Below are 143,541 nucleotides of genomic sequence, written 5' to 3' on the forward strand. Positions count from 1 at the left end.
AATCCGCTTCTCGAGCCGCAATTTCCTCGCAGAGCATACCTGTAGTATAGAAGGAATCCGAGCTATTATGCATTCTAATAAATGACCTTACCTTTGGTTCTCGACTGCGTACTCTGCTATCTCTGGTCTGAACGCCTGGTACACCACAACACTGCTGTCGTCATACTGAGCCAGGATGTGCTTCCCTGTCTGAGGCCAATGTTGTTTTACCTGAGCTACATACGACTCAGTCTTCCACGGAATTTTCTCAACAACCTGAGCCATACTGAGACGTAATAACTGAGACGCCCTCTCTCTCTGTTTCGTATACGTACTCCTTCACTGTTCCTTTATCTCAGAGCAATGCAAAACGGCTATCCTCTATATATACACGTCTCTACATTACGTTGTCTCATGCAATGCGCTCGTCACAATACTAGTATTGCGTTCTCCTGTGCAATATGTATCTGCAACCCGGAAGTGCAGTCACCTAACATACTGCTTCCGGTACACCATATACTAGTAACCCGGAAGTACTTGGATGCTATATTCCACTGACGTATCCATGGTAATAACGTATTGTGATTATAATAAATGCATTATTTAATTCCATGCTTGTCGGTAATCATACTGTGTGTATTATTGGTGAAATTTTGTATTTTCGTGATGAAAAATGTAATCTCCAAGTAGATTCATCCGGGCCAAGTTGACCACTTTTAATAGTACTGCCAAATGGATACTGCCTGTATTCCCCAAGCAGAGATTGGTGGGGAAGATTATTACCTTCCTACGTCGATGAAGGTTAGACATCCAGGTAATACGATATATGAAAGAATGTACAACCCCACCCTCAACAGGGAAGGGGGGGCTACGGGTCGATCTTTCCGGCACTTGGGATTTGGCACTCCCAGCCCCGAGGGCAGACAACACTTACCTTAAGCTCCTGTCCTGTATAACAGGAGCTTTCAGACTAATTTGCATCATCTTGTCTTGACTTGTCTGACTTTTGTTCCTTTTTCGACTTCCAAAAATTTGTCTTCACCTTATTTGCATATCAATCAACAGGTTGTGTATATAAACCTGCTTTCCCCTCTGGTCTCTCAGTCACTGACGAAAGCTAGTGGATACTAGCTGAAACGTCTGACGTTTTCAAAATCATATCCAGTTGCTTGAGTAACTGTTTTTTGGCATATTACCTTCCTACTTATGCCCCGTTTTCTCTATCGCGACATAATATGTGTGTTTTGTTGAATACCTTATTATTGAAGGAACAGGCGAATGATATAGTTTCTAAGCTCTGTGTCCTGGATACTTGTGATATTATATAACTTTACATAAAGAAATTCGTTCAACAGCGAAGGCTTGGTCTGGTAAATATGCGAAGAAAACCACCACAACCGTCCAAGTGAAAAGCACTTTTTATCGGGGATGACGCATCATTAACTAGTAAACATCAACAGATGACACGTCACCGACTGCGCTCCCTTCCATGATGTATGTAATCACGCAAATTACAAGTAGGTACAAAATTACGAAAATAAATACAATTACTGTACTGTACTTCACACTACTTCCAATACTGATGATAAAAACATAACTACAATAATTTTGACCTGTCTATCCCTTTGGGATGAACTAGGAAGGATGTTGGTGCAACACCTTACGTGCTCTGTGTAATTTATGTAAGTTGTCGTTCTCAATTTTAAACCATAATCACATGTCCACTGCAGCTAGTTCCCCTACTTTTCGACATTCCAAGATCCTTCCTTGCCATGCCCGTCCCTTGTATCGGCTGACTACAGTTTTAAAACAAGATTCAACAATTGTGACATCGACCTGTATACACAGTCGATGGAAATGTAAGTGAAAAGTCCTTTCATCAACATGATGATGACCAAATGTCGCTGACGGCCGGTCAGCAGCAGCGTTTCAGAGCACCAAAAGTCGTCCTGGATGGGGTAGACTTGTGATATCTTCTAAAATTCAGCTGTGCGTGCACTACGTAATATAAATCTCTATAAAATATGGCACAAATCACGAACTTAGTAGTACTGGCGCAATTTGAGAGTCTAGGATTTGACTTTTTTATGGAAGAGTTTCATAAAATAATGTGTACTGCAACAGCCTTTCATGGGACACACGGAAGCATTAAACCACGACTACGGCCTCTTAGAGGCTCTCACGTCGCCATAACAAAATCCTTATGAACATCGACATTACTCTTTGTACAGTTAAAATCATATCAAGTGGTAAATTTCAAACATCTTCCAAGCTTTGCATGTTACAAGCGGCATGAATACTCATATGGTTCACTTCGTTTTGACGTGGTCTATCAGACATATACTCGACAATTGCAAGTAGGGCATATAGTAAGTACACAATAACTAAATGTATGTAGTAAGAAGTGCTCATTGTCTTCCCCCTCTTTAACCATCAGTGACCCATGTATGTACATTTCATGCTACCTTTGTCAGAATTCCACATTTACAAACTGTCATACATTTACATTGGATGTAAAAATGTTTTTTGTTTGTATAAATGGTCTCAAACCGCAGTGATCATAATTCGCTAAACAAAACTGATGGACCTTTGGAAATGGGAACGATTGAAACCATCAGAGTGTTGCTTGATAGAAGATTATAAGAACAGTGGTCTTTTGGCCAGAAAGCAGGCTAAGATGGCTAAGTACAGCTGAAATATGACTTTATGAGAAGGAGAAATAATTCTATGCAAAGATTCTTTAAACTGCCGCTGATTTAGTGCTGGTTTGGTGCCAAAAGCACCCCACATGAACACACAAGCACATAGACAAAGAGAAGACAGCACTGATGAGTATCCCACTGTTCCTTGGCACAGTGTCTCCAAATCACATATACTGGACAAACATCATTTACACCAATGCTGCAAAGCTTGTGCATTTTCAAACCAATGCTGGCTATGTCGAGATCCACTGGGATGGAATGTATAGACTCTTGAAGAATGAAAAGGTGTTGCGAAAACCGAATGCAAATCCAAATGGAAGGATGGGTAGATTATCTCTTCGGCATTTCCAACTGGACCCTGCAGTCCCCAACATCACTTACAGGAAAGTCGCTCAGCCACACACAATAAGTGCCTGGCAGCGTGAAGGTTTTTATTCCTGCGTCGCTTGTCTGACACATTCTGCCAGTAGCTCGTCAACTTCATCCCCATCAGCTTCTGGGTCAATGTCAATGTCCTAGAATTCAACAAAACACACACATTATTTTAGAACCATTTCTACTGTTAAAGTATGGCACTGAATTTGCATGAGTTGTGGATTTCAACAAAAAGGATTCGATTTGAGTCATGTAACAACTAGTATTACCTCATTGATGGATTTGAGCAGCTTAGAAATCAGCTTCCTAACGTTGGACAGTTTGGCGTTAGCTCTGCCAGTCTCTGCCTGTTTCTCATCTGCTTGGCTTTGGAAGTTCTTCACCAGCTAGGACAAGGAGAAAGTGAGAAGCATCCTTAAACATGTTCTGGCCATGAATGCGTCAGTAAAATGGAATGACCAAAAGGTAGACATGCTGGGGAAACAAAACAATGGCTTACCTTCTGAGGCCCTTTTCATAGTGGTCAAAGAAGTCATCCTGCAAACATAACTGTTGATATGAGTAATATCCACTCCATCTTTTATCAGCTATTTTTCCAAATCATTTACCTTCAAATTAAAATCATTTCTAAGAAAGGGAAAATCAACATACCAGTGGAAAGTTGCCCAACTCTTCTATACTCATCTGGCCTATCTTGTCCTTGTCCATAATCCACGAAGGGGGCAGGAAATACCGCAAGCAAGTTCTGTGGTGAAAATATAGCTTTCTTATGAGACATTTTCACTGATTCTGAATACTGTGAAGCAAATGGAATCATGCTGTCATGTTTTCACCTTAGCTTTTAACTAGTCACTCTGGTCTTCTTCAACAGACTGACCCAGTGTTGACGTCACACTTCAGAGAAGCCATGTGACAAGTCTCACTGGGTCAGTCTACTGAAGAAGACTGAAGTGTCTGGTCGAAAGATCTAGGTGAGAACAACCTCTTGTGTTGGAACAAAAGTTTTAACTTTAAATACGTAGAATCATTATTATCCGAAAAGATTAAAGAGCCCAAAAAGCAAGCAAGAAGTGAAAACACTGCCAAGTTATACCTATATCCATTAGATATGGCTTCATAGTTCTGCTGAGTCTGGGCGTAGCTGCTGACTGCGTCTGGCTTGGTCGTGCTGGAAGCTTCGGGCACGGATTCTTCCGAGCGAACAGAGGAGGCGGACGGTGCAGGAGACACGACTTGTGGCGGGCGGCCGGGCGAGATCGGCGCAAGGGGCAGTCTCTGTGATCCTCCCACTGCCTCCTGGTGAGGTTAACGGTGGGATTCTCAGATCTGAACTGCTCATGCCGTACCTGAAATGTACCAAGAAATAATAGCCATGGGACTCATACTAGTATGCTACAGATAAGGGAATACACATTCAAGCTGATGCAGTTAAACATTGAAATAGAAAGTTATTTTTTCCAAATTGCATTCGCAAATACTTCTGTTTATGGCTACTACTATATGACATTTATGGAAAGTAAATCCTGCAATACATGTACATACAAAATACCATTCAAGCCAATGACTTAGTTACTACTGCCTACAGAATCACGAGCAAAAGACTTAGAACTTTGAAAGATTTACCATTTGTCATACTTGTCCCTTGGATACTTGTCGAACTTGACCTTCCATCGGACTGGACCTGCACCTTCTGAGCTGGTGGCAACAACCTCTCCACCGTACCTGTGAAAATTCAATGACAGAGAAAATTCGGCAACAACCAACCCTTGGATTAGGCAATCAAAACACTGGAGCAATTTTGATGCCTTCAATCTATCAGTATCCGTATCAGTATAGCTGGTATAACCGCCCCGATGTAACACACCAGTTTAAATTCATGCGGTATAACAAGAAAATGTCTGATGCAAACGAAGCAGGCAAACTTACCAGTTCCCGTCAATCTTAGCTTCAACCTTCTTTCCAATATCTGAAACAACATGCAAATGAACAATTTCAACCAACCATTCTTCTCTTTCTGGTTACTAGTCGTTACAAGTACAATGTATGTATTTGGATATGCATACTCTAGTACAACATTGGGCCAGGAGGCCAATTTGAGTATCTCACGAATAAACAAATGATAAAGGGACAAGAGACCATCAATGAATAAATGATAAAACAAACTGTTGCTTGCAGCAAAGTGTGCATTTTGGTCCCTTACCTTCCGAGTCTTCATCCACCCCATTCTCAGGTGCCCCATTTTCAGGTACCCCGTTCTCCATGACCTCCATGACCTCTTCCTCCTTTTCAACCTCTGGTACCTTTGGCAGAATTCAACATAAATGAACTTTTTAAAAAAATCCAGCAACTGCAAACCATGCAAATCAACAGAGGGCTGATGCAGTTAAGCGATTGCCAGTCTCACCTACTCACTTCCAACCATTCGGATAATACATAATCGTACAGGTTATCATCTGAAAGCTTCTGTGGTTGAAACCTTCTGTGCTTGAAGTTATGTGTATTAGTCTAAATTCTTTCATTTTACTACAGTACAGGATATCTTTGCTGTCTTTCTTATATTTGTTTCTCTGTTGCTTTTCATTTAATATTTGCAATAACTTCATAGTAACAGTCCCACAACAAGGGCTTCTTCAATAGCTGACTTTAAGTGTGCATCAAATACATGGAAGTATGAGCAGTCTCTCAGTACCTTTGGAGCAGTAGCAGTGGAGCTTGCCCTCCTCTTCTTTGGAGGCTCTTCTTCCTCACTCTGTAACAAGCACAAAACATTAAACAAACTATTCAAACTGGGTAACACAATGTGAATAGTATTACTATTAGCTATGTTATGGTTGTACTAATGAAAAAGGACTGTAAAATGTACACACCTCACTTTCCTCTGCACTTGCAGCACTGCTGGCTCTTTTGGTAGTGGCCTTGGGGGGAGTTTCTGAAAAACAAATATGAAGAGCGTTAAGAACATGGAAATAGAGGCCTTCTTTCAAACAAATACTGGTGTCTAGTACAATCATCTTGCATTATGGTGATTAGTCTACTAGTAGCATGCAATGGAAGGGTTGAATTTGGTTGATCATCTAAAACAGGATGTTTCAGGACAAAGACACAACACGATAAATATGTACAACAGTCTATTAACATATCTACAGTGGTTTAACAGACGAGACCACTAAAGCAGCACATGACAGCCAGCAAAGTTTTGGTTATTCACATGATGTTTAAAGAATCATTAGAGTTCTTGCTTCAGTAAGTCAGCCTTTGTGTTTTCCTTTATTCAGATTACATGGCATAAGCTCTGGACTTTGTAAGGCCACACCAAGTAAATTTTATGGATGACGTCCTTTGGAGACCCTAAATCTAATGCGAGAGGGCGAAAAAAAAACAAGAAGGGCCATAAAAAACAAGATGCCTAGATTAGAAATATACTAAGAGACGACAAATGTTAGGACACATATTGAATGAGGTGACACAGTGTAACAAGCAAGAAGTCTTTTATTCATCATCAAAACAGCAATAAATCAGGTGGAATAGCAGTTGTCGTCCTGTCCTGTTTTCGCGTTACGGGTTCCACGTCAATCTGACGATTTGCAGCACTGTCGTGACTCTTTGGCCATAGTTACAGGAAGCGGAATTTCTTGTTTTTTTTTTCTAGGAACAGGCCAAAATCAATGCGCGCGCGGACGTCATCCATAAAATTTACTTGGTGTGGCCTAATAAAGCGTTGTTAAGCATGCAGCGTTTAGTAGATTTTACATTGCTCACGCCTACATTCAATAAGATCAACTTCTGTAATAAGCTACGAGGTACCATGCGGCAGGTATTGGACAGTGAATGGGGATTTCAGCTGATTTTCTTTGCAAATAGCACAGCAGCACTTTATATGTTATGTATGCAAGACACTTTGTAAGCATTGATGCACTGATACTAAAGACACTGAACTCAATGACTGTGTCCATGCATTTGGCAATGAGTGAATGAATGATGACTGCAATATCTAGTTGATTAGAATGGTGCAAACTGTCTCAGCATGCAGCTTCGTTTAATGCCAGAAATCAGTGCTACTGATATGATGATGGACTTGTTAAACCAAGAAGGTTTGCGGTCAGCAGCAGGCATGCAGTCAGCTCTAAGCAAGACAGCCAACGGACAGTTTCCCATACCTCAACTGGACATGGCTGCTGACTGACCACTTCTGTCTGGTCAACCTTTGCCGGTGACGTAATCGGCGTACTCTGAACTAGCACCACCTTTTGTTCTCTTACTGCTGCAGAGGTATTGGAGGATACCGCCGGTACCGAGGTCTGGGATTCAAGTACCTTAGCACCTGGTAGTACTGCTACTGCTGCCTTGTCTTTTTCAGGTTGTTGTGAAGGTAAGACTTTGACAGTGGAGGGGGTTATAGCTTGTAGTTTTGCTGCTGCTTGAGCTGGTGTCATGGCCTTACTTACACTCACACTTGTTGCTGCAGCTGGCTTTTTTGTTTCTGAAGGTTTAGACACTGTTGACTGGTTAGAAGAGGACATAGCTTTCTCGACCACTACCTTTGCAGGATATGTTTTTGGCTCTGGTTTGGGCGACGGTGGTTTAGCTTTTGGTGGCGGCGGTGTGGCTTTGGTCTCCCTTCTGGATGAATCTGCCCGAGTGGAGGTAGGTGTAGGAGCTGACGATTGTCTCTTGACGGGCGATGTTTTCGTGGCTTGTCTTTGGGGTGAAGCCTCGATACTGTCCCGTCTGTGACTGCTAGGGGTGGACTTAGTCCTCTGGGGAGGAGCTCTCTCCTCTATGGAGGCCCTTCTCTGTTGGGCAGATGTGTCCTGAGAGGGCCGTCTCATGGCAGCCTGCCTCACGGGCGGTGGAAGATCCAGTCTTGGTGTTGGCTTGGAAACACTCTGTTTGCAAGAGATACCAGTCAGCTTTGATGAAACAATGGTAATATCAAAACTGTGTTGTTGCAATCCTAAGCTACAGGCCTATTTGAGTATGCAGTATAAGTTTTGTTACCTAAAAATACAACGTGCTGTGTTGCTGACGAAAGGGTATGTCACCGCGCAAGGGGCGGTATACCCCAACCAATACAGTCAACCGATGATGATGATGGTCAATCAGGCAAATTGCCAGACATTCTTCACTGGAAACATGAATAACTGTATAAATAATCATTTGCCAACACGTTTGAAGAAATTAAAGAAGGTATAAATAAAATACAGTTCACACAGAAAATCGTCACCTTCCTGGCTGATATGGATGTGGCGGGAGATTTGGCAGGTTCAGGCCTGGTGGATCTGACCAGGGTGTTCACCTGCTGCCTTGACGTCACCGTTTTCACATGCTACGGGGTACACAAATATCAAATCATCAATACCTCCAGGCACAAGACAGATGTCAAGACAATGACACCAAATTTACAGGCAGACAATAATTTAATGAGTGAAAAGTGGGTGGGTACTATGTTGTTCGTCCGTCATTTTCGACGATGACCGGTGATATCACATCAGCTAAGGCAGTCATACACCTATTTGATCAGATAATCTTTGCAGTATGCATACATGTCCAGCATAGCTTTGTCTTTCAGAGCAAATGACATCTTGGAAACATGAATCTTACCTGCAGCTTTTCCAACTCCTTAGACTTCCTGGCGATGTCCTGAGAAGAGAGTTCAAAACAAATTTGAGGATATTCATAAAATACACTGAACTAGGCAAATCATCCAGATACTAGTACTGTTTTTCAAAGCAAGCAAACAAGGTATTAATGAATAGGTAATAAATAATGAATGGTACAGGTGTACCCACATCTAAGAGCTTCTGACTCTTCTCTTCTGCAGTTTTGGTCTCCTTCTTCAGGAAACCCTGTGGAATGTTTTGTTTCACCTCTGCAGCTGAACATCTGGGAAGAGTAAAAAGTATATTTCTTGGTCAATTTGCTCCAGTTCCAGCGAGGATTCCTGACAATCCAACTTTCTATTGCAATACCTTTTTTTTTCACAACAGTAGCATACTTCTAGCTGATCGTTTGAATTTTTGGAATCAGCAATATGCTACACATATCATAATTAATAAACAAATTGCTCCTAAAGGGCCTTCAAATGAATATCACATTTCCAATGTTTTGATGAATAATTAATGAGGTTCAATTAATATTTCATGAGGTTACATAAACCTAGATACAATGAAAGCTTCTGTCACATTTTTAATCAAGTAACAGCAGCAATATGCTAAAAAAGAAAGCACATAAAATATCAAAAATCTTTATTGAAACAAAGCATAGAATTATGCACCATAAAATTTCATAGGGATATTTGACAGCACAATGCTTACTGGCCTGCCAACTTCAACCCTGAAATGATAAAAAAACATGCTCCTACAAGGACTGCTATAAATGTCTCTTTATATGTTGTAGTGACAAGGATTTTTCCTTTTATGTCTTCAGCACAATGCTTACTGAACTGCTAACTTGTAAAATTCAACCCTGAAATGATAAAAAAAACATGCTCCTACAAGGACTGCTATAAATTTCTCAAGGATTTTTCATTTTATGTCTTCATGAATTATCATGAATTATTAATATAAAACTAATCCTGTTCCCTGACCTGTTCCGCTGTGTATCAGGGTTCATGGTGCAGTTCCAGGTCTCTGGGAACTCCTTGTTGATATTGCTGGCCGAGAAAGGCAACGTCCTCCACTTCAGACACTGGTCTGAAATTGAACGTTGTTTAAATCTATTATCCTCCTATTTTGCATATGCCAATGTATTATGAGTTTATGAGTATCTATAAGTTTGTAAATATTCTACAAAAAAATTAATGATAAATTTGTGTTCCTACATGACAATTGTTTGTTTTCTGCTTTTTAGTTTTCAAATGACTTATCACTTATTATGTACCACCTCAGCCAGCATGTGAGCGATGCCTTTCCAGGTGGCCTTGCTTACAGCTTCTAACTGCCAGTGTTGACGAAACTTACCACACTGGATTGTGAGTGGGAGCTGCATTGCCCTCTTCCTCTTGAACTTGGGGTCCTCCGATGGGTCATCCTTCCAGTTTGTACTCAAGTAGCCAAAATTCTCCCTACAAATAGTGAAATCACAAAACTTCTTTAGCGGGACCTAAGTAGTAATATTACGTACAAATGTATCCAGAAAACAGAAACAGCCATAAAGTCAATAAAACCCAAGGACCATGTGGTCAAATTCAAAGACTACAACCACTGCAATCTACTTACCAGAATTTGGTTACGCCTTGTTGAACTGTAACAATCAAAGAAAACTTTGTTAGGACCTAAAAGTCAATGTTTTCTCTAAAATAAAGGTAAACATCAAAGTCAGCGCCTCAGTTATCACTGCAAAGTATGTCCTTTAATGCAAATGGCGAGTCCATGGAAATTTCTCATGAAAACGGCCACAATGCCCGTCAGCAAAATTTACCTATGCCAATGTCCTTCCAGTACTGGTTAAGGTACTCTCCCATGGCCCGTAGTAAGTGCCTGTACTCCTTGGCATCAGCAAAGTTCTGCTTGTTGTGGGTGGGCTCCAGCACCAGGTAGGGGACATCCACGAACCCCAGCACCCCGCTGCAGTTCACCCCCCCTTCCGTCTGGGGGCCCACGCACTCGTACATGCGGATCAGCCGGCTGCAGTTGTAGATGAACATGCCATCCAACTTCCGCTGCTCGATGTTCATACCGAAGACAAAATTCAGCACCTTCGGTTCCTTTAAGGACCTGTCACAAGACAAAAAAACAGATATAAATATCTTCTCTCTAAGAAAACAAAACTTTTCTTATGAATGCTTATGATTATAACCTTTAGTATCATAGCCTTCTTTAGTGTACAACTAGAATGATGGACCTATATTGATCGAGCTACCCTCTACAAAAATGTGGTACCTTTTCTTTGTCTCTGCAACCTCCTTCTTGATGTCTGCGTCATTTCGCAGCATTTCTGCCTGAGCTTGGGCCTGCCTCAAGGCAACCTTTGTGCAAGAAAATCATTTAAAATGATTACAAATTTACAGTTCACTGCAGTAATCTTACATAAGTACTACCACAAATCAATTATTAATGCTACATTCTTTCTAAACATAGCCCATAATTGCAGTGCTACTCACTCTTTGATCCTTTGGGGCCACCGGTCCTACTTTGTTCTGTAGATCCCTACACAAAGAAAGAAAAACAATGCCCAGTTAGACACATGATTGATAGCTGAAACCTGTTAAGTTGTTAGTGGGGTTCACTAAATATTGCTACTGGAAGACACATACTAATAACAAGATATTGATAAGGATATTTATACATTTATCTTCAAATGTTGTTATAGTTCCATTATTATATACAGCTGCAAAATATAGCAGTTTCTTTCATCTCACCTGGCTTTGCTCTCTGCATCTCTTGCTTTTTCTTCAGCTGCAATTCAAGACACAAAATACTGTATTTGATGACTCTACTAGTAGTTTTTTTACAATGTAGATTCATACAATGTGATCTTTCCCATAACAAAACAATGGTTTCCAGCACTAGGTGCAGTGCTTATCTTCGGGTAAAATGCAAGCCTTGCACCTCAAAAGTTATAAAAGATTATATTTGAATTTAAGAGAGAAATAAGGAAAACCTACCCATCTGTGCTTCGTGGTAGGCCTTGGCAGCCTCCTTCTCAGATCTAGTTTTAAATCTGTTGGAGCTGTACTTGTACATCCTGCATATCACAAAACATGCAAGTTAGCTGCAGCACTAACTTTGTGTATTCAATACCACCCTAAACATCATCTATCACGGATATCAAAACGACTGCGTATTTATAGTAAACACCATTTCATGAGCAGGTAAAAGAAGTTTTGTCAACACGATCTTTTGTCATCAAACAAAACCAGGCACACGGTTATGTAGTATGATTCTTTGATAGTTTGATCAAGGAGATCTGATGTAGTTCATTTTCTTTGTTTTCATCATGACTCACTTGGGTTTGTACAAGCAGCTGGCCAGCCTTCTGGTGCACACTTTGCTCCCGTTGATGTATATCTTCATCCGTGGTTCGATGTACAACACAGCTGTGTACGCTCTGAAGGATCTCTTCTCTGGAGGAACACTGGAAATAACCGGCAGAGCCTGTCAAAATCATGCTCTAGTCTTCTGTGATCAAGAGATTAGAATGTTCAATGTTGACTTGATGGCAAATTTGTATCTGGATACTAAGCAATTTTCCTGAAAGATATTACTCAGAAGGGTGTGGCTGCAAGCTTCCAGACACCTATGGCCCCTCAATTGAAAGATCCAGTATCAAACCTGCCAATGCAGCATTTCTCCTGTAGTCTCTTAGTGTCACTGACGAAAGGTAGTGGATGCCCTCTGAAACTCCTGACCGTTTCCAAAATCATATCCAGTTGCTTGAGTAACTGTTTTTTTTGCATGTCTTATTATCTGGATTTCTAACCTTCACCGACGTACAATCCTGCCAAGAGTTGGCCTACTTTGTGACTGGATGCTTTAAGTTTTTTAAATTTCGTACCTGTCGTCCTCCTTGTCCACATTGGCCATGAGGATGTCAACAGAGTTGGTCGTCACATCGAGCTCAGGCTCCCCATTGTCAAGCAACATCATGTGGTAGATGATAACCAGGGTGCCTGCGACATCGGAAACATGTATGCTATTGTACATGTTGTACAAGAACCTCAATTCAATACTTATGGCCTTGCTTTATTACTGTAGTTGATGCATGCATGATGATAGTATTTTCAATTGCACGCTTTAGCTTAGCTTTTCGATTGCTATATGATTTATGTTTTGTCATTTTAATCCTGGAATATTGACAATATTCGTATCAACTGCTGCTGTAGTTGAAAAAATACATAGTTGTCCGATGGCAAGGAATGACAAAAATGCATTATACTGTAGTGATGACACACATTAAAACCCAAATATTTTTTGCTCCCGTACTAGCTTCTGTCATGATTGAGTATTTATTCATCTATCTATTTTCATCTATTTTATTTGCATTTATTTTTCGAGGATAAACAGTATCTATTATATCATTATCTATGTCCCTGGACCAAACCTACCTGATTCTCCATCTATTTTGTCAAACTGCTCGTGGATCTCCTTCTCAGACTTGAAGGGTGAATACTTGGTGATGATGTCAATCTCTGTTAAGTACTGGAAAAATTGAGATAAATTTTATCATTTTCGAGCACTAAAACTGCCAAATGCGTCAACATTATGAGTAGGTGCAGAATTGCCAAACACACTTTCGATAATTAAGAAAAACAAGTCTGGATTACAGTAATAATCTGCCATTACCTTCAGCTTTTCAAATTATGTGAATTCTTTTCAGGAATGCATTTTGTTATGTGAACAAGTCAGATAGAACATTTCCATTAGGGTAAAACTATTCCAACCATGCGTGCGCAAAAGGTTGGCATGATTAATCACAGAACTAGTTGGACGACTTGTAATGTTTTGTCTCCTGGATGTTTTTCTGCTCGATTGCCGAAGGCAACAGCTATTGAATAGTCACATTCCTGTGGCTCTACAAATAGTAACAAACATCTATAAAAGGAGTGAATGCATTTCCACAAATGTGCATGGAAATGTTTGTTATGGATTTTCAGGAATCTTTTGTTGTTCTTTTCTGCATCCCATTGAATTGTATGACACAACAGGACACTGTATTTTGTTTGGAAATCTTTCATTTATATGATTTAGTGAGCACATTTTTTCATACCAGACACTAATCATGTTTTATTCTTCACTGTTGGCGATGTACCGTCTTTGTGCTGCCTTACCTTTTCCTGCTGCTTGGCAGACTTGGCAATGGGTCTGTTGGTATCCATGTCCCATGACGGCAATGGCACTATCACCTGTTGAAACCATTTCATACTTACTAACATGCCACATTCACACGAAGCAACAACACATTCTCTATCAGCTTCTGTTTTCATTGCAAACCTTCCCTTCTTCAGGCTTAGTATAAATTGTTAAGGGAATATCCAATAGCCAAGGGGATAGACCACTAAACCTACTTTCTTTATCAGGCAACTACAAGATATTGTTCATTGCTCACACATCTCAATCTATCTCATGGTTTAATGACCCTGTGCCCCTCCCCATGGCAATATTTTAGATATTTTTAAAACTGTCTCGTGTTCTTTCATACTTTGTACTTTCTTCTGCGTGATGAAATCTTTATAATGCTGCAAACCTCCTCGATATTATCTCATTTAGCTTCAACACTTCACCACATGCAAATTTTGCACTGGACAACTGTTGACAGCTCAAATGTACCTTCTTGTGGCAACTTTTGTCATAATGTTCATATAAAAACATCAAGTTGCCAACTAACTATGCTTGTGTAGTAGTAATCACCCATTAAAAGGTGTACCTTCCATACATTGATCAAGATTTTGCATGCTACTGCATTACCAGTCCATGGATAATTTAGTGGTAATGTTCTGAATCTGATATTTTATCTAAATCTTTATGGATCTCTATTATATTACTTCTGCACCGTATACCATAGCAAGTGCACTATTGTATACAAGCTTCCCTAACAGCCTGCCCTGAAGGAAGCCTATTGTAGAACTGTCTACCCAAACTTAGCAATCATCTATATACCTCCTCAATCTTCTCCTCTTGATGGAATGTTCTTGACAAGAACACAATGCTTTTTGTGTTCCTCTTCTTCGTGAACAGAATGAAGTCCTTTCCTATTCTCATGGATCCTCTGTGTGGTTGGAATAAATTGTCGTTGAATACGGATCATCAATGTCAACAGTTAAACATCCTGTACAGTTATCAAAATATCAAGTCACTACTACTTCAAATCACACAACAGGATCTACAGAACGGATGAAGGCAGTTCGAACTTTAGGTCAACCAAAAATGCAGTATGAAACATTTCAATTGAAAATCAGGACTTGCATCCCACTACTTACGACTTCAGGCCATTTCCATACTGGCCAATCATTTGGGAGTCCACGGCTCTCTTGGAGGACTTGCCAAACTGGATGACACTGGCAGCCTCCCCTGTTCAAAGGTGTCTACGGTTAACTCAATGTTCAGGTACAGTAACACAGACTTAATAATCCATTTGCCATGTTGTGATATTCATAATTGACAATGCTGAGTTGGTGATCATGAACCCTGACACAAGATCCACATCTTGTTCATGTTATTAACTGGTGATAGCTATATAGTAAGGGATGCTAACATGTGGATGGATGTTACTGGGTTTATGAAGTATAGTTCTCTGTATTTCATATCTTTTTACTTTCCATAAACATACCTGGATCCATGCCCTCGCCATCATCCAGAAAACACAACAGGTATCCACCACGGACCTCCCTCTTGGGAACTAAACACAGAACATACACTGAGTAATATTCATGCAGTAGTCACGTCATAGCATCAGACTAATTAGCAAGCTCAGACAGCACGACATAGTAAACAACACCTGCTGCGAAAAGGTATTGAATTCGCGTCACAATATGCTGTCTCCAACTGATTACTTGCCGTTCTTCCAGGAAAAAAATACCTCTTTCTGAGAAAAAGCTAATCATAGTGCCAAAGTGATGAATCATCTTTCAACAAAGAATGTGTTTACACACAAAAGAATGTAAAAAAAAACCAAAAAAAAACCACTTCAACTGTTTGTATCGCCCATAACAGCATCTTCTGCCATGATGAACTAGTCATGTGTCCAGAAACAAGACACTGAAAAGTACATAACCCTTAGGCTTGGCCAAACAATGATCATTCAACACAGTACTGCAGTTTTCAGGGTCCACTATTGTATGGCGATTCATGGCTCTTTCTGCACTTTCTGATGCCAACATTGCTGCAACTCGACAATGATCAAAGCAACTGGAGGCTAAGAAACATTACACCACAAATCCGTAGTCGGGTGACTGTTGTTCCCTTGATGCAGTGCTGTTTTTATGCTCCTTCTTGGAAAAAGCAAATGCCAGATGCCATATCAAATAGCTTGTGCTGACTATTACTGCCATAGAAGAATCGGAGGCATGGCCTTGGGCTTATCCATGAGGTATGTTTAATGATGCATTCCATGGCTGAATAAACCTCTGGGTAAAGCCTTCATCCTCTTCTGTTGAACAATCCTTTCTTCTACTGCACACAAAGCCCATTAAGGTTGGCAGCTTTCTGGATGGTGCGTTTTGAGTCCTGGGTGTGCATCTTCCATTCCGAGCAGTGCATCTGCACATATTCTCGTCAAGGTACTCCTCAGGCAAGCAGCAAATATCTGCTTGGGTACAAAACTCATGCTTACGAATGAACCAAAAGACCATCAACACAAAGAAAACAAATGTCGCCACGGACAACACAAAAAGACTAATAACACCTGAGTTGCTGTTGAAAATCTACTGTATCCAGTTCCTCAGTTCGATAGTTGATACTTCTTTGTGGTTTTAGCCCCTGCAAGCTCTTCGTGCATTTGGAAGCTCGGAACACTTTAAATCGCTGAAAATCCACCATTGTTCGTTGGATCTGAAAGATCCATGGATCTGAAAATCCATCCCGATTCACCAACAAGCTGTCATTTCTTTACCTGCAATGCACAGCAAAACTCCTGTCTGTGTCTTTGCGCCAAATACGTCATGTTTCTCGTTTCTACATCAAAATCCGTGCAGGCAGAAGACTGAATATCCACAATCATGTTGCCTCCTGAATACTGATGAGCTTTGTCCCTGGAACGAGTGCTTGCCATACCTTTTTATGACAGGTTGATTGGGACCATCTCAGAACAAGCATTGACACTGCTAACAATACTTCATTATTTCACAGCACAGTACTATCTGCTACATGGACTATGTTCAAAACAACAGGCACCGTGTGAGTTTATTTCTTTTTGTGGCATTGAGCACTTAAGCTTACTTACGTGAACATGTAACAGGTGATTCTGTCAAGCATGCCAAATATAATTTCCCAAAGAACAGCAAGTACCCAATGAGACAGCATCATTGTGACCCCAGGCAAAGGAAAAACATCTACATTTTCAAGTAAAAATGTATCACTAAGTATCCAATTTCATTTTATTGAAAGCAATATTACTTCCTTGCAACAAAATGATGCAATGCAACTTTTTTTATCATGTTTGGATGCTTGCTTTAACTATAACACACTAGCTTTGAAGTTTAAAATAAACAACTATCTCAGATACCACTGCAACGCCTTTCCTATGGTTAAGATAAAATTTGTATCCACTTGTTGAAAAAGTAGAGGTTGGACATGGCGGGCTCCATACAGACCTGTGTAAACATGGATTTTCGTTGCACCAGCATCCCTGTTGAAGTAAGTGATGAAGAACATAGATAAGCAATTGAGTTTAATGGTACAAAATTATTACAAATACATCACAAGTCATGTCTTCTCATGGAAATTTAAAACTGCAACCATGGAGAAACTATGAAATGGTCTTTAAAATCAGTAGCCTGCAATGCCTCTTTGTTCCACTCCCTCTATATGCTGTTAGTGCCTGCATATACAATGCAAGCTATTCCCTCTGTAATTACTGATGAATGGAAGGCTGCCATGTCTCTTTATCCACAATCTCCTAAGAGACAGTCTTCTCTACCATGGTGACTGGTAGCGTTGGGCATACAATTTGAGGTATTTTAATCTTTAAAAGATGCTGAAAGCTCTGAATCTGAGGTATCAATGACAGTTGATGGTTACAAAGCCTGGCTACCACATGCCCATTACCTCGCCGTGGCTATCACATTCCTAATACCTGGCCAATCTGCGATTCACAAATTTGATTCATTTCACTGACTTACTGGCTTGGATGCCACCATCTGGTGGTCATTAGCCCGCAGCCTACGGCAGTATGTGTCCTTGCGCTATCAATTTTCGTGAGCCTTCTTTCTCTCTGTTCCTTCATTCGGAATGGATTTTCCAGTAAGGTTTATCAAATGTAGGCCGAAAAATATCTATCTAGAACGTTTATCTGTCTTTCTTATATGCGTGATTATGTGAAAACTTCATCCATCGTTATCATTCTTCTAACGGAGCTAAAGTTACGATCTGTGTATCTGTGAAAATGTCGCAAGATTTTTTTTTTTTTGCTAATGCACCAACGCAACCGAACAGAATTCTTGATTCAATGATGTCATCGCATCACACCCCCACAAAAGGTTTCGCATCAGGAAATAGGATTTACATGTACTTCCCCTTTTCTAGCTATCTGACACGAAAGGCAAAAATGACAGATTAGATCGTGCCATGACGACCTAAACGAATGGAAATAATAATCCAGCGAAGAAATATTCACCTTGCATTGTCCACCAGCTCTGCAAGGGCCCCGAACAAAAATTCGTGGGTGGTTCTAAAACAAAGGAAAACATTGATTACAAATCGCTTACACGACGTTCCTTGCTTCTTGTACGTACCGATCCTTGTATAACAAACGCTCACTCACACCTGCTTCCATCCTTTCCTACCGGTAACAAAACCTTACAGGGCCTCTAACTGCGATACGTTGACATGTGATCCAACGTCGGCACCGCCAGAGAGGCCGCAGAGCGGGACGGAATTTCAAATTACGGAGACTCGTTTGATTTTTCTCTCACTTACCACCGGAAAGACACGTTGCAACACGGCAGCAAATAGAAAAGTCGTCTTGTTCGTTCATACATGTGGTATAACATAGACTAAAAGATTAACTAACTAACGTGAGATTTCCGATACACAGAGGTACGTATTCATCTCACAATAGGCGGGAAGGCAGCAGACAGACATAGCATGATTATGCCACACCCGTCGGTCCATTTCTATGGGGTCGCCTTCTGTAAAATATCAACTAACATAAACGAAGCGGCAGGGCCTCAAAAACGTCGTCTGCCGCCGTGAATCAAATCACAACATAAAAAGGTGAGATAATCTTTCATCCTAACGGAAAGGAGAGGATCTGTGTAGTTTTTGGAGAGGGGTATTCCGTGATGGCCGTTCTCAGCCAAACCATGAGGCCCTTGGCTGGCGCATAAAATTTGTAACAAGCAAACAAGGCTTGGATGAACACCCCACTCACGAGTTCGTATGCAGATAGTCAAAGGTAAGTTGTGCCCGGCTCAATCCACTATATTGAGCCATATCTCCTAGCTCAGTCGTCCTGTGCACTGCTGTGATGGCTGCTGGCTTCAAATATCAAACATCTTCGAGCTCCTCGCCGTTGAGAATGTTGATTCCATTCGGCTCCCAAGCAAATTTCGAAGGTATTCTTTTGAAGTCTGCCCACCAGCGTCATGTGGCGTCTACCCCCTTCACAGAAGCTCCTTGGGCGCTTTCGGCACAGTGGCGTGGCCTATCCTGCTAGAAATGAACGACGAGTTGCATGAAACCTTTGTCCAACTCTTCCATTCACCGATAGTGAATTTTCCGACACCAAAGCGAAGAAATCTGCGATCTCCTGTGGGATCTCCTGGTCGCCAGTCTCTGCGTTCCCCCAGCAAACAAAATGGCTGCACGTGACGCCCTACATAAATAACGCAATTTGTATTCATCCGCGGTTGACGTGTTCGGAGTTGTGATCGGTGTTTGTGGCCGACGGACGCTCTCAAAAACTTATTCCGATCCATTTTAAAGTCTATTTGTTTTTAGATAAACTAAACTAACAACTTATGGACATAAACTGCAGTACTGTATGGCATATCTATAAGCGCAGGTACTAGGAAAAACTATTTTGTACGTCTGGGTCTGGGCGGAAGGATTTGGTGGTGCGCAACCCGGCAAACAATCAGAATCCTTGCGGGAGTTCATTACCAGTTTTGATTGGTTAAAACTGGTCACGTTGCATGGCAAAATTTGCATGTTGGCCCCTGGTCTGGCCAATGATAATCTCTAAAACAAATGACTCTAGGAGTTGATATGCACTGTTAAAATTAAGAATGTTTTAAAGACCGCGTTGTTCTTCGACCTTAAATGCCCCTGCGGTCGTAAACAGATACTTTGGACGGTACACTTTGATGTTTCCAACAAGGTCAATACACATTGTACTACTAGAATTCGAACGATCGTCTAGTTTTTCTTGTCCTGAAATGACCATAACTGTTCGTCTAGAAGTTCTCTAGCATAAACTTCGACGTGGGTCGTGTGCATCAGACACGGGGCTTAGATCCATCTCCTTGGTTTAAATCCCTTGTATTGCTGACGTTTTTATTCTCCACACTTTAAATAGCCAGTCCCCCATAATCATCATCAACTCGGATCCGTAGAACTCTCGGCTTGACTTCAAGACCTAACTCTTGTCTTGACCATTTGCTATTGATTCTTTTCAATACAACCGCTTTACGTACATGTACTATACTAGTACATTGTATTTCAAAACGCAACATGGCTTCTAGGAACGAGTGACCAAAACGCTTGGGGCTTTCTTTCTTTAAGCTAATTACTGGCTTTTGTTACAGAGGCATTGATTCACGCACGGAAAGGAATTTTGAATGCCTCACCATTGTCGGATTCCATTAGTATCAAATCGGAATGCAGTCCTATTGAGAGTAAAAGATAAACCGGATCCATCTAACTTCGTGCTACAAGTAGCTTCAAAAGAGATGTCCAAAAGGTCTTTGATACACGTACTACCAAGGAGGCGTCACCTCCTATACTACAAATCAATGGGTAGTCTTTGTACTTTACCCCAAGACATAACAGTGGCGTCGCTATTTTACACAAACTATGAACATGGAGGCTTCAACAGACCCCCTTGCTATGAACTAACTGTTCATTTGACCAAAAATCGGCACCTTACCACATGTATACTATAGTTACCGACAAGTATGTACATGCACCTATGCAGGCTCTCAGTGATACCCCAGTAGGGGTGGTTAGAGAGTACGTAAGAAGAAGAAGAAGGCTCGCCGATTTCGGCCAGAAAATATCGTAGATTACAGATGCATTCAATTCTCACTCTTTGTTCTAGTATCATAAAATGACTCCTGACAAAACTAAAAAGACAGGTTACACAGATTATAACAAGATGAAACAGTGCATACAAACTGTAGCTACACTGGACAGGGTAAACCATCCTTCATTTAAACAAACACACCTTCGTTTCTTTTTTTATACTCAATGGCATGTTGCATTTTATTACACTACATGTACATGTTTCAATTTCCTTACATCCAAGGCTACTGATTCATTGCAAAAATATGTAAAAACAGATTAGCCCATTTTCCTGCACTACTAAACCAAACCAAGCTCGTGGATAAAGTGAATAAGGCCACAGTTTATTACATTCATAGCTGTATGCAATAATTGCTAGCGCTAAGCTTTGCAAGCACCAGAATTTATATATACTGTATATATATATTTATAAATACTTGTATATACATACACCAAAATCAAGTCAAAAACATGCATACATCTACAAGATTGGATTAATTGTAATAAAAGAAATACCAGGCAGACTGTTTCAAAATTCATCCAAAGAGCAAATTTGATAGATATGATCTAAAGAAGTATTTCCATTCATTTTTAATGAGGCAATTAAGTATGTGACCAAAACATGTTTGAATCTCTTTTGGTCAACACCAAAGAAACATTTCCTGCCTCATGAACTATAGCTGTCTGCACTGGTACTCTTTTTATACAACTGACAACAAATATTGTTGATTAAATCTCCAAATCAAAGGAAAACACCACTACTATGAATCATAGACATTGTAATTACAGTGAACTTGTGTAAATGCATCAAAAATTCTTACACCCTTTGTGCAAAATGTGCTGGCAACCTTTAAATGTTTACATGTTCAAAGTCATTTCTTTTTACAAGAGTACAAGGCTTAAGTCCACTACATCTACTAGGATTTGAGATACGTACACCAACAGGAAATGAAGTAAGGATCATTTTATCTCTTTCTCCCTCTCTCTGTCTGAACAAAACCTGCAGCTGTAGCATAGATACAAGGGGTGCTTATATGGCATGTATTTTCATTGCCACAATTGAAAAGAGAACAATACCTAACATCAAACAATAAATTCATAACCCTGATTCCAATACAACTTTACTTACTTACTGATGTCTTAATTTTGATTTTGACAATTTCCAGTCTGGTAAAATTGCTTACATTTGGTCTGAAAAGGCTGCATTTTGACAAGATACTAGTATGCTCAGCTTTTCAAAAAGTGTCGCTGTTTTCTATGGCTGTTTCAATCGGGTTCCACTAGAATGTAAAAAGCATAACAATTTAAATGGCCACACACAGCTAGTACTAGTAGAAATAAACTATAACATGTACATGTACACCTGCTTGACTACATACAATAACAAAACTTTTGAACCATTTAAATGCTACAAAAGATAATTAAGTATGATTGCTCCACACATCACCAACACATTATTAGCCTGGCATGTAAATATACAACGTTTCACCAGCAAAAATGCAACTCCTGTACAATCTCTGATACTAGTGCACATATATAGCTTGCACAGAGCTTCCACTGTTGTCCACATTCAACTCGGTTTCTTTTTAACAATTGTAGCTTTAGCTATGTACATGTTCAACCCCTCTCATCTTGGAGATTTCATTAGGTCGTACAAGACAAGCTACCTACATGTAGGTTCCAGTGTTCATGTTGTAACAGAAGGACATCTGCTCAACAAAGCAGCGGCTTCATCTATGTAGAAATTGCACATGGTGATATCAAATGCCGTAAATTTTGATGGCTCACCAATTCTTTCACATGGTTCTCAGACTCAAAGGACAGGAGGAAACAAGATTGTTGTGAGTTGTTGTTTCAATGTATGCCTGTATCTATATTTTGGTATAGTCGGTATACTTCGGCGTAACACACCAGCTTCACAGGCACGCGGCACTGCAGCAGCTAGTTATATTACACCAAACAACCTGTTACACCCAATCTTTGCACATTGTGTACAAGTTCACAGAGTAGTTAGGAAGGGCTTGTACTATCATACATGTTGTACACTTCTTATGGGCCGACTTTTTCCTACTCCATGTTTCCCTGCTAGTCTTCTCCTTGCTGAGTTGGTCTTTATCAATAAAATTGTGGAAGGGTCTATATAACGTACATCTAGAATGGCTTAACTTTAAGTGAAAGAACCAAGGAAAAATTGGTGGTTTGAAGTTAGATAAACTATTCAGTTGGCATTATTGCACCATGATGGCAAAATCTGTACAGTAGTGACAATGCAGTAACCGCAACATGACAAAAACATGTTGCTCATTCATTATCATACACAAATGTCAAACCACAAGTATTTGGTCTCTAAATTCTGAACAGAAGTTTCAACAATGCCTACAAAGATTAACAAAGTCACACACTAATAAATACTGTAGCCGAAATACCATATGATTGAAAAAAAAACACACTTTAAGCTGGATTACAAAGCATTTTAACAAGCTCTAATATAGGCAACATAATATTTAGCAACACCTTACTACAGCATTTCTTCAGACCCATAACAAACAACTATACCAGTATCCTTAATTGGTCCTGAAAAAAAATTTATACAGCCAAGGACAGCCAACCATGTACAGCTAGCAACTTCTCACCTATATAATCTGAACGAAGGAAAAAAATCCTGGATACAATGGCTAAGGGTGCATGTCTTGTTTCTACATATCTTCTAGTCTTGGAGCATCGTCTTGTGGTGTTCATCAGCCTGTCTTCTCGAGGTTTCTACAGTGGTAGCAGAGGGAAGCTGAAGGATGACATCACAGGTCCCTCACGTTGCCTCCTAAAACATTCGCAGAACCCTGCCATCTTCACGCTTCAACAGGAACCTGAAAAGTTTGTCCAAGATGACACGGTCACATCACTACCGCTTCCTTCAGGGATTTCACCATAATACTTGTACTTTGTTTCTACATACCTGCACCGGACAAATTTTACCTGGCACATCTCCAATTTTACCTGCAGTAACCTGCATATGCATCTGGTATTTCCAGCCCTGACCATACAACATGAGACAAACCATCTCTTTCTGCATCAACTATGTACTAATCAGAACATAACCGAGGGACAGGGTTAACACAGACTTAGTTCATGACGAATAACATGTACTGTACACCAACCCTGTGGGCAACATAAATGTCATTTCAGATAGCATCTGCTTATCTCTCATCAGTGACTGAGAATGAATTAGTAAAAGAGCAATGATGTAATCCTTCGCTTCATCAGATTATACACTTTCAGTCCCTGATGAAAGATAGCAGATGCTGTATAAAACAACTGACTTTTCAGATGTTATCTGAAACATCTGACTTTTCAGAGAATTCATCCATTTTTTTTTATCATGTGCTAATGTAAACAATAGCCTGGGTTGTAACACTCCTGGCTAGTCATTGGTTTACAGCAACTGCAAAGTTCTAGCTACAATTGCAGTCCTGGTGGTGGAAAGAAGATGCCGGTGTACTCTTGTTTTGAATTACTGGAGGTTGTTGTCAGTAATCAGGCAGACACGTCTTTAAGTGCCGGAAAGTTTTCCTTCTTTCATTCAAGGCAGATGCCTTGGCACCTTCATCTTGTTGCAAATTCTGCTGCCTTTCATTGCTGGATTTATTTTATATTATGTAACGTAACCTGGATGTCTTCAAACCTTCATCAATGGATGGAGCTTACCTTTGTCTCCATGGAGTTTGCAGCTCTAGGTTTGCTGGGCCTTCCCCTGATGACAGCATAGCAGAAGACCGTGATGACCATGACAAACAGGAAGTAGCTTGTGTGAAGGAGGTGCAAATTCACCAGCGACCGCTCGCCCTGCAGTCATGCAAAAACAAGACACACCTTCAATACTGTACTTAAAGTGCCTGAAGGTTCTTGTGGTGTCCAACTTGAAGGCCGCAAGAACATTCAAGCAAAGAAACAGTGACAATCCTAGGGAAGGCGAACTGTATAGTAGTGCATGGTTCTAGCCAGTATCCGTTTTTCTGTCTGTTGACAGAATCTGATCATGAGAGAGTAATGCTTCTTGCCGCTATATGTAGCCAATAGCCGCGGCACTTTTGCGGTGAGAACACAATGTTCAATAGATTGGGAGGGGGCAAGGAAATAGACAGAAGAATCCATTGAATCAAGGAGGCGATAAGGATAAGGATGTCAACCCCACTGATAAACCGCGATGAGGAGGGGGATACAAACTTTGGGATTGTGCCACCTACATTGGCTACATACAGCAGCAACAAGCAGTCCTCATACAAAACGTATCAATCGCGTGAGAGCCCCTCAGTTAAGTCTAAGCATATGATCATACCTGTCTGAAGTTAAAACTTTTGATCCAACAAAAAGAACCTCTCTGACCTAGAGCTTTGGACCAGTCACTCTGGTCTTCCTCAGTAGATCAAGGGTTGTAACTTTAAACATGCAACTATCGTCACAGATGAACTTTCACGATAGCACATGACATACCGCTGACATCATGACTGACAGCTCTGGGTTTAAGGCGTGGTAGGCCTTGACAAACACCCCGCTGGGACACCAGTGGTCCTCGGGTGTGAGGGGGTCCAGCGGCTGGATCCACGTGGTGTAGTACACCGACGTCGCTGTGTTGTTGTTGAAGCTGTCGGCGTGGCAAGTCTCAGGTTTCCTGTACGGTCAGATTGGAACACTCAGATATCATCAAAGGGCTCAAAATACTGCATATCTGTACCAGTACAGCTAACATTAAAAATTACCTACTCCAAACAATTTTTCCTGCACTACTCAGAATTTAGGAAGTGAAAATCTGCAAACTTGTTGTTGAAGCTCTCAGTGTGGAAAGTCTCTGGTTTCCTGTGTTATCAGATTGGAACAAAGGAAAGTGATCTTGGTCAAGTTTTAACTATCCAAAGAGCTAATTTTCCACTAGCCATGAAATTTTCCACAAGTGTAACAGAGACGCTATGTACTGTATTTACTGGTTCATTATACCGGGGAAATTCTCTTAGCTCATTGAACAGTGGACCACAGCATAACGTCCCGTCCTAAGGAATGCCATCCTTTCCAGTAGCATACATGCCCAGTGAGATTGAACCCAAAGCCTCTTACTAGTGCAAGAGGGTCGCTAACCTATATGGACTGACTACACACGCTCCTGCACGGAACACAAACTCATATAGTCATACTATCAACAATGTGTGAGTAACCCTTCAGCTATGTGTAACTTGATGCCAGCAACAACAGGCAAATACTTTTTGTGCCAGACTTTTTTGGGGATAGAAGCAGAAGGTGGAACGAGTTCAACTCTACTGGGTCACAATAATTAGAGGATAACAAAGCACTGTTTGCTTGCTAAAGATTTGAGGGTATAGTCTACTTTTTTGTACTTTGGTCAACATAGTAGGGAAGCCAGTGTCAAGCATTTTGTTACCAATCACATACATAGGGTCTGATCACAAGGGAGTGTAAGAGCAAAGGTATGAATAACAAGCTGCTAGGCAGCCCAAAATCTAATCATTTCAAACTCAAAGTCCCATCAAGACCTACCCACCTACCAAGTTTTATGACAATCCATCTTCAGCTTCTTGAGTTATTGTGCTAAACTACATACAATTGCTACCAACCATAAACATATTAAGCGAAGGTAAACAATCACACACCTGGTAGTGGGGAATACAGCTGGTGAGGCGACGAAGGTGACACAGGTTTTGAACTTGGCCACGTTACACTGGCCCTTCTTAGCGCAGTCCTGTGTGCTCCAGGCTGTCGGCAGGGTGAACGTGACGTTGACTTCTTCCAGAGCCTCAGAACCTGAAAGACGAACGGAGTAGGAAACCACATTTAACATCATCAAACACAACAAACACAGTGTTATAGCCAGCCTGTCTTTCTGTCATTTGACAGGCAAAAACTTCCCCCAATCTCTCATCTTTGATGGACAATCAGTGTGCAAGAGATGTCATTAAACTAAGCTTAGACTAAGGGCAAAATTTGCCCCTTAAAATTCAGAAAACAGCATTCAGACGGTCGAAATTTTCCCACAGATGCCCAGACGCCCCTAAGATTGCCGTGCCTCCACTGCTTGACATGATATTATGGCAAACAAAACTGAGATGACAGAAAAAAATTTCAGGTTGGCTAGAACGCTGACTGGAACTGACACCTGTTAACTGCTCAAATATCACTGTGAACCTGAGAATGTTTCAGGCCTGGGTTTACATACCGTGCAGTCCCAACTCCTCCCCTGATATCGTCGCCTGCAGGTGCGTGACGTTATGGGGGAACCCCACAAAGTTCTTCATGGGGTCGAGGGTCAGCATGATGGTGACCGACACGTTCCTCTGGGGTTCTGACTCCAGGATCTCCTTCTCTGGCTTGGAGGAGGGCCCCGTGGTGGTGGGCGTCACGTCATCATCGTAGTGCTTCAGGGTGTCATTGTCCGACACACAGAAATCCATCTTCCCGAAGTTCAGCAGGAACGTGTTCCAGTCCTGGAAGAGACGGACATTCAGATATTAGCGAAATGTTTTCTTTTTTTTCTTGTTCTTCTAGTTTCTGAAATCTGATTCTTCTAGTTTTATGGACCAATCTTGAACTGAAGGGAATACTCAATTTTACATCAATGCATAGTATACTCACTATACTGTATACATTATGGAATACATTATGGAATACGAGGGATGACAAATGTCGGAAAAGACTACATATACATCCTAAGACTGTAAACAACACCTAACACTGTTTGCAAGAAATTGGTTATGCTTAGGTGGAATAGAGTCCTAGAATCATATCCAGTTGCTTGATTAGCTGTTTCTTGGCGTATCTTATTACCTGGATGTCTAACCTTCACTGGCAATATCTAAGAGCCTGAATGTTTCTTCTAAAGAAATTTCCTGGGCTTAAGGCTTAACATCTGGCCAGGCCTGTACCAGTTTAGTTGGAAATGCTTGTAATGGATCATGTATAAAACAATAAGAAGAACTGACCTGTGTGATATCAGGATCTGTGATTTGGTTCATCTTGATGTAGTAAGCCAGGGACATGAAGGCGATGGCCAGCGCGCTCACACACACCATGAACACCACCAGCGGTGGCCGGCTCACCGCAAAACTCTTCACATTCTCCAGAGGTTTGATTGTCATTCTGCAGTCTCTCTATGTAATACCTGCGTGAAAACAGCAATAATATATTTCATCTGTCTGTAACTTATGTAAGCCTGTATAAAACATGTACTGAGTATAAACATACGGCACATGTCTAAAAACCCATTGACCACATGTCCTGCATAAAAGAGAATACTGTGCCTTACAGGTATATTTCATAATTTACAATATGCGAAGAAGCAGTACATCTTACAGTATAGGCTGGAAACTAAGTACAAGCATAATCAAGAACATCCTGTGTTATACAAAAATCTCTCTAGTCCATGAAATGGGTTAATTAGCCGCCTTCCCTCTATAGAGGCTGCTCAGCCAAGTGAGCCATTACGGAGCACTATTTTCTTTGTTTGTTTGGTTATTTGAACCATTGTTTATTACTAATAAGCTCAAATCAGCCTGCAGGCAATCAGGCTAAGCCTAGCGTGCCAATGTACAGGTTTAATCATATTTCAAGGTGTCAAGCCGTAGCTATGATCATGTAAGTGGATTGAACTGGCCTATTCAGTGTTACGCAGCTCATATTTACCAAAGTGTGTTATGCCTTGAGGCAGTGTCCCATGTACCAGTTTTGTGCTACGAACAAAACAATGTTATGACTTCTGGGAAGCGTTGTTCGATTCATGAGGGGGCATCACTAATGAAGCAAACCAAACTGAAGCTGGAAAAGATGGTACCCAGACTACAGAAGAGTCTACAAAACGTATATTTACTAGATTAAAGAAAGATTGGTGGATGTGGTGAGAAATGGTGACTCAAATTAAGTATCCAATTATCCAAAACTGGTACACTGCCACAAGGCACACTTTGAATATCACAGAAGTAATGTTTTGAAACATGAGGGATTAGGATGATTAAGTATTATTTTTAGCAAAACATTTTGACACTGTAAGATTGAGTGAAGAACAAGTTTGGGATTTAATGATGACAAATCTGTATGAAGAATCCAAGCAGGGCAATAATCGCCTGATTTAGTCCACCCACTCACTAACAAGGTAATTCCAGCAATTACTGAAGCAATTTCCTGAAATCGTGCACACACATCTTCTGATGATGTAACCTAAATCACTGCTTTTGATTCTTCAGAGTGTATGCAGCCTGATGTGAAATGCTCGCCATTTGCATGAAGTTTGAAGGACCTATCTTACTATTTTTCTAAACTCGCAGGGTTCTAGCCAGGATTTTTTCATGTAACCTAGGGGCCAGGTACAGAAAGGTAACTTTTGCTGTGCAAGTCACGCATTGAGCTGAAAAATGTTGACCCTCATAACCCCCTGAGATATTATTTCTCGCTTATTAAGGGACAGATTTTGTGAAGTTAAGGTTTTCCCTTTGCTATAGTTTCATTCTAAAGTTACATCTTAATTTCTTTAAGATTTATGAAGGTTCTCCCCTGAAAACATGCTGGTTGAAAGACAGCATAGCGGTCCAAATCACAGTATAGAGGGTCCTTATGTTCAAATAGCCAAGAACTATGCACAGTCACAGGTGATGAACTGAAGTCAGTCATGGCTAGCTGTAATATCACAGTGGATAGGTCGGCATCTTTACAACTTAGTACAAGCTAACTGGTAATACATGTACAAAGAAGGAACCATGCTGCACCAGGTATGTACATGATGACGCACCATTTGAGCTACAGTTACCACCTCATGCAAAACAGGTCACAGCACAACAAACCCTAACAAACCAGTGAGTTCAATCACCACGCCCATTAGCCAGAGTCAAAACATGCATTACCTGGAATTAGTTCGTCCCAGACAACTGAGGTTAACAAAGTTTTGTGCCAAGGACAGAAGGCTTAATAATGGTGTGACTGAATGTTGTTAGTATGTTGTAAGGATAGCCTTCCAATGATGCCATTAATTTGCATAAGAAAGACCTTTACACCATGTTCTATGTCATCAGTACAAAAATGTACATAAATGCAACATTCAAGTTAGTGGAGTTTTTCCTGTTTTGTGGTAAATGTTAAAAAAGAATTGAACTGTTGGTGTTGAATTTAACCACAGAATGTACACAGACAATTTAACACCAGATTGGGTCACAAAATAACAATATTAGCAACTCTTAATCATAAATATGCATTAGTACAATATATGTTACATCAGCATGGAGGTTTTAAACTTCCTTGGTTACATACACATGTCTCTTTTTGGGAACCATGGAAATGCTAGTACATTGTTACACCCAACCTAGGAATGTTGTACTTCATTGCATAAGAATAGGCTAAGGTAACTAAATTATTTACATAGAAATGTAAATGTCCCTCCCTCCCCCTCAAAAAAAAAGACCATGGAATTAGCATACCACTGACCTCATTTTTGTTCAATATTCTTTTTACACATTTTAATTACATAATGAATAGGATAAAATCTTGTCGGACAGGCTTCAATTTACATGTAGAAGGTTTGGCTATATCATATGGCAAGCTCCTCCCCTTTTCTTCATTTTTCTTTGAAAGGACACTTATGATACAACTTCGATGTACAACTTCGGTACCTGTTAGACTAAAATCCACTATAAAACAACACCGAGAGACATCCGAAAGAATCAAGAATTGTCAAAAATAGTCGTGAACATGATTTTTCTGGGTATGATGAGTATTCATGATTTCTTGGTAAAAACAAGGAGGTTTAAAAAGAAGAAAGAAAGTGATGAAAGAAACTCAAAACAAGCAGAACACTTGCAAAACTATCACGACAAATACACGATTGACAACAAAGGAACTTAACCATGTACATGTACGTCCAAAATTTAAGAGGTTAAACATTGAAGTATGGTTTCACGCTTGACTGTACTTCGGATTTTCGTCGTGCTTGCATGGCTACGTGCAAAGGTGTGCACCTCTTCTCACTAGTACACTTACCTTCCAACAGCAAAATTCCGAGTTTCTCCTCCACAAGGTACTAAAACAACACCCTCCGAAGCTGTATCATGCCAGCCAATAAACGTTGAAACATTCCAGACTCTCAATACCGCGACAATGCGTGTAACTTCACATGTTTTCTATGAAGAAATCAAACGACAGATACTTCCTCACACAAAATTCCGCCATTTTTATGTGACGTCGACTTCCCTTCAGGTCATGGGTCGAATATATTTTCCGCAAACACTGCGACAAAAAAATGAATTTATTCCCCTGATGGCACTTAAGTATCGTAAAATTTATGATTCATAGATTTTAGCAGATTATGAGGAAAAAATTTGCGTTCCAGAAAAGGGGGTATGATTTCGCGAAGGCGTGAAAATACGTCATTTGGAGACGACATACATATGCAAAGTATCATGTGGTTATTGACGCATGTGACAAGTGTTGACATGGCTGCCCCGGGCAGGCTGTTCCATCAGTATAACATCCTCCCAATCTGTTCAAGAAATACTTTACAGATTTGTTGCAAATAACCAACCCATGTAGCAAATAATCATCATAATGTCAAAAAATCTATAAGTGAAGATACAAAATATGGCTTTTTGTATGCTAGATACCAGCGTTTGGTTGCAAACCCTTGAAAGTGCGCTCATAATGATATGCAAATAGGGAAGGTTCCTCTAGATGGAACAGCTAAATACCATCTACCATGTGCTTCGCTCCACCCAGATCGAGCGCTCTGATTGGTCGAGAGGCTAATGAGGCATCAATCAACTACCTCCATGAAGAGCATCGATTTCCAGCACGCTCAGCGGCGAGCCTGTGTTTTGGTGTTTTTTGGGGCGAGCCTTCTTGGATTCCTCCGCCTCTGTTTCAATTTTTACCCACGTTTCGAGGTGTTTGGCGGGGGGAGAGGCAAGATCGGGGTCCCCTGGATGCTCCTCCGGTGCTCTTTGGTACAGAACGGCCATGAGTTTGGAGACGTTGCTTCAAGCGGCGGAATGGTTGGAGCTTCGGGCGCAGACCGGAGCACGTGGTAAATAGCACATGCTATGGTGGACGCGCGCTCGCTTCACCCTGCGTCTGTCTAATCCAAAAATGGGGGCTGATTTTCCACGGTGGAATATTTTTGGAGCGGTGATCGCATCTTCCTGTGGTCTGTTGGTGTGATTTTATTTCCTGTGGTGTGCGTGTGGGGAGTGTGGTTTTAGTGGGAGTAAACATTTTGTCACGTATGTTAGGAAGAGTCGAGTGTACCAGATCAAGTAATGGCCCAAGATTTGACGTGTCGTGTCATGGCCCATAATTTTCGCAGGAGAGGCAGAGGAGAAGCAACCAGAAAAACCGGAGCCGTGTGGCATCAACGGGGACAGCGAGGAGGTCACCAGCGATGCCAGCGAGTCACAGAAAGCTGAGGAAAGGGAGCTCAAGCAGTCGCTGTCACCATCGTCCTCGCAACAGTCCGAGGAAGAGAAGGATGGCAAGCGGCGAAGTGGCGGGTAAGTCTGTAGGGGCGGGTTCGGCCCCCCTCTGGCCCGGGCCGGTCTCTCTCACGTGATCCTTGTTTACCCTCCCGACCTCGGCCACGCGGCCGGAGCATCCGATTGTCAACAGTTATGCAAACAATTCCGTGCCAACACGTTGCATACCGATGCCTTATCGCAATCTTTGGATATTAGATGGAACACATGATGACATGCGTCACCAGAATCGTCCGTATAATTTGTGCTAACGTTGTAAAGGTTACACTGAAGAACAACAACAACAAATGCATATTTTTGGCGGGTAAATGCCACGTGGTCGAAGAATGTGGCAACATGTGTTGCAATATTTGGGGGAAATAAGATAAATGCATTATGATTATGGCATTGACACTTCATTTGCGTTTCAGATATGGGACCAGAGAAGTACACAACAAATTAGAAAAAAATAGGTTGGTAAATGTGCTATTAGATCAATCATTTGTGATTTGCAAACACACATTTGATTGGCCCTATTGGCACCTATGCATACTGATTTTGATTGTCATTTTGCAATCCCTTTTACATGCATTTTTCGATTAATTTCAGGCCTGCAATCATGCAACTTTTTTTTTGCAAAATATTGTTGTCTTCTCTTTCAGGCGGGCCCATCTGAAGGAGTGTTTTGAGGTCCTAAAACGGCACATACCAAACATGGAGGACAAGAAGACGTCCAACTTGTGCATTCTGAGAAGTGCCCTTCGTTACATTCAGGTGAATTTCTAAAACCATTTTCTGGCCTTCTGGGCTCGTAGAATGCAGACATCATAGATCATGATCCTATTATGCAGGGCTCGAAATACTGGGTGCATATGCACCGTAGTACAGGTAGAATATCCTGATATCTACCTGCACCTAACCTGCACTGGTCCGTGTACTGGGTTTAATATTGGGGTATATTATAATACAAATGTAGGTGTGTATGTGGATTTTCATTTGCTGAATTGGCTATAACCACCTATTATAAAAACAATAATGTCAGTGATCTCTTAAGAGTCTAGTATGTTGCATATTGCCTAAATTTTTAGTATTGCAGGTAAAATTTGTCTGGTGCAGGTAATATTCAATGTTACCTGCACCAGTACAGGTATGCAGAAAAAAGGATGTCGATTCCTGATATGTTATGTAGAAGCAGTTTTGTAAGCGTCATCATACACTACAGTGTGTCTTTATACACAAATGGAAATGTAATACATCAATGCTAGCTTTGTTCGTTCTGCAGAGTGTGTTTCTGTCATACCAGACAGAGCTGGAAGTCCCTATTAATATTGAATGACTCCACTGATGTGATGAGAATGTTGATGTTCCCTGTAACATGCTTTCCCCAGACAAGCACAGAGAAGCATGCTTTCGTAATTAGCAAGGCTTTTATTATCTTGTCAATCAATCAATCAATCAATCAATCAATCAATCAATCAATCAATCAATCAATCAATCAATCAATCAATCAATCAATCAATCAACGGCAGCAAGCATCAGGGAAGATACATAGCAACTGCAGACATGTCCCTCCAGGATTCAACCCTTTCTTGAACATGCACTTTCAAAACTCTGATCGGTTTCTGAGCACTATGCATCAGACAAAGTGTAAATGTCTGTGTAATGCTTTTTCGATAACTGATAGTTGCAGTTCAATGCAGATTCCAGGTTGAGAATGTGTTGGTAAATTGCAACAAGTTGAGAGATATCTGTTAGAAATGTGCAACCCATATGGTAATGCTGGGTCCTTATGTGTAGGTGTTTTACATTTTACTTTTACCTCAATACCCTTTTAATTTGAACTCTGGTATTAGGTTATGGTTGCCAACAGATGCTACGATATTTGACAAGATTTTTTTTGGCATACTACTAGTACTAGTAGTTAGGCAGGGCCTGAAATATACACCTGCAATGATCAGAAAACTATCTAAAGATTATTAATAATTTGCAGGCTTAAAAATATCAGGATCAATGTTACTGATCACTTACTGCAGGTAACAGAATAAGGATCTGAAGCTCTAAGGAAGGGTTTGATCCAGAGCAGTATGCCATCTGCTTCTTCTCACCTGCCATTTCCTGGTCACACCATGTCTTGGTGTATTTTTCATTGCTCTTCTCTTGTCCTTTTATCTGGTGTGGTTCATTATAGATTCATCAGGTCACTTCCGTAGCTGGACAAATGTAAGGTAACACTAATTGGTTGCAAACCTTACCAGTTGATACCTTTGATCATAGTTATACTTCCTGCTGCCTAACCAATAAATGAATTCTGCCTTTGTATACACCAGTAAGCTAGTTAAGCTTGTATGGTTTATATAACACCTCATATATGTTGGATACTTTGATATGACAGTAGTGTATTTTTTTTTTAAACCCCGACAGGAAAAGAAGATCTTTTCCACCATATCAGCCATATGCATTTGAGTGAATCATTTTCATCCGCAGACCACAGTTTTTTTCCCATTTTCTTGCCCTAAGAATTTTCTCGAAAGTGCAAGGATAGACCTTTCACCTATCCGTTTTCAATTTGTGTGTATAAAACATAAAAACATTATATAGTTATGCAAGCAGGTAGGAATCCAAGTTTTACACCCACTCAAAAGGTTAGGGACAGGTTGCTTTTCCCCACCATGCACAGAGGATTACTTCTAAATGTCAGATCAGTTGGCACACTGCTCGGGTTTTAGAGAAAGGGCAGTCGGTTGAAAACAAATTGTAATGGAACAGGTAATGCAGTTCTCTTGCTTGATGTGTTCGAACAATGTGGGTGGAAGTGGCCTTACTGAGTCTGATTTTGTTCTGCAGTTGATGCAATTGGATGTAGTGGACATTGGTGTATTCACTGTTCAGTAAAATTAAGTTTCTACAATGAAGTGCTACATGTAGTTTATTCTAGGGAAGTATGATTCACTCAAGTGGACATGGCTTCCTGTTTTTCCGTTAGTCCATCAAAAATTCCTTTTTGTTGTTCAAGGGATAGATCAAAATGACCTACATTATCAGGAAAGAACAGATAGACACAAAAAGGTCAGGCCGTAATGTCTACAAAGGTCATCAGCTGTACAGCTGTAAATTATTTGCCAAATAGACACAAAATTCTACGTCTGTTTACAATATGTACAGAAGTTTGAGTTGGGTATTATTACAAGTATGCTAATGTGAAATTAAGATTAGATAATTTCAATAGCTTTCGTTAAACAACATGTTTAGATTGTTACAATGTAAAATGACCATCTTTTGTAACCTTTGACCAAAGTCCCTTACTGGAGTCTTCTGTCTAAATCTTTATGCAACCTGCACGAAATGTTAGATTACTTGTCCATAATAACATATCTACATCAATTTGTATGAAACTCTAGCTGAATGCCTTCTGGTAATTTTGTAGAATAGGAATTGAATGCCATTTCTACAGGAAACAAGACATGACAGTGGTTGTCTTTACTAAGCCAAACCTTCTGTTGAAAACACAGCCGTAAGAATCCCTAAGATATGTGGTAGTTTTGTTTTTAACATGTCTTGCATCATCCTATGGGTTCAGGTATGACGTCTACCCCATATAGACGGACCTTTGCTTTAAGCTATGTCTAACTGCAACATTTTAGCTGCATGTAAAATTCATAAGTCATCCATGTTCAGACGTGATATATGTTATGTTGATATTCTGCAGTAGTGTCTGTAGATATACAGGCTTGGAAAATAACCAGTTTCATTTAAGTCTTCCCTGAATTTCAAGTTTGCAGTGAGAAAAGGTCTCTGATAATGGCTTTTATATCTATAGAGGCATTCAGTGGATATCTACAGAAAAATCCAGAAAGATAGCTGCTCGATGTATGGTTTTGTCATGTCATGGCTACCCCCGCAACAGCCCACATTTGGTTCGATCCGTGTACTCAAGCCAATCAGAGCGGACGTATGACCTCTCCAGGGCCTATCACAAGCCTCCTTGCATAATGAGGTAGCAGGGTGGCGGCCACGTGAGCTCACAGCACATGTAGCTCATGCTTCTACATGAGGCCAGCTGCACTGAGGCGGCACTGCGCAAATGTTATGCACTGCGCAAATGTTAAACAGGAATCTGCATGGGCATACCCAGGGCAATGTACCGGTTTACAGTGCAGACAAATTGCAGATTTTATGTGGATGTTAAGGTGAATAAACTGGAAATCAAGGATTTGTGTGTTGCAAATAGATGGTATATGGAATGAGGTAATATAGTATAGATCATCATATATGGTAGAGTGTCTTTGTTTTTGTACTGTAGGATTTTCTAAATCATGTATCCAGATTTCGAAATGAGAATGAACTCGACGGTGTAGGTATAATATGTCTGGTGCAAGTAACATTTTGCATGTGTTGTGAGCTGCAACAGCACATGCTTACAGAAAAAGGGTAGTTCCTAAATAATGAATGCATGGATCGCAGAGATGGCTGTATATGCTCTAAACATGTCAGCAAGTATACTTACATGCAAACAGGAGTATGCCTTGTTATTCATTTTGACCCTTAGCAAAGTAGGCATGTCCTTATTTGGAAAGTATGTCATCATGGCTCTTAAATGGCTCCTCCCCCCCAACAAGTGATTGACACGTTACATAAAGGTCAGTGATCAGTGACCCCTGGTGCTGAGGGACCAATCAGATCGGGGCTTGTGAGGTCAGCTGGCAGCGTGCCAGTTCTGATCATGAGTGAAGAGTGCCTTAGGAAGGTCATTGAAAACGTTGGGCCCAATGCAAATTGTCCATGTTGCCATCACAAAGCAGTATTAGAAATACATATGTACAGGCAATCTGCAGAGACATGTTAATATTGCAACATGTAATTTTGCAGACTGAAAAAAATGAGGATATGGATTCAATGGTGTCTGCGTAGTATTGTTTGAGAGCTTTTGTGTTTACTACTGATCATGAGTGAAGAGTGCCTCAGGAAGGTCATTGAAAACGTTGGGCCCAATGCAAATTGTCCACGTTGCCATCACAAAGCAGTATTAGAAAGAAATGCTGCACCTGCAGTCCACATTTTGCAGAGACATTTTGATATTGCATTACCTACAAAAGAATTATCCTAGGGATTCAATGGTGTTCGCATAGTAGTTTAAGAGCTTTTGTGTTTACTTCTGATAATGAGTGAAGAGTGCCTCAGGAAGGTCATTGAAAACGTTGGGCCCAATGCAAATTGTCCACGTTGCCATCACAAAGCAATGTTAGAAAGAAATACTGCAGTCTGCATGTTACAGACATCTTAATATTGCAAGCTGCAGTTTTGTAGACAAATATCAGGCTAGGGGTTCAATTGTGTCGGCATGATATTGTTTACTTCTGACTCTATGATATTAATATGTCATTGAAAACGTTGGGCCCAATACAAATTGTCCACGTTGCCGTCACAAAGCAATGTTAGAAAGAAATACTGACCTGCAGACATTTTGATATTGCAACTTGCAGTTTTGTAGACAAATATCAAGCTAGGGGTTCAATTGTGTCGGCATGATATTGTTTACTTCTGACTCTATGATATTAATAGGTCATTGAAAATGTTGGGCCCAGTCCAAAGTGTCCATGTTGATTTTACAAAGCAATGTTAGAAATACCCACCTGGAGCCTGCATGTTGCAGAGACATTTTAATATTGTATTACCTGCAATTTTGCAGACTTTATTGCTGACTCTATAATATAATATACTAGTAATTTTTCATTTATTTTTCAAATTGCATGTAAAATGTCAACACGCAATATTATTTATGCCATAATGTATTTGCATATGTTTTTTTTAAGTGCAGAACAAAATTTTGACATGAAAACAAGTACTGGTATTTCTACCACCGCAAATGACACATAACATAACAGGAGATATATTTTGTTTTGTTACCAGGATAATGGATTTGAATTGCCCAGGGAGTCTCAAGCTTCCTATGAAAACTGTATCCTGTTGATTATTTTGTAACAATTGGTATTAATATTTTGACTAACTGATATCAAATTTGTTTGGCCATAATAAAAAGATGAAAACTACCCTTTCACATTCACTCCTTGCACACACATAGCAGTCAAGTAGGCTTCAGGCAGACTCTGTATGGCATCCTTGCATGTTGGCAAGCTTTGCTTTTTACCATTTCTAACCAGGATGAGGGCTTTTAAAGCATTTGTTATGTGCAACCCTCTGCCAGTGTTTTACAGAGAGCATCTAATTGAGACCTGCCTTAAAGAAAAGCGGCCTGCAGGCCAATTTGAGCTTAAACCGTTTCAAGTTCAAACGAACGAACAAATCTCAACAAATATTACCGCTCAAGAATAAAGACATGGTTTAAGGAGCCAGCACAATGTGAAATGTCATAATGCCTATTACATAACGTCCCCGTTATATCATACTTCATCCGATAAGCCATTAATATTTTTCCAGAAATAACTTTGAACCTTCACATTGGTCTCTAATACACCCTTTACAAACCAGTAAGGAATAAGTGTACAGTTGGTTGGGTCTGAGCCAGTTGCAGGCTGACGTCTGAAGTGCCAATAGAAGTCTTACCAGTAAAGTGCTCTTGTATTGATCCGCATTTGATTGACGTCAAAGATGAGAGTTAATGGCTCTGTGACGTAGGAGGTGTCATGTTCAGGGATGGCTCTTTGAAAGAGCGGGATTCCATGCCAGATGGATTTTCCCAGAAAATACTACACCAGGTTGGCAGTACAGCACTCCACACACCCACGTGCACATACACGCACCTCTGCCACTTTTCTGTAATACACCGTGCTCAGCTCATTTCTCCCATTGTGGTACAAATGACTGACTGTCATGTGATTTAGAGAAAGTGCATCATGTCGAAAGTGTCCATGTAAGGTATAGTAGGAGAAGATTTTATTGTGGATTGGTTAGACACAAGGTCAAGGTATAAATTTTTATCATCTCCAAAGAAATCTTTTGCTGGCTACAAGATGGTATCAAAATAGGCGACATATACAGTACAGTACAGAAATGGACGGGGCAATATCCAATATTGGATATGCCACTTGGATATGGATATTGGTTTGGCTGGCCGAAAAAAAAGATGGGGCAATACAAAAAAGAAAACCTGATAAAAATACCTAAAAGATGTCAAAAATAAAATGAAGCCTTGAATGAAGAGTACCACTTGTAAAGCAGACAGCAAAAATATGTGCAAGTGGACTATCTATGACAACGTGGTCACAAGGTTTTGCATTTCTTAACTGTATACATTTACTTTTTAATCTTCTTCCATTCCAAACACTGACCTGGTCAATGACCTGAACCAGACCATCTGTCACCATGGTAACTGGTATTGGGTTACATAATGTTGCAATTTTATAGTAGGAATGATTTAGACTCCATATGTGAATGTCTTTGATTAAGAATTAACAGAGCAGATCATCTACGAAGGTTAACATTATGGTATGGAAGAAGAAACAGAACAAAAACAATGTTTTCTTTTGGTGTAGTTTGACCATCACAACATGGCTTTGCATTTGTTAACTGAATGTGTTGATTTCTTATCTTCCAGGCCTTGAAAAGAAAGGAGAAGGAATACGAACATGAGATGGAACGGTTGGCACGAGAGAAGATCGCTACGCAGCAGCGGATAGCCCAGCTGAAGATGGAGTTACGGGAGGAGCTGGACAATCAGGAGAAACCTCCGCCGTGGACACACGACGACGACCAGGCATCCACTTCTACAGCCTCAGGTAGAAACAAAATACAACAGAAATTGCTCTATCATATAGCAGAATTTCATTTTATATTTTGAATTGTAGTCACCTGAAGTAAAATTACAGTAACATTAAGAGAGAAATAGTACTATTCTTCTGTTTGTGGAGATTTGTGATTAATTTATTGTTACAATGTTAGCATGTTACCAGTGTTACTTTTAACAAAACAGTACTGTTTCTATACAATAAAATTTCCAAAACTGTCATGCAATTTATGCCAAAAAAGTTTCAAGCAACTGGATATGATTTTGGTCCGATGTTTCGGGTACAATTTTCTGTGTCTTACCATTTGCTGTTTTTTTTCTGCCCTTCCAGAGGGTGAAGACAACATGAAGATCAATGAAGATGAGGAGGAGAAGCTGTGGCACCCGACTGCCGTCACCTCTTCAGCGGGCGGGGCAACTGCATCATCTCCCATGGACGTATGTGCTTCACTCCTCCCTACAAAGGACACGCCCTCTTACACGGTCATCAAGAAACCCGCCCTACAGCCTTACACCATCATCAAAGAATCCAGTCCGTACCGGGTTCTGAAAAAGGACCACATCGCGGCTAGCTCTACTACTACTTCTGGAGCAGCAATGGAGAATGTATCACCACCGTCTGCCGCGTCGAAACAGACCTCTGCTGGCTTGCCGACACTTCCGCCGAAAAAGGCAAACGTGTCGTATACAATTTTCAAAGAAGTGGTGCCATCGCACGCCGTTGTAGGCAAAACTACGGCACCTTACACTGTGGTAAAAGAAACAACGGCATCGTACTCATTAGTAAGAGGGACAGCACCCTATACCGTACTTAGTAAAACAACAGTTCCCGCTGTCACTGTCAAGGACCCTAGCCCTTTGTATAATCATGTCAAGGCTGCAACTGTCCCCTACACAATTATCAAGGACGGGACTGAAGCCGCAACGGCAGCAACTGCTACAAAAAGAGTTTCTTTCTCAGTCGTAACCGAAGTGAAGCCGCCAACACAAGTGGTGCCGAATGTCGTAGGAAAGGAGAAACAGCCCACCACTGCACCAAGTGCTGCTAGCAGTGCAGAAAAGCTTGCTGCCCCACCGTCTATACTGAGACAAGGTGGCGGTGGCGGTGCCTTTCAACAGGTCTTCATGAACAAGGAAAGTACCATGGCGTTTCAGACTTTACCACAGCCAACAGGTCCGGTCGAGGTCCGAGTAGCACTAGCTCCGGCGCCCGAAGTCAGAATGCAAACCATGGTGAAAGAGCCAGATGCAAATCATCCAGTCACCAAGGCAATACCTGTGCCCAATAAGCCTCCTAAAAAGACTGCAGCTGTAGGAATACAGGCGACGCCCGAGGAGGCAACAGAAAAGAAACCGCAAGAGGAAGAGCCGCCAAGGAGACCAGGACCGAGTATGGCCAGTATCGCAATCCAGGCGTCGCTACCCAGCGAACCGACAAAGCCTGAGCACCTCAGTAGACCCACTATGAACCACACGGCCGTGCAAGCCTTCCACCCCAGCCAGTTTCACGTGGTGGCAGCGCACGCTGCCGACGCCAGAACTGAGCACAGCTTACACCCCGGCGGCGCGATCCCACACCTAGGCACTTCTCCTCATACCGGTGTAGGCGGCCTGCCCCCCACCCAACCCATGGCCAGTATCGCCAGCCTAACTCGCATGACCCCCATCACCCTAGCCTCCCTGTACAACACCCCTACTGTCACCTACACGACACCCATCACCATCACTCCCTACATCTCTCCTACCATGACCTTGACCTCTCTGCGACCCCACGCGGTTCCGCACGGATCGCTACACTCATTCATTCCACCGACCATCATTCCGACTCAACTTGGCGGCACGGCGGCGGCGGCCATTCCCCTTAGCATCACCACCCAACGTTTACCCATGTCTGCCCCTCTCCTCCCAGCCACCATCACGCGAATGGCCCTCCCGGCAACCTCGCCACACATCTCCCCCGTTACCATGACGACGCGATTCTCGCCGGTCCCGGTCTCGGCCAACGTCCACCCGGCCGCACACCCGGCCTTGGCGAAACCCCCGGCGCAGGCGGTGGCTGGACAGACAATGGCTGCCATCACAGTACCTGCACCAGTTCTGACAGTTGCATCGTTTGTGGCACCCCCTACACATCCAGTAGTAACCACCAGTAAAAACCTATGATGAAGGTGCTTTTGTAGGCATTTTTATGGTCTCATGAAGCAATAGTCTGGTGCAGATGTATTTGTGAATGTCGAAAAAATTTTGAGTACGTAGCTTTAAAACTTGTCAAAGCCAGTATGTTGATATCAGAATGTCAAATTTTATAAAGGCATGTAAAAGTTGCGAAGCTATTGATTATATACAATATGTACATAGACTTAACATCCTTCCAAACAGGAAGATTTGTATGTGACAAAACCATTGGGTATTGAAAGTAATTTCTTTATATCTGAAATATCTATTTACAGTACATTTAGAAATTTCTTGGACCCAAATCTTGCCTATTCCTCTCATTTCCTGTCTATGATTGTTCTGTTGACTTGGAAAATGTTCAGACAGAGTCTCTCCAGCATTACTAGATTCAAACTGCTTTTTAACAAGTAGAACCCTATGTGAGTGTACTTCTTTCAGATACCAGCAGCATTTTACAGCACAACAGTTACTTGAAAAGTTGAAGGGTATTCTGTTACAGTCTGTCAATGTACCATGTAGTACAATGTACAATGTACCATTTAGTGCCATGCAACAGTCACAGTCTTTGTTTTCTCAGTACAAATGTACCTTGAAATGTCTTTTGCTGAGCACACTTATAGCAACGTCTTTTGTTTCACCAACTAGCAAGGGTTATGCCAAATTCAGAATAGAAAATTAAATTTAAACATCTTGCTGCTCTTCCAGTGATTCAAAACCAGAAAGTGTTTGTTACACAAATCCTCAAATGAAACAAAAGAGAAGAGATATCTTTTTAAATATGGTCTTTACATGCCCTTGGTATTTCTGTGACTATCTTTGGGGTTCAAATCTAAAATAAACATTGTCTTTTTTGTAATATCAAGCATTACGCAATACAGACATATTAGTTAGTCTGTAGTGTTACATAAGGAAAGAATACTGTATACTCAGAATACTACAAGATATCGTGGAGTTTTTTGTCTCTTAGGACTGGGATGGATGACAGTTTTCTACTTGAATAATGTGGATTTGATATAGATAGTACAAACTGTACAAAGACTACTGACGTCTAACATGGCAACTTTGTGTCTGTTTGAATTTTAAGTGTCAGAAGGCAGAAGGCCAATAGAATCATTGGTAAGTGCCTGAGAATATGATCATGCTGATGTCACCAAGGTAAACAAGCTATGTGAAATCAACATACATGTTGTCTACTGTAATTCACTTTATTTTCACAGTAACAAAAGTGTGTAGTCTGAGAAAAATAGAGGCGTTCACGGAACTATATGTTCACGGTGGTGGCAGGTGCAGAAAAAAGAAAGTCAGTAAGTTATTTGTTAACGGTAATGATAAGTTTGTGGTACAGAAGTGACCGTGAAAACCGTGAACATAAAAGTGCCGTGAAAAAAAACAGGAATTACAGTATTCATTACAGAATGAAGGGGGTTGCTAATCTTTGTGGCTGTCTGTTGGGTTCCAAGTTTCTGCAAGAATATGACAAGTTTATATGGGAGGATAAGGGTAGAATATCCAATGCCAGTGTACTTAATCAAAGTCAGGGGGTAACGGTTAATATGTATGTCCACTGCAGAAAAGATGTATCGGGTACTGACTTGAAAGTGGTCAACTAATACATTTGAAGCATTTCTGTCATGTAGCACAAATGAGTATTTTCCAGAGTTGTAAAGCACATGTAACATTCTTATAGTGGTGTGGTGTATTTCGTTAAGGCGTATCACAACTTCTATACAGATTTGCATGTGGGATGTATATATATTATTTACATATATGTATAGAATACACTTATATTACTGTAATTAGAAAAGTATCATGAATTAGAGGCATTTTTAGGACGAAAATGCAAGAAAATTTGAAAGAGTGTATATCTCTTGCCTTATCGTGTACAAAAACTGTCAAATTCTATTTTCTATCTTATTTAAGTTATACCTGATCCCCTTGTTTTTATCCATAGCCCCATGTTAACTATTAAATATGTTCATGTTTAGAGAGTAAAATGGATATTGATAGTCCTTATATAAGAGACATATTTAAACCTAAAACATGGAAATTATCCTGTGCAATGAATAACAATTTGTTCACAAGGTCTTTGCCTAATTATGGTGTATTTGAGAAGGCTTGACAGAGACCAAGTCTGCCACCTTTATGTGTATAATACCTGTTTGTGTCACTTCTTTCCTGGCCATGTCCCTATTTTTCTATTTGTGTGGATGTGATTGTGTATATTAGTACATGTAGTATTACATAACAATGGATGGAGGCAGGCACTGGTCGTGCTTTCATAACTGTTCATGTCAGAACTGGAAAAATTAAAGAACTCTTTGTTTTCAAACATGTGTGTAGTAATTCTATCATTAATGTGAATTATTTGACTTGGGTCCTTCAGTGTAAGTTTTCCTGGCATTTTATTTCTTCCCATATTTGCTGTGCACAAAACATTTAAAAGTGCAAGAGCGCCTATATTATAATTGAAGAAAGGAAGTCGCTGCAATAATATAAACCGTCGACAGAGAGCGCTTTGTTCGACCGGACCGGTCGACCCTCTTCTTGTGTTTTTCCGTGTTGGAAGTGATGTTTCTTAGCGTCACCCCTACAGGCTTCGGGAGGCGGCTGGAAAGAGTAGAAATCGGCCAAATAGAGGTAGCATGCCAGGGGAGTTGGTCTGCTGGAGAGAACAGTTTGCCTCTCCCTTGGCCGATTTCTACTCTTCCCAGTCGCCTCCCGAAGCCTGGTAGAGGCTAGATGATTCTTGATACAATGGCAAAATGCGTCATACCAAGGACATATTAATATAGATAGAGATATACAGGCTTTTCACATGTCGCAATGCAGTGTATACCTGTCACTTGCCAACATACTACTATACAATCAACTTATCCCGCCAAAATCTGAACGCCAAGATTCATTTGATAATTATCATGACGTCAATGCAAAGCCTCTATGTAATTTTCTTCGTCATACCAAGGAGATTTAAGTGCTAGTGGCATGTAACGTCCTTGGTCATACGTGCTCATGTCCACGCTGACAATGAAACGAAGGTTAAGGCCGAAAAGCTAATGTGAGTGGTTTTATGTTGCCGCTTTTATCCGATGACGCAAGTCTACCGATTCTTCAAATGATTTTCTGATGTACTGGCTGTCGTTTTCGATTCAACATGATTAGTGCTATTGAAGGCGGGAGTCCTCAGATAATGGTAGCAATTGCTTACGTTTATATATCAGCGAAATACTAGTTATTTCAAACGACTGTCGTTTTCATTTAGGACCTGCTAGCTAAACTATCATGTGAAAACGGGAAATGCAGGGTTTGGTAAAAAAAAAGTTTGCAATAATGCCAATATTAAATTGTACTGATTTTTTAGTTCATAAAGGCCATTCATAGCTGTAGAACTAGATTTTACGTATGGCAAGTGTGACTTCATTCGGTGGGGGTATTAAAGATTCGGTCAGCACATGTACGTCAGAGTTTCAACGTAGAGCCCATAGCTAGCTTATGTTTTGGTGTCTTTTCTCAGCTTTTGATTCATCATGACGTCTCACACATCTTTGACGTATGCAAAACGTAGATAAAAGTTCGTTCTAACAAATGGGTGACCGTCTTACGCAGAATACATGAAACAGCTAACAGTTAACCGCAACCTGCATTTATTTGACGCTCTGAAAGAGGCCGCTTTTCCCATAACGTGTTACGTTTTTTCGGAAGTGAACGTGGCCTAGATTTTGCCCAAGGACACTCCTTGGTTTTTTCCAACCGGATCGCCGAGGAAATTGGTAACGATTTTGTGAAAGGACCGTTCCTCATTTTCTTGGATAAAGGATAGAAGAGATGTGCATGCGTGCAAGGAAAGGGCCTGTAAAAACGGGTGCTTTTATAGAAAAATACAATTATTTGGAACTTTCCCAAGTTCATTCTCCATACATGACCATTTTCATTTTACGCTTTCTTGTCCTGTTGTATTTCAGGCATAACAATTAACGAGTTATCTCAAAAGTCTCACAAAATTGGTTCATTATCAGGTATTTCGTAAGGCCCATCCCCCTCGCTCTTGAAAGACGTTTTTACATGCTTGATGCTTTCCTGTCCTTGAGGTATTTCAATTATATGTGAACAAAAATCACAAAAATTTTTAAATCGGTTCATTATCAGATATTTCGTAGCTGGCCCATCCCCTTTTGAAGGACGTTATACATGCTCGAATGCTCATGCCCATTTTCATTCGGTGTTTTCCTGTCCGTTTGTATTTCAGTCTTTCAGGCATATCTGAACAAAAATCACACAAAATCGGCACACCAAAAGATAATTTCTAAGAGCCCATCCCCCTTTTGAAGGCCGTTCGGAAAGCCCTGGTTGGACTACCCTCGCTCCATATAAGGGCGGAAGTGATGACGTCGTACGGTGGATGTAATTTACACGTGGGGCCATTTGAGTTCACTCCAGTACAGTTGGTGCCTGCATCCTGCATGGAGCAGACAGATATGACCGGCGATTCCGTGGTACGAAACGACAATTCAGGCTCCCCTACTCCCGTCCAAGAAGAGGTGGGAGATGAGGGAGGGATCCAGAAAGTTGCCAAGCTCGTCGGTTCGGTAAAAATCGAAGGTAAGCTGCGTTTTTTTCGCCGTTTGCGAAGCGAGTACTAGCTAGGCCGGCATGCCTGCGCCGATGCCTTTGCTAGTCACGCACCCAGTTTCAAATGTTATACAAGACTTCACGGCCTTTCCAAAATCGTTCAATACATCAAAGAACAGTCTCTGACAAGATTTTCTTCGAATGCCAGTAGAATATAAGGCTTTTGGTGACAGAAAAACGTTAGAACAATCTACGATCGCTCTGCTCCGAACGCAAGTGTGGAGGGGTGACCTACACATGCAATCTCGAAGTGGGGTTGCATAAAGTGATCGATTTGGCCGTACAAACGCTGTCACGGGACACGTTTCGTCACTTACGCAACGTCAGAACCTAATTTTCGTCGTCCTTATTTCCTCAGATGCTTTACTGATGATTTAGTTTTCTTACTTAACGATTTGGAAGGTTTTGAAGCTCCACGTTGTAGCAAGGTCACGCCGGTTGATGGGATTCTGGGAACGATGACCTTTGAACGACAGACTAACCTGGGGAGGGGGGCGTGTCAGCCGGCTTTTCGCAAAATATTGGTAGAAAAATTAAAATAAATCATAAATTCCACAATCAAATAGTGTTACAAGCTTGTGAAATCAAATGGTATATTTTTCATGAATTAACCTGGGTCAATGCCGAACAAATAACAAATTTCTACCTTGTAATCTGTGTGTATTGCAGTCAGTTGATTTTATAAAAGCACTATATACTAGAATTTATTTGCAGGGGCTACTAGTATATCAGTTTTTTTGTGGATCAAAATGGCGTCAGTTGCATAAGCCAGTGAAGCAATAGTAACTAGTCGTAGTAACCGATCCACCGTCTGTTGGCTCAAGCCAGGTGAGCTATTGTTCGCCTGGTAACGGCTCACTGGGTCAGGTGTGCAGGCAGGTATTTACAGTCACCTGAACCTATTGTTTCTCCGGTTTCACTCGTTCGGAGTTCGGTTGCAAGAAATGGTAGATAAGTATTATATGATTCGTGCATTACTTGCAAGGACTGGACATAGTGCTATCACATATCCCTGAATGAATTTTTCTGATTTAATGATTGGAAAGGAATTAGCGATATTTATGAATATCAATGAAGGATTTTAGGATCAGAATAAATAGAGTGGTTAGTAGAGCTATCCTATGCAAATATTTAGGTTTTGATGACCTATATTAGAGGCAGAGAAAACAATGGCCACACTTCTGACTATCAGACTGTTGTTTAGACAACATTAGAGTTGTCTTTGTTTCGTATGTGTGCATTTGTAGGCTGGCTATCCATCTACTGGTGTTCTTTTTTGCTCATCAAATAAAGACAATTGTTTGACAACGTCAAAGATTTTTCGGTAGCAGTGCAAAAATAGTATTTATAAAGGTCTTTTCTTTTCTACTGTGCTTTTAAGATGTAAGCATATTGTGGCATTAATGTGCCTAACATTTGTTTTGAAGTATTCCAATCTTCATTACCGAATGAATTTATTTTGCTTCATACGTCTGTCAGTCTGTCTAATAGAGTTTATGTCATAAACTACATGCAAACGGGATGATACGGAAATTAACCCTGACACTCATGGCCAACTATTTCCCTTTTTTGTCGGAATTCTATAATCCAATCCATACCCCCATAGGAAGGCCTGTTAGAGGCTACAGCTTCAGCACCCATCTATCAAACTGCACCTGCAGCTGTTCCCTACACAGATGGGAAGTCCTTGAGGAGGGGAGGGGGATCCTTTTCTCACCACCAGGGTTCTCTTCTCAAGTTCTGTCTGCAAAACCATGAAATTTACTCCCTGTGACACACATGTGGGTTGTAAGGTCATACAGAGGTCACTGTTGACACCCCTTGTAAACCCCTGTTAACAGTGTTGTAGCCATGTGGGTTTCTGTTGATGGATAAATGTATTACATTTACAAGATCATCGTGTTCATTTGTAGTTGATGTACTACAAGCTGGTAGTATTCTTAGAAGCCTACAACTTCTAGTCAGTACTTTAAATTATGGGTAAAAAATTACATGGCTTTTCTGTAACAGTGATTGTCTAGCCTCTACCAGGCTAAATTTGACGGTTTTGAACCCATAGTGTTAGTCTGGTTGAGACATTAATGATTGTCCTGAAAAGTTATTTGTCTGGGTCAGTCGCTGGCTTATTGCATCAGAAACTGAAGCTTGATTGAGACCTCTTGAAGTCACCTTAAAAAGTGACCATCAGGTCGTTGACCAGTCACCTGTCAGGTCAGGGAGAGTTGTACTTTTTAACACAGTGGAAAAGGTGACTCTAGTGTTAGATATTGATTTTTAAGTTTTTTTAATAGAAAATCCTTAATTAAAATAAACTTAAGATAAAAGAGTTAGCTCACAACAAGCAGCAGCTTTATTTTGTTAACGGATTATCAGATATATAAAAGTTTGGGTTCTGTAATTTACAATATGCAATACTCTAGAAGTGTAAGAAAAGAAAGATACTTGAAAGTTGTCATTAAATGTCGTTCAAATATGTGCCACATTTGGCTGTAATTCTTCCAAAAGTAATTTGTCTAGATAACGTTACCGATATTGGCCTACCCCCCTCTAGAACGTAACATGATAGTCAATGGCACCCCAGTTATACAACAGGCATTTGGCAGACCATCGCCATCAAGCATTCTGGAAAGGTCATGCTGTGGAAATCTCCTTTGGCTTTGACGCAAGGGTACATGTTAATCATATTGCTGCCTCCACAAGGGAAAGCCTTCTCTATTGTGTATGAACTCACCCCCGGTGTTGCTCGAGTTGATCAAGTTTCGGGCATGTTTTGTTTTGCCTCATTCATGGTGCTTGGTCCGGTAACGTAAGCTGGTGTGCGTCTACGCTAAGCTGCAGTCCGTCGGTTAACACCACACGCAAGTTGGACGTACCACGAGTATGGGCAACAGCTGTGCCTGTACATGTTGGGTTGTACTGCGAGAAAAGATGTCCAGGCTAAGAGTAAGGGACGAGGAATCGCGACCGATCCTGCAACAGGACAAGTCGGACGCCGCGGACGATTGCTACGGTTCCATAAACCCCTCGGAGTCCAGCTTGTTTAGTCCCGTACCTGATCTTATCCCAGAATCACATCTTTCAGCAAAATCCCCAGAAGGTATCAGTTTGTATCTGTTTCTCAGCTTTGGGCATGACTTTGCATCTCGCTTCTTTACTAAATTCTTCTCACATGTTCACAGCTACACATGGACTACTAATGCAGCTCAGCTATCAAGGCTTAGCACTGATGCCCTAACATGTTACAAACGTACCAGTACATGTGTGTGAAAACTGATATCCAATATTGATGGTTATACTATAGGCTAGTCTGTACTGATTACCTACACCAGGTGAATACAAGGTAGCCCAACCCCTTAACACACCTAACATGGGTATGCTTGTCCTTAATGTAAGTTTTTCAATGCACAGGCGCACCCCTGTAACACCCTGTTAAATTGGGTATTCATCCTTAGATCTAAGAGTAACAATACCCTTGACTTGTCAGCATGTACTTGAACCTGTCTGTTTCATAAATAAACATAAACCTCTATCACTCAAACTGGGTTGTATTTAGATTATACTTTACAGTTGATCACTACACTAGTGCTTCTGAAGATTGTAGTGACTTGTGTGGTATAGCCCCCTGTAGGGAAATTCCCCATTCTTGTATAAGAGCTTTTGTCCATTTTTGTGGTCACCAAAAGCAGTCAGACGGTCTGTACATTGAAGTCTCCCGGCACTGGCAAGCATCCAGCCTAATTATTCATCCCTGTATTTGGTAGTCCATCCCCGCTGGCCAAACCAAAAGTACTTGTACAATGCAGTTGTGTCTGCTAATCCGAAATAACAGAGACACCATACTTTATAACATGCATCCCAAATGATAAAAATGCTTTCTGCACCCGGTGACAACTTTTATCTTAACAGCAACATGTGTTTCTACCGCATCTTGGTCTCTTCCAAATCTCAATGTCATCGTCAAAATGTCAAGTCACCATGATTGAGGCTACAAACTTTAACTTGTTACTTGGATGTACTGTATAATTGTTAGGGACACATCATATCAAAAGACCGAGATAAGTCTCTGACTTGGCTGCTGACCATCTCTTCTGCAACACATCATTTCAAGATGTCTTTCTAAAGATAAGGCAATAATGTCAGATAGATAAGTGATAAATACCTACACCTAAAATAGAACAAAATCTACTCTATCTACAGTGTAGATATCATGTCGACATGGAACAACTGACAACAGAAAAATCATATTTTACCAATAAAAATTAAAATAACAGCCCAATTTACTGTATACATGACCAGTATACCACTTGACAATACATCTCTGTATATGCTACAAGTTCAACATATTCCTACTCTTATATTTAAGTTATAAATATTATTTAGTAGTAAGCTGCATGCATGTAGGGTGATTGACCTAAAGTAGTGTCAAGTGCATGAAGTGTGAAGTTGCCTGCTCAGTGTTCGAAATACCTGTCTGCAGTCTGCAATCTGCAGATAGATTTCAAAGATTGCAGAAGAAAAATTTATACAATCTGCAATTTTGCAGCAGGAAAAATTGGCACTTGGGATCGGATTTGGTGCTCTTGGCCCCAAGGACAGACAACACTTAAGCTCTTGTTCTGAAACAACAGGAGCTTCTTCACTAATTTACATCAACCTTGTCTTGACTTGTCTATCTTTTGTTTCTTTTTGGACTTCCTAAAAGTTGTCTTCACTAATAATTTGCATATCAATCAATAGTTCACGCTTATAAACCTGTAAGGTTGTAGTATGGAGGCTTGTGTATTTGCAGAAAGTATTTCCAAATTGCAGAACAAATTTTTGACTCTTCTGCAATATTGCAGAGCACTGAAAAAAAGTATTTCGACCACTGTGCCTGCTGGTGTATTACCCTTAGCAGATTCTACAGCAATATTCTGTTACTGGTATTAGTGGTAAACCGCGAGAGGTAATCTGACCACTTAGCTTTAACAGCTGGTATTTCTGTACTCTTTCTCAGTCTCTTGGCCAAGGTTATGTAATATTAGTACATGTATGTGGTCAGAAAGGCATGGAAAGGTATTATATATCAGAAAACACCATGCTGCTATGTCGATCCACAGTTTTGCTATTATCAGTATATTTACTATGGCTGATGATATAAACAGCAGATGTTCACAATTTCCTTTCATCAAAGTCATAACTATATTAGTGTATTATACATTTATAGGCTTCCCCTATAGCACGTTATGCAATGAACAATCATGTCAGTACATGTAGTTTTGAATTCCAGATACTCTTACTATTAGCTGGCACTATGCATTGATTGTCTACCTACAACTACATGCACTTTGTACCAACCCAATACTTCTATGACAGGCTGTTGAGGTTGCGCAATTTTATTCCATGACAACCAAGTTTCCCTTTTGACACTTTCCAAATTAGAGCAGGGCTAATGAATAGAGCCGGGATTTCTGGGCTGTCATGTCTGTTGCCATGGTAACAGTGGTTGCTACCCCAGACTGCCTCAGCCATTGGGAACAGCTGGAGCTGACAGTAGCTTGGTGGATGTTCTGCATATTCTAGCCCTTTTCAGTAGAGGCCTTTGACAGTCTCGTGAAAATGTACACCATGTGGTATCCCGTGTGTGGACCATGTAGGTTTCATGTTCGTTGAAAATTTGTCTTAGGTAATTTTGTTCAGTTGAAGACAATAGTATGTGTGAAAGTGCATGATTATGGGAAGAAGTGTTTTTTTTTTTTTGCTCATGGAATTATTTTGGTTTTGTTTGTTTCTCTGGAATATGCATGAAGGATCATAATCTTAATTTTTTCTGAATTTTTGTCTTCATTTTTTATTGATTAAGAATCAATAGAATGTACATGTAGCAATTATTACTGTATGGACCAGATTTTGACAGGCGATACTGATGCTCAAGTCATACTCGTAGCTGGACATGTATTTCTCATCAAGGTCATTCTCATCTCTCTCCATCTCTAGGTGTGACAATTAGGGGCACTTTAGACTGACGACGGTTCGATAGTCGTACGAATGTTTATCGTCAAGATGTTGCCGGCGACGGTATTTTACCACCGTCTAAAGACGATCAAAATAGTCGCACGACGGTAATCCTTGAATCGTCGTCACTACCACCTCGGACCCTATCGTGCGATCCTTCAGCGGGGGGTCCGAGGAGGATTTTCCACCATCTAAAGTGAACCGTCGCCGGCGAAGGAAGTGGGGGGTCATTGGCCTTATGCAAATAAGCCTGCAAGCGTTATTTCATGTCCTAGCACATCGCCTGTATCATTAAATGTCGTCAAACCAAAGACTTTATATCGTCATACGTGTCTAGTACAATCCCCTGCCACCAATCGCTACTTCTCCGGTACGAACCGATCCGCCGATCCACATTTCCCGGCCAATATAGCCAGGCCGACGAGTATTTCCCCGCTCGGTACATGTGCCTCATACCCCTTCTTTGCTGGGCACAAACTCGGCGTCTCATCAACAGGACAACGAGTTAAAAGCAGAATAAATCTGCTGCAGCATGCCGAAAAAGGGGTTCTCTCGCCATTTTGAATTGGCGCGCGGCGTGCCATCCTGCGCTGCGGGTGTCCGCCACGCTTTCTGGTCATGTGTCTAAAGCCAGCCGTCGCCCACAACGATTGTCGTGCGATCGTATACCGTCGTCAGTCTAAAGTCGGCCTAACTGTATTATGTATGGCCAACATTTGACAGGCGATACTGATGCTCAAAAATCATACTTGTAGCTTGTATTTCTCAAGCTCATTGTCCTCTTTCTCTGCATCTCTAGTAGGTGTGGCACTGTACATGACTATGGCCAAAATTTGACAGGTGATACTGATGCTCAAATCATACTACATCATGTAGTAGCTTGACACGTATTTCTCATGATCATTGTCATCTCTCCCCATCTCTAAGGTGCTGACAGCCAGCAGCCTGTTCCTGAACCGAACAGTGCCCCGCTCATTCCAGAGTCCCAGCAGAATGGACATCATGTCAACAACCACCACGACCAGAATGGCAAGGAAGTTGCGAAGGCCGCGGAAGACGGCCTGGCGGCGGGAGAAGGGGGGAAGGTTACAGCCGAAGGGGAAAAGGCCGAGAATTCGAAGGACGACCAGGAAGTCATCGTGATCCAGGACATGGGCTTCAACATCAAGGTCGTGGCTCCTGGGATCGAACCATTTGAGTTGCAGGTAAGACAAAAGAAGAGTAGAAAGGCAAATATTTGCTACTACTGAGTACAGTGTACTAGCAGTGCCAGAAATACTTTTTCTCATCATTCTGCAGTATTGTAGAATATGTCAAAATTCAGAATACTTTTAGCGCAAGTGTTCGTATTGGTATAGCCGTTATAACCGCCCTTCGGCGTAACACACCATCTTTGCAGGCACGAGGTGCAGCAGCAGCTGGCTACATTACACCGAACGACTTGTTACACGTAACCCTTGAACATCTAACTCCAATCATTATATAAAGCTATCTAATGATAATGCCCAAGTTTTTAACAAAGGTGTGTTGTCTCACCTGTTCAGGTGAGTTCCCAGGAGATGGTTCAGGAGATCCACCAGGTGTTGATGGACAGGGAGGACACCTGTCATCGCACCTGCTTCTCCCTGCAGTTCGAGGGAAACGTCCTCGACAACTTTGCTGAGCTGAAGAACATCGAGGGTCTGCAGGAAGGCTCTGTGCTGAAGGTGGTGGAAGGTAATTTGAAGTGTCTCTAACTTTTCCATGCATGCTCCAGGGAGCGTAGTGCCTTGCCAAGTTGCAGGAAATACCAAAGAATCTTTTGTTGCTTTCCATACTTGACAATTGACATCTGTCTTAACAGCAGATCCAATAGCATCTGTCATGTTATACCAATAATGCAGTGATATTTTCCCCAATTCTGACTGGGACTGTGCCATCTATAGCCACAATGAACCTACAAATTATTTGTATGGTGATGAGATTGGGACATTGTGACTCACACTACCTGGAAACTGCCTGGAAACATGACTGAAAAATGTCCCTCAGCCTGTCTCATCATCAGACAAAGGACATTCTTCACATTGAGTATACTGAGGCTGAAGCCCTGTCCATAACTTGTAAACTACTGGTATGTTTTTAAAGTGCAACATTTTCTTTTCATTTATGTTGTAGTTAATGGCTACTGATTGTTCATGTTTTTTGTTTGTTTGTTCCCAGAGCCGTACACAGTACGCGAGGCGAGAATCCACATGCGGCATGTTCGGGACCTGCTGAAGTCTCTGGACCCGGCCGATGCCTACAACGGCATGGACTGTAGCTCCCTCTCCTTCCTCAACGTCATCACGGAGGGCGACATAGGTAGGTTCAGAACTGATAACAGCTTATTAGGTATATATGACTTGTTAGGAAGAAAAGGAAGGTTCTGGACCCTGCTGAAGCCTATAACGGCATGGACTGTAGCCCCCTCTCCTTCCTCAACGTCATCACGGAGGGCGACATAGGTAGGTTCACACCCCATAAAACTGTTATACAATCATCTATACAGTTAAACCTAGTGTTCCAGCCAGTTTGTTATCTTAATTTTGTTTCACGAAACATCATGTTGAGCGCCTAGGGGGATCTGGGGGCATGTTCCCTTGGAAAATTTTGAAATCTTAACCCTCTGAAACTCTATTTCCTGCATTTTGAGGGGCAGATTTTGTTGGTAGACTATGTTTAGCTTAATGACATCTCTTTCCATATGTTTGCACGCTGCTGTGTTTACATAGAATGAAAAGGTTTTGTTCTGTGACATTGATTTAAGGTGCTTTCAAGCATTAACAGGCTGTAAAAGAATAAAAGCATTGTTTGTGAAAAATTGGTCTGACATCCTGAAGTCTAAGCTGTAATATGTCACTGTCATGTATTAACCCATATTTTACCACAGCTTTATGTTTATATATAGCAGATAGCAGTTTCTCTAACTTTCCTTATACTTATAGTCGAGTGGAAATTTGGATAATGACAAAGTGAATTTAATTTAATTCTTTTCCTGTTTTCCTAACAGAACAGCAGTGTCTGAAGTTGTAAATAGCTCCAAGAAACCTAATTTAAAACTGTCATGCAACTGTTACACCTCGTGTACTCATTTGTCGTTGTTTAGAAATGAAGAAAAGAAAACGAAACGACAGTGACTCGGTGGACTGCACCCCACCAGACTATGTGATGCCTGGAGCAAAGGATAGGCCAATACTTCCACTCCAGCCTATGTCAAAAGACCTCAAGGTACAACACACAGGTTCACTGTAATTATGTACGTGCCTTTTGTTTGTTTATCCAGATGGGACTTAATATATTGTTCTCTCAAGTTCTTATCACTGTATTGTTTAGTGGGGTGGAATTGTTAGTATGTTAAGCCTTCAGAATCATTCAACTTTATGAACATGGAGTATATTTCTAATGTGAAGGATTTGAAGAATTCAGAAGATAAAAGGATTATACATGCATGAAATAATTCTAGGTCACTCCCAAAGGTACACCAGCACTTTACTTTCACTTTCATCGTTTAACCAGTACATGGACCAGTGCAGGTTAGGTGCAGGTAGACAGCAGAAATACCTGCACTAACCTGCATATACACCCAGTAGTTCAAGCCCTGACTTCAAGTCAAATTGTAATGACTGAATGAATGAAGACCTTACTGTACACATATATATACATGTATATACCCAACAGGTCACAACAGAAGAATAGTATACAGATAAATTGAATGAATGAATGAATGACTGGTTTATTTGATCAACATCAACATGATCCTTAAAAAGTACATCGCAGCCAAATAAAGTGGCTGAATTACATACTGTTCACATCAAGAGATAAGGCTATATACAAATAGGCATTTGGTACAAATAGTAATATTTACATACTGTAATTCCTGATTTGTTCACTGTACTGATAAGTTCACTGTTTTCACTGTCTCTTGTGTAAAGTGAACTTATCATTATAGTTAACAAATAATTCCTGGATTTTCTTGTTCCTGCACTTGTTACCACCGTGAACATATAGTTACGTGAACATGTCCATTTTTCTCAGACCGTGAAATTTTGCTACCGTGAACATAAAGTGAATTACAGTATAGTAATAATGTTCTAAATGTGGAGAGGTTACTGTTCGTTTAGTAGTTATATCATGTATGCAATGACAAATGTGAGTGTTTGACCATGTGCCCCCACCCCTCCCCAGTCCCCCCAGTGCCTGAAGGTTCTGACAGCCAGCGGTTGGAACCCTCCCCCAGGGAACAGGAAGATGCACGGGGACCTCATGTACCTGTCTGTGGTCACCGCAGAGGACAAACACTTCCACCTCACAGCCTCCACTAGGGGATTCTTCGTCAACCAGTACGTGCTGTACAATAACATGTTTATGTCACAATAGAGACTCCGATCAGTAGGTGCTGTATATATTAGATTGAAAAGACCTTTATTGTACATTTATGTCCTCAATAGGTCATGGTAATATTGAGCGATACAAGTGTTGCTTCTGAAGACAGTTGTAGAGTGTATTCTTCGTCAACCAGTATGTGCTGTTTTTAGCTCATTACACCAAATAGCCTGAACCATACCCCATGTTTGATTTTGATGGTGTCTTGCCCTTTTTGATGAAGCTCTGGAGCATATGATGCATCTAATAAAGGCCAACTGTCCTCTAGTTTGGGTATTTGGCACCTCACTTACAGAAGGATTGTGCATGTGTTGTATACATAAAGGGGTCCCAGTTCTGCCCATGCAGGAACTCTTTAGGCAAGAAAGAAGAAAATTGCATGAATAGAAGTATACGTACATGTATTCGTGTTTGACATTTTTTTGTACTTTGGCAGAGCCATATTCACCTGGGTGAAGTCATAAGAGAATAATGCCTTCAGTGCAATCTAAAAAATAATCTGACACCTTGCCTGCAGAAAATTTGTGACATTGTGAATGGCCAGTACAAGTTGTTTGCGAATGTTTATGTTGTATTCCTGCTGTACAGGTCCACTCAGGAGACGTTTAACCCCAAACCTGCCAGCCCCAAGTGTTCGGCTCACTCCCTCATCGAACTGCTGAACCAGATCAGCCCTGTCTTCAAGAGGAACTTTGCAACACTGCAGAAAAGAAGGTGAGGAGGAGACTTAAAGTTTCACAGATGCTACAGTTAGACATATTCTCTAGTAATCATAGCTTGTGGTCTTGCACATATTAGAATGTTTGTATATGGAGAGCAAAATACTCAAAGACCTACAAGTACTATTACTACTACTACTACATTGCTGCCATACTGTGAGGAAAGTCTTGTTAACTGCCTCTCCAAAGGGCACAACATCGGGCATGTCAGGGGATCAAACCTAGGACCTCTTGGTTCAGAGCCAAATGCTCCGACCATTATGCCAAAACAATACCGGTACTAATATTCTCTACTGTTGTGTGTTTTTTCCAGGGTGAACAGACATCCCTTTGAGAGAATAGCCACCCCCTTCCAGGTGTACAGTTGGACTGCTCCACAGATGGACCACACCATTGATTCTGTCAGGGCAGAAGATGGTAAGGACAATTATGAATATAGACCTATAGGCTTGATTATTACTAGACTAAACGTATTCTAAGTTCCAGTGATTTTTGAGACTGAAGAATCCATTGGTACAACAAGGTTTAGAGGTGCAGTTAGAAGATTCTCGTGGATTGACTTTTTTTCTCTCTATCCTTTCCAGCTTATACATCAAGGCTTGGATATGAAGAACACATACCAGGACAGGTAGGCATTAGAAAAAAATAACTTTAAGAGAAAATGTCTACCTAACAGTGATGGTTGGATCAGACTTTTCTAAAGTAAGGCATGTTTAAGAACCTACCTACAAATGTAGACCACATCTTTTGAACGTAGGAGCATGCTCCGGTGTGCGATGGTGCAAATTCTACAGTACAGACTTAATGATTCAGTACAATTATACAAAAACAGAGGCCCTGTCTTGTCTTAGCCTCAAGGTTCACCCTTAATGATAGCTCTGCACGAGTTGAGTGGCCTTAGTAAAGCAGTCACGTCTAGTCTGTAGGCATCAGCATATGTATAAATGTTGTATTCATTCATTCCAAATGTTTCCAACAGACCAGAGACTGGAACGAGGAACTGCAGACCACCAGGGAACTTTCTCGGAAGAACCTCCCCGAGAGACTCCTGAGGGAGCGCGCCATCTTCAAGGTGCACAGCGACTTTGTTGCCGCGGCAACTCGAGGGGCGATGGCGGTGATTGACGGGAACGTGATGGCCATCAACCCGGGCGAGGAGGCCAAGTATGTTGGTTTATTACCTCCGTGAAAAATGGAGGTATTGTTTTCAGAGAGTGTGTGTGTGGGGGGGGGGGGGTGTCTGTGCATGTGTTTTTGCATATCTGTGTTCAGCATAACCTAAGTTAGAGTAGGTACATAACCTAAGTTATGCTGAACAAAGTTTAAGGGTTTATCATGATATTTGGTATGTGGGTAGGTCTTGGAAAGACAAAGGTCAAGGTCAGTTTTGGCCCCCTGGTGACTGACCTTGGTACTGCAGCAAAACTTGTTTAGTGGTTGATTGGTTGTTGGTTGGTTGGCTGGTATATGGTGACAAAAGACTGTCACTATAACTACTTATTGCCTCTTAATGCCAGTCCCAGTAGTCTGTCCTTGGTTGCTCTCTGGATAGTGTACTGTAAAATTCTCAAATTCTCCAACACAGTTATCTGCTAAGAGAAACCTTCTAGTAAATGAGTTTAACCAAGTTTAACTTCTAAGTTGAAGTCAACTGCAGATGTTGGTGTTGGTTTCGGGTATTTGGTTTGGAAGTACAATGTTAGGTGGTTAGTGTAGGTGGGCCAACTTATCCTTGAAGGATGCCAGAGTAGGCGCGGTGGCTGTCTCTACTGGCAGAGAGTTCCACTCCGGAATGGTGCGTGGGAAGGATGTCATTTGCTGGTCTAAAGTCAAAGTTGGTTCCCGCACCTATCTATGGCACCCATCTCCGTTTTTTAGCCCTCATTTCATCTATCCCTTAGTCTAATCATTCTACTGTTGGGGCACCACAGATAATCTGACAACCAGTTTTCTCCCTGTTTTCTGTTTCTCATAGTGCTTCATTTAGTGTCATGCTGCTCCATGATGATTTACTATTTATGGGTTCACCACACCACGAAGTGGTGGTGAACCCATATTGCTTTTTCTGATGTTTCTTCTCCTCCTTCTCCTCCTCCTTATTCTTCTCCTGCCATTTTTTAAATGGATTCAGCTTCTTCATTTTTCGGGCCTAAGGTCCTGAAATTTGGTATGGAGGTACAGTGGGCAAATACCCCTAGGCGTTTTTTTAATTTTTGTGATACAGGCTTTTAGAATGGTTTTATTTGAGTTTTTTGGCTGTGTTATAGCAAATGTATTACTGAGTTAGTGTGCAGTGTTACCACATTTGGGCATGAGTCATCACAATGGAATGCAGGGCATCAACCAATAGGCATGCAGCTTTCCTCTATTCTCCTTGCTGATTGGCTGTTGGAATTTAACAGGCTTAACTTAATTAATACCTGCTCAGATCCATTCCATACTGACAGTATGTCTGTATTCAAGTGTTTTGGTAGGTATTTCAAGCTTTCCTGCTCCAGCATTGGAATGCGGGGCATGAACACTTCTTTTTTTCTTGAAAATCAACAGTTTGCATTATGCAATTGAAAATCCTAACCAATAATGTAGGGAATAGCTATCCAACTGTTGTAGTCTTAGTTGTATGTTACTTCATACTATAGTTATATCAATGTAAAGCATTGTTTTCCCTTGTGTTTCTCATTCTTTCCCTGCCATGTCGTAAAATGTGGTGAAGCCATTGCTGTATTTGCTCCAAAGCAAATGTCGGCCTTTCTAGTTATTTTTATGGCTTCACCACAAAGTGGTGAAGACATATTGTGTTCCCTCATGTTTCTTCTTCTTCTCCTGCCATTTCTTTAAATGGATTCATCTCTGCCATTTTCCGGCCAAATAACACGAAATTTGGCATGAAGGTAGAGTGGGCAATACCCCTACGCGTTTTTTTCATTTTTTTGAAAAATTGTTTTATTTGGGTTTTTTGGCCATTTTCAGGCAAAAAATATACATTTTGAGATCTGGTTCCCAGGTACTAAAACCAAATGACCTGAAATTTGGTATGGGGATACCTTGGACATATGTCTACAAAAAATCATTCAAGCTATTGACATACACCACTTTTCGGACCCAAAATGTACATTTTTGGCTCCTGTGCCCTAATATTAAATCTGAATGACCTGAAATTCGGTATGGGGGTACCTTGGACACGTGCCCAAAGAATGCCATTCACGCTTTTGACATATATCACTTTTAAATTGTGTAAAATAGGGCTTTTTTGCTATTTTCGGACCAAAAATGTACATTTTTGGCTCCTGTGCCCTAATATGAAATCCGAATGACCTGAAATTTGGTATGGGAATACCTTGGACACATGTCCAAAGAATGTCATTCACGATTTTGACATACACCACTTTAAAGTTATGTAAAATAGGGCTTTTTGGCTATTTCCGGCATTGGAAGGTTCCATTTCTGCATGGGGGTGTAGACTATTGGCAGCCATCGTAGGATGGATCCATTTTCGGTATGGGGGATAGGGTGAAGCCATCTGCTGCATTTGCTCTCAAGCAAATGTTGGCCTTTCTAGTTGTATTATATCTTTTTGATTTGATTTGTAATCCGTGACCCCGCCCTCACCCTCGACCATGTTGAAAATGTATGTGTCATACATGTATGTATGTACCGAACAAGCTTTTGAGTTTAAATCTATTTTTATTAAAGGCTTACTTACTACTACTACTCCATTCTCTGATGTTATCCTTCCATCTTCTCCATTGCCTACACCCTCCTCCATCCTCCCTGTACTTTTCCTTGAATAATGTTTCTGATGCCTGAGTCTCGTCATTCTGGGCTTGGCTACTCTGTGGATACTGTACCATCAAATTTGCCAGCTCTTCGCCACTGTTTCCACCAAGACAAATACACGTGGGACACAGTCAACTATTGCTGGCGTTGTGTCCCAAACATAGAAACAAATACAGGACAGACAATACTCATTTTGACTTGCGTTAAGTGAGGAAAGTTTAGCCAGAATTCCAATCTCTGACCCCTGTCTGCCTGTTACAGGATGCAGATGTTCATCTGGAACAACATTTTCTTCAGTCTGGGATTTGATGTGAAGGACCACTATAAGGAGTATGGTGGCGACTACGCTGCCTACATCGCACCTGTAAGTACTCTTCTTACAACATTTTACTTCAACTTAAGAGGCTAAAGTAGTTTCTGTTTGTGTGTGTGTGTGTCTGTCTGTCTTTGTGTGTGTGCATTTATGCACAACAATTACCATATGTTCTGCCAAAGAGACCATATCTTCGAGAGGGTGAAGTGTGACATCTTTGATTGCTTCTAATCTTAATACCACTGTTAGCAATAGAAATACAACATCTATCTATCCAGCTAGTAGCCCTATACTGATAGTTGTTACACATGACATTTTACATTCTATAAGTTCAACAGAAAATCTGTAAAATTATCTGACATAGAAATTCAAAGAAGTGTTGAACATGCATTGGTGCCACCTGTTAACCATGTTTGACTGTATTTCCTTGTCCTGTTTCCAGAGTAATGACTTGAAGGGAGTGCGAGCCTACAACGGTGTGGACATCGAGGGTTTGTACACCCTCGGGACGGTGGTCATAGACTACAGGGGGTACAGGGTCACTGCACAGTCTATTATACCAGGTAGGTGTATGCAATGCTTTCCAAGATTTCCTTGAGTACCATATGCATGTATCTTCTTGCTGCACAAATACAGGTTATTGTTTGTCTCTGTATCTGTATGGCCGGTATAACTGCCCCTCAGTGTATCACACCACTAGCTACGTACATAGCCTTTATACGCTTGTAATGTGTTCACAGTAAAAGTAGAGTCTCCACACTAAGGTGATGACACACTAGCCAGGAGTTCAGCCATTGTTGGCTTTGGCCCGCTCCCCAAGATCTGCTATTATTGGCAGGTAGCGGATCTTGGGTAGCAGACCAAAGCTAACAAGGCTGGACTCCAGGCTACTGATACACTTAAAAGAGGTGTACTTCTTGTTTCTTTTCTATTAATGGTCCAGCAAACTACATCCAAGTCTAGGCTGTAATATACATGTTACAAATTTCTTCTCTTTTTTTTCCTTCAGGCATCCTGGAAAGAGAGCAAGAACAGAGTGTTGTGTACGGCTCCATCGATTTCGGCAAATCTGTAGTAACAAATGACAAATACCTAGAACTTGTGAGTAGGAATATTTTGTCTTTCTTTTATAATTTGAGCAGAAACAATACGATCATAGTAATTTGCAATTTTGATTAACAGTGTGTCTTTTCTTGGAATATTTGTGTAATTTTCCTTTTCATGTTTATTTTTACAGCTGGAAAAAACGTCTAAACCTCTGAAGATTTTACCACACAAGTAAGTAACAAGAAATTGAAAAGTTCTGAATACAGTAACTGTTGTTTACTTGATAATGATTTGAAAAAACTTGCTGAGAAAATAGAGAAATATAAATGTAATTACTAAACTCATGTTAGTAAAATATTCCAAGAATGACAGTGTCTTTTGTTTCTCTCCAGAGTAATTAATGATCAGAATGAGGAAGTACAAATCATCTCATCTGTTGAGTGCAAGGTATGTAGAGACAAAACTGTTTAATATTAAAACTACACACTACTTAAACTGATAGGTTGTAGTACGGTACATAAACATTATACCACAATGAACCAAAGCTGTTCTCATCATCATAGACTTTATATTGTCCTACAGTAACTATACTACTTAATTTAGTGTTTAAGATTCAACTAGTAGTGTGGCTTTGTTGAAATATTTTTTTACTTGCGTCTCTTCCAGGGCATTGTGGGAAATGACGGCAGGTATTACGTGCTAGATCTCCTACGGACGTTTCCACCGGATGTCAACTTCCTTCCAAGTGAGTGCGTCTTACAACTGACTGTGTCCATCATTACGTCCTTCAACTTTTTTTGTACTTAAAGTAACTTTATGTGAATCATTGCAAAATGCTTTACATCAATTATGAACACTTCCGTTCATCCTTCAAAATGGAACAGTCTTTGCATTTTGATGTCTGATGGACTGTACCATGTGCGTTCCAGTGGAGGGGGAGGAGCTGAGTGAGGAGTGCAAGGTTCTAGGGTTTCCCCGGAAACACAAACACAGGCTGGCCTGCCTCAGACAGGAACTGGTGGATGCCTTCGCAGAGTGAGTATTTGTTGTTGTTGTTGTCCTTGTTTAATGTCTAATATCTTACAAGATGTGGTCTCTTGGTGCAGGTTTGCACATGGTTCAGTTCAGGGTCAATTGGTCTCTCTAGGTATTTAGCTCTTGGTGCCTAATGGTTGTGCTTGTATGAAGCTGGAAGTGTCTCAAGGTGAGCACTCCGAATCAGTGCGTACTCTAGATGAGTATTTGAATGTCATTCTGTTTCCCTGTAGATCTCTACCGTGTTGACCCTCTTGTGCATTTCTTAAAGCCATTGTTACAGTTCTGATTAGCCAGTAGCCCAGTACTTAAAATATATTTTCCAAAGTAAGTCATAAATTTGCATCACTGCATGAGTACTTGGACATCATGCCAACTATCTGTAGATCTCTTTCATTCATACCTTGTTGACCCTCTTCTCCATTACTGGTATTGAAACCAATTGATGCAGTAGTAGATACTAGTACTCGGGAGGTGATATTTTCTGATTTGCCAGTACAAGAAGATTTTTTTACAGTGCAAGTAATAGATGAGTAACCACTAACCAAGAGTCTCCTTTATTCCCAGGAACCGGTATCTCCTGTTCATGAGGCACGCAGCTCTGCAACTCATGAGCATTCGGCAGAAGAAAGCAACCACAGTAGAAGAGGTAAGAAACAAACCTGTACATGTATGGCTATACTGAAGGTAAGAAATGTAGGGCGATATGATACTTTGGCCCAGTTACTGCAGTGAAAGGTTTCTCCTTCCTTTCAACTTGTTACAATATACATCGTGGAGAGAAAAAAAAAGAGTAAGCAAGGAAAAAAGTACCTGGCTACAATGTAAAGCTGAATTAGTTTTAAGGTGTTAATGTTCTATCTTTGTGCTTGCTTGCTTACTTGCTATCTTTGTACGCGGCCAATACTTGTTTATGTAGTCCTGCTACCTCCCACAGAACCTTGAAACCATTCATCTACCAACCTGATGATGAAACTATATCAGCAGAATCATTCTGTCCATTTTTTGCCAACAGGAACAGAAGATCTCAAAAAGGCTTGTTGCTGCCGCCCAGGGCCTCAGATCACCCGATCTCCCCCCAAAAGATGTGCACGATCTAGACAAGAACGAGACAACTGAAGAAGACCCCAACAACCCTCCCCCCTCCTCCACCACCACCGAGTCAGACAGCCAGCAACCTTCCAGCGAATCGAAAGAAATCGAAACAAAAGAGAGTAGAGAAAGTGATGGTAAGGAAGCCGCGAAAAACGACCCAAAGGCAAAGGTCTCTGGGTGCACAAGGGGCCAGGGTGCTAGTTCTAAGGACCCCATTGACGCAGAAGCACAGGCTTTGGTAGAGTCGCTGGCAGAACAAGACTCAGGTTCACGTGAGTGCAGCATGTAGTTATAAATTCAACATTGTTTTGGACATGTCGTCGTCGGTTTCAGTCCTCGTCTGTAGCAGTTTTTGCTGCATCTGTAGCTGTGGCAGTTTTTGCTGGAAACCCCTAGATTTAACCCCAAAGTTAGACTTTAGAGCTTGCGTTACATGGTGGCTTTTTCTTTTTTCAATGTTGTTGATGCTATGATATACTACTAGTACATAATTATAAGTGTATGCCTGTCTAATGCTTGCTGACTCAGAGATACATTTGTGTGTTGATTGCTGGTATTGTCTTAAGCATCTCTAGCATGAGGTTGCATTTACAAATGTACATGAAAAAAGATATACTGTACTGTCCTTGAAAGAAGGCTATTTTTATTTGCTTGATTTTTAATATTTTGTTTGGCAACATTTTCTTTATTTCCATGCAAATAATAGACTTAAAAGATCTTTAACTTTGTGCAACTTGTGTTCCATTTTCTTTTGTACTTAGTAGTTTTCACAGTACAGTCAAATCTGTGCAATTGACCACCTCTGCTTAATTAAGGACAACCTAGCCAATGTGACCTTCTTGAAAATTCTGAGAAAATTCTTCCCATTGACTCAAGCATTAAGAATCCTGTCTATGGTGACCACCTGTCCACATAGACCAGATTTGATCAGTATTGGTGGTCTAACTTCTTGAACAGTTTTGACTGTACAATCATGTATTTTTCAAGCAACAGCTGTTATTCATTGCAAACTATATGTTGAATATTATGTTCCCTCCACTTTCAGTGGATGCCGCGAGTCGGGAAGTTATCAACGCAGCGTGCCGTGCAATTGGATCTTTAAGTGACTCGGAGTTTGACGTCCGTTTCAACCCAGATGTCTTCTCACCTGGTGTAACACATCCAGACCCTCAGGTGGGCTTATCTTAACTCTTTGTCTTATGTTTTTTAATGTTCTATTCAATGTTGGACTCAATCAGACTTTCTGTGTTATAGCCAGCCTGAATTTTTTGTCTTCTGAATTTTGTTCGAGGTCATGAATCCTAGGGTGGTCCGGGAGTTTTTAAATATTGACTCCAAAATGCTATTTCCTGCATTTTGAGGGACAAATGTTGCTGGCAGACTAATAGACTAAGCTTTGCATACATTGTATGATATCTTTACATACTGATATTTGTCTTTTGATCAAGCAAAATTTGTCTTCGGCAATGGCAGCAAAATTCTGTCAAAAAGCCGGACTCTGGCTAGAAGTCTGCTTTATGTTTTCAACATACAATGTATAGTCCTATTAAATTTGTGTATTTTTAATTGAGATTTTAAATGGTTTTGTTGCCAGGGTGACCAGTTCAGGAAACAGAAGCAGTTAGTGAAGGATGCTGCCGCTTTCCTGGTTTCTCATCAGATAGGCGGATTTGTAAGTACTAAACTTCCTATCTTCCTAATCCTAACAATTACACAACACAGCTAGCTATAGTAGACTTGAACATAATACATTGTAGTTATGTTACATTATATACATATAGCAATAGGAGGGATTTAAACTGATACATACGACTTACTGAGGTAAAGGTGTAGAATCTTTCAGATGCCGTCCACCATATTTCTTCAGCTACTTGTACATAGTTACTTAGATGATAACACTTTCTTAGTCTAAATGAAGTACTGTCTGTAAGACTTACTCAGTTACTGACACCTCATTTCAACATTTTAACCCTGTATAGGGACTTCTTCAGAAAATATCCTTGACCTAGAAAATCAAGCAACTCCTTTTCCTTAGGAAACCAGATGGTATTGCATATCCCACAAATAGGGCAAATTCATCTCTAGATCTTCGGTCTTCTTTTGGAATAACAGCTGATGTCCTGATAAGGTAATCACCCATTTAAGGCAACAGCTGATTATCCATATATGGTAACAACTGATTTTCCATATAAGGCAACAACTGATTATCCATATATGGTAACAACTGATTATCCATATAAGGTGACAAGTTGCTCTCTCCCCTTTAGGTGAAGGACTGCTTAGAACATTCCATCACGGCCATAGATGGGCAGTCACTGTGTGAGGCGTTACATGACAGGTGAGCCCCCTAGCTAACCATATTTGAACTGCAGCCAAGTATGACAGTCTTTTTTTTTTTAAGGGTTTGCGTGAAAACTATTTTTTGTGGTAATGTCCACACATTCTTGATTATTCATTTCCATCCTATTGAATCAGAATCATTTAACTGGGAAAAACACATAATTTGTGTGAAGAAATTTTGTCAAGTTATGCTTTCCAACTGTATATTCTGTTGGTGTGTAACGCCGAAAGGAGGTTATACCGGCTATACAGATACAGATACAGATTCTGGCCATGTCTTGCCATCACATGTGGCACTTCAAGTTCAAGTTCAATTTTATTTAAATCAACTGGCATGTACACAGATTCACAGAAAATGTGACATGAAATTCGTTGACAATTACAGTAAAAACTCTCAAAATGTGACATGAAATTCGATGACAATTACAGTAAAAGCTCTCAACATGAAGACAACGATTAAAAGCAGCATAATTAAAAACCAGTTAAAAATACAAAGCACTCGTGATGAACAGAGTTCAGCTCTTATACTTAAACCCCACTGTTATACACACTTGCACATGTACAGTAGTCTGTTGATGTGAATGATGTCTGGAATGGTAAAAAAGAAGCACTTTGCAGTTTGATGCATGTTGTTTTTCTTCCTCAGGGGCATCAACATGAGATACCTTGGCAAGGTGGCAGACCTTTTGTCACAGCACAACCTTCTGGAACACATTCATGTGAGTGTCTGTCTTTTTCCGGGTTAAAAATACTTTTTTCTGCATATAGTACCTGCACTACAAACTCGTTGGGCCTCTATTTTGTAATTGGATGGCTCAAGTCAAAATGTGCAGATAGAAACAAAGCTTGTCGCCTTCCCTGACTAGATCCATGTTGGTGGAAGTGAATTGAAGCTGTAACAATCACATGTCTCGAGCTCTGCAGTTAATTTGTAAGATTCAAAGGGAATTTTTTTGGACTGTCTACCTTCCAACTGAAGAAAACGAAGTGCTGTGTGTCAGGCTGGTAGCCCATATTTGCAGAGCATCAGTTTTTTTTTTCACAACTGACAAATACACAAACAGAAATTAACATGACATACGATTTAAAATTTAAGCACAGTCGATAGTAGTGGCATAGCATTTTGCACAATACGCCAGTACTGTTTTTGAATAGTTCAAATCTTTTTTCAATTTACAGGAGTTATAAGTTAATATTCCCTATGTTTGTGTTTGTTTTTTCAGAGGATATCGGTGTCTGAGATGATCTGCCGCGCTGCTAAGCACCAGTTCAAGTCGTACATGCAGGGAGTGGAGATGTTGTGTCTTTCTGCTGCAGTCTCACACTTCCTCAACTGTCTCCTCTCAACCTTCTCCAACCCACACCCTCAACTACCCGAGGACTTTGGGGTAAAATTACTCATCCAAACTATTTTACTATGTACATGTATGTATTTAATCTCAAGATGGCTGGATAGCCCCTTTCAGCTTGGAGTAGCTGTTTTCTGAGGGGGCCAAGCATAGGCATACAAGGCACATCATTGCTACATTCAGTCAAACAAAATACTATTAGGTCAACCTACAATTAAAACATACAGTCCAATGCATCAAAATAGAGTCATAGTTCAAAACTAAACAAAAGTAGCATACAACCTTGTGTGCATGACCCCAATATGTGTGTAACTGTGTTTTTTGCTCATTTTGTAGTTCTATGGCTGTATTCATAGCTTGCACTGTTCTGACATTTTCTTCCGTTGCTTTTTCAGCTCAACATGAACAAAAAGAAGAAGAACAAGAAGAGGTCGAGGCATTACCCTATAGCAAACCATGGTGAGGAATTGACCAAGTTAGATTAGCTCTAAATCAAGGTCTAGCTCAATCTTTTAAAATGCACGTTAATCAAGGGATTCATCTTAAGTTAGAGCTAAAATAAATATGTCTAAACTTTGAAATGCAGATTTCCTTATTTTTTTATTGAGTTGTCATTTATAATATGGTTAAAACATCTTCTCCCCCCACAGTTGACAGAGAATGGGCTAGCCTGACTCCCCAGGACATGTGGTCCAACATCAAGGCAGAAGTCAAGGAGTATTTTGACTTCAACCTCACCTGGTAAGGCATCCTCCATTTTTATTTTAACTCTTTATTTTGCACGGAGCAACATGAAACAGGACACATTTAAACCACTAGTACAAGATGGAGGATTGAAAACATCTCGTTCATCCCCTTAATGCAATCAACAGAAGTCTGTAGGTTCCCTGTAACCATGTAGATTTGCATTAATTTGGAAACACATCTACATATATAGCAGCGACACCTGTGCTGTGCAATGTGAACCAGTCAGAATTGCCCTGAGGAAGGTGACAGACGGTCACCGAAACGTCAGCTGAACAAAACACTTGCATAAAAAGAGTCTCTTTATTCATTAACTAACTGTCCATTTCAGTAGTAGCTGTGATTCACTAAGGAATATCAGTTACTCCGTAAATAATTTCATCAGGTTGGTAAACCAATGAATAGCAAAGTTCTTTGATCACAACCATTTACTTTTACGAGAAGACGTTTCGATGACCGTCTGTCATCTTCATCAGGGCAATTCTGACTGATTTTCTGTGCACTGACGCTAGATGTTACAGGTGCATAGTTAATAAACTGTATTGCAATGAGTATTATACTTGATTGTAAAAGCAATTAGCCTTCGGGCACGATTTTTGAATAAAGTTTCATATAATAATAAAAAAAATAAATGGTTGTGATCAAAGAACTTTGCTATTGATATCAGTTATTGTTGCAAGGTACAACAGATTATACACTTTTAACTGCCTATTTCAGTGACAGCAGTGATTCAGCAGTGGAGACCTACGGCCTCCAGAAGACCTCCCTCCTGCGGGAGATCTGTATCAAGTGTGGAGTGCAGGTACTGCTGAGGGAGTACAACTTCGACTCCAAGCACAGGGCCACCTTCACGGAGGAGGATATCATCAACATCTTCCCCATTGTCAAACATGTCAATCCCAAGGTGAGATCAAAGGTGTTATTCTAAATACAAAGACGGCCTATATGTTCTGTTAATGAACCTTAATTGTAACCGACTAACCGTTCTTATTTCTTATTGTTGATAATTATTGTTTATTAACCTGTTACATGTATGCCTCCAGCTAGTTTTGCAGTCCTCACTATGTACACGTATCTCTTTATACAGTTTAATAAATCAAAACAAAATCACTGCTGTTGGTTACAGTATACACTTTCTGAACTTGAATTGCAGTACCTCTATATCCTGCAAGGTGTCATGACTGTGACTTGTAAGTTATGCGGGATGCACCAAAAAGTATTGGAAGAGAAACCTTGGTGCCAATGCAAGAGTTTACTCCTAGGCTTTTCTTTGAATGTTGTTTGACTGCAATACATTCGTGCCATCTGGTTCAAACTGTGTTGTATGAGATGCTCCTTTATCATTCCAAGAAAAAACAAAACAAGTAACAAACACATTGAGTTTCATGCTATGTACATGTAGGCAACAAGGCTTAACCTAGTTTTTTTTTTATTGTTCCAGGCCACAGATGCCTATCACTTCTTCCAGAGTGGCCAAGTCAAGATTCAACAAGGTACTGTAGGTTAAACTCTCCAGTTCAACTATAAGACGATTAGAAACTTTGAGACACATCCATGCACTGTTAATGTGTTGCCCCTAATGTTTAATTTTGACAGAGAAATGTTTAACAGCTCAAATCACATATACAGTATTGCACTAATAACTCGTTGAGTCATACACTTAATTGGATGGCTCAAGTCACAATGTGCAGATAGAAACAAGGCTTGTCGCCTTCCCTGACTAGAATTGTGTCCGTGGAAGTGAATTGAAGCAGTAACAATTGTCAAATTCCTTTGTAATGTGACTATATCATCGGCTAACCCGTTGCAATAGCCACAGGATAATTTGGCTGCCCTAATCAAGAGATAAAAGAATTGAGCCTCCTTCTTCTCTCTTCTACTGTGTTCTGCACCTGTGGTTATAGAAACGTCCTGCAACTGCATTGTCTTTCTTCATCCTCTTCCACTCTGCTTTTCCCTTTACAAGCTTTCCTATCTTTTGCAGGAATTAATGTCTTCAACTATCATGAAAGTTCATCAGTGTTGGTAGTTGCATGTTTAGAGTTAAGACTTTTGGTCCAACACAAAGGTTCTCTCGCCTAGAGCTTTCGACCAGTCACTCTGGTCTTCCTCAGTAAACTGACCCAGTGGGGCTTGACCGCTTCTTTGAAGTGTGACTTCAACACAGGGCCATAGGTATCAGGTAGATGATGTCGGCCCCCGTCACGGTCTTCATGTACTAACATATATGTGTAATATATTGTAATTGTTTTGTTTACTCCCCAGGGTTCCTGAAGGAAGGTTTTGAGTTGATTAACGAGGCGCTGAACCTGTTTAACAACGTGTACGGCGCCATGCACCCCGAGATCGCCGCCTGCCTGCGTACACTGGCCAGGCTCAACTACATCCTCGGCGACCCGGTAGAGGTAAGACCCAAGGACATTGTCTGTACTTCACAGTGACTCTTTGGGGCTCAAAATACTGTTTCCTGCATACCTGCACTGGTGCAGGTAACATGAAAAATTACCTGCACCAGACAAATTTTACCTGCACTAGGCTCAACTACATCCTCGGGGACCCTGTAGATAAAAGACGCAAGGACTTGTCTCTAGTCCACACCTGCGTTCTGTCGTCTGTAATTCACAGTGACTCTTAATTGTACTCGTTGACTTCTTGATAATAACACCGATGACACTAGAGATCCAGTAGACGGTCCATGTAACTGGTGCACCCTTTGCTACCATTTGTTGACTGTGCAAGTCGCTCTATAGCTAGGAACACATAAACTGACACCTACTCAACTGATGTATCACATCAGCACAGTGTATTCACTATGATACATGTACAGCAGAATGACCCCTAGGGGCCCAGTGCATACCAGTACTTCTAACAAATTGAACTGTTCATTGCATTGCTCATAGCAGTTAATTTTTTTTCTTTCTGTCTTTGTTTCAGGCCTTGAATAACCAGCAGAAGGCAGTCCTGATGAGTGAGAGGGTCCTGGGTATCGACCACCCCAACACTATCACTGAATATGTAAGTTCCCTCCCTCACACTGTCACTTCATAATGTTAACAACAATTACAAAAGTACAACACTTATCGAAAAGTCCTTCCTGGTGTGAGTGGTTCAAACCTTACAGTCTGGTCTATGGGTTGACAAGGGTGATAGTCAACCTGCTATGTCTTTTAAGCATTCCACAAATGTAAAGGTAAATCTTAGTAAACAAAGTCTGAAATGAATGAATATGATAGAGTATGAATTGGTCCTTAAGGTATTAAAAGAGTTGTTATTTCGTGCTGTGTTGTCGTTTTGGGCTTGCACTTCAAACTCGTTGAGCCTCTATTTATAATTGGATGGCTCAAGTCACAAGGTGCAGATAGAAATAATGCTTGTCGCCTTCCCTGACTTGAACAGTGTCAGTGGAAGTGAATTGAAGCTGTTACAATCACATACCAAGGCCCAAGATACTGTAAATCACTTTATGTTCGTGATAGCAAAAGTTCATGGTCTGAGAAAAATGTGCATGTTCATGGAACTATATGTTCATGGTGGCTCCAGTGCAGAATAAAGAAAGCTGGTGAATTGTTTGTTCACGGTAATGATAAGTTTGCGCTACAGAACTGACTGTGAAAACCGTGAACATAAAAGCACGAGAAAATCACGAATTACAGTAGTGTACAGCTAGTGTCAGTTAATGTGTACAGTTAACTTTACCGTCCGAGCTTATTTAGCTTGTACTTAATAATATGTATTATAATACATGTACAAAACTGTTGTATTACGCCTAAAAAGGCAGTTTACGCGTTATGCAAAACAAACAAATGTTGTTTTCCCAGGTGCTTACATTTGTTTGTTATGTTTACCTTACAGGTGCACCTGGCGTTGTACTGCTTCGCTAACCAGCAGGTGTCGGCTGCCCTGCGGCTGATGTACCGCGCACGTTACCTCGCACTAGTGGTGTTTGGGGAGGACCATCCAGAGATGGCGCTGTATGATGTAAGCTGTCCCCATCTTATTACTTAGAGAACTTATTGTATTGTCTTTATTTACACTTTTTAAAAGTTTTTATTCACAAGAAACAGGCTGTATACAAAACAATCGGTTAACCTTTGTGGTCAAAATTGACAAAAGTCTTGGGTACAAAATATAAATACATCCAAAGGAACACCAGCTACCACTCTAAACGCCATGATTTGCTTCTCAAAATGTGAGAAATAGCCTTTATGAAGGCTACTGGAAATCGGAAGTTTGTCCCTGGACCCCCCTAGATTGCAAGCACTCTCCGATCATGAACCTGGGCTGATGGAAGAAAATTTTTAGCTGGCTAGAGCCCAGGTTGTGATGACATCTTTCCTTCCTGTCGCCCACAGAGCAACATCGGTCTGATTCTGCACGGTGTGGGGGAGATCGACCTGTCACTACGTTTCCTTGACAACGCCCTTGAGCTGAACAGGAAGTACCATGGCCAGCGGAGCCTCAAGGTTGCGCTGAATCACCACCTGCTGGCGCGAGCCTTCTCCTGTAAGGGCGACTTCCGCGCTGCGCTCATGCACGAGAGGGAGACATACACCATCTACAAGAGCCAGGTATGTATCATTTTTTTTGATATTCTGTATAGCTGGTATAGCCGCTGTTCAACATGAGACCCAAGCTTCTGTATCTGTATGTGTGACGCCCCTGGGGGTAACACATCAGCTTCTGTAGTAGTATCTGTATAGCTCGTATAACTGCCCTTTAGTGTAACACACCTTCTGCTATATACAATGCAGATCTGTATCTGTATAGTCGGTATAACACACCAGCTTCACGGGCATGTTGTGCAGCAGTAGCTGGCTACATCACACTGAACGACATGTTACACCTAACCTTTGAACATCTAGCTGTAAAAATTGTTCAAAGCTAGGTACTGCACTTGGTGGCAGTGAGTTCGACTCTACAATAGCTCAAGGGCTACAGGATATATTATCCACCTTGCTCAGGTACATTGTAGCCCTGTAAGAGGCACATTTTCAACAAGTTGATAATGACAGCGTGATCATAAGTTTTGTTTTTTGTGTTACAGCTGGGAGAGCAGCATGAGAAGACAAAGGACAGTTCCGAGTGTCTGAAGCACCTCACGCAGCAGGCAGTGGTACTGCAGCGCACGGTAAAATGTTTTTCACAATCAGTATAGGAGATGGTTTCAGATGTACTTCTGAAACATTATAAGAGAGTGTAAGCAAATTCTACATATATCACAAACTCAAGATAGCAAAAAACCAAAGTAGTGGTGTTATGTGGCATTATGGTAGGATATTCACCCAGGAAACCATGGGTCCTGGGTTCAAATCTACCTACATACACCAACGTTGTGCCCTTAGGAAAGGCACTTTACACTTCATTTTTTTGAAAATGAGTACTGTTTAGGTGATAAACAATAACACTATCCCTAGATATCAGGTAGTATTTACTACAGATATGTAGCATCTTCCATTGAACAGCCAGGAACTTCAGCTGAGTTGTTTCTGTTTTCCCATCCAGATGAATGAGATTTACAAGAGTGGTTCACAGGCAACCATCCCTCCACTTCAGGTAAGAGTGGTCACAATGGCTGTTATTCAGGCTTGTCATGGCTACCTCTTGTGGCTGTAGCATAAATACAGAAGGTAGTTCTCAGTTAGTAATTGCTAGTGTGTGGGCTATAGAAATGGCAATGGGTGCTGCACTCTACACTATGGTGTTGGAATTACATGTTCCTAAATTTTTTAACTTAATGCTAACTGAAACGTTACAGTATCTTTTTTGAAAGTTTCGTCTGATTTTCTTTTGTTGACATTTTTTCCAGATTTCCCCACCTTCTGCCAGCAGTGTTCTGGAGCTGATCAACATCATCAACGGCATCGTGTTCCTCCCTCTCAGGTTAGTTCTGAAAGTGCAGTATTACTCTTTGTGCTTTTTACTGCCTACAGCTATAATGTATCAGCATGGTTGATCTTCATAATTTTGAGAATACAGTCCAACAGATACTACTGCGTGTAGTATGTCTGTGTAGGAACCACCTGGCCATTCGGGCCACTTTTTGTGGTCCCTTACATTGTTTTTTTTCCCATTGAACCAAGCATTAAGATATATCTATAGTGACCACCAGTGATCTGTCCACTCTTGAGTGGTCACTTAGGTAGGTTTTGCTGTTACATGCAGTAGCTGTCTGTGGAAAACTCCCAGATACAAATGCTATCAAATACTGTAAGTTTGAACTGTAATTTCCAACACAAGAAATTGGACTTGACCAAATTTTTCGACTGTACACCTCCAGTCTTTGTCAAGGAATTAGCAGTCCACTGCTTCTATAACATCAAAACTTCATCTGAAAAGTGCTCAGAGAGTACAGAAACATCTGCTAGATCCTTAAGATTTTTATATTTTGAACACACAGTCAAAAGGACCTAGACAGACTGCAGCAGAGGCAACAAGTGCTGGGCAACCTCGCTGAGAACAAAGTAAAGGACATGCCGACCATCAAGGAGGCAGGTGACCAGGAATCGTCCGCACCAAAAGTTCCAGAGGAGGACGACTCTAAAGCGACGAAAGCTGACACCGCAGAAGCCGACGACGGAGCAGCAAGATAGAACTTAGCATAAACTAGGACCGTATTTTTTGTCAAAGGGGTCTTTCCTCATCATTCTAGTGATGAATGCAGCAGGTTACATCCACGATTGTTCAGCAAAAGAAGTTGCAAACGAGATGGAGTGATTTTGATTGTCACAGACCAAGTGTGTTTCCTTTACAAGAGGAAGAAGGCACTATTTGGCTACACTCCAGTGGTGTTGCCAAAAAAACAGGCTAAGAGGTTAAAGCTGAGATGCAGTGTTGAAGTAACTAACAGAGATCATTGTCTTGTGTAGAAAATTATATGTATTTGTTGCCGAAACTTTATTGCACAAATTCCCCTTCCAATTTATTGTGTTGAATTGAAGATACAAAGATGATATGTTGTTCTTCCAAATGTCTGTTTTGAAAACCTCAGCAATGAACTGGTACAAGATTTGAAAAAAAAAGATTGAGTGTTACATTTAATGATGTACAAGTGAGTAACAAAGTGTGTCCATGACAAGCAAGGTTATATAATGTACTACATGTAGGTACTGTTACTGTGTAGAAGAGCTGTTTAAGTGGTGGGTGCAAAAATGTTGTCTTCCATGCTCGCAACCTTGCAAGCGTTATTACATATTCCTTGAATTTTTAGACCATTTTCAGTGTAATTCTGCCATTATCACAAAAGTGTTACCTGAAATGAAGAATTTTAGGACAATACATGAAGGAAGCTGCTTCAGAATTTGATTCACATAGACCGGGTGTTTCAGTATGACTGAAATGAGATATGAATTCTTTACTGCGGGTCCAAAAAACACTGCCTCAATGTGATTTCTGTCAAGGAATTTTTCTTCATTCTGTTTGAAACATGTTCACTCAAAAGGTACTAATGTTAAAAGAAACATAAGCAACAGTGCTATAACAGTGGGATGCTTTGGACATTCTATATGATTGTGAACAGAGTAAATAGTATGTAATGTGCTACGTACATGTAGCTTTGGGAAAATGTTAGGGAGTTCTTTCTGACCACTAGCTGACTGAAGTAAGCCACATGTGTTTGAGCCTCGCTGCTAGATGAAAGAAAATGTGTAGATTTGTAGACAAGAGGATAAATAGATGCTCTAGTACATGTAGTATTGTTCACTATTCATGCCTTAGGAACCCTGTAGACAGCTGACACCTGTTTATAAGTGTTAGTATCCATGTTCAACACACATGCAACTTATGTTTTTTTGCTGACAGATTCTTCAATACTGGTGTAGGTTTTTCTCCTTGGGTTTCTAGAGATTTGCTAGGAAAGGCAAGTCGTGTATTATGATGAGAATTTTGTTGATTTTGGCAGTGTTGTCCTATTTATTTCAGGATTTGATATCTCGCAATAACGGTTTGACTGTGAAGAATGTATCCATAGACTAGTGACCCCAAGCTGGTTAAGAATGCTTGGTTCTTGCATAGACCTTAATTATAAGGTGGGTGTGCGATAGTTTGCATCCAGGATGTTGGGGTTTTCTTTTACACAACCAGTAATGTCACCTGCTTATGTTTTGTTACCTATCAGACACCTTCCTCAGAGCTACATGTAGATGTAGGCATTGAAACATAAACAGTACGGGACATTACTTGTAATGTGTAAAGGAAAACTCCAATTTTCAGTTCTTGTTCAGGATTTTCAAACCAGCGCTTCAACCTTTGTTCATGAAGGAAATTCCAAAGAAAATTGTTTGGATTGTCTCATTGGGGAAGTGCTGATTTGTTAATTTAGGGGTGGGATTGGGTGGGTAGAGGAGCTTTTCTGTTTGCCATTCTTCCAGGTTTTAATTATTTTATGTAGTCAGTGACAAATAATGGTCTATTTTTGATTCCCATCTCATTCTCCATCAATTCTGAGAGGCTTTGCTGGCTGCACCCTCCACCCCCCTGAAAACTTCAGAATGGAATGCCCCTTAATTAAGCAACATGGCATAGAAAAGTATGGCATATATTGAGAACAGAAAAGTCTGTTGTACAGACAGTACTAATAGTTATTCCTGAAGGCCATTTCCTGTTAGATCTTGGGGTGGACGATGGCAAGTTGAATAACATTTTCTGACTGACCAGGTTTCCTGACAGGTAGTGGCAGTTTAAAGAAGCCTGGCAAGTCAGTTAACAGTACGATTTTCTACCCCAACATCTGCTTGGAGATTAGCCTGATGGCTCCTGCTATGGTAGTAATTAAAGTTCTCTATAACTTGTTTGGTGGTTCAGTGTTACCTGGAGAATTCTAGAAAGCAAATAAGGTTAAGAGAAATGTATGTGAGAGAAATACTATAGATTGTTAGATATTTTTGGTGTCTAGAGAAACTCTTATTAGCCGATGGATAAGAAAAGAGCTGGGTTCTGTTTGGAATGCATGGAAGAATTTGGGTGAAGAATTAATTAAACACTGTTTGACACCTGATGCTGTGTTGGCGTTCTCTTAAGTGTTGTAGAAATAACGTATTATGATTGTAACGTATAAAATAAGTCCGTGTGGTCATCATTGATTATCCTGTGGTATTAAACAAGCAAAGTCTGTTTGATTTTGCCCATATTGTTCTAAGCACTTGGAGTTTGGAACGGGAGGTGACCTTTGTACATGGGATTTTTTGCAACGTCACAAGGAAGCCAGAGGGAGAAATGGCGACACTTGGGTTCTTGTAGACAGCCATTACTGTTACATTGTCGGAAGATTTAGAATTGCACCTGCCCTATAGACCACTGAAAACCACCAGTACCTTCCGTGCGTATTTTCTCGCGAATTCTTGGTGTGAAGCTGCTGCCAGTGAACCCCGTTCCGGGCACTACCTTGTGAAAGATTTTCATAAAAGTACAGGCCCACAAGGTGAGTGAGTATTACTTTACAAGACTGAGCAGTGTAATGTTTTTTAGTCATTTAAGTGTGGTTCACACAGAAAGTAGAGTCATGAAAGAAGCTACAGCTGTTAGTCTCTAGTTGTTGGGACAATTGACAGAGATTCCAGGTGAGTGCATGGATGCCGGGTTAAGGCTCTGGGGTTGAAGAGGCAACTTCTCGACATTTTCTGCTCTGCCAAAAACATTTTTTTTTGGAAGATACAACGTGTATTAGAATTCAAAATCTAGTATTCGTTGTGGTTAATCGCAGCAGTACCCACTTCTTGTTTAGTTGGTTATTACGTGTGGACCAGACTTTCTAGCGGACTGACATATTGTCCGAAAACTACCTGTATTGATAATTAGCTAGCAGGTTCCCGGTGTTTTTTTACACGTATTAATATAACGTTAGCGATAACTTAAGCGACAAGGTGCGCACTGCATGTACTTTAAATACGGCACATTTGCAGTATGGTGCTTCACTTGACAGTTACTTGGGCTGTGCACGGGAGGAAGTCGCAGGAAACTACAGAACAAAATTGCATTAATTTAAAGCTTACAAACATCTGTGAAGCAAGTGCAAGAAATCGAATCGGTGTGGACTAAAAGTGAAAACTAATTTTTAGTTTTACCTACAGCCACTGAAAGAAATTTCTCAACAAGATGGACCAGAAAGCGCCAAAGGCAGAAAAACCGAGTGAGACTACCCCTGGATGCAGCACTGGGGATGAAGGGGCCACAAATGCCATTAAACAGAGTCAGGGTGCCGGTAACATGGCGCTCCTCGATCAGGAGAGAGAAACTGGAGTCTTGGATGTGCAGGAATGCTACAAGGACGAAGACGTGGTGGCATTCTCAGAAACAGGTAGAAGAAATGATATTCAGTCATTTGAACATAATACAAACTAGAAAGGTAACATTTGCAGAGCAAATACATAATGTTTACCTTTGTCTGTGCTCTGTTAACTTTACTCAAAAGACATTCATATATGGTCAGACAGGAGTCTAAATCCCTCCTGCTATGAAATTGCAACATGATTGTATTATACATGTAAATCCAACACCACTTACCATGGTGACAGACTGTCATTGGCCTTTTTGGTTTGGAGAAGAAGAAACAGAGCAAATTTAAAACAATATGTTTTCCTTCGGTAAACATAACAAGCTTATATTAAATACACACTTAATAGTCTATTATATTTAGTAAAATACACATTACAATTGCCTAATTCTGTGTCTTTACAGAAACCACAGTGACCCAAATTGCAGGCCAGAGCCAAGTGAGCGGTCAGGGCAACAAAGTTATCAACATCGGCCCCAATTCCAACGTCAACATCTTCCACGGAACATCAGATGATACCAACACAGGTGGGTACATGGACAAAAATTCTACATGTATGTCACAGTGTAGAGTAATTCTTTTCTACTTTATTTTGCACCTTTTTAAAAAGGAGACAAGTTGTTAAAAGTGTGTGTGTGTGCGTGCGTGCGTGCATGTGTGTGTGTGTGTGCGTGCGTGCGTGCATGTGTGTGTGTGTGTGTGCGCGCGTGTTTGTGTGTGTTTAGTAATAAACAGAGCAGTCAGTTTTGTTAGGCTAGAAGGTAAACCTTATGCATCACCTTTCCCTAGTGGTTTAATGATTGATGATGAATATGTTAATGAATTAACTATATCCAATACTGTTGTTTGTAATGACTTTAGTTTACTTCTTTTTCAGTTCCCAGCATTGGCAGCCCCAGTGAAGATTTCCCACTGGCTCCATGTCAGGACGCGCTCAGGGCATATTTCAAGACAAGAATGAGTTACCTTCACCCACTAGCGTGGAATGAAACCTTCACCATGAAAATTCAGGACGTTTTTACGACTGTAGATCTCGTGACTCGAACCCAGCAGGGAGGAAACATTAAACGACGTGCCCTCCCCTCGACCGTCGATGCCTTGATAGCCAGGCCCGACTGTCCCCAGCCCCGGCGCATTCTTGTCGAAGGTAATGCAGGCATAGGGAAGACAACAGAGGTTTCAAAGCTCGCTTTTGACTGGGCTGAGTCAGAGGGACGTTCTCCAATTCTAGAAAAGTATGATCTTGTCTTCCCAATCGCGCTGCGGAAGGTAGGTGAGTCCCAGTCCCTCACAGAGTGTATCTTCGACCAACTCCTGCCAAAAGATGTGCCGTTCCAAGAGTCAGACTTGGAAACGTACTTGAAGGGGAATGACAGAGTCTTGATCATTCTGGACGGCTTCGATGAGTGGGCCGAGTATAAAGAACATGGCATCACCGATCTCGTAACAGGTAGGAACCATAAGTAAATGTAGTCCGCTTTTACAGCATTTCATCATCTAAACAGACTAAACCATACATTACAACAAGGCGATCAAATATGGAGGGCTACTGCCATGATTTCATGATTTTGGGGAAGCCTAGGGTCACAGAAAGTAGGGCATCCCTGCAAAAAGGTTTTCCCAAGGAAATTCATCAAGTATATATGTACGTAGGACTTTGAGCATAGATGTGTGTCAGCAAAATTCCAGAGGACATTCCATGCCTGTGGATAAAATTCCTGGACAATTCCTAGAATTCTTCCAAACTGCACACGATACTGTACCATTAATAAGCTCCCCCCTGAGGCGTAGCCAAAAATACCAACATAGGTGCCAATCCTCTCCCTTCCTTTCAGGTAAGATTCTGCGTGAGTGCTCCCTACTGGTCACCACCAGACCTTCCCACACCCCACAGCTGCACAGTCTGATGTGTCCGGATACACGTGTGGAGGTCACAGGGTTCAGCCGGGGCAACATCCGCACTTACATCCACAAGTTCTTCAAGGGAGACCAGGACAAGGCAGCGGCCTTAGTAAAGAAGATGGACTCCTTCCTTATTCCTTCAGGCATTCTAGCAACACCAATCCTGCTTTTGTTGACATGCATAATGTGGGAGGAGAATCCTGATATGGTCCTAGGGGGTAGAATCGGTCCTCTTTATGACGAATTGGTTTCCTTTATCGTAAGGCGACATTGTGCAAAGAACAAAATTGCTTTTAATCAAGGTATTCCCGACAACATCAAAGATGCACTCTTGTGTGCTGGTGCTCTTGCTTTCAATGGTTTGTTGCAGAATAATCTTGTATACAACAAAGACGATGTGGCCAAGTATTGTTCTAGAGAGAGCTTACAGAAGCTTGTATTGTTAGGGATCCTTCATAGACAAGAAAGCCCCTCTAGACTCAACCCTTCTGACCAGTTTTCCTTCTCCCACAAGACAATGCAGGAATATTTTGCAGGGTTGTATTTCGCCAAGAAGCTTCAGGACGAGCCAGCACTACAGTCAACTCTGAACATGTACCTAAGAACGGCTCGAAGTGTGCGAGAGTTTGAAAACGTTGTTGTCTTTGCCTGTTCAAAGTTAGGGTGTGAGGCAGATGTTCTATTGGCTCATCTTGTCAATATCTACCAAGAGGAGTTTAGGAGCCAAATTGAGTTTGATTTGTTACGTCACCATGAAGCATACCTTGAAATTGCACTGTTCTGCTTCTACGAAAGTGGTTGCCTCTCACAGTTCGAGAACATCTTCCTAACCAAAGGTGTTATTCAGTTCTCAGGTGTGGGACCTCGTGTCTACAACGCCTTGGGTAATGTTCTGAACAAAATTCCGTCCGAGTCCCTTAGAAATCTAGAAGCCCTCTGGTTGACCAATACCTGGCAATGTTTTGTTGTTCCTGTCATTGACAGCCTGAAGATGATGAACTTGTCTGAGTTGAACCTTAGAAGTGCTTGTCTTGGAGGTCACGACTCCAACACAGGACCCTGTGCCCGCCTCTCACAACAGCTGCCTCACCTGACAGGTTTGAGGAAGCTTGGCCTGTCTTACAATGGTCTTCTCTGCTCAGACTTACTTGTCTTACTGCCTTCCTTGAAGACGTTGGTGAAGCTTGAAGGGTTGTATCTCTCTTGTAATAAGTTAGCAGGTTGTGGAAAGAGTCTGGCCGAGCTGCTGTGTTCCTTGCGGAGCCTGGAGGAACTGTGGGTGTGTGACTGCAGACTTAGTCTGGAGGAGGTTCTTCAAATAGGTAAGGACATTCATATTTTTTCCAACCTCATTGCATTACTAGACTTTTCTATAATTCATGTGGTAATCTGTGATAACGTCGAAAACGTAAGGAAATATTATCACATGATGAATAGAAAGCAGCCTCGAAGGTCATACAATTTTATGTGAATTTGCTTAGGGCAGAATAGATGAAAATGGGTTGTTCAAAACTACATTTACTTCATGACATTCCTGATGATGTTGTTGTTTTCAACAAACAGCCACTGCAGTGGTGCAGCACCGTCCAAAGATGAGAAAGTTTGGCTATGGACGTTTGACAGGTCCAGGTGGCGATAAGAAAGTTCAGGACGTGCTGAGGGGCAAGTGGCCTGATGCTACATATAGATGGGTACGTAATCCAAAGACCATGAATTCAAATTAGAGAACAGAGCACCCAAGCATTATATATAACTATGAGGAGAAAACTTGTAATCAAAACCTGTAGAATCATATGTACAAACTAAGACACCTGATAGTTTAGTAACTGTGTGATCACACTACAAATGTCTTGTTGCCATGAGTAACGTCCATAAACTGACATTGTCTTTCCACATATTCTTTCCTCTAGGGAATTGCGTATCTTGGACAGCCAAAACTTCCCTCCTAGACCCTACATACCAGAATTGGTTCAGCACTGGTCATGCTCAAGCCGACAACAGAATCCAAGCACTTACGTGTACAAGTACTTAATAATATGTAGACTTTTGTAAAATGATTTATGGACCTGATTAGGCTGTTTCCACTTATTATTGTACAATATACATGTAGTACATATTGTTCATTGACTACTCTTACATTATTACGATGTAATTTCTGTAACAGCAGACAAGAGTGCATACACACCAAGAGTGCTTGTTGATGTAATTGGTAAATTTATTGACATCGGCATCAAATTTAAATGGAACTACAGACCTTTTAGCCGTTCTTTTGATAAGACATGCACCATCTTCTAATTGAAATAGAACCCAAGGATTTCACCGTCTTTCACGTTCGTGCTATTGGGAATTCCTTACCATGCCATTTATAATATTGAAAGTAAAACTTGTTAGATGTACCACGAGGATAGCACTGCTAAAGGTAAAACGTGATACATTTGTACAGATTGTAAAGGTAATCCTTGATATCCCTGGATGTAGATGATATCCTACCACTAAATGGACAAAGTTACAGTAAATCAAGAAAGTCTTCGAAAAAAGATGTGAACAGCTATCAGTGTGTGTTTCTGCGCATGTACATGTATGCAGTTACTGTCAGTTTCAACTGAAATTATAGCAGATACATTTATGACTTTTCAGTACAATCACTAATATATAAAATATATCAATCATAAGAAAGTAACCTTAAGGAATAATGAAAAAAATTACACTTTGAAAAAATGCATACATCCGTGTCATCTAATTCTGTGCACATTTTCCTCACAGTGTTATTGGTACAAATAAAGGGAAGATTTAAGAGGATGAAGAAAAGTTTTGGTTCTTCCTTGCTGAAGTTTACATGCCTGGTGCAGACAGACTCTTGTCCATAAACCTCCTCTTGACAAAACACATCCACCACTGCAGAAAACAGACAAGTACTGTTTGACACCTGACTATGTGTTGGCGGTATCTTTAAGGTCGTAGAAATTATTCTACTGTAACAAGTTAAATCTATCAGTCTGGTCCTGTCAACTTCAAAAAATTAAGACAATCTGTTAACATCATGAGAGAGGCGCCATCTATATCCGTGTACAGAGCAGGTTTTATTAAGATACATCGCCCGTTCCCCTTTGAAAACGTTCCCCAAGTTGGCCTTTTTTCAACTGTTGGTCCGCTTACATGGTGAACGCTGGCACCAGACCACTAAGTACCCTTTGTACTCACTGTAATAGAGCACAGTGTCATACAATGCTGATCTCGGGGCAATCTGCAATCTAATAGCGCGCGGGAGAAGGAAGCATACTTAAGTTTTGCCCATACTGTTCTAAACAAAGCATTACGTTCTTAATTACGTCGGTGAAGGTTAGACATCCAGGTAATAGGGTACGCCAAAAAGAAAAACAGTTACTCGTCTTCCTCAGTAGACTGACCCAGTGAAGCTTGTCACGTGGCTTCTTTGAAGTGTGACGTCAACACTGGGTCAATGGTATCTGGTAGACGCGGTTGAGTGAAGGGTGATGGGCCCTGAAATAGCCTCTTTCACACCTCTTGCAGTGAGTTTTGTCATACTGATAAAATGTGATGGAACTATGAATAATACTTTCCACAAAATCAGCCTGCAATTATTGGTTTAATCCACAAGAAAATTCTTACTCAAACAACTGAAAAGAGTCTACCCAGAACTAAATTGTTCAAGTAACAAATTCCTAGAATAAATAATTGTAACGTTATCTCACTAGCTACCTGGATGTCTAACCTTCGTGGACTTTTGTTAAACCACTGCGTGTTTTCATTTGGGCTCAAATCACTAACTGTACCGTGACAGGGCACTTGTGATATTTCTGAATAAAAATGTGTACATAACGAACACAAAACATACCATTTGTCCCTCCATATCAACGTTGCAGGGCCTTGCAGCGCGTTGGTTGCGAAAACTTCGTGCAGTCTTCCAACGCTTGACCCCAACCATGGGTCATTGACATTGCACGACCCCGAGTCCCGAAAATGAGCAAAGATCAACCCGAGTACCCAGATATTGTCGCTATATTTATGTTTACCGACACCAACAGCAACCAACTTTTCTGCATGTTTATCATAATTACCAGCCATCATTAAGTTTGGGTTCAAGCCCAGACTTTCCTTCAGATGTTTGTCGAGTTTAGACTCAGCAGCAATATATAATAATTTTAGCTTTCTACTTTAATAGATAAACATATTACTTTCTACATAGTTACCTTCGCCAAGAAGGTTATGTTTTCAGAGGCGTTCGTGTATGTGTGTGTCTGTCCTTCCTTCCTTCACGGGACACGATAACTTGAGAAGGCTTAAATGGATTGTCTTGATATTTGGTAGGTGGGTGAGACCTGGAAATGATTAGATTTCGGACCACCTAGCGGCTTCTTATGTACTGCAGCGGAAATTCCGGTTTTGATATCTCATGATCTCAGGGCCACGAAATTTGGATGATAGGTAGCTCTTGTGCTGTGGAAGAAGTGACGTGAGTTTGGGCCCCCTACCGGCTTACTCTGGAATTGCAGGGGCCTTTGTTTTAATAATATTCAAACGGGGATAACTCAAGAACGGGTTCACAGATCGCCATGATTTTTAGTGTAGAGGTAGCTTAAGTGATGCTTGACATAATTATGTGGCAGTTATGCAAATATGTATGTAATTTGCATAATTTATGAGGATGTTCTATAAATCAGTTGCATTACATGATAGGACTGAGAACTGAGGACACGTGACTGAGAACGAGAAAAGCACAGGCAGATATTGATCATGTAAATTAATTTGCATAATTAATGAGAAAATGTTGTAATTCATCAATGGTAACTGCCTGGGATTTCATACTTAGGGTACTTGAAAGTCAAGTGAAGGTGAACATTATTAAACATAACTTATTCAAATAAGATAATAACCTAGATAAGAATAAGAACCTCATTTGCTGCTAGAATGGCATTCTTTGCTAAGATACATGTAGACTGTCTATTTGTGAAGAATAAGATCAACCGATATAATTCATGGAAATGAGGATCCTATTTGCATAATCAGGGGGAATAATCTCTAATTTGTCAGTCATAAAGATTAACATCATTTGGCGAAGGTATGAGATCGTGGAACTCTAGTTTATTTATATTCCTATGCTAACAATTCTCGCAATTTGGAAAAAAAGAAGATGACTAGCAGGCCTACGTTCCATGCAAATTATGCACAGCGTTTAATAACTGAAAGGAACAACAACAAAAGACAAGACAAAAGTCTTGACCAATAAAGAGCAAAAGTTGCGACCTCTTATGTATTTACATGTAGTGTACGAAAGCATCAAAGAAAAAGCTGCATTTCATCCCATTTTTCTGATTAAATATCCATCTTAATATCTCAAATTTAATGTGTCATAAACATTTCAGCATTTAAATGGTCAGCCATTAAATCTTACTTATTGACTCCATAGTTTTCACGACGTTTGATAAGGCCTTTCAATACAAATATAACAAGGGCACAGCAGTTAAAATGACTTTACTTACTATAGTCGAATATGTGTTTCAAGCATTAAGCTGGAAAGAGATTAAGGTACCTAGCGTATCTAAAATAATGGTGCACTAAACAGTTCGCGATAAAAGAACAAACATTTGCTGCCACAAGAAGTAAAAGCATCTGTAACCGTTACGGTAAAGTAACTGTTACCGTCATCTGGCAAACTGACAAAACTTGCAGTGTAACACACTGATTCAGCTAGCTATGGCAACAGCACAAAAGACGTGTTACCGAATTTCCCATAAAACAAGTACCTCCTGATTTTTGATGCAATTGCCCTAAAAGCATTTTTTTATTAAGTCAGGTATAGATAAAATTTTTAGACCTGCAATACTTAGGTCACTGGCTTGAAAACGAAAATCCGAATAATTTTAAAATTGGTAAATATTCATTTAAGCAAGAACTACTACATTCTATAGGTTTGACTTATAGGTTTACTGGAACGTTTTGGAAATCAATATCACCGTCCTTGTTAATCTTCAACATTGTATACTGGGTTCTGGTACGTTTGTGTCCCTGGCTCTTCCAAGAACATCGCTCGTGGAAACAGCGTATGCGGTGGTGCATTCTCAGAATGCTGCTGATCACGACTCGACAATGTATACTTTTGACGACGTTGGCCTCTCTGTCAATGTCAGAAAAGTGAGATAGTTTGTTATACATCAAAGTTTCTATACATTTATGACAAAGTTACTAACAAGAAATTGGAGGTTGTTTCAGATTTCTTCTAGTATTTTGTATTTTGAGAATTTATTGACAGAACCGGGGGTTTAGGATACCTTAATCAGGACTAGCCCAGAATCTGCACTGGGTAATCTGGTCGGCCGCGGGTTGTGTTATCACATGATGACCACTTGCTTATTGCCACAATTGTCAAGTCGCAGGTCTTGGTAAAGTCAGTTCATTTCCTGAATTGTCTAAGCTTTTGACCTGCTGTCATGTGGTCTTTTATCCTGCCATGTGACCTGATGTAACATCAAGTTGCTTTGTTCGGGATCATTATTTCAATCTTACCATAAATCACACGTAGCAATGGCAAAAACGATACTCTCGGAAGTGAAAATGTTACAACGCAGGCCATTCTCGGTAATGGCAAATAAACATTTTACAGCAATTTGTAATGTCACTCAGCATACATTCGTTTAACGTCAAATATAATTTGTAATTGAACAGTTTTGCCCATGGCATTCTATTTGGGTAAATACAGCTGTTGTTATTTACTTCTTGGTTTTGTATTATTCTCACCTTTCTAGCACAGTAGATCACAAGCCCCACAACGACTATGACGACGGCAGTGACGACACAAATGACAGAGATGTATATTGGGTCATTGTACCATGCTGGAAAAAGAGCAAATCCATTCTTACTTTGTTACTTTATGTTTTCACTATTATAGGGAGATAAAATGTGTAACATTTATCGTGTCAAATCAAAAAACAAAAGTATTGCTTCCCTGCTACCATCATAATAGATAAAGTGAATTTATCCTATTGTTTTGTTTTTACGTTTAAATTTTACCCTGTAGAGCATATCTTCAAAATTAATTAACGAATACGCCCCTTACCTTCGGTAGTTGTTGATGCGGTGAAGGGGACGGTAGATTCACCAACAGTTGTTGCTTGTTGTTGCAATGGTGTAGTCCCACTAAACCCTGGGAAAGTTATTATCACAATGACATTTGTTTCACAGGACATGGAATCCAAAGCGTTGTCTCTGGCTTCAACTGTCATTGAAACAGCTGAAAACGTGTCGTTGGACAGTGGCATCTCGGTTTCAACGTAGATTCGACCTAATGACGGGTCTATGCCGAACAGGCTTGCCAGCTCTCCTACCTTGGACTTGAAACTGTAGGAAATGTCACCGTTCGGACCGTTGTCGAAATCGTCTGCCTCTATGGTTGTTATTGTCGATCCTCTTGTAATATTGCCAGAAGCAATCTCAAGACGTTGATTTTCTGGGCACTGTGGAGCTGTGTTTGTGCTCACTTCGGTCACGATCAAACGGAGAGTGACTTCGTCTGTTTTTGGCGGTGAACCGTGATCTGACGCACGGACCCTCACCACGTAGGTACCACTTTCTAAAGCAGTACTGACGGTTACGCTGCCGTTTGTGGCATCGATGGAAACAAAGGGACTGACACTTGTGATTCCGTACGCGATTCTGGAGTTATCATCGGACCTGTCAGCATCAGAGGCCTCGACAGTGGTCACGTGGAAGCCGATCGGGGAGATGGATTGAAGGTTGTACTCGGTTCCAGGTGGAATGTTGATGACTGGTTTGTGGTCATTCTGGTCCGTTATGTTTATCGTTATCGTGGCTGTTCCCGTAAGTGTCGGCACCCCTTGATCAAATGCTTCAACAATGAAACTGAACGAAGTGTGCTCCAACGATTCGAAGTCAAAGTCAACGACTGAAGTTATGATCCCTGAAGTAGTGTGTACTGCAAAGTTTCCATTATCCAAACCTGTTTGGGCAAGCCTGTACCTGACCTCACCGTTACGTCCACTGTCGGTATCATTTGCAAAAACTGTAAGAATCGGCGAGCCAATGGGCTGGTTTTCCGGAATTGTAGCATCGTATCCGTCCCTCTGGAATACTGGTGGGTGTTCATTGGGCGTCATCTCTTCACTGCAGTCCTCTCCTTGGAACCCCGGGAAGCATTCACATGTGTAAGGGGCGACACACGTGCCTTGGCTGGAGCAGTCACCCTTACTGCTGCAGTTTGCAATGTTACAGGAACCGCCTGACCAGCCTGGATCACAGCTGCACGTGTCGAAGCTCACACAGTTTCCGTGGCCTGTACCAAAGGATGCAATTCTTGATAATTAGATACACCACTATATCCTGATTAAATCTTAAATGTCTCGGTATGGTTAAGACTATGGTTATTGCGATACATAGTACTTTGCAATTTGTTTTTCAGATTGACGGTACTTACCAGAACAATACTGCAGTGATTCACAAGAGAAGTTGGCACAGTCATTCCCGGTGTACCCAGTGTCACACTGACACAGGTTAGGCTCTATGCAGGTACCGTTGTTAGTGCAGTTATTCTGTTTAGTGCAGTCTGGGTGATCGCAACTTGAACCAGTGACTCCTGGATAGCAGCTGCAACATAAATGTAAAAGACGGAACGTTACCTGCATGGGAGGAAGAAGAATTTAATGCATTTGGGATACTAAAAGTGCTTTAATTTCACCAAGAACAGATGAAATAATGACTTTAAAAAGACCTACCGACATTCATTTTGCCCGTCAGAATTATTGAAGCAAACTCCATTTTCATTGCATTCTTGCAATTCAGGACAGCTTTGGGCTTCACTGCAGTTTAGACCTTGATATCCACTGTAACACTGGCAGATGTTAGGGCCAATACAGTCTCCTTGTCGGGAACACTGGTTGAGTGTAGGACATTCAGGTGTGATACAGGAGCTGCCCGTCCAGCCAAAGTCACAGTGGCAAACATCTATATCCACACAGCGACCGTGTCCTGCATGGAAAATACATGGTTTCTTTACTATAGTAATTAAAAAAATTCAAAATCAACCGCAAGCATCAAGACCCTTGATTCAAAAGGTTACATGCTGTAAAAACATAGTATGTTATAAAGTATCAATCTAATCAATCAAACAGGCAGTTAAGTTTCAGATTTAGAACTTCCACGACTGTGTTGAGTATCAGAAAATGCAACCATCACTTCTACCTGTAAAAGCCATTCTCATATGACTCAATAACCAGGTCCTAGTGCAGACAAAACACACACATAAAAACACCAGCACGTCCGTCTTGGGAGTAGCCTGGTTACCAAACCTATTATAGCTCCCGAGTCCTACATCCTCTCCGCAAATAGGAGAGGATGTAGGACTCGGGAGCTATAATAGGTTTGGTAACCAGGCGGAGAGGATGTAGGACTCGGGAGCTATAATAGGTTTGGTAACCAGGCTATCTTGGAAGTAAACATTGCTTAATATATGTCTTATGTTTTATATAATAACGTGAAAGAAATATAGGATATCGGATAAGGACTTACCGGAGCAGTAATCTAATGCTGCACACGAGAATTGGTCACACTTGTCACCTGTCCACTGCTCATCACACAAACAGGTGTCGTAGTCCACACACACTCCGTGGTCTGTGCAGTTAGCAACATTTCCGCACGTGGGGACCTTACTACAGTCAGCACCTATGTGGTATTTGATATTGGCGATTAAAAGTAACGAACGACAATTGTTTATTTACAGACGTTCTGGATATAATATCAATACTCGAATAGTAGTTTAAATACGGAAAATCTAGATGCACATACCAAGATGTCATAATTTTTGGTCTTACCAATGTAGCCTGGTTGACACCTGCAGGCATCTGTGGTTATGCAGATCCCATGGTCCTCGCTGGTGCAGTTTCGTACAGCATAACATGTCGCTACACGATAAATGAAACAAAAAATATGTTATCTTATCACCTTTCAAGTTAAGACATGCACTTACAAGGGTTGAAAGCAGAAAGTGGATGTGAGCAAGCTCCTTGATTTGAGGAAGTAAAATGAAGGTGGTGAAATTGTATAACTCGTATAAAGATACAGGTCAGGTCAGTCCATCCTTTTAACAAGGTGACGCCGTGCAGTGTCTCCACATCTTGTTTCGCATGACCGAGGACAGTTCATCAACCTCTAGACCTGTGTCGAGCTTGTGTTTTGGACTGGCACCGAACTTTTATAAGAATGAATGATATTGGGTGGACACGAAACAATATCAGAAGCATCATCCTAAAAAGACATCCCAACATCATGGTACCTTGTTGATCACAAGCAGTTCCCTCCCATCCGGGCTCGCACACACAGAACCCCAGCTCACATTTCCCATGATCCTCGGAGCAGTCTGTACAGTTGCCAAGGTTACAGTCTTTACCAGACCAGCCCGTTATACAGTCACAGGTTCCGTTTACACAGCGACCCCTACCGGAACACTGGTTTGGGCAACCTGGAATTGTGTGCAAAACAATATAAAGGTTTTTATAGTTACTTTGAAAGGGGAATCTCGTTCTTCCGGTAATAATTTTGCAAGAAAAACGACATGCAATACCACAAATTCACTGTTATCAAGAAAAACGTGCTGCACTTATACCTTTGAAGACCTCCTGCTCGGTAAAGGTTGTGTCGTTGGTGATTGACACGTCAAAGATGCATTCATTCAGAAGAGTGTCAGTCAGCCCAAGAGCGATACACATCTCTTCAGCTTTCTGGAATAAGCACAATGAAGACAAATGTGTAGTTTCCCTGGTGCCCTCCCTAATTCATAATATACTCTTTGATACCAATATAGGTGGGGTAATCTAACACCAAAGATGTCGGAATACATTTACATACTACGTACCTTTCAGTATAAATGTTTTTACGTTTCTCGCAATAGTTGAAAAGGATCGAACTATTGCTGGTAGAAACCGTCAAATGACCAATAACGTACTTCCTTTTGCTCCTGAGTGAGTCCATCTATGCCTACAGAAGGGCGGTGGTTCGGATCAGAATAGGCAGGATCCATGACGTCATCAGGATGGAAGTTAGAGGAGTTCCATGACCAGGACCCCATCAGTCCAGAGCCGTGGTGGGTGTTATTTATACGCCCTAGAAAATCAGCAAATGACATTCTGACCTGGTAGGTTAACATTATACTTCAGATGTATATTTGTAACACAACGATTGTGTAAAATAATTATGATTTCTATATAAGCGAAACCAGCGTAAGGAAGTTAGCGTTAAATGCTATATTGTTATCCGTTGTCCATTTTTCATGTACATGTGTACTTCCTATCAGCTTACGGGAAGAACTTGCAATAAAACTTTCAATTATTTTTCATCCTGTGACCTATCACTTACAGGTCTCAGCAAATACAGAACTGTCGTTGTACACAGCGCCGTCCGGACCAGTGAAGTCATTGGCATTGTCGTCATCCATGAGCCCGCACAGTCCCTCCGTGTTGCCCTTGAACGTGGCAGTGGGGCTGAACAAAATGTTCACAAACTGTCGGCCCATCTTTGGTGAGTACCGGACGTCAAATGACACTGTTGCCCCTGGTTTTTTTTAAAGGACAAGAATTATATCAGGATTGTTGGGCCGATCAATCGTCATCGATAAATCGCATAGAAGAAATCAGTATTGAGAGGACTATGAAAAAAGAAAAGTCAATACCTCATTTAGATAATTTTACGCTCGCTTTAAGAATAGTAGTTATCAATTTATGTCCACTTTACCTGAAGTAAAGGTAAGAGATATGATGATAACAGCCCCTGCCTCCGTATCATTTGTAGAAGGTTGCTGACCGAGCAGATGTATTGTCCCATTGTTAAGGGGGAATTTCTCACCCACAGAAAGCTGACATAGTTCACCATCGATCCTGCAAAGAACAAATGACACAAAATGGCATTTTAAAAGGTTTAAATTCAACTACCACATGTCACCAATGCCAAACATCGTTAACGGAGTATGTCGTCGGTATGAAGCGACCATCACAATTCAAGCATACTAGTAATCTGGTACATGGAGTCCCTTACCTGATACTGGGGACGTCCTTTTCCGTTGCATTCGGTAACGTCATGAGAGTGACAACGCTGTGCCCAGCCTTCACTGCAACTCCACCAATCAGAGAAGCCCTTTCGTAGGCGTACATCCGGATCTGTACGCCGAAGTCATTGGAGACGCTCTTACAGTCCCAAAACTCGCCGATACCGTGGTAGTCGTATGATTTCCCTGGTAGGAAAAACGATTATTGATATTATAAGAGAGAGGGGCGTTTAGGTTGTGACTAAAAGCTCAACAGCGTCAAATCATGTTAGAAGTGATGAGTAATGCCATTTACATACCTCGACTATTCATGTACCATGCACACTATGGTGCTATTGATGAGTATTACATGCTATAGTGTATGCACAGTCCACAATGCAATATATACCGCGTAAATTGACATATCGCCTCATGTAAACGAGGAAACACGAAACTTATTACCGTCTAATGTCTGGAGATGAGGATCCCCTCCACCGGGACGAGGACGGAGACGCTCACAACAGTCACCGAACCACCGACCCCAACAGACACAGGATGACTGACAGCTGTGTGTTGATGTACTGCATTGTCCGTTCCCGGAGCATCCTATATATTCAAGGTAAAACAGTTGGGTAGTCAAGCTTTGCCCGTGTCATGTCAGTTTAGGAACTCCTGTCACTTTCTTCTGTCTCTGTACCCACAGAGGTATTACATGATGACAGATAAAGCAAGACCCCTTTTCAGGATCTTCGATCAAGCAAACAAGATTTCATTTCCAATAATGCTCATAACCTATTGACATATGACTGTACCTTGGCATGGCCTGCAGTCAGGCTGTCTACAGTCTGGCCCCATCCTCCCCACCACACATGTAGGTGGGATCCCGCACTCTGTCTTCTGTGGACACTTACAGACACAGTCCTGCCACTCGGGTTCCTCGTCATTCTCACAGTCAGGACAGCTGTGTAAGGTTGATAAAGCCATATAGAAATGCCATTGGGAATCATGAATCCAACCATCCGCTGGTCATTTGTGCATTATATGGTTTCTGTGCTGAGGAGTTTAGATCCTCTTGTAATAGGGGGTTAGATATGTTTTCTGTATTAGTACTAATACGAGTACGAGTACTAATAAGTACAAATAAATTGGACGCTTCACACTTCCGGGAAGTGTTTGCCGTTTTCGTCAATTCATTGAAAGAGCAGAGGATATTGTGTGACATAGTTTAATCACAAGTGAAGCTAAGGTCCCAATTACGCCGGTGCCCGTCGGGGATGTAGCCCCGGCTGGCCCCGGCCGGGTTCAGGAGTCGAGCGGGCATCGGCTGTTTTGGTCACAATTAAAAGTTTCCTTCAGTAGCCTTTTGTTAGAAATTTTTTCACTCTCTTTGGTCGGTATCCGGCAGGCACCCGGCAGGTACCCAGCAGATTCTCTGACGATGTCTTGTATTGATGCAGAATTCACGTATTTGTTGTGATCATTTGATCTGTGAGGTCACACATTTTACCCGGGTTTACGAAGTACACACCTTTATTCTGTTCATCTGGTCTGTGACGTAACAAATGTGTCCCGGTGGAATGCTGGCAACCGGAGGGGTACCTCTCGGTGTTCTCACGATGAGGTCACGGCGTCTTTTTGTCAGCGGGGCCCGGGTAGAATTTAACTCAGAATTAAATTCTTATCGGGGCCCCGACGGGCCAAAAAATAGCCCGGTAGCCGCCGGGTGCCCCGCGGGGCCACGTCGGGGTCCCGCCCGAAAGTGGTAAAAAACAGCCCGGGATCTACTCGCCAGGGCCCCTTTTCCCAATTGGGACCTTAGCTTGAATGAGGACTCGGATAGAAACAGTTAAAGGTCGGCCCATGCAGTCCTAGACTGCTGGCTTCTGATTTGAGATTTGAATAAAATCACATTGTTTCGAATTCTTAAACTGTCTGATCTTTTGACCTCCTGGTGTTGTTAGAACTGGTGCAAAATCAGTTTACTTTGTTCGGGCATGACACCCACTAACCCACCATAAATTAGCACTGCTCAAAACGATACGTCCTTCCCAAAAGTAACTAACTCGGTACTTCACCTGTCAGAACAGATGCAGCCCTGAGGACCCAGAACCGACTCGTGGCAGTTGTTACAGGTGCACTTACACGGACAGCTGCCGTCACTCAACACCACATCCCTGCTGCCGTCAGGGCAGGTACAGGAACACTGTAAAAGCCAGATAAATGGAAAGTCATTTCTGTCTCGCTATGGTTTGAAATACATGTAACGCTGGTTCCACATAACCAGCACACACTACAGAAGAAGCCCTGAAGTGAAAACTGTTATGTGCCAAACTTACTAACAGAAGAGTCATAAAATGTTTCGTTATCTGCAGTATAAAACTTTCCCCATATTTTCTCTCCAGCAGTTCAAAATGGATGCATTGATTATCCACCACGCAAGTTGGAAAACCAACGCCAATTTTTCGCTGCGTGTCGGGGAGGGGTTTTGTCATAAAACGGATTTTAAATGAATGGCACCGCATTGCTATTACCAAAATGAATATAAAATTGTACATAGCAAAACTTACGTCACATCTCCCACTGCTGGTGAGATCCGATATGCTGTTGTCAGGACACAAACATGGACAGTGTAGATGTCCCTGACTATTTACCGTTTTGAAGTGTCCATCAGGGCACCGCTCACAGTTACATCCGTCAATGTCTGGATGCTGTTTTTCGAGAAATACAGAAATTGTGTGTCATACATATTTTCTTACGAATCAAAATTGTGATTGTTGCAATATAGGATTAAGTATCCATTTATCTGAGTAATCATTCAAATAAAATGGAATCCTCATTCATGTGTGCATAAATTGTATAGAAATATTCATCACGCGTAATGAGGGTTATCATTACCGTGAAGCTTGTGTCTCCACTTGAACAGTTACAAGGACACATGCAGAAGCTCTCGTTAGTAGGGTGTGGCATCCCTGTTGCTCCACCACATGAACACATGATGTCCTCACAGGTATCAACACTTGACGGATGTGGTTTACAATCTCTGAAACATAGAGGATTGTCGGATTAATCGACATGAAACTTCTCGAGGCTATATGAAATGACGTTTGCTATCGACGGTCATTGATAGACACTTAAAGTTTAGATCTTTTGATTTCCTCTCTTTAGACTGAAACAAATTGTTTCTGCACCCACAAGTAGTAATTATACACAAATCTCCAGTATGTTGTTACGAAAACAAATGTATAATGCCTTAGTAATTCTTGACCCTTGTATTGGACCCATATCACGAGTGTCACGAGTGCCGAACATTTTAGCTATTAAGTAATCTTCACAGTTTTAATCTGATAGCATACTAAATAGAGACAGTCTGTGTCAAACAGTCAATGAGGATTTCTAACCTGTCAGAGTCCATCCACTCCTGGCGTCTCCATTGTTGTTCCTCGTAGTAATCGTTATTTCCAACTACTACGTTGAATGTCCCTTTCAGATAGTCTAATGAAGACGTGACCCCAACGTTCTGTGGTCTGTCTGAATATGGGCACTCAGTAGAACAGGACTGGGCTGATACACGCAGGAGGGCTTGGGACTGAATGGACGTGGTTATACTGTACCCAAAAGCGTCCCCTTGATTATTTACATCTGGACAAAGACAAAGACATAGAATATTACTTCAGCTAAAACTTCATAGTTAGTTTCCTTTTATGTATCGGACCAAAGTTTAAACTCTACAACTCAAGACTGATTTTGTTAGCAAATATTAACGTAGAGGAGATGGCATGTTTAATTTTTTAATCTCTATTGTATTTTTTAAATTGTCGTAAAATAGAGTTCTTAAATGATTCACAATCATCCTTATGATTGAATAGATATGTGATAAGTGATATTTTTTAAACAGGCGTACCTATTGGTATCGTCAACTCATCAACTTCACTTTCTCCAGATGTGGGAAACTCGATGAAGAACTTCGGTTTGACTTTTAGCTCCAACACGTTGAGATGGTCTTTTTCGGTTGAAGCTCCCGAGAATGACGATATCACGATATCTGCACTATCCTTCAGTTGAGATAGAGGAACCAACTTTGTTAACCTAGAAAGTTTGGTAACTAAATGGTTTAAGAACAAGATTGCAACAAAGAGAGCCGTTTCACACCGTACGTTCTACATGTTTTAAAAGTATGTCCCACTCCAAACCTTTGGCATTAATTGCCTATTGAGATATCATTATAGAAGATATTGGGTTTTGTAAATACTCACAGATTCCTCATTCTGGTCAAACGAGAACCATCGACCTCCTTCTTGTGGTTGCCAGCTTCCACCTCCGTCAATGTCTGGTTTGACCACAGTGGAGGACATCTGAATACTGCCTGGACCCTGATGTATGGATGGATGAAAGAAGAGTTTGTGATCACCCTATACCACAAAAGTGCCTGTCAAAGCTTCTGACAGGCAATTTCCTTAAAAAAACACACATCGCCCGGTTCTAAAAGCATAAATTTTAAGAAACCGTTTCTAAAGTATGCTTTCAGAACTTTTACAGAACTTATAGCAACCTTATGTACCCAGGCTAACCATACAAGGTTTATGCTCTGAAATATCTTGAGAAGATTCTGTTGACTGCTTATTCAAAATAAATCTCACCTACCTCAGCGTATATTTCATACGATGTGTCAATGTCCGCCCATATCTTAGCTGGTATACACGCTGTACTGCTTACACACAGAGAGACATATATAGGATACAGTTCCGTCCGGAATCCACCTCTGGCCCTTGTGCTAGGGGGATGAAACGCATATGTTACACGTATGTAATTCAATAAATATAAAAACATTTTTTTTACGCAGAAAGAACTAACCTCGTTAGCAATACTGTATTTCACATATATATTGGATTTCCAAAGACTGAACTGGTACATGGCCATACAATGGTCATATTGCTACGGTAAGGTGACATTTAAAATGTACAAAATGCCTTCTCGGCCCAACTTACCTCTCCGAAATGTCTACAGAGCCCTCCAGTCCTACTTCTAGCCGTCCACCAATGAAGAAAACTTCGGCCCTGATAAGCGTAGGTGTTCGAAACTCTGACGTCGAAACTGCAAGCGACAGCTTGATTCCAGCTGAGAATCTGGCACTCGCTGATAGGTCGATACTATAACTATCGGTGACGTACTGCAAATGTATTGCATTACCTTTGATTAGACGCAAATTATCATATGTTGGAAAACTATCATTTCATTCCAATCCCATCCATGCAATGTCCCTGTTTGTAAATGGGATCCGGATGTTAGACATCTCACAAAAACTAAGTAGCTATAACATTCCATTTTGTGGTCTATGATGACTCATCGTGTCTGATACTATTTTCTCCGATTGGCGAAAGATATTTTAATAGTTCATGAAAGTATAGAATTTTGTGCAAATTCCAAAGTATTGTGCTGAATTCGACGAAAGACAACCCCTGCAAATAATGGTTGTGAAAACAGTCATACCGAGAATTGGTCTCCGATGAGGATGTGCAAACTACGCTTGGGTGGAGAAGGGGTAACATCCTCCCGTCGTCGCCTTGACGACATTGTCATGGTGGACCTGCTCAGGATTGGCTCCACTTCCACTAACGTGTACTCATCCGCTGGGGTGATGTTCAGAACCTAGAAGATTTTTAATCATCCAATGGTGGCAAAATTAAGGCGGTTTTATAATTGAAATGTGTCCAGTGCTTCTTGGAATGGCAAGCATTTTGATTATGTTGAAAATCATGTACTCACTTTTGCCAGCAGCCTGCCACTCCTTCTCCCCACCACCACGTCACCAGTCCCCACGTCCGCTTCTCCTCCCGCAGAGTCCACGATGAGCAGCCCGTGTGCGCCCTCCGGTCCGCCCGAACACGGCAGGGAAGCAGGGAGGGTTACCCCTTCCGCTGTCTTCAGTTGCTCCTGGAAGCTGAGATGACAAATTTCAATAATCTACATTTTAATCTACATAGCTGGGTGTGATATACACGTTGTTCACATGCTCACTTCGGCTGTCTTTGGATGTAGCAATTGCCCAAATCAACGTAATTAGGAAGACAAAGAGCACTGGTGACGATAATTACACGACTCCGACTTACTTAAAGGTTATAAAGCAATCCTGCAGCTGAGTTTGTATGAAGGCTCCATAAGGAGTCAATGTCTGTTGGATAACCTGCTCCAGTATCCCGTTGCTATGGTTACTGACAATGACGTCACCAACTGACAGGTGATCAGGGATGTCTCTCATCAGCAGGTGGTAGCTGCCCTCCCCTTCATTCCTAGCCCGGGCTCCAATACACTTGTAGACAGAGGTATCTGAGAAGTTGGTTCCAAAACAATTATGATAGGTTTGAATAAAATTATGCAAATATTACTTCTGACACCGCATTCGCCGGTTTACTCAATTACATGTATTCAGATTTTCAAAAGCAAGTAAAATGTAGAAATTATATGTTAAGATTCTAACATTTCCTAAGAAGAATTTTTCATGTACGCCAGGTGTCTTATATACCACCTACCTACTACTAACTACTTGGTATCAAGATATGCTGAACATTATGCACAGACCATCACCATCATTCATGAAAAGAATTTTTGTCCCTACATACCTTCCGTGATGACACGAACAGTGCTCCCATGGAACGTTCCGTTTCCGCTCAGCACCCTTTCCACCACAGACAGTTCAGGAGCTCCCTCGTTCCTCTTCATGTCCACAGCCATCTCCAGCTGAACCTCCTGGCTGAAGTCACTGTAATCCAGCATGTCCTCCAGAGCAGCAGGGTGGGCTACTATTACGGTGTAATTGTCTGTAGAAAAAACAAAAGCTAATTCTCAGTTCTTTTGATTCAAAACCCCCTATGTATTAGTTTGCAACCCAAGTCGAAGGGATATATGTTTGTACCATTGTCTAAGTGACGGGGGCCATGGATGTTAATACATGTATTAGTCTAAGATTTCCTCACCTGTCCTTATAACTTGCTCCACCTTGTGTAGCACACCGTTTGCCTGGGGACTGGACAGCACCTGACCGATCCGGATGTCCAGGTCTCCTTCATTCACAAACATGGTGGCTCCCCAGCTGGAGAAGCGGACAGGACACCGGTACAAGATGTTGCCTTCCAGCGGGACGTACTCGACGTTATGGCCGATGAGAATCTTCTCAATACGCGTGGTGTCGTTGTACAGTGGGTGGATGAAACCCTTCGGACACTGATCCTCATTCCACACTTTGCAAAACCCGTCAACCTGATTCAAGATCAAAGATTTAGTAACAAAAATGAACAATGATCTGGCTAACATGAAAGTTAATTTGTGTTGGTACAAGTAAGTTAGGTCAGTATGAAGTAAAAACTAAACTTAATCTAGTGTTGGGGATTCTTTTTTCTTGCTTAGGCTATAATCAAGCAAAATGTACTACAGGTGGTATGGATAATTTTCCCATTACCTTTCGATTATCCAAATTACTTAGTATTTCATAACATTACATTGTCATAATTTAATTAATAAACCACAGTTTAGGTGAACAGATACCGTGTCCTTGAAACACCCTTCAACGTCCTGGCATCTTAGACATGACTCTACTGTCGTCGTTGAGAGTGTCTTGTTACATTGTCGATGTTCACAGTCGACAACCTACGGTAGTGACAAATCATGTAAGGAGTGGCAGCTGCACGGCAAGCTATACGCTGGGAGAAGACTACCGCATACGTTGAATAAAACATTTGTACACAACCAAGAGGATTTTTCGACCGACGTTTCGGCGACTGTCTGTCACCTTCAGAATTGCCCTGAGGAAGGTGACAGGCGGTCAATAAAACGTCGGCTGAATAATTCACTTGGTTGTTTTACCATCCGATGAACCTTTTACGGCTATACGTAGCATGAGATAGCACTTTCATGCAACAGGTGAATATAAAACATATAAAACCATTCACAAACTGGTAAAATACGTCTTCACATTATTCCAGTATCCGGACTCAGATCTGCACCATAAACTAAATTCCCTGACCAAGGGATATCACCAACCCACCCACAATGTCATTATTTAGTTCAAGAATAATTTAAAGAAATATCAAAGGTTATACAATTGGTATGACTGTATCAGAGACATCTTTTGTCAATGACAATGCTACATATGGATTCAAACTTTTCTTCACAAACGAGCATGCCTTTAGTTAACTCAACTGTGTCATGATGGTTTCAATAAGGGTATTTAACGAATTTTAGAAGCTAAAGGAAAAGGAAACAACAACAACAGCAGAATTCTTACCTCAATGTCATCAGAGCAACGTCCTGTGTCTCCTACGGTGAAGCAGCTGTGATAGAACCATGTGTTACAGGGCATAACGTCAGGACCTCTGTACAACCCAGATTCACAACTCTTCCTCTGGTCACACCATCCACATCCAACTGTCATGGAACACGACTTGCAAGTGGTGAAACGGTTGCAGTAGCTGACTGTGCATGCACGACCCTACATGTCATAAAATCGCATTGAATGCCGAAATACACAGAGCATATTTTAACTTAGAACAGAAGTAACCACACTCAAATGTGTACTATACATTGTTGTATTACAAAGGACCCCCAATATAGCAGTCTACTAATTTGTATTTTGGATAGAGCATGCAGCTTGATTTTAATTTTTTCTGTATATCTATCTTGTAAATATATTATTCACACAAATATAAGTTACCTGCCATCCATTTCTACATCTGCATATGTTGGGTCCAACACAAGTGCCAAACTCTCCACAGTCGTTCCGTTCGTTGCAGGTTGCCTTGGAACAGTCCTCTCCCCTCCAGCCTCGGTCGCAGATACACGTTCTTCCCATACAGTCACCGTGGTGAGAACATGCGTTAGGGCAGTCATCAACTGTGTAAATACAACCAGAAGTATTGAAAACAACTTACGTGGTAACTTTCAATGAGTAGAACCCCCCCCCCCCATATCTGAGGTAGAGCGTTTCCTTACCTATTGGCCGCTTGCAGACGAAGGGGTAGAAGGAGCCACAGTCAGCAAACATTGTAAGTGACCCATCCGACGGCAGATGTATCTTGCACTCATGTGTCGAATTCGTCATCTTTTAAGCAAACAACAAAGACATTTAAAAGCAAGTAAAATGTCGATCATTTGTGAATATTGATATAATTGCAGTACTTTTCCATGTATTTGAATCTTGTGTCTGTGATATAGGTCGATTAATTAACCGTAAGAAGCACAACATGTGATAGGAAGCACCAATTGTATAAATTATATACCTTGACAAAGTAATAATTACTTACATTGTTAGGTCTGTCCTTCCAGATGGGTATAGCTGAAGCATAATTAACTTCTGTGGCTCTGACCATGCTTTCAATCAACGCTAATTCCTGTCCCGTGAACGACCTAGCAATTACGGCATGTTGAATCTGTAATGGAGGGACTTTTATTGGCTCTTGATGCTTGTTGCTGTAAATGCACTCTCACACCAGTCTACATTTTTGTACTACAAACTGTTCATGAAGTTTGCACACTAAGGCAAAGCAGCACAGAGCACTCAGACAGATAAAATATTACGTTATATCTTTTTAGATGAACTTTATATTTGGCATGAGAATGGCTATCTTTGAAGCTATCTTTATGCGGCCTTAGTAACAATCGATATCTCCAAGCAGATCTTTCGGTAGCCCATTGGCAGATATAATACTCGTACAAGAGGCAAGTCACTATTCATCTTCGACAGCCTTTATAGTATATTGGACCCAGACTCGCCCATTATAATGTATGGGCTTCAGAAAGTTGTATTGGAGAGTAGATGAATATAACCTTGCAGGAATGAGCCGCACCCAGCCAGTCCTGAGATCCACCATGGTACATGTAACAGGTGCTGAGGTGCTTGATGTACTTCCATCCTAGTGGACAGGGACCTGGAAGTATGTACGAGTAACCGTATAAAGTTCTGTATAAAACCCGTGTCTACCGGAGGAAAAAGTCTACATGTTCCAGTAAATAGTGACCTTATTCAACCCTGTGCTGAACACAACTGCGACGTAACACTACTTCGCCACCTAGGAGCTTACAGCATCCAAACAACAATGTCATGTCCAACATTGCGCATATGGCAAGCCTCCGGTACGGTCAGATTAAACCACAAATGACCAAACAAACGCCGGAGTTGTGATTAGGATACAGACCTACTACTGCACCATGACACTCGTATGATGACTATACTATACTATACCTTTTAAGAAAATGAATTATATCATGACAACTCACCATCCGCTGGCAGAACTGAGATCCACGGATCGTACAGGACTTCGGCCCAATCCTCGTTGTCGTTTCCATCTCGAATCCGTCTTGAGATAAGATCAGCTGAACTGAAACCCCAAAAGTTACTGGTAGCGTTGACTGGGTATGATGACGTGAGGGTCGATGTTGCTAGTTCTGCGTCGAATGCAGGATTCGTGAAAACATTACCGTGTATCTGAGCATTTCTCCCGGAAACTACCATAGTGTATTTTGCCCCTGGCACTAACGGTACATTGTCATAAATGAAATTGGTGGATAGCTCTTGTTCGTCGAAATGTATATTGCGATTTTTCCATTCTATCACATGGCGACCGGAGTTGTTGACAAAAGTGTTACTTTCAACTCTGCCGGGTGCCTGATCAAAGAACAAGGCTTTATCAGAATTAGTAGCGTCATTTCCTGAAAATAAGTTTCTGCTGACCATCACAGGTGTTTGGTCCGATGCGTGGTGTCGCCCACGCACTATCAACGTCGTCTTCCTGCCGTATAGAAACATGTTGTCTATTACAGCTACGTTGCTTCTCAGCTGCCGCTGAATATCGATGAGCATGCCCGTCATTCTATTGTTTCGCAGTACATTCCCTCGGACTACTACATTAGATCGCTCATGGATCACACTGATAACTTCATCTCCGTTATTTGTCTCGCGTTCTTGGTTGTTTTCGAAAATGTTGCAAAGAACGTCGATTAAAGAATCTGGTGCTTGTGACGTTACTTTTACAGCCGTGCCCGAGTTGTCTTTGAATAAGTTGTTGTCGACCCTGCACACAGAGGCGAGGCCTAGACTGGTGTTTCTGCCATTCCACCGAAACCTGTTGTCACCAAATGCTACGCTGCTTCTCTGTTGCCGCTGAATAGAGATGAGTATGCCAGTCATTCTATTGTTTTGCAATACATTTCCTCTCACTTCTATATTAGATCGCTCATGGCTCACACTGATAATTGCCTCGTCACTAGGTCTTTCTCGACCTTGGTTGTTTTCGAAGATGTTGCGAAGAACGTCGATTGTAGAATTCTGCGCTCGTGTAGTTAATTTTACAGACGTGCCGGCATTGTCTTCCAAGATGTTGTCGACGATTCTCCACACAGAGGGTGTAAAATGGTCTGGAAGGGAGTAAAACACATGAGGAAAAAACGTTACTATGTACACATGTATTACTGAAATAAATAAAGTACATGTATATTTCAGACTGATCATTGTAATGAGGCAAATGGCTTACATTTAGATGAGATGCATTTCAAACCAATACAAATGAAAATGCATAGTACAGAGTACAATGTACTCACCTACTTCGTACTTTGCCAGGAAACCTCGACCTGAATACCAGCCGCTCATGAAAACTATGAACATGCTGTTTCCTGTTGAGGCGATAGGAGCACTTTGGGATGGGGAGTAGCGATTATATGTTGCAAGTAATGAAGACGTTGTATCGTGTCCGTCATAAACCGTGACTTGAGTGTTGTAGCCTAGGTCAACAATAGGGAAATCCAGTACAATAATGTGCCCTACAGGAGCTCGGATGAGCCACTCACAGTGACTGTTCGTTGGATATGAAGAGGTTCCAAAGTTGGGACTCGCAAAAGTTGCGCTGAAATTACTGAAGACAATGGGTGTACCACATCGAGTATCTGCCGTTGATGATGATGCGGTCCGCGTTGCAGTCACTGTAATTGCTCCTTCATAAAATGTGTTATTGTAAATGAGACTCTTGGTGACGGTCGCTATTCTGTTAGCTCTTTCCAGAGATATACCAGCTTCACCGTAACAGTCACGAACAGTAACATTTGTTACATCATACGTAGATTTTCCAGTGGCATGGATTCCGGTTCCCTCACACTCCTGAATGTGTAGATTAGAAATGCTTCTGCTGTTTTCTGAACTATTTAGATAGATAGCACTGCTTAATCTGACATGGAGTCGCCCGGTATGAGCGAAGCCTGCGTGAGTAACTTTGAATTCCTGTTGGCTGTTGGATCGAATGCCTCCCCATTTGTTAGAATTACACCTTTGGCGAGGTGATACTGACGTCTGGGCGTTACAGCGTATTCCTACCAGGGTACAGCTAGTAGTGAGACTGGGAGAGCGCCGGAAACAGTTGAAAATACTCGGTTCATCCCCAGCACAATTTATGTTATTTGAGTGAAACCATGCAGGTCCCCTACCAAACTCAGTTGTCACTGACGTTGTTGCTGCGCCATAACCAAGCTCTTTGCATACGACATTAGCCTCGAAAGAATCCCAACCATATCCATAACAAATGCCACCCCATTGATTATCGTAAAGTATCTCAACACGACCTTCCCAGGGGTAGCGACCATTGACCAATCGAACATGGTAAAGGTGTGTGGCTGATGGCTCAGAATGGAATTCTATCTGTTCTGTCTCAGTTCCAACAGCAGCAAAGGAACCAAGGTTAAAGATCCCAATACAAGGATAGAATCTAATCTGCACACCCGGTTCCACTGTAACTGACGCATTCTCCAGGATAGTTAGATCTTTCTTAATCGTGTACGGACTTCCACTTTTTGTGAGATGCATTTCCCCATTCAGTCGTCCTCCAATGTCATCTGTTGTCATGGTGATATTTCGGATGGAGGGATCAGCTGGTTGAGAGCTTACGTCAGGTCCAGTTAGGTAGGGAAAGTAGTCAACTGGTGCACGGTCATTCCAGTCATCGTAATCAACAATTTCATATCGAATCTCTTGTTCATCAGCTGTTCCCCACCAGTTGAATTTGGCGTCAATGGTTTCGTCAGGAAATGTCGTACCTACCCTGCTACATAAAGTGTGGTTCATGTCTGCATTATCTATTAAGTTGTGGATGACAGTAAAGTTCTCTTGGTATCCTCCTATCTCAAGTGTGCACGAGTAGGGGTCTGGGTATTGACTGTATTGGAAATTCCCGTCTGTTTCTGATGGACTGTAGAAATTTTCATTGAACACATTATCTCTTATAAGGACAGTGGATTTCTCGCCGATTTCGGACTGATCTTCAAACAGAATGGAGAAGGTTTCCCTGGCGTTGTTTTCGCTCAGACTATTAGAGGTGAAAATTATGTATTTAGGTTCTCCGTTGAAGGCAACAACAGGCTGGTACGGACAAATATTTTGCGTGATTAAGTTCCTGACAATGTCAAATTTTGCCATTTTTCCTGATGCCTGAAGGGCAAAACGCTTGTTGTTGACGACATTGTTGTTGGTCATAACGATGTGAGGATACTGGTCATGTTGGTAACGTCCAATAGTTACTGAAACCCCACCTCCCTCGTTTTCCTGAATATGGCTGTTAAAGATGTGTATATAGGACTCGTATGACAGTTGCAGCTGGACTCCGATCCCGCGATTTCCTTCACATGTTAGGTTTGTTATGTCATTAGACCCCCTTGTCTGTTGGATATACACACCACCTTGATTACCAGTCACCGTCACATCTGAGAAGGAACCGATTATAGGGACGTCCTCAAAGGCGATGCCGAAACCGTTGTTTGATATCAAATCAATTCCAACAATAACAGCAGCACCAGTAATCCAAGACAAGCCAATCCCTCTATTACTGTTGCCAATAGCTGTCACATTTGTCAATGTCACATTTCCATAAACATTATAAAGGTAGAGTCCATCGTTTTGATTGTTCATTGTTGACACATCTGACACGAATACATCACCTGTTGATGAATAGACTCCGATGCCATAATCATTGTTGCCAATAGCTGTCACATTTGTCAATGTCACATTTCCAAAAACATGATAAAGGTAGAGTCCATCGTTTCGATTGTTCATTGTTGACACATCTGACACTAATATACCACTTCTTGATGAATAGACTCTGATGCCATAATCATTGTTGCCAATAGCTGTCACATTTGCCAATGTCACATTTCCAATAACATCATAAAGGTAGAGTCCATCGTTTCGATTGTTCATTGTTGACACATCTGACACGAATATATCACCTGTTGGTGAATTGACTCTGATGCCATAATCATTGTTGCCAAGAGATGAAACATTGGTTAATGTAACGTTTCCCCTAACATCAAGGTAGAGTCCATTGCCATGATTGTTCATTGTTGACACATCTGATACTAAGATATCTCCTCTCAGTGAAGAAACTGCGATGTCACCGTTATCATCGAATACTGTCGTTGTAAGCGTAATCTGCCCTTCTGTATTTGATAACTGCAGACCCGAACCGGTATTATGAAAGAAAAACGACCCGGCTATTGTTTTATCTCCTGCCGTATTTGTCACGTGGGTTCCACTGTTGCAAGACCTGAATGTAGATCTTTTAATATGGACATTTGCCCTTTGGATGTCGATATGTATGCCATAGGCAAAGTTGGTCACCGATGATTTTTGGAATAAAATCGTCCTGGACGACTCGTTTGGACTACCAGTATTGTAGACTGTAAATGAATAATTGGAATTAGAATATCACATATTTTCGAAAGGCGGACAACAATTATGGAATCTGTGCAGTACATAGTGGCATTATGACACATGAGAATGCAGGAACAGAGTGAGTACTTGTAACACAATCCCTACTTGGACTGAAGTAGTAAAATGTGGTTAAAGAACCATGGATGAAAATACCTCAATGGAAAAATGCCTATTTGCAAGTCATTGTTCTTACCTGTATCAGGGGCTGCTCTTACTTCAGCGAGGAAGAACGAATCACGACCTTGTTCAGCCTTGATGTGTAGTGTCAGCATCGACCCAGATGACGTGAACACTCGTGACCCAGTGCCGCTGGGGTCATCATTGCTACTGTCAATTGTACCTAGCACACGAGAGTCGTCCATGGTATTTGAATCATAGACCGTAAGGCTGTTGTCTGATGGCCCGTAGCCAAAATGGCTTTTCTTTATATTTAACTGTACATGGTATCCATGCGGAGCCTGAATGTTTTTCAAGCAGCTCGATTTAACGCCCCAGACTATGCCATTTACAAGCCACAGCCTCAGCCCTGGTTGTAGATTGATGTTCGGCGGACCTCTATACATCGAAACCAACATGTAACTCTCGCTGTTTGCCTGGTCCTCAAGATTCGACCCAGACAAAGTATTCAACATCTTTATACCGATTCCAGCGTCAATTTTGTTTCCGGTGTTGGTGAGATGAGTATTGCGTACTATGACGGACTGTTGAGGATCTAGAACCGAAATACCTGCTTCTGTGGCACAACTTTCTATTGTGACGTTCTCAATGTATATTTCTCCCTCCGGTTTTAATATGTCTATTCCTGATTGGCTATGGACAAAGTTTGTCATGTGAATTTCACTGAACAGCATCCGGTACGGATCATTTCGTATCGACAGGGCAGAAGCTTTCCTAAAATGCAACTGCCCCACATACTGAAGGTTGATGTTACTGATGTTGACAGGTTCACTTGAGTAGCTGCGAATACCTCCCCATCCGGGGGTAGGCTCACAAGTCAGCTTTGTACAGTAGGAGCAACTAGTTGTTTGGTAGAAGCTGCACTCTTCTAGGATCTCTTCATGCCCTTCACATCTGACGGTTACTTTCGGTCCTGTACATGACATACTACTTGTAGACTTTGATTGACCAAGTCCTAGCTGTCTACAGGCGATGCCATTAAATTCCCCGACCCGCTGATGGCAAACACCCATCCACTGGCCTTGGTGGTACACTTCAAGTCGCCCGTCGGACTCGGAGTCTCCATCTTGTAGGCGCGGTGCGTCGGTTCTATTCAGACGACTCCGTGCTGTAAAGGTGAAGTTTGTTGGACTGTCGGGTGTCCCGGATATTTCCAAATGACCGAGGTTCAGTATGCCTACCCGTGCGTTAATCTGAATGTCGACACCAGGATCAATGATAAGAGAGGCGTTTGGGAGGATTGTTAGGTCTTTTGTTATTGTGTACGGACTGTTGGCTGTCGTGAGACGTAACGAGTCAAACAGGCGGCCACCCAACTGTGTTCCGCTGATGTTAGGTCGGTATTCGCTGTTTATAGGGGTTCCAGACGATGAGTTCAGGTACGGTACAAAGACAACAGTTGCGCCACTATTCCAGTCGTCATAATCGAAGATCTTGTTTGCTATAGCGGCTGCGTCTGTTGTTCCCCACCAGTTTAGCGTTGCCTGTAGTGTTGTCTCACCTAGACCTGTGTCCTGACCATTGCTGCAGATCTCAAGCCGAGATGATTCACTTTGAAATGCGTTTCTTGACACGTTCACTGATGCAGAAGATAAACTACAGAATTCGAGTGTGCAGAACTCGCTAAGTGGTTCAGAGATATATGCATGAGAGGGAGGATCGTATTCATTGTTGTCGAAAATGTTACCGACTATTTCTACTGGTGGTGAGGAGAGAGAGATACTAGTGGTGCTGTACAGTCCAATGCGTTTGCATGTGTTTCTGATGAATCTATTCGCCATGAGACGAATATTTTTCTCAAACCCATGGACGTGAATGACTGGCTTGCTTCCACACTTATTTAATTCAAATTCACAGTTCTCAACTGCAAGCTCTGCGTACGTACCACTGAGTTCGAGAATGGTCTCCGTGTTGTTTCGGTAAATGTCCTCTTTGATATGTATTCTGGGATAGATACTCTCATCGGAACCGTCCACAGTAATTTTGACTGAACCATTATTGTTGCTCACGAACTCGGAACCTAAAATATCGACTTGATCTACAAGCGGCACACTAAATCTATCATCGTAGCTGATTTCAAGGTCAAGTCCTCTACCACCATTACAGTCTGCCACACCATTGCTCATCACTGTAGTGGTCGATTCCGAGGAGAGGACGCTTGTGTAACGGATATGAACACCGTTAAGGCCATTGTGATCAAAATGGCAACCGTGACTTTCAAGGTTGGTGACTCTGTCAGACGAGATACTGAGTCCGTAGTGAGAATTGAAGTTGAACACGGAGTCATTGACGGCGACCCTCATCGGAACACCTGACAGCATCAGACCTGCACCGCTGTTCTCGATGAATGTGCTTGTGTTGATGGAAAGAATGCGCTGTGCTGTGGGCACCCGTAACGTGCATTCCTGCAGGAAAATTTCTTGCAAAAGTTGTTGAAGAAACTATGATATTTTGCGAAGGGTTATTAAGTAAAAGTCCGATTCCACTGTTATCAGAGATCTCGCAGTTCGATATTTGGAACGGAGTGGTTGGATTGTTGATGTGGATGGCTGCCTGACCGCTGTACTTGATAGTGACGTTGTGTAGTTCGGGAGAAACTGCCGTGATGTTGACGGCAGCGTTTGTGTTTGTCGAACCCCCATGGAGAACGTCGACATTTTGTATCACTGAGTACATGGACGGATCCGTTGTGACGAAATTCAGCCCCTTCCAGTGGACACCTCCCCTGTTCCTAAGACCCTCGCACACTACACCCAGGTCATTTCGGTTGCGCCCAGTTTCTGTTTGAAAGATATGCGGATAGACCCCGTGATTGATATACTATATATAATAGACTTTCCCTACCCAATACCTTCGATACAAATATTTTTCTTGCAATCGATTCCGCTGTTTGTACAACAATGTGGGATATGACTAATGATGATGTGGGGTGAGGTAATCTCCACACAACATTTGTCACAGATATGACATTGACATCTTTTGTCAAAAGGGTTTACATCTCCGAGGCCGGAATTTGTTTAGTTTATTGAGGGTTGATTTCCAGCTGAGATGTAATTGAAGAACGCTCTGTTTGAAATAAAAACAACAACAACGCGATCGAAGCGAGTATTTTTTGCCGTCTTTGACAACTGGGGTTAATGATGCCCCAAGAAACGTTAGATTTTAGCGTGCCGGAATGCAAACATGTAGATGAGTTACAAACAAAAGACACCACCATGAGCTATCTACCATAAAAAACAAGAGCTGGATAATTTAAGTGGGCTGCGCAAACACAGATAAATCTAGGTGGTGTAGTTCTTTGGTGTTTCCTATTCTATGTGTTTTGACCATTTCGCCCGACACACGTGTACATTTCTAAAATATACTTTCTTTTGATCAAATGACCCACGCATGTGCCGGCATGGAGGCAATTTGGGAATATGAATATTCATAAGATGCGAAGAAGTGCGGGTTCACATGATTGGGTACCAACGTTTTGAACAGTTTGAGTAGTAAGGGATGCAGATGAAACATCACCGGTCTCAAAACAAATAATTCATGCATATGTAATTAACTATTGTTCAAGATTATCATTTTATAAAAAAGTATTCTTGCAAAAAAACATGCAATAAGGACTGCCTTGGGCCTTATGGAGAAAAACTAGAAGACTTACCTGGTATTGACCATTCTCTGAATTACAGATTTGAGTGGTGCGAGGTCACCGATTCAAAAGTATGATTGACTGAGTGAATAAGTGAGTGAGGAAGTGAGTATCAAATTGTTTCGACAGAAGTACTGAAAGAACCTAGCCAGTACGATTTGCTTTTTAAAACTTTAAATGCGATCAACTCGTAGGAAACTCACGGCACTGAGGAGGTTGGTCCAGGCTGTCATGTCCGCACTCGTAGATATTGTCCTCATTGCCGCGACACTGTAGGTTGGACACAGCCATCCGCCCTGTGCCAAACCGGTACCTGCTGTCTACTCGTCCGTTCTCAAACCCCAGTTGTCTACAGACCACCTGTGTAGAAACATGTATTACATTACAATGATCTTGAACTAAGGTGTTCCTTTTTGCAAGTTTTGCGGCGTTGTTTCCTAAACATTCTGAGTGCATTCCCAATAGTCGAGCCCGTTTTGGTTCTCTATCGAAAGCGATGATAATGTTCATAATACTATTTGAAATGCACTCAGAATTGTTTGAAATGCACTTCAGATAGCACGGAATACAGCACGCGAATGTTTAATTCCAACGACATGTGCGTAGAAGATTGTGTATAAGTTACGGCTTCTTTCTTAAGTCAAAGCAGAACTGGCTAAGGTATTAGTGACTACAAACAGACGCTACTCTATTCATTTCTCAATTCAATAAGAGATAAAGATATTTCTAAACGTGTCTTTTACTTACAATTGCTTCTGAATTCCTCAACCAACGAGGGCAGATAGAACCCCACGTCCCATCCCGTCTGACCTGGACACGTCCTTCAAACACGTTAGGACCCAGCAACCGGATGTCGTGGTCACGTGTCACGTTGCTTGCTTGATCACGTGTCACGTTACTCTTCAGGTCAAAGACGATTCTATCTTCAGAGTCGCCTATCTGTTTACACAGAGAGAATGCGTACTCGATTTACAGAAGTAGAGTTCCAAGATTTGATTTCAAACATTCTCTAAATTGTGTTAACAAACCTTGTGACTGACGAAGTATACATGCGTTTGTCATTCATTCATTTATTTCGAAACCTTTTAGCCCTGCTGGGCTAGTCTTCCAAGGCTCAAACACATTTAAAATTGTACATCATTACATACATGTAGCACGGGAAAAGTACAGTAAACACATTTAAAAAGACATACTTACATCACAACATCAACAATAAACACACAAATCAACACTAACAATTTCTGGAACTCGTAACCGGTATATCGCATGGTCACCAAATTTTCAGAGGATGATGTACTAGTAAAACTAAATCATATCAATGACTTTGATGTCAATATGCGTATGACGTCGTTATTACGTAATTTATATGATTTTAGTGACTGAAACCGTCCAGATAGGTTATTCTCATAAAACTTAATGGTATACAACACAAGTCTAATAAAAAGTGTCTATGATAGAATATTAAGGTCTACTAAAACAGTGACGTTATCCACCATGTTGGATCGTCAATCTTCAATTTTCTAAAATGCTTTTTTTTTCAGATAAAGCCTGCAAGTACAATGGAAATAGACATAAGAGGTTCAATTGAACCTTTTATGTAAAAAGAAATCGAAGTAGTGATGGAATTTTAAGGAAAATAACCGGGATATACCTGATCTCATGCTATGGTCCCCCATCTTGGATTTTGACCAATGGCGTCCTCAAATAAGCATAAATTATGCATGATTACTGATAAGAATTACGTTTATTTTAGGAACATTCACCAAGTTTGGTGGTGCTAGCGCAAGCCGTTCAGACGCTATCCGACATCAAAGATGGCGCTGGCACTTTTAGCCCCAGACCCCCCTCCCCCAAGCTAGATAGGGTTAAACCAACCAGGGTTAAACAACAATCCTACAATCTGATCGATCATGTTTACTGTAGTGACACCCATAGGTTAAATTACTCTGGGGTAGTTCATTGTACCATTTCTTATCTTTATGCCGTGTACTGTAGCAGAAAGGGGAAACGCCCTAAATCAACATCTACATTATGTGACCTTACGTATGTTTACTAACTTTCACGAATAGAGCTTAATATATATATATAACTGACCTCGGGGCTTTAAGTCGGAACCCTATTTACCAGTGGAGTAAGCATGGGCAATATTCAAATCCCTATTCATCATCACTAGTGACATTTATACTCCATATAGCTCCACACGCTGTAAAGCCACGTAGCCTCTCTGCAGACACAGAGAAAAATTATTCTTTAGAGAGACAACATGAAAGCCAGGGCTCGGAAGACGGGAGACAGTACTGACTGGAAGAAATACCGGTAAAATGAAACAAGATAAACAAGCTAGTAAAGCAGGCAAAAGCCAGCTATTGCCAACACAAGCTGCCTGTTAAGCCTGCTTCCCAGAACCCGGACGCCTGCCATTGAGTCTCGATACTCTTTGTGAAACAGTGATCACTTGACAGCACAATTATCCAAAAGTGCAAGGGGCCAAAAAACTTCCATAGAGCATTTTGCTTTGAAACACGCTACCTCAAAATGTTCGCACTCAATATGAAAACTGGCCTTATGGTTCCAATCAAATCGTTTAATACTGGATGCTATCCGGCACAAGTGGTGTAAGTTAAGCATTGCACCTCGTCTAAAAAACCCAAGTTGGCAAGGGAGCTCTACAGTAACAACAAGAATTCGGAGATCTCATATCTCCATAAAATATGAGTTTTCGTAAATGTTTTTATTTGTCTCATTGACAAAGTTGTAATTAGCATAATCTAGTGTGATTTATGGTTTTCTAAATTCCTGTCTACCTGCCTAAATGCTTAGGCCAGAACTGGCCCCTTGCTCCTCTTCATTTTTCCTGCCAGGCATCACGGTCCTTAGCCTTTCGTTCAGCGTACTTGAGGGACCACCCCATCGCGCTCTCATGGCGCTCTCATCGCGCTCTCATGGCGCTCTCATCGCGCTCTCATGGCTCTCTCATCGCGCTCTCATGGCTCTCTCATCGCGCTCTCATCGCGCTCTCATCGCGCTCTCATCGCGCTCTCATCGCGCTCTCATCGCGCTCTCATGGCGCTCTCATCGCGCTCTCATCGCGCTCTCATGGCTCTCTCATCGCGCTCTCATCGCGCTCTCATGGCTTTCTCATTGCACTCTCATGGCGCTCTCATGGCGCTCTCTCATCGCGCTCTCATGGCTCTCTCATGGCTCTTTCATCGCGCTCTCATCGCGCTCTCATCGCGCTCTCATGGCGCTCTCATCGCGCTCTCATGGCTCTCTCATCGCGCTCTCATGGCGCTCTCATCGCGCTCTCATCGCGCTCTCATCGCGCTCTCTTCGCGCTCTCATGGCGCACTCATCGCGCTCTCATGGCTCTATCATCGCGCTCTCATCGCGCTCTCATGACGACCTTGGCGCTCTCTCTGCGCTCTTGCCAATTTCAGGTCGCAGACAGAGCGCCGTGGGAGCGCCGTCTAAGTGGAATGGGGGTATAAGTGGAATGGAGGCCTAACCGTCGCTGAGGTGACGGCGCTCATGGCGGTCTCATCGGGCAGCGGCCTTGCCCTTGTCAAGAGTTTATCATATGACGTTAAAAATGTGTCTCTTGGTGTTAAATACTAGACAAAGGAGATAAGAAGTTGTTATGGACAGGCACATACTGTGAATAGTGCAAAAAGGTCTTACTGACAGGAAGCGCAGGGATAACTTTGAATCATCGGTTTTTATATAATTAGGCCACACCGACTAAAAATTATGGATGACAAAAAAAGGTCATGTCCACCACGGCTCTGACCTGGCTCTAGGCCTGGGTAGTCTATGGTAGTTAGCAACAATACGGAGCCGGCCACATAGGCTACCGAAGCTCCACGACTAAAAAACTCAGTACATACGTACATGTAGTGCAGATTCATGAATTCCGTAAAAAGCCAACACAGTGTCGTATTGTCGCTATGTACTGCCGCAAATTCACAATACTAGTACCAGCTTTGTATTCCTGTGGCTTAGTAGCATTTCTATTTTTGGCCAGAAATTTTTTTTATTCGCCCGCGCGCACTAGTTTGGGGGTCTTCAAAGGATGTCATCCATGACATTAAGTCGGTGAGGCCTTATGAACAGGTGTTAGTCGGTTGAGTGATCGCCTTGCAAAACATCCTGTCAGTAGTGAAAAAAACCCTTATTGACAGGAATAATCTGTCAAAAGAGAAATATTCTGATGAACAAGCACGGTCTCTGCTAAGTGGACTCGATAGCATGCGGTATGATTAAGATGAACCGGGCAACAGGCCGGGCAACCTAAGCAATGGTTAAACCTCAACAACATCTGGTCTGACAGACACCTGTCAGTGCACACAAAGCTCAGGGTTTACAACAGCCTAGTCCTCTTCATCTTGTTGTATGGAGCAGAAACATGGACACTGACTTCCTCACAAGAGAGGCACCTAGACGCCTTCAATACCAAATGTCTACGCAGGATCCTGGGGATCAAGTGGTATGATCATGTTCCCAACGCTACCCTTCGCCAGTCAACAAACCAGCCTCCAGTCTCCTAGAAAATTCGAGCTGCTCAACTGCGTCTCTTCGGGCACCTCGCCATAAGAACTTCACCACCCCTAGAAGCAGCCAAACTGTTGCTGCACCTGCAAACTAGACCCAACCCAGGGACAGGCCCAGACAGAAGTGGTTGGATGTAGTAACATCGGACCTTAGGGATGCAAGACACAACCTAACCACAGCCTGGGAAGCAGCGCAGAACAGAAGCGCCTGGAGGACTGTTTGCCGGGGCGCTACGCTTCTAGGAGCAAGCGGACCTGAGTGAATGAGTGAGTGAGTGAGGGCAACAGGCCAACTCGCGCGTTCCTGCCAAAAGCCCGGGCAAGCTCACTAAAGACTGCTGTAGTACTACCTAAAACAAATCACATTCGCGATGTAACGCGATGTAACCGTGATATATTATTAATTAAATGTAAAAACTAGTAAGATTTATACAAGTTTAGAAATTTCACCGCCAGGTGAACGAAACATCGACACTACGAAAGTGCACAGCAACGTGCATGAATCTGTGCGGATTCAGCATCCCGCTCTCGCCTGTTAGCCTATCATAAATTCCTACATCACATATATTTAACACTCACAGCTATCAGCCGCCCCAGCACGGTCATGCCGACCCCCTCCGGGAACAACAGCCGAACCCCCGCCTCGATCGTCAGGGTCGCCGCCTCACCGACGATGATTTCATCGGTAACGTTGTACGGACTTCCCGACAGACTGATCGTGTGGTTCCAGTAATATGATCCACCGATGTCGTCAGAAACTGCACCGGACAATAATCCAAGTGAAAGCAGAGAGACCAGAAAAACGCGCCACCACAGAGGCCCCATGGTGACGACTGAGTTTACATGTAACTTTGCGAACCTGCGCAGGACTCCTGCGAGAATGTTTACATACTGTAGTTTTGTACTGAGTGCCAAAAGGCAAATTCATCACAATAAAAATGGGCAGGTTTGGCCTTGCTGTGCCCCTCTGGTGATTCATCCACTTTTGCGCCATAACGCCTTATCCTAAAAAAATCAGAAAAACTAATAGCAACTCTTAACTTTTGCATTCTACACAACACAAAGCTAATATGCATAGCCGTGGTAGTAGTGATCATGATTGTACTAGTATTCAACATCATATTATTAAGACAACCTAAAACAATAACCCATCTGTAGGAACAGGAGAGATTGAAAAATTGAACTTGGAGCTAAATAAGCATATGTTAAAAATAGGAAAAAAATGTGGTAGTTCAGGAATTCAAAACAGAATAAATTTTCAACGAGTTTTACAATGACTAACCAAGTGCATGTATAGTATAAGATAGAGGGAAAAGCCAGTGACTCGATATAGGGCCAAGAGTGCAATATGTGGGGTAAGCTTGACGGTGTATACATGCCATCGATATCACATTAGAACGTTGACAATATATTTTATCGCCTGATATTCTCTCTCCTATATTCTCTCACTCTATCCCATAGCTTACTCAGCTGTTGGGGCAGCATGATTGGTGACGTTTTAGTCTTTTTTAGGACAAAAAAATCCACTAATGACCGCCTGGTACCTGGACGCTGTACTCCCCTCTGATGATTTTGGAACAGTCCCAACAAGGAAGAAAATTCCGCATGTTTGTTCCTGTCAGTATTTGCTAAACGTAGCACTTCTGAAGGAAATATGGCGACTCATTTGTAACAGTCCCAATAAGGAACAAAATTCCACAGGCAAAGTCTTGCCACTCGGTAAACAGTTGTTGAGCGCAGTAACAAGTACTGTTGTGACTTAGGCCCCCATTCCACTTAGTGGCGCTCTTGACCAGAGAGCCGTTAGAGCGCCAAACTTCACGAAAAACGTGCTTAAGTGTAATCTCTACGGCGACCTGTCTGCGCTCTCTGTGCGCTCCCATGGCGACCTTGGCGCTCTGGCCAATTTCAGGTCGCGGAACTCTAGAGAGCGCGGTGAGAGCGCCGCCTAAGTGGAATGGGGGTATGCACGCATACAAGTCAAAAGTAAATCTTGACATGCAATTACCAATCATTAACCCAAAAGTTATCTAACTGCTTGAAACGCTACAGCGGTGTGGTAAACTATCTAGTGTGATTTAAAGCTGTTGGTATATGGATATCTTATGCCTTTTTGCCGGCTTTTACGACCTGTAAAGGGTACGTCAATATTTGTCGCTCTGGTGGCACAGAATCCTTTCCCAGCAGATCTCTACTTGATAAGAACTAGGGACCCTCATTTAAACATCATTAACAGGGGCTGTATATCTTAATTCTCCTGAATACAAGTACGGGATTAGTATACGTGTTTGGCAGGTAAATTGAAAAGACTGCCAGCATCTTATCGCGTAGTCTTCATTTACATAGTTATTGATTATCGGCTGTTTGTTTACAATTGTGATTGTTTGATATTTCGCACAATGCGTTACGTGTAGCAACGCTGTCTTTTACAAGCTTTCAGTGCTTTGAAGCTTCTGAGCAACTGTTATGGTTCATGGGGCTGAGAAAAGTTGGCACCCCACTTAGGTCAAGTGACAGGTAAAAGGTGAGAGTGGGGTGAAGGCCACGTGAAACAAATGAACAATAAAAAGTCCAAGTACTCATGAAACAAAGTTGAGATGGCTTCAGGTAGTATAGTGGCGACGGTTAAGGGTTGGTTATATGGTGGCAATAAATCAAAACATAAATACAGTCATGCAACTTTGCTATACATGTATTAGTATTTACAGAAGACTTAAAACAACGATACAAACAGTTATTAAAACAAATTTATTATCATATGTGTGACTAAGGTAGAGATGGCAGATTACAACAGACTAAGAGAAAAACCTTCATCGACGTAAGAGAAAAAAACTCTTAACTTTATGACAAATCAGTATAGCAATGTTTGCATGGCGACTTTGCGATGGTCATTTAAAGCTATTTGCAGCATTAACTAAGTATATCACATAATGTAGTTATACAAAGACGACTGTGTACCCTTTGATTTCGTCCAAGACGCTGTGACTGTGACAATGGTGTCATTGTTATCATGAGAAACAGAGATACATTTGTATGGCTTAAAAGTCAATGGGGATAGAGAATTTGAGAAAGATCCACAGCTGGGGTTAGGATATGTTCTGCGGCCCCAATCCTCTCCCCCAGTCAAGCACAAATGGAACTTGCAGAAACTACATAAGATATACTATTTTTTTATTTACAATTCTACAATTTGCAAAAAGAAGAATTGGTCGTCCAAGCACAACTCTTAAGAAACTCATTGAGTCTGAAACTGGTCTGCAAGGATCGGATCTTCTGTCCGCAATGACTGACAGACTGTACTGGAGACAGAACTTCTCCAGCTGCAGCTCATAGAGGAAGAATGAAGAAGAAGAAGAAGTAGGACTTAATCTAATACAAACCGTTTAGTATCAACAACCTAAGTTTGGGTAATGGTAAAAATGTTACAGTTTGTATGTATCTGGGTGTAAATCGGTTATCCCCTAAGTAGAATGTTACATAAGAGTTGTTTAGACATGTTGTGTACATCAAGAATAGAGCCTACCAAGTTCTGTAGATTGCTGAGTAGAGTGACTCTTTGCTGATTATATGCTGTCTATTTCAGAAAGAAATCATAGTGACCCTACTGATAATAAGGCGTTGACTAAGAAGGGGGGGGTGAGTTCGTCGTCGTTCTTAGTCAACCATTTACATGTATATCACACGATATTAGACTAGTCATCAGAATGGTTTTCTTCAGTATAGACTTGCCTGTTATAAGGACGAAGGTGGTTCTGTGAACGCGGCAGACTGTTCAACGTTTGGTATTGGCTGTGGCGGAGACTCTGATATCCGTCCGGGTTCTGCGCACGCTCAGGAACAGTCAAATGTTGGTACTGATTTTGGTGACGGCTCTTATACACATTCGAGTTTTGTCCTTGCTCAGGAGCATTCAATGTCTGATAGTGATCCGGCCGAAGGCTTTGGTAATTTCCAGATGGACGTGGGGATTCGTACTGAGAGCGATCATTGCGCACATCTTCATACTCTCCATCAGGATCAATGTCTTCCATATGGTTAAGGTTCTGGCCTTGTACGTGTGGATCAGGCGTTGGTTGACGGCAGCCGTTCTCTGTTTTACACCTATCTGTTCGGTATTCTTGCTTTGTGTGTCCATTGTCGGCATTTTGGTCGGCATTGTGCCGTCGGACTTCTTGGTGGTCTTGACGTGGAGTTAGGTACAGCCCATTGGCTTCAGATGATGAAGAAATATGGCAGTTGCCTTCAGAAAGACTCACGGGTTGCTGTGATGAGGCTTTTACCCAGGAAACCTTGTTGTCGTTTATCTCAATATAGACTTCGGTTTGTGAAGATGAGATAGCTGACAGTGGTCTTTGATCTTTTCGCAATGTTGTTTGACTTTCCATCACGTTTGGTAACTCCTCGTAGATGTGTTCGGACGCGGGGTTCTCAAATTCAACCCTTCCGTCGGAATTATTGGGGAAGGAGACACTGACAGGAGCCGAAGTGTTTTCGTCAGTGGCGTACTTGACTTTACCGTGTCCTGATCGAGTCATTTTCCTGTATAAAGGAATTTACATGTTAGGCATCTACAGAAAAAGATAGTTTGGACTAAACAATCTCTGCCAAGCACATCATCCGTAATGCATGTTATCAGAATGTCTAAACTACACGTGCGAGCTGACGGCATTGTTTGAAGGTCGGAGTAAGGTGGAGAAATATGGATACAGCAGCGGCGGATGAGCCTCACTCGTCGACTTCACTCGTCGACGTCACTAATGAAACGAAATGGTTATCATGAACAGGACATATTAACAAGAAAAACGTTTCTTACTTCTTTCTGTAACATACAGTAGTAACAACCCCTGCCACAACCCCGAACGCCAGACTCAGTACCACTGCCACCGCTATGATGGTAGTCGAGACAGTGCGGGTGGTTTGTCCAGCTGAAATATTTCCTCCCATTGTGGTTCCTGGAGTGGAGCAAAGACGCCATTTGTTAACATTAAAAATAAGACTATCATAGTTTACTCAAAAACCGCTGACTTAAAATAAACTGTGTGAGAACATGCGGGCATTTAACACAATCATGTAAGATATGACAGGTAGCATACAACACGCAGTCTTGACAAGTTCTTTCGTTCCGCCTATGCATCAACGCAAGAACTTGTTAAGGCTAATAATTTTAACGGTAATATGGTAATTTGATTTTGCCCACCGGATCCGGTGTGGCGAGATGGCTGTGTAGAGCTTGTTCCTGGCCGAGTAGACTTTAAATTCGCTCTCTCTGTCGGTAATTCAGTCGTACTTTTAGTTTGTGGCGGCCTCGGTCTGCTAGTTGTCCACGATGGCCCTGTCGCGATGGTGGATTCTGTTGATATACTAGTAGATTGCCATTTTGTTGTTGCTATAGGCAGTAATCCTGACGTTGATAGATAGGTACGTGTGTTGGGCGATTGGGCAGTAATGGCGGGTGTGGGAGGTACACTTGTAGTAGTTGTAGAAGGGATACGGCCGGGTGTTGACGATTGCCCGGTTGCAATAGTGACGATTGCCGATGGTGTTTCTGTCGACATTGCTGTGGTCGGTTGCCCTGTTGTTGTTGTTACTGAGGACAATGTCCTTGGCGTTGATAGGTAAGCACGTGTACTAGACGATTGGATAGTGATGGTGGGTGATGAAGGCGAAGGCACCATGGCAGATGCAGGGATAAGTTCTGAAAAAAAGCAGTCAGATCTGCACCACTCATCTAGGTTTCTTTTATTAGACATGTCTTGAATAGCATGTAGTTTTTACAAATCAATGAACTTTTTAAACACTATCTGGAATTCTTTATTGTTAAGATGGACTGTAAAGTGTGCAATATAAAAATTTGATTTTGTGAATGGACAACAATGTAAAGCAATTGATAGCTACAAATAGGTAATCTACCGTATCCCTTACCGCATTGTCCTGTGTATGGTATCACATGAACATCATCTATTGCGATGTCTCCCCTGTAACTGCTTCCGCGAACTGCCTCAAACACCACCGCTGACTCCGCGGTGCCGTCAAGAGGAAGCTGGAGTTAGAAAAGAGGGAGACACCACGTCAATCGAATGCCCTTACATCACCACGGATATCAAAATAATTTTTCTAACATCTTAATTTTTTCATCACCCACCTGTCCTTGTCGCCAGGCGTTGCCTTGTTCATCGAAGAGGCTCCATACAGGGATTTCGGAGCCTCCGCTCCCTTTCCGGTTAACAATCAGAGTACCAATATGGAGGCCGTACATGTGGTACCAGAACGTCAGGCAGTAACTTGTATGGCTCGAAGACGAGGGGATGATTGGAAGGGTAGGAGACAACAGGCGTGCTGTCTCCCCAGGGTCAATGTTGGAGGCCTCGAAGTACATGTAATGTCCTGTAAGGAAAAAGATCAACTACAATTTATTACTTTTTTGAAATGCGTATCATCCCGAAAAGACATAGATTGAACACTGCCATACGCAATGTTGCAGTAAGAAAATGTGACTGCAGCACGTTGTAAAAAATCGTTTCCTGCTTAGATTCTACTGTCAAGATCAGAAATAGAGCGGTACTTTTGAAAGCCATGTACAAGTTCAAAGTCAACTACATTTGCATTATTGTATAGAAATAGATTTTACCTAGTGCTGTGCCCAAGGTATGGTCAAAGTCAGGCCCCGTACCGCCGGTATCCGTATGTCCCTGGTGCCATGTCCACTGAGCTGAGTCGTGGATGTCTTGTCGGTACCCGCAGATTGACGACACTTCAAATGTACAGTTTGGAGAGGCTAGCGGATACGGAGTTGTCGTTGGCAGAACTGGGAAATGACGCAATGTCATTGGCTTTAGGGACAACTCACGAACTACACATTACCATTCACTCTGCAACAGCCTTATTCATTATGTTAATGATGTTATTTAGTACAAAGTCATATACGACTCCTAAAAACCATCATTTAAGTTTGAAATGAACCAAACTTCATAATTTTGGTCCCCTGAATATGTCATATATTTAAATAAAGGTCATCTGTGCTATAAGTATATAGTTATACAGCATCACAGTAGTACATATTTTGTTCAGTTGAATATTTACCGGTTGTTGTTATCGGATCACATTCATCACTGACGGTGACGTCGTCGATAGCGATGTCTCCCCTGAAGCCGTTTCCGCGAACGGCCTCGAAGACGACGTTAAAACTGCTGCTTCCGTCCAACTGCGCATGTCCGAACTGCCAGGCGTTTCCCTGGTTACCGGTAACAGTCCAAACCGGGGCTCCCAGGATGCCTTGCTTCCTGATGTACACGTTCAGAGTCCCCATGCTGCTGTCCCCGAACATGTGGTAGTAGAACCTCAGGCAGTAGGGAACACTGCTGACGGGGAAGAGCGCGGAGACAAGGCGGGCAGCGTCACCTGGACTGCCCACAGATGTCTCCAGGTACACGTAATAACCTAATGCCAACAAGGAATAGAACACATCCTTACGAAATGTGTGAGTGCAGTCATGGTTCTAACATATACAATGTAGTTAAGTGTAGAAACTTAAATTCAACGAAGAGCTGCAGATTAAATCATATTAGTTATTCCAGTGTCTTTCTAGACAGAAAGGCAGGTGCATATGACATAACAGCCCTCCCGCGAGTAGGATTGCCCTCGGCCTTCGGCCGTAGGGCGATCCGATGCGCGGTCGGGCCTATACCTCGGGCGATACGGAATACACCGTAGTATATATATATGAGGTGGGGTGTATACTTTAATCCACTTCACGCGCAAGTCAAAGACATCACAACATATATATGAGGTATAGTTAGAACAGAAATATGTGCATCTTACAAAGGATGACATGTTCTAACATAGTTAACCGTGATATATTATAAAAACTCGTCTACTAATGTCTCAAAAAGAGAGAAGATACGTGTAAAGCTTAGATATACGTAGATAGTGCATAGCATAGTCTTAATATTCCTAATTTGTAGCTGATGTACTGCACTAAGCCCCACTAGCTGGGTCATGGATATGCAATAAACTTCATTGTCATTGTCATTGTAGCTATTTGTGGACAGATGACAAAATAAAACCACGTTTTTACCAGAACCAAGAGTATGATCAACTGACGGTCCAGTGGCAGAGGTTGGTGTTTGTCCGGAATGACGGGTCCAGTCCAGGTCATCTGTGCTGTCTTGTGTGTACCCGCAAAGGTCACTGGTCTCAAAGTCGCACGGCCATGCTGTACATTGGGCTGTCTCACAGAGAGCGTATATGAGAGGTCAAGACGTTTAAGTCAAGTCAGTAAATTAACAACTGGTACAGTTCACAACAGACTGTCAAATCATGAAGCGACCAGCCAGTCTATATTGATTTTAGGCTACACACTGCCCTACTGTCAAACAAAAGTATTTAAAATATTGACTATAACTAGAAAGGCCGGGAGCAAATGCAGCAAATGGCTTCACCACATCCCCCGTACCAAAAATGGACATATCCCTCTCCCACACAAAAAAGGATTGTTCCTAAATCACCCATGTCCAACATGTGAAGTCAAGTCTTCCAACAGTCTATACCCCCATGCAGCAATGGAATCTTCCGACGCCTTCCAATGTTGGAACGAGTGTTTTAAAGGTCTAAATGTGAATTGTGAACACTATATTCAAAGCATTTGGTGCCACTTTGTGGTATGATGAAGCCATAAAAATACTGTAACGTTACAGTTGTAGTAATAAATGGAGGTCTGTTATGACAGATAATGATATGTAACCTGTAGTTACAGCAAATTCATTCTAAGGAGGAATTAATATCTTAGTGACAGCAAAACGGAGCAACGCGGAAGGATTTCGTGACCCTTTCGACACTTTCAGTACTGTACAGTGCAAGCAATCAATTCCCCAAACTTCATGACGTTTTTGCGCATTTGTTAGTGCCTTGGTACTAATAACTCTGACAAGTCCCCATTAAGATAGTTTTAAAGTTCTCTAGTAATCTCTACCGTTTCAACGTCTAGATCAATGACATTGTCTCGTACCTGATGGTAAATGTTGCATAATTAGGACGAACGCGCAAACCGCCATAGTCCATAGCGAGTCCATGCTGTTTTCGTACGGTAATGTTAGCACGAGCTTGAAGGAATAGTCCCTAACACCCGCGCAAGGAACCCTTGCTTATCGATCTAAGCATGACAGATTTATTTTCAGTTAAAATATTTCAGCGTCTTTTATTACGGTGAACACTGCAGGTTTACCGTGATACGTGTCATGTGAGCCAATTTATACTGGTAACCCACGACGACGATCTACCGGTTGGTTGTTAACCGTTGAATAGGTGATTGATTAAGTGCTTGTAGTCGAACGATAAACAGACCATTTGTCTGGAACCTTGTCTATAGAATTTTACCGCAACCTGGCAGCGACAGTAACCAACAACCAGAAATGGCTCAGGAAATTATGAGATAGCTGCCATACTTTGATTTTTTGCAGTAAGGCCATACCCACATAATTTCGTGGATGACATCCGCGCGCGCATTGATTTTCGTCTGTTCTCAACAAATTAAAAAAAAAAAGATCGCGTCCTCCAAGGCTATGGCTTGGGTAGTCCAAGGTAGTTAGCGACAATAGGGAGCCGGCGGTATCTCTGGAGGATGGCACACAGGCTACCGAAGCTCCACGACTCAAGAACTCAGTACATACGTACAGTGCCGATTCATAAATTCCGCAAAAAGCCAACATGTGCCGGCTTGTCGTATACGTCGCTAAGTACTGCCGCAAATTCACAATACCAGCTTTGTATTCCTTTGGTTTAGTAGCATTTTTATTTTCGGCCGCGCGCACTAGTCTTGGGGTCTTCAGAGGAGAGTTTTTGTTTTACAAAGAGGCAGAATTTTAATGGATTCAAGCACAAGCAAAGCCCAATGTTCAAAGTGCAGAGAAATATCTTTTCATTAGAGGGCGCTTTTTAACGCTTTTTAACTTCTGTTAAAGCTGCATTATGTAACATCAGGGAGATACAAAATGTGAATTTACTCAAAGTAAGTTGAGTCAACCCTACTCCACTGCAAATAAGTGCCATTCCAGAAGTGTAGATGCCAAAAAATATCATGCCTTATGAGTGTGCTTAAACCTTGAAACACAACTGTCAACCATGTTTGTTTACATTAGGGTAGTTTGAGGTGGCACCACAAACTGGGTACGCCATGTGTGGGCTGTTAGCACCAACCATAAGTGTAAAAAATGGTAGATTATTGCACAAATATGCTGAAAAGTAAGTTACAATCACAGGAATATTTCGTTAACAACACCTTTCAATTTTTGGTGCAAAAATGTTACATAATGCCCCTGAAAGAAAACTACTGTCTACTGTCAACAACCCTGTTAACCTCTCAAATCCCACTCATCGTAGAAAATGTGGAACTCTTCGTCTTCCACACCTTCCAAAAAAAGAAGTCAAAAAGTCAGTTTTACAAAGAAGTTTAATCAATTCATTATGGATTTTAACAAAGTTCAATGCTCAACTTGCACACACATATTTTCCGTTAGGTGGCGCTTTTTAACAACTCAATGCATTAACGTTATTTTAACAACTTCGGGAGCTCCTTGGTCAGACCCCAAGACTAATTTTCTTATTTATAAACCCACTTTAACACCGTCTGTCTCCACATCGATTTGCTGTCTCCTGGACAAAAAACAAATGTGGATTTTTACCGAAAATTCCTGTGCGAAACGTCGACTGCAGAGAAACTGTAATCCCGAGTATCGATTGAAACGATTTGTGAGGATTTACTAGCAGACAGTGTTCTAGCCAGTCTAAATTTTTTTTTCAATCATCCCAATTTTGTTTCACGTAACATCATTTGTTTCACGTCACCAATCCTTGGCGGGTCCGGGGGCATGCTCCCCGGGAATATTTAAAAATCTTGACCGTCTGAAATGCTATTTCCTTCATTTTAAGGGACAAATTTTGCTGGTAGACTAAGCTTCAATATAGTTTAATCGAACTTTTTCTGTATCTTTACACGCCGATTTTTGTCCGTCAAAGATGACGCATTGGGCAAATTTGGCTTTCAATGCTTCCAATGTCTCCAAAGAGTCTGTTGTTGAACACGAAGTCTCCACCAGTCACCGTATTTTTTTCTACAGAACAAAACTTTTAGAACAGCTGTAAATTTTTTTTTGCCAAATAGCACATCTGTTACAAACAACAAGGGAGTTGCTGTCTGACTCCAAGTCCCTAGGGCCCTGCACAGTGTATGTATATCACTACCATTAACTGAATTTAAGCCCCAAGACACCTGCACACACATATGCGGTATTCACAGAGGAGTTCACTTCTGGCAGCGAGTCAAAACTTTGGGGAGACATGCCCTGGCCTTTATACGCTATCTAATAAAACAAGATCATGCTGATTTATCATAAGAGCGGTTATGAACGAGTTTTGATGTCAAGAGCCGCACCACTGGAGGATATGCGAACAAAAAATATTACATTAGAGTTTGTGCTCTTGGGTGTCGTGAAAAGGGAGTTTGATAGATTGGTTACTCAACGTACAGTAGCTACAAGAATGTACCTTCGGGCCCTGGGCTTACATTTCATTAAGACTTCGATCCCTATAAGAACATCATGACGGAAATGAATTTGCAACTTGCAAACTTCTAAACGTGTCAAAGAATGCGAAATATTGCAGCGTAAAAATGTATCGGTATAGCCTGTATAACCGCCCTTCGGTGTAACACACCAGCTTCGCAGGCACGCGGCGCGGCGGCAGCTGGCTTCATTACACCAAACGACTTGTTACACGTAGCCCTTGAACATCTAACTCTAAGCATTGTTTAAAGCTATCTAATGACAATACCCCTACTGTACTTGGTGACAGCGAGTTCCACTCTGCGATAGTTCTACGAAAGAATGAGTTTTTGAACACCTCAATTATCCTTCAGTCTAATAGAACCCCCAGCTCTGTTTCCCCCGTAACAACCCAGAAGAAACCCTCTGCCATCTGGTGGATAAAGGGAACCGAAACATTTATCGATTATTGGATACTGACTTCAGCTGATGGCACGATAACTCTCGTACTTCTTTGACAGAAATGACAATAGACGGTAACTTGTATTGCATCGGATTGGAAGGAACGGTAACTGGTCTTGTAACGGCTTAGGAGGGCCACGGATCATGAATGATCGACTACCCGTACTGGTAAATGGGGAACTACATATTCTGGCCATGGAGAGTAAGCTATGACCTGTGTGGATTTGGAGGTTTTACGTTAGGTACTAAGTGTTTTCTGTAGCATTATTTTCTGAGCTTCCCAGGGTAATTGAAATGGTTACCGGAGAAGAAAAGCGCTTTTCCGGCAGCTATGTAATGTACATTGTACCTGGTAGAATCGTCCTGTTTACTAGCGGGATCACAATTGCGTCAAGATGTCGGCAGAACGCACAGTGCCCTCGCGAAACCTGTTTTTTTTCACGGTTTTTTAATATTTGTCCAACGTTGCATCAGGATTTTGCCCGGTGCAGAAGATATATTTTTCGACACAACATTTGAAAACTACACGTACACACGGCATGTCATCCTTAAATATAGCCTGGTATCCAGCCTTGTTAGCTTTAGTCCGCTACCCAAGATCCGACGGGGAGCGGACTAAAGCTAACAAGGCTGGATACCAGGCTACCTTAAACACGTGAATACAACCTTAAAGAAGACGTTCTGTTGAAGTGTTATTCGCAATACAATACGGCTTTGGCTAGGACACAGTACATTCTGCTCTCTAGGCGTGAGGTACAGATTACGGTGCTTGTCAAAGACAAGAGTCACAGAAACTTGATAATTAACTGCAATTCACATTTATTTATCACAGACTAACTCGCACAAATCGGTATCAAATCAGTTAGAAATGTGTGACATTTCTAAACAGTGAATATCCTGCATGCTTCTCATTCGCCATATCGTACACCAATGTACATTTGATGATCGAACTTCACAACAAATATCTTGATTTATAAGAGCCACAATTCCTTAGATTCTCGAATTCCGACAATTTTACAACGACTAAGACATCGGTAAGGGGAGATATAAGAAATCAGAAATGTACACAATTTCCCTGGGCACAACGAGGTTACTTTGCCGTTGAATTTGTACACCAAGGACAACGTAAATGTAAACTTACAGAATCATCAGTAATACATTTTTTCTTTGCGTGATTCCTATGCTCATCGGGCTAGAAAACGGCCAAAATTTCGTCTAAATTTATGTAAATCGATCAAAATGAAATTAGTCACTGAGCTATGTGACATCACCACTTTTAAAGTTACACCAAGGTCATAATAATAAGAAAGTGTATTGCTTTATACTTATTCCAACTTCGAGGAAAGGAAACTACTATCTTAGGTAAAATTTTCCAATACATTTGAAAGTTATACAATATATGTATTCGCTTATACATTCTTGATTGTGGTTGTGTGTACTGTATGTACGTACGCATGCGCAGTAGAAAGGGCACAGTTGTGTGTGATTGTGAAGGCATTTCCCATGAGGCGCCAGCGCCTGGTCACGTGACGCGTGATTTAAACATTCGTCAGATCATCCAGATCCTTTGTCGTTATTGCATACAAGTCACGTGAAAAATATGATTACGGAATCACACATATGTCTTTACTAACATACCTAACCTGTGAGGCGTGTGTATATAATCTCCAAGCGGATTCAGTACGTGGGGCAAGGGGACTTTATGTAGACCGCCTGTATCCAACGTTCGCCCCACAGTTAAATGGATACAGGCGGCGAACATAAAGTCCCCTTGCCCCACCGAATCTGCTTGGAGATCATATGTATAATCATTCCTAGATTTATTACAATATGAAAGAAATCAAGCATGGTTGAAATTCATGATTTTTTACAATGCAGTAAACCCAGGTATATTCTTAAGTGCACCTTCCAACACATAAACCTGCATTTGTGCCTTTGCTAAGATTGTCCACATGTCATGTATGTTTGTATAACACATTTGTAGTTATCGTGAGTTACACCGACGTTATCCAATAGGTTATGGATATCTTCAATTTTGAATAGCAGAAAGCTATTTTGACAGGCATTTCAACATTTTATAAAGGCCCAAATCCTTGTAAGATATACATAGCAAACATGAAATTCAAATGTTGATCGAAACTTAAAAGGCTTCCAGGCACAATTTGTTTTCAGTATTGATGGCAATGCGGACCCGGGGAGACATGTTCGATCCTTGCGAAGTCTTTTAGAAACCACGAACTGAAGAGATATGTTTCTTTTCTTGCCACTATCGACAGCCCTCTCATCTGTCGATGCCGGTTCCTCCATTACCAGCAGTTTAGGCAAGTCAAGCCTGGCAGCTTTTGAAGATGTATCAGACTGGCGCACGGCTCCAATCGTTGTGTACATGTGCTGTGTAGACATCCATCCCGATAGAAGACATGATCACCCTTGGTATCTACTGTATAACCGCTAACGTAGCAAGATTGTTGGAGATTTGATGAATCGGTTGCCGGTGAACACAGCACTCCCAGGGGACAGCCTTTAACGTAGCCCGAAAAATCACATCACGCAAAGTTGGTCAGAAAAATGTCAAAGAAGATGAATGCGACTTGTCAAATTTATGCCGTGTCCCCGAGTGCTAGCCCGACTGGGACGCGTCACTTCGGCACCGCACGTCTGGAGCTGGCACGGCGCCAAGATTCCATTTGAGATAGCTTGCCATCGCGATTGCCGAGAGCTTTACTCACCAGCACTCGGAGACGTCTCTATGTGTGTTCAGATGGTATCAAAGAAATACACGTAAAAGGACCGTGGTATTGAGCATGCATGTAGCCATGCTGTTACGGTTACAGGAAATTACAAATGATAGCATAGATGTCAAAGTATATAAAAGTAAAAAAAATATTGACAGCGTGCGCTGGCATGTCTAGATCAGATCTTTATCTCACCAAAGCATGAAAAGTGGAAACGTCCTAGGTGTATCCAGGTATGTGGTAAGAAAGGCTACGTCCTAATATAAGGCAGAGACATTGAAGTGAAGTATCTGAGATCGTGTAGAGAGGATCAAGGTCTTGTCAAGCCAGGGCAAGGCGCCTATAGGCAGCTTGACAGTTTTTTCCTGGCCGAATGGCGTGTCTTCATCGCATATCTTTGGGAATCTCGCTTGCAGTCCCGTCATTTTTTAAATGTCAAGGTTATCCTTTATTTATTAATCGGATAAAGACGCACATATGCTGCTGCGTTTGGAGAAGTTCCCATGGGATGTCGTTCATGGCCACGTACCTCCAACTTCCCTGATTGAAACGACGAGGCAATCGAAGAGTAGAATCTGCTTCCCTCCCCGTCATGGCTACCTGAACATTTAACAATTTACATAGTTTGTAATAATTACTTTCATCATTAGATTTTATTCGTCATATACTTGCAATGTGTGGCGAGTTCTGCATCCTCTGTCTCCTGTTTCTCTCCGTGGTGACCACAGCCGCCACCACGGCTACAACCACCGTGATGGTGATCACGAGAATCGTCACCGTCTCGGCCACGCAAAAGTTCGTCCCCAGCGCTTTCAGCGTCACGTTTCGCACCTCCCCCGGCTTGTGACAGGCCAGCTCCTCGTAGCGAACGATGTGCAGGTTCTTCGTTAGATGGATCTTGTTAAACGTCCTCTGTAGGTCGCAATCGCAGTGCCACGGGTTCGAGTCCAGGTACAGGTTTGTGTACCGGCTCTTGATGTTACGAAACGTTTCGAAATTCACGGAAGACAGCTGGTTGACGTCCAGATTTAAGGACCTTAATGTCCTGAGATCCTTGAAGGAGGCGGGTGACATTCTGTTGATCTTGTTACCAGTAAGTAAGACGTGTTCCACGTCTAAACTTCCGCTAAATATCCCGTCTTCCATAGCGCTCAATCTGTTGTACTCGAGGTGTACAAACTTCAGGCTATGCAGATGAGCAAAAGTCAAACTGTTCAACGTTGAAATATTATTCCTGTCTAGGTAAAGAGTCTGTAAGGAGTAAAGGTCCTCCTCGTTTAGGAAGCCCAGTTTTCTGAGAGAGTTGTAAGACAGCCTTAGGTCCTGAAGATTAATAAGACCGCGGAAGACTCCTTTTCGTAGGAATTTCAGCGAGTTCCACTGCAGGTTTAGAACCCTCAGCTCTCGCATGTTCTCAAAGGCCAACTCCGCGATGTCGGAGATGTGGTTGTTGTCTAGCGTCAGATAATGCAGCCGACGGAACCTCTGAAAGGACTGAGTCGTGATCTTGGTCAGGTTGTTGTTTCCGAGGTTGATGTAGTCCACGTCCGCGCCCATGCCGCCGGGCACGTTGGTGAACCCCTTCTCTCGGCAGTTGACGAACCCTGAGACGGCGTTGCAGGCGCACTGGTTCGGGCACAGGCAGACGGTCGGCCCGACCAGCAGCAGGAAGATGTACACGAGCTCCAAGATGAAGATCATGTCCTCTGGTGATTCCACCAATGTTAGCCAGCTGCTCATCCTCTCGGATAGTCACAGCTGTCCGGTGGAACTTTCCTGCAAGAAAAATGAAAACAAGGGTCTGTATCTGTATATAGCCGGTATAACAGCCCTTCGGCGTAACACATCAGCTTCTGTATCTTTATCTGTATCCGTATCTGTATAGCCAGTACAACCGCCCTTCGGCGTAACACAAGAGCTTCAGTACATGTATCTGTATAGCCGTATAACCGCTCTTCGGTGTAACACACCAGCTTCTGTATCTGTATAGCCGGTATAACCGTGCTTCGGTGTAACACACCAGCTTCTGTATCTGTATAGCCGGTATAACCGTGCTTCGGTGTAACACACCAGCTTCTGTATCTGTATAGCCGGTATAACCGTGCTTCGGTGTAACACATTAGCTTCTGTATCTGTATAGCCGGTATAACCGCCCTTCGGCGTAACACAACAGCTTCGCAGGCACGCGGCGTGGCAGCAGCGGGATACATGACACAAAAAGATACTAGTACCAGTAGAGAAAATGAAGCCCGATAAAAACGTTTAAAAATAAACCGAAGTCTAAACCTAATATTGACTCATCATTGATGAATATTTGAACTAGGAAGGTAACATTTGCAAGGCAAATGCATAATATTTACCTTCGCATATGGTCTGCTTGTTAATTTTTACTCAAACACATTCATATATATGGTGACAGCAGTCTACATCCTTCCTGCTATGAAATTACAATATGATGTAACCCAATACTAGTTACCATGGCAACAGACACTAGGTTCAGGTCAGAGGTCACTGGAGAAGAAGAGGAAGAAGAAACTGAGCAAAAACAATATGTTTTCCTTCGGTATACACAACAATCAAAGTATCACAAAGCAAAGATCACTGGAGAATAAGAGGAAGAAGAAACTGAGCAAAAACAATATGTTTTCCTTCGGTAAACATAACAATCAAAGTATCACATTTGTACCTCCTGTGTCCAAAGTGCATCTTTATAAGACATTCATTCGTACATGATTGATAATCGTTGCAGGGATGCGCGCTGCCCTTTTTTGCCCACGTCAGCGGAAACTTGATTTTCATAAAGTTGCCTCCCCTCCCGGGGATAGTACAGGGTCAGGGGTGGCGGCGCAGGAGGTAAAACATTGCATTACCGATTCAGACCCTCTAGCGCGGATTAATTGGATTATTTATGAGATGTAATGGCAAAGTTGAGGACGTAACCATTTCCATGGGGAATACGCTGACGGAGACATTTCAAGTGCTTGACTTTTTAATTCGTTAATCTTTAACGTCTTTTTCTTCTTCTGACATCTATTATTTAGAGTGCTAGTTCTATACAACCACTTTACGCCACATTGAAATCCATTTAATTTCTGATGACGATAGATGTCATTGTTAACGGTCTGGCCTAAAGTTATAATATGTAACATTAGGGCGATTCAAAAAGTAAATTTTCTGGTCATTTCTTAACAACGTAAGTTGAATCAACCCTAGCTAGCTACTCCATTGCAAATAAGGAGTGCATGGAATGGAGGTGCCAAAATATGATGCCTTACGAGTGTGTTTAAGATATGGAAACACAGCTGTTAGCCATGTTTGTTCTAACTTGTAACTCTAAATATTAGAAATATAAGATAATTGCATAAATATGCATAAAAAGTGGAAGTAATAAATGGCAATCACGTGGAGATTTTTTTTCTACTACGATGTTTCAACTTTTGGTGCAAAAATGTTACACAATGCCCCTTTGACGTATCTTTAGCTGAACGCCCATTCTCCACACCTTACCTGTTTGCATGGCATGTCAGAGCCCTGGTCGCCAGTGCCGTCCGTCTAACTCTGGCCACGGTCTTACTCTCGTCTGGCATCTGAACATATCACACTAGTAACGACGGTGGTGATGTACACATTCCAGGTCCAGCTTCTCGATGTCTGTCCTTTGTAATTGTCAAGACTTCAGTGACAATTGGTCCGCTTCAGAATCTGCACTGTTGGAGTAGTCCTGCGGGTCGGAGAAAACGGTCTTGTCTCACAGCTCCGTCGTTATAGCAGGGCAGTTCTCGCCATTTCGTTGTCCTCACTTCCCTTTGATCTCGTATGTCGTACAATGGGCATGCGTTAATGACGTCTCGGCAACTGGCATTCTAACAGGGACACATCGAATCGCAAATCGAACGGACGTTCTTTCGAAGAAATAAAATCGAACAAAAGATCCTGTTCTTTCGAATCCCAGGCTCGGTGTCTTCTTCTTTACTCCTCCTTCCGAAAGAACGATGTGTGAACGAGTCGGAAGACGAATGCGGTGAAAGGTTGTTCAGGTCCGGACGGTTGTTTTCAGCACTTGGCGTCTGTCGTAATTTGGCGGCTGGCTGCGAACCCGAGCCGCCGGATACCTGCAGGTGCACAGAAATTCGATCAGAGCGCTCACGGTATAATTCAATAATCCTCATTCGTGCACTCAGTATGCAAGCCGCGCCGTCAGCTGAATACGTGAGTGACTCTGGAGGTTAGTTTGTCAGCTGCCGTTCACCGATGGCCGTGACTCGGCGCGACCTGGGTCATAAACCACCTCCTCTGGCTAACCCCCCCACCCCGGGTCTATACTGCAGGGCGTGTGGTGCTGAATATATGAGTACAGATACCGGCTAAAGATAGTCCGTACTTAGGGGCAACAGGGCGGCAGCCTATAAGCCTTTCCTGTGGTTATCTCAAGTCTTTGCGGTATATCCTTTTCAGACCTGTTACACGAGATAGCGACGTTCCGGAAAGTTCCGCATTAAGGCAGCACACACGGGAGATATGTGCATTCTGTAGCCGTTATATAAACCTTACAAAAGACGTCTACTCTTTTTGTCCTTCTGTATAAATCCTGGACTAGACAGACACAAATAACAAATAGGTGTGCCACGGTGATGCATTTGTAGCAAAGCTAGACTCAGTTTTTTTTGTTTTGTTCCTTGCATTGAAGTACGACTTCCCAAGCTACTACTGTAAGAATCTCTGGCGTAGTTTTAAGATGAAGAAGATATATAGCGGGAGAACGAACGCCGAAGGTTTGCATTTTGCATTCGTACTAAGAGCTTGTAAAAAGTTGACTTACGTCTCCGCCTGAACAGAAAGAAAGATTTTATCTCTAGTCGTAAATCGGAGGTCCGAAGTGTGCAGTCTGCAGTCGTATGACGAATGGAACATGGAAATGGGGAGCCTGGGGTTCAAGTAAGTCCTCCCCCCCTAGAAAGCACTGCACCGATACAACATGTACATGTATTTATAAGCAGGGTCTATCAAAATCAATGTTATGTTTTCGGTTTTAGTCCTGCCTAAGGTAGGGTCGGTAGGTAGGTAGGGATTTTAAAATTCTTGAAATATTTTTTTAGATGTCAGCTAAAATGATCCAACAAGTAGAGTTAAGCAATTAAGGGTCTCAAGGACCCGATTTAGAGAAAAAAAATCTGAAAATGCGTTAAAAATGGCGTTTCCGATGTCAGGGGTTGTGGAATTGAGAATTGTCCGATCGAAAAATCGTATTGCCTTACCAGAGGTCGATCAAAAAAGCTTGGGTCGGTCAGGAAACCAGAAACACAATTTTCGTCATAGGCCTAAACACAGTTTCGTGTAATGCGTACAGCTTACATGGCAGTTTCCACAGGTTGCACTATATTAACGTGGACATATACCATGCCTGTATAATTTACGTGAGGCCGTTGAACTGTAAGTAGATCTAAGTAATTCCAGAAAGTGATCGTAAAAATTTTATGACCTGCCACGTCGGGCTAGGGTAGACGGTAGGACATGACTGGGATGATTTTATGGACCGGTTATGGATGCTGGGTGGATCTACATCGCTAATTAGGGAGCCTTATGGGTCGTCAGAGAGTCGCTATTATAGCAACACTTAAGTTCACATAAAGACGGGTTATACTGGCGGCTCTCTGGAGGGGGCATCGACCTCTGTCCGGAAGATCGTTACTGGTTTATCAAGTTCAGCTACGCCAAAAAACACTGGGTATTTTTCTTTCCAACATATATCACAAGACATGGCGCACTTTTGGCACACTCGTGTTTTATTCCGTCACCAACGCAGACAAACGCACGGACAACGGGCAGAGGAAAGTCGTTTTAAGTGCCTTTCCCAAGGGCACTAGATCGGTGGCATGGCAGGATTCGAACTCAGGACATCTTGATTCCGAGCCGAACGCTCTTTCGTTATGCCTCACGACCCCACATTGGGTATTTACTTTACATCTAATCGGCAAAGCCTCTCCTTTGCCAGTCTTCTTGCGGATTTATAATGACATGCCTTGTTTAATTTTCTATATGCAACTTTTGCACTAATCGTGGTCTATGGTAGTGCCTATGGTATTACATTGAAAAATGTTGTGCGTTAAAGACGATCTCTTTAAATGTTGCGAGTCGCAACCAGGCCTAGCCTAAGGAATGAGTCTTTCAAACTATTGCAACAGTAAATGGTGGAATAAAGTAGTTGAGAACTTTTCCATGCCAGAGCTACCGTAACGGTATATTATCCCGATATGAATATTAAAGTCACGTAAGGCAATAATCACAGTTAGGAGGTGCGTTTGTAAGAAACGTGCCGCGTAACGTCGTAAGGCATAAATGATCACCTTGTTAGTTTCCTGCGACTTACTCAGTCCATTAATGTCTTCATCTGATCTATTGCCTCTCTCATTATCTCAAGATGAAGCGAACTATTCCTCTTAAAACCAGAACAGGAAGGGTCTAAGATAGAGGAGTTGACAGGCGTCTTGGGTAAGTTGTAGCCTACTTTATGAAGCCTATAGCTCGTCTTTTAACAGATAGTTTTATTTTTTGACGAACGTCTCTCTCATTATCACAGGATGAAGCAAGCTATTCGTCTTCAAACCAGAACAGGAAGGGTCTAAGATATAAGAAAAGTTGACAGGCGTCTTGGACAAGTTATAGCCTACTTGATGTAGCGTATAACTCAGTTTTATTTTTGAGTTGTAAAAATCGCCTCTCCAAGACGAATGCCTCTCTCATTATCACAAGGTGAAGCGAGCTATTTTTCTTCAAAACAGAACAGGAAGGGTGTAAGATAGAAAGGTTGACAGGCGTCTTGGGTCGTCTTTTAACAGATAGTTTTACTTTTTTGAGTCGTAAAAATAATCGCCTACAAGACGAATGTCTGTCTTATTATCACAAGATGAAGCAAGCTATTCGTCTTCAAACCAGAACAGGAAGGGTCTAAGATATAAAAAAAGTTGACAGGCGTCTTGGACAAGTTGTAGCCTACTTTATGTAGCCTATAGCCCGTCTTTTAACAGATAAATTCATTTTTTGACGAATGTCTCTCTCATTATCACAAGATGAAGCGAGCTATTTCTCTTAAAACCAGAACAGGAAGGGTCTAAGATAGAAAAGCTGACAGGCGTCTTGGGTCGTCTTTTGACAGATACTTTACTTTGTTGAGTTGTAAAAATCGCCTGGAAGACGAATGTCTGGGTAACTTCCTATCACTCTGTCCATCTCTGCAAAGTGAAGCGGAGACAGGCCAATCCACGTGATCTATGGTACTCTTTGCGAACACAACGGAAGAGAATACGTCTCTCCGGCCAACAAAACGTCGGCAAGACCCGAAACCAACCATCAATCCTCGGATATATCGGACCGTTTTCCTTTCTTCCTTCCGTCTTAATGTTTGGATCCAATCTTAAAGCGAAGATAAATCTTAGTTTTACGGACTTTGGGGGGTTGTACAGATGTTGGGAGCATACATCAGAAGAGTGGAAGTACCTGGCCATTATTTGGTATGAGTATGTGAAGCATTTCCCAACGGCGGAAACATCATGATGGTTCCTTTCATATGTTATGACTCCCGGCCTCGCTGGAAGTGGGGTTCTTAATGGTAGCATATTTCAAACTACAAGACAAGTCTGGGACATATTTTTCTGGAACACATGTATAGATCTCCCCCTCCTAATAGCCTGGGTACACATAGACCTGTCCAGTTGTATGCAGATATAAACTATTGATTAAAAGTAATTTTCGTACTGAATAAAGAGACTATATTTTACACAACCAAGTCTTATATTCAGCCGACGTTTCGTTGACCGTCTGTTACCTTCCTGGGGGCAATTCTGGTCGAAACAGCGACAGCTCTGCTGCATAAAAGACTTGGTTGTGTAAAATGAATCTCTTTAATCAGGGACTTACCAACCCGATGAAACTATTCACGGATGCGTTTCGTGATATACAAAGAAGTGCAAATAAGTTACTCCTCTCCTGTAAAATTATACAACAGGTTTCCTGTGTAGTGTCGTTGGAAATTATCATATAATTCATCCTTTGACATATGAAACATGAATTGTTTTTATTTCAAGCAAACTATTGGTAGATAAATTGAAGAGAAGAGGCCCCTAAATAGAAAATTCAGACTCTTTCAGAATTTTCTGTATTGAGTGTTGTTTACCTAGATGTGTAACTTTCACCAACGTATTAGTACAGTCAACTCCGTGCTGGTGGCACTAGACTGCAGCTGCAGCACCGTACAGTAGATTACGTTGTTCCTCTTACTAAAATGAATACAGCCAGACACCTCAATGCTTACATTAGCCCTGACGGCTCTCGAGGCCCGGGAATTCCCTCCCTCATAAGTCTCCCTCCCTCTCATCACACATGAGCAGGTCCGTGACTGATGGAGCGTTGCCGGCTCTCCCTCCCCGCACCGCCAGCCAAATGCACCATTATATCCGACAAACTATTAGGCGGTTATGAATGATTACGGATCCGCGCGTACGCTCTAAACGTGATGAATGCGAGTCCTGAACAGATATTGGGAGCGCCATTCGCGCGGTCACGGATCCAAACTATGGAGTACTGCACTCCGTGAATAGTTTCATCAGGTTGGTTAGTTACTGAGTAAAGAGACTCTTTTCACACAACCATGTCTTTTATTCACAGCCGACGTTTCGGTGACCGCCGTCTGTCACCTTCCTCAGGGCAATTCTGACTGGTTCACATTGCACTGTGGCACAGGTGTCACTGCTATAGATGCATTCTCAAACATGCAATATTTACATATGTAGTACACATACGTGGTTACAGGGAACTGTATCTACAATGCGGTCCCAAACGAACATGGACACTGCAGTGCAATGTGGACCAGTCAGAATTGCCCTGAGGAAGGTGACAGATGGTCACCGAAACGTCGGCTGTGAATAAAACACTTGGTTGTGTAAAAAAAAGAGTATCTTTACTCCGGAGTACTGCACTATAGACGCTGAATAAAGAAATGGAGAAATGAAATGTCGTCTTGTATAAATATGAAATGTTATAATCTGCTGTTCCATTTCTAATGACAAGAAACATGGTCTATTAGTAGCGAGCCTAGTCCAGTGGTTAGCAGTCCTGCCTCTGGACCAAGAGGTTGGGAGTTCGAATCCTTGCTGTTGTCGCTCACCCGACATGCACGCTACTGGAAGGGGTCGCAGTCCTTAGGTTGGAACGTTACGCTGTGGTGCACTGTTCATTGTGCTTGTCGAAAAGAGCTAGTGGGATTTTCCCCGGTACAATGAACCTGTAAATACTGTCTGTACATAGCTTCTATCTTCCCTGTCATGACCAGTGGAAGAGAAGCTCTTCAGTGAGCTAAAACTGGATCGAGATCACTTTCCTTTGCCATTCGCCTTAAGTTACAGTGTATTGTCACAGGCATCTTCTACTCAGTTAAGTTCTAACCAGAGGCCCCAATATGCAGCGGAGACCTGTCAAATTACTACATTGGTCATTCGTAATGGAGTGTTCTTTTAAGGTTCGTCGTGGGGATTAAGCACATCAGTCTTTTCCCTGCACCAGAGAGGTCATGTACAGTGCAAACAGCCCAGCCTTTTTAACTTGAACCTGGAGTTTTACGAATACTGTCAGCAAAGAAACTGTTCCTTTGATTAGAGTTTAGCGATAGAACACAATCTAGTGCTTGGCGAACTTACTGTTTAATCTACGGGGAGCAATTCATTGCAATATAACAACGCGATAAGAACAGTTCTATGGTTCCTGGGCCATCTGTGAGACTATTTATAATGCCCCCCTGAGGTATGTTGATTTAGCATTAAATCTATGATTTTAGAAGAAATTAACGGATACATGGCGGGAGGCCATCTTTTACTTGAAAACAAACAGACAGACGCACGCGCGCGCACACACACACACACACACACACACGTACATACGCACACACTCAAACACACACACACACAAACACATAAACACACACACACACACACACACACACACACACACACACACACACACACACATACACACACACAAACAAACAAACAAACAAACACATAAACATACATACAAACAAACAAACAAACAAACACATAAACACACACAAGCTACCACTATATCTTTGGCTTTACAGCTCATGTATTTTGCAGCTGACAAACTGGGAAAACGAACCGAATCGCATTACCGTAATCCCAGGAGTCCCTTGATTAGATAAATCCAATTAGCCGTGGAGGTTAGAGTATTGCAAAATCAATTCTAACGTAATCCTGACGTTTTCTTGGCCCGGATTGGCTGGAGATGGATTACGCAGACGTGAGCCTCTGTTCTCTTAGCGCAGACACCACATCATGACTTCACTTTCATTACTATGCTATATATGGTAAAACCTGTCTACCAGCTTCACAAAGGATATTCCAGCAGTCTTCTTCTTCCTTTGCACTGCTAAGCCAAATAATGATCGGATTATTAGCAGTTGCACTTACACATGCTAGTTACAAAAAAATGAACTGTATGAATAAACAAGGCGAAATAGATGTAAGGGCAAGGAGGAACATAGGTAACTGATTCTGTGTGTGCAAAAGCACATGCATATGCTACAAGTTTAGTACAGGGCTAATTAAACACCACCAGGAGTCATAAAAAGACCATATAATCATAAATTGTGACTGCAAAAATCGAGCATCATGCTTGTGCTGCATTAATGTGATTCATATATGTATAACGTTATATATATTATACGTGGCCCTTTCCACGTACGCCAGTAATTAATTCGTTCCCAATTTCCCAGAAGTACAAATGTGTGCACACATCTCCAGATATGGCACCGATCCATATAACCGTGTGCCACCAAAGGTCGGGACAGAACCATACGACAACACGACGAGAGTAAAATGAAAGAAATGCCGCCATTTCTGACCAATAAATCAATCATAGGAACAACGTGTAGACGTGTAAACTTATAGCAGCGCCACCATGCTTGTAGGATTTATAGATCCAAGACGGTATGTCAGAAAAGAAGTTGTTCAAAGTGTAGTCATTAGTAAATATGCATAGTCATAAAATCAGGCATCTAAAATAGAGCAAAATCAACTCCTGTACATCTTGGTGGTAACTAATATTAATTACTGGTGTTCGATCTCATTGCATTTGAAAACTAGAATGTATGTCAATAAGAAATAGTTTTGCATCTTGTATATTAGCGAAGTGATAAATTCATTCTATTTGATGACTTGGCACGTGAAGAGAGACCTTAAGTGTACCCTACTAGTGCATTCCAAACGTACATAATCCAATGACTTACTACAAGGATCATGCAACCAACGGCAATGTGTGTACCAAATTGCCATTTTAACTACCCTGGTCTGCCAGCCTAGCTAAGAACGAGTGACATTTTAACGGTCTAATTATCTAATTGCCTCTCGCCATTATGACCACGTTATTTACGAGAAACGTTTAAACGACATCATGAAGAGCGAAGCGGCGTCTGGTCCCGGCAGATTGCCGCAGAGGAAGATGCCGTGCTGAGGTGAAGGATGTCCTGTTGTAATGGAAGACCGCACTTGTCTGAACAGGTTTAATGGCGGCCCGTCAACGCGTCACGGCCGTGTAGGCTTTACCTATCTATCCCTCCCAGCCGTTTGCTTCAGCTATGAACAGGAAATGCTACAGCGTCGGATAATGAGGAACACCTCGTATCTTTTGTGAGGTGTAGGCGCGAGTGAATTGGA

General features: G+C 41.7%; 9 protein-coding genes and 1 long non-coding RNA gene across 13 annotated transcripts in view; 3 read left to right on the forward strand and 7 right to left on the reverse strand.

The window, feature by feature from the left end:
* Positions 1-470, reverse strand: part of LOC109487158 — a 2,447-nt gene extending 1,977 nt beyond the window's left edge. Inside the window, exon 1 of the mRNA XM_019791133.1 lies at positions 92-470. Coding sequence (XP_019646692.1) covers positions 92-264 — 173 coding nt within the window. The 5' untranslated portion in view covers positions 265-470. The remainder of the gene's footprint in view (positions 1-91) is intronic.
* Positions 471-3,556: 3,086 nt separating this feature from the next.
* On the reverse strand, positions 3,557-19,549 carry LOC109487157 (MORC family CW-type zinc finger protein 2-like). 2 transcript variants are annotated; one of them, XM_019791131.1, is made up of 30 exons: positions 19,083-19,549; positions 18,327-18,380; positions 17,305-17,339; positions 15,324-15,392; positions 14,974-15,064; positions 14,654-14,762; positions 13,825-13,899; positions 13,102-13,195; positions 12,552-12,666; positions 12,003-12,131; positions 11,662-11,741; positions 11,416-11,452; positions 11,158-11,203; positions 10,937-11,022; positions 10,476-10,771; positions 10,274-10,298; positions 10,016-10,119; positions 9,643-9,748; positions 8,846-8,939; positions 8,658-8,696; positions 8,281-8,382; positions 7,214-7,942; positions 5,924-5,985; positions 5,746-5,805; positions 5,257-5,356; positions 4,983-5,022; positions 4,680-4,778; positions 4,150-4,402; positions 3,708-3,801; positions 3,557-3,593 (listed from the first exon to the last, which is right to left on the reverse strand). In XM_019791131.1, exons 1-28 carry the CDS (start codon positions 19,142-19,144, stop codon positions 4,392-4,394), a joined length of 2,949 nt encoding a protein of 982 aa, XP_019646690.1. In that variant the 5' UTR covers positions 19,145-19,549; the 3' UTR covers positions 3,557-3,593; positions 3,708-3,801; positions 4,150-4,391. The 2 variants fall into 2 exon arrangements, with proteins under 2 accessions (XP_019646690.1, XP_019646691.1); XM_019791132.1 differs by having other exon boundaries at positions 7,595-7,942; positions 19,083-19,547.
* Positions 19,550-23,104: 3,555 nt separating this feature from the next.
* Positions 23,105-31,284, reverse strand: LOC109487193 (transmembrane protein 248-like). The gene is made up of 7 exons (XM_019791173.1): positions 30,956-31,284; positions 27,916-28,094; positions 27,153-27,420; positions 26,590-26,740; positions 25,421-25,598; positions 24,635-24,772; positions 23,105-23,796 (listed from the first exon to the last, which is right to left on the reverse strand). The coding sequence occupies exons 2-7, from the start codon at positions 28,069-28,071 to the stop codon at positions 23,779-23,781; spliced, it is 909 nt and encodes a 302-aa protein (XP_019646732.1). The 5' UTR covers positions 28,072-28,094; positions 30,956-31,284; the 3' UTR covers positions 23,105-23,778.
* A 451-nt stretch (positions 31,285-31,735) lies between these two features.
* Positions 31,736-44,633, forward strand: LOC109487181 (proline-rich protein 36-like). Its single transcript, XM_019791166.1, has 6 exons — positions 31,736-31,994; positions 32,274-32,457; positions 32,850-32,891; positions 33,081-33,192; positions 39,971-40,151; positions 40,491-44,633. Exons 1-6 carry the CDS (start codon positions 31,928-31,930, stop codon positions 42,320-42,322), a joined length of 2,418 nt encoding a protein of 805 aa, XP_019646725.1. The 5' UTR covers positions 31,736-31,927; the 3' UTR covers positions 42,323-44,633.
* A 2,122-nt stretch (positions 44,634-46,755) lies between these two features.
* On the forward strand, positions 46,756-77,430 carry LOC109487169 (clustered mitochondria protein homolog). 3 transcript variants are annotated; one of them, XM_019791152.1, is made up of 36 exons: positions 46,756-46,930; positions 53,882-54,159; positions 54,499-54,670; positions 55,154-55,294; positions 56,079-56,200; positions 57,158-57,312; positions 57,944-58,069; positions 58,388-58,491; positions 58,659-58,702; positions 59,054-59,238; positions 62,113-62,215; positions 62,607-62,727; positions 63,174-63,265; positions 63,402-63,442; positions 63,604-63,658; positions 63,878-63,956; positions 64,141-64,246; positions 64,814-64,895; positions 65,262-65,613; positions 66,387-66,514; positions 66,936-67,013; positions 67,609-67,679; positions 68,328-68,400; positions 68,905-69,069; positions 69,426-69,489; positions 69,681-69,771; positions 70,492-70,678; positions 71,216-71,267; positions 72,040-72,179; positions 72,709-72,789; positions 73,627-73,752; positions 74,127-74,342; positions 74,819-74,902; positions 75,277-75,327; positions 75,581-75,654; positions 76,172-77,430. In XM_019791152.1, the coding sequence occupies exons 1-36, from the start codon at positions 46,792-46,794 to the stop codon at positions 76,362-76,364; spliced, it is 4,371 nt and encodes a 1,456-aa protein (XP_019646711.1). In that variant the 5' UTR covers positions 46,756-46,791; the 3' UTR covers positions 76,365-77,430. The 3 variants fall into 3 exon arrangements, with proteins under 3 accessions (XP_019646711.1, XP_019646712.1, XP_019646713.1); XM_019791153.1 differs by having other exon boundaries at positions 65,262-65,475; XM_019791154.1 differs by lacking the exons at positions 46,756-46,930; positions 53,882-54,159; positions 54,499-54,670; positions 55,154-55,294 and adding an exon at positions 55,380-55,437.
* A 2,335-nt stretch (positions 77,431-79,765) lies between these two features.
* Positions 79,766-83,892, forward strand: LOC109487117 (NACHT, LRR and PYD domains-containing protein 12-like). The gene is made up of 6 exons (XM_019791086.1): positions 79,766-80,065; positions 80,446-80,568; positions 80,919-81,491; positions 81,877-83,265; positions 83,507-83,634; positions 83,854-83,892. The coding sequence occupies exons 1-6, from the start codon at positions 79,864-79,866 to the stop codon at positions 83,890-83,892; spliced, it is 2,454 nt and encodes an 817-aa protein (XP_019646645.1). The 5' UTR covers positions 79,766-79,863.
* A 3,321-nt stretch (positions 83,893-87,213) lies between these two features.
* On the reverse strand, positions 87,214-109,088 carry LOC109487118. The gene is made up of 35 exons (XM_019791087.1): positions 108,920-109,088; positions 105,576-107,855; positions 104,256-105,392; positions 103,806-103,906; positions 103,283-103,408; positions 102,972-103,080; positions 102,694-102,872; positions 100,961-101,243; positions 100,607-100,804; positions 100,097-100,313; positions 99,753-99,927; positions 99,477-99,635; positions 98,975-99,156; positions 98,631-98,760; positions 98,243-98,359; positions 97,891-98,041; positions 97,388-97,628; positions 96,885-97,029; positions 96,557-96,697; positions 96,065-96,192; positions 94,802-94,950; positions 94,452-94,595; positions 94,001-94,196; positions 93,701-93,843; positions 93,326-93,520; positions 92,916-93,073; positions 92,577-92,691; positions 92,247-92,432; positions 91,786-91,875; positions 91,484-91,636; positions 90,691-90,943; positions 90,393-90,562; positions 89,019-90,251; positions 88,700-88,794; positions 87,214-88,079 (listed from the first exon to the last, which is right to left on the reverse strand). The coding sequence occupies exons 1-35, from the start codon at positions 109,086-109,088 to the stop codon at positions 87,927-87,929; spliced, it is 9,801 nt and encodes a 3,266-aa protein (XP_019646646.1). The 3' UTR covers positions 87,214-87,926.
* Positions 109,089-110,917: 1,829 nt separating this feature from the next.
* On the reverse strand, positions 110,918-113,407 carry LOC109487196. The gene is made up of 3 exons (XR_002141239.1): positions 113,291-113,407; positions 112,747-112,903; positions 110,918-111,683 (listed from the first exon to the last, which is right to left on the reverse strand). It is a non-coding gene; the product is annotated as an uncharacterized LOC109487196 (long non-coding RNA).
* Positions 113,408-122,396: 8,989 nt separating this feature from the next.
* Positions 122,397-126,210, reverse strand: LOC109487119 (MAM and LDL-receptor class A domain-containing protein 1-like; the record flags this gene model as incomplete). The annotated part of the gene is made up of 7 exons (XM_019791088.1): positions 126,095-126,210; positions 125,165-125,314; positions 124,171-124,527; positions 123,719-123,895; positions 123,233-123,474; positions 123,013-123,130; positions 122,397-122,785 (listed from the first exon to the last, which is right to left on the reverse strand). Coding segments are annotated over exons 1-7 (1,497 nt in total), but the record flags the coding sequence as incomplete, so codon positions are not given.
* Positions 126,211-132,365: 6,155 nt separating this feature from the next.
* On the reverse strand, positions 132,366-133,587 carry LOC109487147 (reticulon-4 receptor-like). Its single transcript, XM_019791119.1, has one exon. It carries the CDS (start codon positions 133,559-133,561, stop codon positions 132,482-132,484), a length of 1,080 nt encoding a protein of 359 aa, XP_019646678.1. The 5' UTR covers positions 133,562-133,587; the 3' UTR covers positions 132,366-132,481.
* Between the last annotated feature and the right edge of the window lie 9,954 nt (positions 133,588-143,541).

The sequence above is a fragment of the Branchiostoma belcheri genome, unplaced genomic scaffold (assembly GCF_001625305.1).
Source record: "Branchiostoma belcheri isolate BF01 breed outbred unplaced genomic scaffold, Haploidv18h27 scaffold86, whole genome shotgun sequence".
Lineage (NCBI taxonomy): Eukaryota > Metazoa > Chordata > Leptocardii > Amphioxiformes > Branchiostomatidae > Branchiostoma > Branchiostoma belcheri.

Bases quoted from the DNA above. Each gene is read 5' to 3' on its own strand.
- LOC109487157 (XM_019791131.1), bottom strand. From the start codon at position 19,144: ATGGCTCAATATAGTGGATTGAGCCGGGCACAACTTACCTTTGACTAT. The intron at 9,749-10,015 runs GTAAGTTTCGTC...GTTCAATTTCAG, and splicing joins CCCACTCACAATCCAGTGTG to ACCAGTGTCTGAAGTGGAGG. The intron at 5,806-5,923 runs GTGTGTACATTT...TGCTTGTTACAG, and splicing joins CAAGTGCAGAGGAAAGTGAG to AGTGAGGAAGAAGAGCCTCC.
- LOC109487193 (XM_019791173.1), bottom strand. From the start codon at position 28,071: ATGACAATCAAACCTCTGGAGAATGTGAAGAGTTTTGCGGTGAGCCGG. The intron at 27,421-27,915 runs GTCAGTTCTTCT...CGTCTCTTCCAG, and splicing joins CAGATCCTGATATCACACAG to GACTGGAACACGTTCCTGCT. The intron at 26,741-27,152 runs GTATGTAAACCC...TTCGTCTTTCAG, and splicing joins GGAGGAGTTGGGACTGCACG to GTTCTGAGGCTCTGGAAGAA.
- LOC109487181 (XM_019791166.1), top strand. From the start codon at position 31,928: ATGAGTTTGGAGACGTTGCTTCAAGCGGCGGAATGGTTGGAGCTTCGG. The intron at 32,458-32,849 runs GTAAGTCTGTAG...TTTGCGTTTCAG, and splicing joins GGCAAGCGGCGAAGTGGCGG to ATATGGGACCAGAGAAGTAC. The intron at 40,152-40,490 runs GTAGAAACAAAA...CTGCCCTTCCAG, and splicing joins ATCCACTTCTACAGCCTCAG to AGGGTGAAGACAACATGAAG.
- LOC109487169 (XM_019791152.1), top strand. From the start codon at position 46,792: ATGGAGCAGACAGATATGACCGGCGATTCCGTGGTACGAAACGACAAT. The intron at 70,679-71,215 runs GTGAGATCAAAG...TTATTGTTCCAG, and splicing joins TCAAACATGTCAATCCCAAG to GCCACAGATGCCTATCACTT. The intron at 75,328-75,580 runs GTAAGAGTGGTC...CATTTTTTCCAG, and splicing joins CAACCATCCCTCCACTTCAG to ATTTCCCCACCTTCTGCCAG.
- LOC109487117 (XM_019791086.1), top strand. From the start codon at position 79,864: ATGGACCAGAAAGCGCCAAAGGCAGAAAAACCGAGTGAGACTACCCCT. The intron at 80,569-80,918 runs GTGGGTACATGG...CTTCTTTTTCAG, and splicing joins ATCAGATGATACCAACACAG to TTCCCAGCATTGGCAGCCCC. The intron at 83,266-83,506 runs GTAAGGACATTC...TTCAACAAACAG, and splicing joins GGAGGAGGTTCTTCAAATAG to CCACTGCAGTGGTGCAGCAC.
- LOC109487118 (XM_019791087.1), bottom strand. From the start codon at position 109,088: ATGGACGACTCTCGTGTGCTAGGTACAATTGACAGTAGCAATGATGAC. The intron at 100,314-100,606 runs GTATGTAGGGAC...CCAACTTCTCAG, and splicing joins TGTTCGTGTCATCACGGAAG to ATACCTCTGTCTACAAGTGT. The intron at 94,197-94,451 runs GTAATAAGTTTC...TTTTCCTACCAG, and splicing joins TCATCTCCAGACATTAGACG to GGAAATCATACGACTACCAC.
- LOC109487147 (XM_019791119.1), bottom strand. From the start codon at position 133,561: ATGAGCAGCTGGCTAACATTGGTGGAATCACCAGAGGACATGATCTTC.